This window comes from Leptosomus discolor, chromosome 7 (assembly GCF_034619465.1).
Source record: "Leptosomus discolor isolate bLepDis1 chromosome 7, bLepDis1.hap2, whole genome shotgun sequence".
Classification (NCBI taxonomy): Eukaryota; Metazoa; Chordata; class Aves; order Leptosomiformes; family Leptosomidae; genus Leptosomus; species Leptosomus discolor.
In genome coordinates, this window is record NC_141397.1 from 65,362,883 (window position 1) to 65,507,061 (window position 144,179).

Consider the following 144,179-nt stretch of genomic DNA (forward strand, 5'->3'; position numbering starts at 1 on the left):
GCTTTTCTTTCTGACATCATTCCCATCTATCACCACTTTAACGTATATGATGTGTAGAATGACAGCTCTTTCTTCAGGATGATTCTTCTAGGCAGTAAGAGACGGAACTTTGGACATTCTGAACCTTATTTTTGTATTGTTTCAAAACTCAGTCCCACCAGTAAGTAGACGCTTGAACCTCACCCCCTTGACTGAACCACGAGGCATGTCCTCCTTCCCTACCTTTACAATCGGTATCTTCAGTCATAGGTTTTCCTGCAGCATGACAAAAGTCAAACGTATGCCTCATAGAAAACCTCAGGAAGGTGAAGGAAAAACGGTGACTTTGAATACAGAGCGCTCGGAAACTCAATTAGATGGCTATGAGCACTGCTGTGTGAACGCTAGAATGTGACCATTTTCACTGTCCCTAATGAAAATTCTGGGTTTCTTGTAAGTGTTGAACTCTGAATGTTGAAAGCTGTATTGAACAATGCTCTCCAACGAAAAGTAAATTTATACACTCCAGGCACGAGCCAAAGCCTGTAATTTTTCCCTCGGAAAATTTCCTATTGATAGCACTCAAGAGCTTTCCCACCGTCAATATTTTTGACAATACTGCTTCTATTAGCAGAGTAACAAATGCATCCATCTTTGCTCTTGTGAGTGTTGCAACCACAGATTTATTCTCTCTATTAAACTGTCAGGAACTTTTCACTGGAAGTGCACTCATCTTCCGAAACCTGGCTGCCTTCCTCTGAGTTGAGAAATGAGGGAAAACTATCCACTCGAGCTCTCTGAAATCACTTACTCGGTAAATAGTTTTCATACTATATAACCATTGGTATGTCTTCAAAATTGCTTCACTTACTTCCCCCCTCCCAAGAAGGTATGCAGAGGACTAACTTTTCTACTTCATATTATAGCAGCAACCACACATTTAAAGACAACTTTTGACTGAAACCGACACAAACATCGAAGCAACAAGTTGCTAATACATACATCATGCTAACAAAACCACTAAAATGGGGTCATACTGGAATCTCTCTTCTGAAAAAGGCATAACTATACCCTAAGCAGGGCCTGAAGTTTACACCCCCCCTACCCTAGGGGTCAGCTTAGCTTGCCATGGCTTTTGCAGCCCTTACTAGCATTTCATGTTGTCTATATTTTCTTACTCATTATGCCTAAAAGACATTGCTGCAGCAGAGAAGTTCTGGAGTCACTTGGCAATCAGACTCTGGTACGTTAAGTAGGAATTTTAAGAGCCAAGTAAAGTAATCTGAAAATCACAAAAAGCTGTATAATACCTGAGAGTGACACCTGATGTTAGTTGCAAGGGATTCCGGTGTGCTGGGTTGAGCATCAGATAGTGTGGCCACTTCAGGATGGCTATGCCAAGCCAGATGTGCCATACAGAAATTCAGGTTACACTTCATTGATCGATCATAATTCAGGTCCTGTATGAAGTGAACAGTGAGTCGCATCTGTAATAGCTAACAGGCCATACAAATGGCAAAGGAATACATCGGTGGAACATGGTGCCAAAACAATAAAGAGGCTATCACAAAACAAGCAAGTCAGACCTGATCCATATTTAGCCACTGAATTACAGAGCAGCAGGAAAAAAATGCCAGGTTGTCATCTTTTTACACTTTACTCAGTGGAACACTGACAAGAAGAAAGCCTGCACGGCTGGAAACCAAAGTCAGGGTCCCAGGGCATGGCAGACATCTGAAAAGATACACAACACAAAACTTTGAACTCAGTATAATCCGAAAGTTTGGGAACTGCCTGAGCCTCCCAGGAGGCAGCGTGTACCTCCGACTGGAAGGCCGCAGCTGGGGTGTCCCCCGAGGCGGCCCTGAGCCAGGGGAGGCTCTCCAGCCAGGCTGCGAGCCCACTGCTGCCGGTTTGTCAGAGTTCCAGGAGCGAGGTGGATCAGAGCGCTTTCCACAGCCAGCTTGCCCGAGGATGTCATAAATAACCAGCAGCCGCAACAGCCCAAGGGAAATCACTTCAGACAAGCAGAACGAATGGAAGAACTTATCGCTGGCAGACGATAATGGTCAGTCCCAAGGTCTCGGAGGGGAACCACACATCTCAGACTCTCTGTCCGAAAGCAATTACATGACTGAGCTGACAGTTTATAAGACTTCGAAATTCTCGTCTTACTAGAGATCTGCAATCATCATTTAATGCTATATGGTCTGTTAGAGGAAGAGGAGGGAACTGTCTCTTCAGAAGGGTCTCACAAAAGCCTTCGGTTATGGTACTGCACACGTTGCACGCTGGTGGCCATGGAGAGCCATTTACCAAAGGTTAAATGAAACCTCTTCCAGACTCAGCCCATTCCTGAACAGACAGGATGCACGAGGCAAACTTACTACCAGCTCTGCAGCTGACTTTCTTCCCTCCTTTGTTCTCTACCTGTTGTCAAAGTACAGCACAAGAAAAAGCACTAACAGTCTGTTTTTACCAACACAATTATGCACAGCCCTGCATGTTGGCCTCAAGGAGTAATATAATAAAAATAAATGCAAAGAGCAACATAAATTAAGCAGAAGACAAGACAACAGATACTGAAAATTAATTTACAAAATGTATACACACTTTATAATATACATTGATGTTAATTCGGATATTAATAGAATTATCTGAAACCATCAGACTTACTGTAAGATCTCTGATAGTAACAATAGCACTTCTCATGCCTTTAATTCAAAGAGCTGTAAATACTTTGTAAGTCTTAGTTTTACAATGGCCCTGTGCAATACCTATTACTGTACCTACTTACAAATGGATGAAGATTATGTGAGCGGAAAACAGAAGTAGAATCAGAAACAGAAACTTCTGCATTGTGACTGCTAGTCCCTGCAGAAAGCTATCAAAAATACGGAATCAGTCAGTTTAGAAAGAAAGCTGCTATTCAAGTCCTTTCACATTAGATATTTCTAGAACCTTGAAACAATTCTAACTTCTTTTACATTGTATGCTTGACTAAATATTCGCAAATTCTTTTGCTTTGTCTTTGAAGAAAAATATGGAATAGTAGACATAATAATCTGTCGTGTAGATAATATATACAATCAAAATTCTTAAACATCTGAGAAAACCTTTTGGGTCTGGTTTCATCAGCCATTAGAACAACAGCAGAAGATGATAGAAGACAGTCTTAGTACGGCAGATAACACTTGTTTAAACATCAGTCTTATAAGCAAAATGGGTTTATGTAGCATGGTAATCCATAGCTTCGTATGTTATGAGTTTGTAATGAACAGGATTGGTATTCATTATTTTTTCTTTATTTTTCATATGTAAATATCCATGTTATCTTTAAAAAAATTTCCTTATTTAGATAAGATATGATTGTTGCAGTTGAGTTAAAAAAAATATCCAAATACCATTAATACCGTGTCTTTAATGTCATATTATTGAAAAACACAACTGTGCAATGGAAATTACTCCCTGTTTTAGGATCATCTAATGAATTATATTTTTACAAATCCTCATTTTTGACAGTAAAACGTTACTGGTGACTGTATCACCTCTATCCCTTTGTGTCAACACCTCCAAAGCTTAAAAACACTTCTGGTGAGCAGACATAATTAAAACCATTCAATCTAGTGGCACACTGCCAACGGCGAAACAAAGACACAAATAGCTTTTAAACTCAGGGAGCTCCGTGCTACCCTGCCAGCGCAGAGCACCAAGCCTACGGGCAGGTCTGACGTACCTGCTGAAAGGCAGACATAGCAAGGGTTGGTGACCAGTAGAGCTTGAAGAATGCCCAGTCGGAGCTTTAACTCCAGATCACTTCAAGCTCCTCTTCCAAACAGCATATTCCAAGCATGCTACGAGCATGAGTCATTAATCCTCCCATCTACTGTGACAGCACAGTTACACATAAAGGAGTTGCAGCAGTCACTCACTTTAACTCCAGTAAGAAGAAAATAAAGTCATTTAAAAACCAGCTTTTTCAGCTATTTAGCCACTTAGCTACCTAAAAACAAACAGACAGCTCGGTTTGAAATCATTATTCACACTGGTAAGGTTACGGGAAACACAGGCCCTCCACGTCAACATTTCATTCAAGACGAACACTTCTGCACCTGAAACGCAGACTGCTATGAAAAATTAACTTGGGGACAACATTCCAGAACCCACCACAAAACTGACACTCTTCAGGAATCTTGGAGGTCTGAAAGAGCAAAAGATCTGGAAGAGAAGGGAGCCAAGCAGGCGGATGGCGTTTCCCACCTGCCCCAGTGTCCCACTGGGTCAGAAAGGGTCGCTCAGCAGAACAGTGAACCGACCTCGGGGTAGGGGGTAACCCCGGCAGGGTGTAAGTTCCTGTGCTGTCTCCTGTTCAGTCTGCTGGTTTCCCAGCACGCGATCCTGCCCATCTGATTCTTCTGGACAGCACCTGCTCTGCTCTCTTCTACTGGAACTAAACAGCCAAGATCAAACAGTCCAAGTTAATCGGAAAACTGCTAGAAGCGGAGGAACAGCCACCAGGACTGCAACGGCTCCATTTTGGCCTGATTTTGTTCGTCACCTGAAATACCATTTAAATAGTAGGGTTTTATTAAGATGCCCTTCAGACAGCACACACACATGGCCTGACAGTCTTGCTTCTGCAGGGCACAGCATACCGGGACCTTGACCTCAACTGAAGCCTCTAGACATTACTGGGATACACCAGTAACAAACCAGTGCAAGGCAGATACAGGACTGAAGGTTTAGCCCTTCACAAGATCAAGACCATCAGATATCTTTGAAGAAATATTTTGCTTACTTTGTAACAGTTCATTTAACTTTAGGCTAAAATATCGGTATTACTTGCCAAGAGAAACAGAATCCTTTACTGGCTGTTTAGAACAGTAATAATAAAAAAATCAATACAGGCCCATGCCTGCATATATTTAACTCTGAAAATCTTTTTAAAAAAATCAGTCCCTAACATATCATCAAACAAGTGAATGGAAATAGTGGAACACTGTTTCTCCACCCACTTTCCACATTTCATTTTTCTTCTAAATTAAGGGTCATAAGCTGTAGTGAATACACTGTTGAAAATCCAGTTCATTGGCTCCGTGGACCAGCAGCAACCCTTACGATCATTTTCGGTACTGTAGGAAGAAGGTAAGTTGATTTGGGAAAGAAACTGTCTCAGATTTCAAAATCTATTTGCCATTTCTAAATGAAGCAACAGCTGTTGTCAAAGAGTTTTAATGCTAACTTGATTCACAGAGGAAAATGTTAAACTAGTGTTTTAAAAAATCCAGTAAAATTGGAGCACAGCTATGATATGGAATACAACATGTTTTCCTGTTTCTTCCCCAAATCATCTGCTGAGGCTTTTGGAAAAACATCCCTTTCAGGAGAGGATGAGGCAATGGAACCATTTCCCCACGACTCCACACAAAATGTGGAAACTGTTTATCTTTCAGATAAAAAGCCAAAAACAAACAAAAAGAACCTGCTAGTTTCAGGCAACGGGCCGTGCTGCTGTTTCTGCCCAGCAGTGCCAAGGCAACGAGCTTCAGAGACACAGGCTGACCCCTCCTCTGTTCAGCAACGGGACTGCGACACAGTCCGTGTGCCAGACAGCATTCACTTCCAGCTAGCACTAAAGCCAAGCCATCAACTGGAATTCAAGAAAATTCAGACAAACCCGCACTAACAGCAGTGTGTACGTAGGCAGGAGAGGAAACGCTTATTGCAAGTCATTCTGAACGTTCTGCAGCTCAGGAATCTTCCCTTCTTCCCGTCAACTGGTCCCACAACAGATGCCATGACTTAGGTAACGAATCATGATCTCCTGTGCCCTTCTGATTACTGCAGACGCTGCTACCGGATCTCAGGACAGAGGGTAGATTCTTTTCAGATCTAGAATTAATAGGCACTGACTGCTCTTCTATGGATCTTGTCAGACCCCACTTACACCTGCCTTTCAGTCCTCATCCACGTTACACTGGAAAATCTTTTGACCATATGGAAAAATACCATCTGACAAGAAAATGTTAAAAAACAGAAGCCTTTGGAGAAAGGCACATGGAAACATTTCTAATGTCTTTTTGAATACACAAAATTGTTGTAGTTTGGTACATTCAAGAAAGCATATTATAGAACTACTATACCTGTTACACCAACTTCTTGGTATTTTGATTTCCACTCTTAGTAAGTTATGGTTGGTCCTCCTTGCTAAATTCACTCTTCCATTTACCTCTTAGTTCACCTCATTTTTTCACTTCCATCTCCTTTCACTCTCTTGTTCCAGACTTCCAGGACAATTAAATGCTCTCCTAACATGTAATAATTGATCTCCACCACATTCTTTCTCCTGGTTCCTCTCCTACTCCTTCTGTATCTTTGCCTTTCTACCAAATTATTCAGTTTTCTTTTCTGGTACAATTGCCAATTTTTAACGCGTCTCTCTATCCTGTATGACAAGTTTTCTGTTCCTTCTTTGGCAGTTACACTTGCAGATAACGGTGAAACGCAGCCCTGGCAGCACTGTCCTGGAGATCTTCAGGTTTCCAATCTCTGGGCTAGGTAGGCACACCACAAACACTTGTGATGGGAAAGCAGAAAACAATAGCCTCATTCAAATGAACTTCTTCTCTCTTGATGAATATCCTGGAGACTACGAGGGAGTGACAGGCGTTCTCTTTGGTGGGTCATCTACCATCTACCCACTTCAGGAATACATAAAGAAAATTGCTTACTTTTTTGAAAATTGCTCTTGGGACTTACCTACTTTTGACCTATTATAAACAAGGACATTCACAACAGAACACTAACACGTGTTAGGATGTCTTATCCTTAGCTATCCAACGGAGGATGTCTTAGTCTCAGTTCCACAGGGGACAGTAGACACACAAATCCACCAATTTATTTTAGACCAAAGTCCCCATATAGCTGAGCATGAATGCTTCAGCAAGGCTACGTACGTCACTCAGCCACACCAAACCAGCAGCAAAAGAACTATTTGCATGTCAAATTCACAAATTAAAAATGTGAACAGATGACAACCGAACATCTCGTTTCGCACTGTGTTTCTCCTGCTTGTCAGGTTCTGGCAGTTATGAATAGTAACTTGAAAAAGTGCTAAAAATAACACAGATTGAAGCCCTGGCTCAAAATTCTTTTTTTTCTTTCCATTTTGCCTTGATACTCTGCTTGATACTGCTAATAATAAAGTTACTATGACTCATAAAACCATTGCTGTAATTTTAAAATAACGTAATACCTACTACCTATGAAAAAGGAGACAACAGTAACATCTAGGATTCATCCTTACACATCGTTGGCAAGCTGAAATGACATGTAGCTATACATCCAGCATGTATGTAATTGCACATGGAATTACTGCATTTTGGGTAATTTGATGCATACTTATAAAGCAGAAATTAGATTGTTTACACAGCTTGGAGGTGCAAACGGCCTTCAGTCCCGCTAACTTTTTTTTAGTGTCGCACTGAGCATAGTACACAGTGAGCAAATCAGATAAAAAGACAGTTTCAGATAGACTGAGGGAACTGACCCTCCTCACCTTGCAGAGCCTGTTAGCTTGGCTCGATTTCGCTCACAGGGAGGCTCCGTACTCAGCTGTGATTTCACAATCCATAATTATCAGGCTGTCTGGTTTTCTGTGCAGACTTATTCCTACTGCCACTCCAGTCTGCAGACAGGTGAACCCCACCGGCTACCCGTAAAGTCAACAGAAGGTCTTCAGTGGTTGCTTCATTCTGGACACAAGTAAAACTTTTATCTATATAACACCCATATAGACACTGGGTTTATGTGTTCAGGCACGCATACGTGAGCAAATCACTTTAGAGAGAAGAAGTTTTGTCTTATTTGCAACTCAAACATTTAGAAAAAAGAAAAAGTAAGACCTTCAGCATTGCCAGAAGTGTGTTATTGTAAGAATGACACAGCTTAAGTCTAGCACTGATTGTGAGACTTATTTTGAACAGAAAAATATTAGGTGAATAAAAACTTCAAAAAAATTTCAACTGTGTCCAACCCAGTAACACCTCGATACAAAGCCAAAGTATCTTAGAATCTTAAAAAAATAATTGCTCTGAGAGGAGAGAAAGCTGCCGTGTCCCTGGAACACAGAGCCGCTTCTTGGGGAAGCAAAGAAAATAACATCCCAGCCCTGGCGCAGGTGGGACAACAGAAGCAGATGTGGATATCTAGGTAAGACGTGCCATGAGCCTGGACTATTTTCTCAGGTGTCCTAAGACAGTATAAAGAAGTATGAAAAGACAAAGAGTCAAACCTTTATTTAGGATCTTGCCAGTAAGAAGGGAAGACGCACTTCCTCATTCAGAGGATTGAGAAGAGTTGGTCCAAAGTGTCCTGAAAATTCGTCACCTTTTTTCTCTTGTGACACAGGCCAGGCTGCACGGGGTGATACGTACTGTAATACTTCACACTTTCTCTACATCCTTTTAAAATTTCTCCAACTCTAATGGTCTCCCCATCGCTTCCTCTCTTCAGATGCCAGGCTCCTCCTTTTGCCACGCAGAAAAGACACTGCTGTGATCTCCGCTGCCGTTCCGCACTCTGCGCACCCAGCAGCTCCCTTAGCGCCTTCTTTCATCTGCCCGAGGCACAAGATCTCTACTCGGAGCAGGGAGCGATGTGAGTTGCACTGTCTCCTCTTCTCCCTTCCACTCCTCTGCTTTTCATGGATTTAATGCAAGTGGTTGTAGCTTCCCGCTGCTTGGCCCCTGGGTGCATCCCGTGGGTAATGCTCCACGTGTCTTCCGAGCCACACCGCACGGCACGGCACTGCCCATGAGGTTCTGCTGAACGGAGCACAGCAGCACCCGATGACAAGGAAAATCGTTCCTCTCTAAACAGCCAGTGCCACGCTCCAGGAGAGCTGTACCAAGGAGGCTCTAGAACCACCAGCTGTGAAATAAAATTTCCACTGAATTAAGCCCAATTGATTCTCAGAATTTTTGATACGGCCATAGAGTCTTGACATTTTGCCATACAATAAATGGAATACAAACGCGTTGGGAAAAATTAAATCACACAAAACACTGTGTGTTCAAAAAATACCACCACTGAAGCCAAAGTCACTGGTAAGAACAGCAAATTAATAAAGGAGAAGGTCCTTTTCCAAAAGCAACAAGGTTATTAAGGTCTGCCTGAGGGAATCCTGAACTAATCTTACTGTTAATGTGAATAAACACAAGGCAGATTAACAATGTCTCCTAAACAACATTAATTTTGAAGACTGATTATAATTTGGAATAGGAAAAGGGGTTATCTTAAAGAGATTTACTAGTTGTACACTGTCGGCTTCTGAGTGTAATTAGCATGCTATTAGTATTTCGATGTGTAAAATTCTTGTCAAAACACACTTTTAGCTCTTGAAAGAACATAAGACACAAACACAATGTCATTGTGGGTTTAAATGAAGTATCTCCTTGTAGTGAAATATTTTCTAAAATATCACATTTAATACAATGTGTTAAGACTATATCCTGCTCTGCACATGACACTCGTACAATTTCATTTAAAATTATGTGTATCTCATATTCTAATCAGCCAAGAGAAAACGGTCTGTAATTTTGAAGCTGTTGAGCATTTCAAGCCCTACCCAGTTAACCAAAAGCAGAAGAATATTCACAAATTGTCATAAGTGCTGTTAAGGTAAGGATTTCAGAAATAACAAAACAGAAATAATAATTAAATAGCATCAACTAAGTAGGCTGTAGGAGAATATAATGTTATTTCTATTTATAATGAACAGTCCATTAACAGAGTAATGAATACATTGATTTCTTTCTGTAGAGACACTAATATGACTTACAGAAATTATATTCTGTCTTAAATCTTCTTTAACCACAGCTGTCACAGAAACTATGATTTTCTTTCCTCTTTCATTTTTAGATGTTTGTTTGGAAAACATATTCCAAAAAGCTTGAGTGAGAAGCATTCATTCCCACGGCTTTAAGCGACAAGCTGCACTGCATCAACCTGCATGTGTCATCAAACGGCACCTGCATGGACCGACATCCAAGGCCAGATTCATAAAAGTATTTTGGTGCCGAACAGCGTGTGCAGAGGTCAGATGGAATTCCCAAAAACATCTGGGCACCACAGTCATGATGATTTTTGTATGAGATAAGCGCCTTGTTTCCCCCGGAATTCCCTCTATAAATGCTTAGGGGTGGTAACCCCTAACATCTGGTGTCTAGTCACTATTTTTGATTCTTCACCACAGAACCAGGGCTGTCCAACCCAGTAATTTAAATACAAGACCCCAGTAAACAGTGCCATACTGCAAACCCCACTGCAGTTCCAACCACTACAACGACATCTTCCAATTGTGTCTCTGCCTGTACTCTTATCACTGGTCACTCCTGGGGTGCCTGACAACAGAAAGCACATACAGGCAACGAAGAGAGATGCTGGAGAACAAAGATAGTCAGATTTTGAGAACGGCAAGCGTTACTGCGGGTGTTTTGCATGCTAGTTTCAATTTGCTAAAATACACTTCAAAAGGCATAAATTTATCACTTCTAATATGGTAAGAGATTCATATAAAATTAAACACCTTGTTCTGATCTTAGGATGACCTTTGCTCTGCCCAGCAACTACCACTGTGACAATTAAAGCATCTTTACAACAAACGTAGCACAAATTCATGCCTGTCTGGCTCCATGTCTGAAATTCCGCTGTTAGCTTAGTATTTCTTTTTACTCTGCAGGGGATGGCAGAACGGAGGCAGATGCCTCTACGAGCAGGCAACACGTACATGTCCTAGCAGCAATGGGGTTGGAACGGGTGGCAGGGTCACTCCACAGCAAAAGCCATTTAGAAATGAAAGAATAGTCTATATCCAGAGTCAGAAAATAGAAAATACACAGGCGTTTAGTAAGGAAAACAGCATGTTTATGTTAGACGCTTCAAGGTCTTTATGAGAGAAAGATATCTTGTTTAGAACCAAACAATAAAAAGAAATGTTAACAATCTTTTCAATGAATCCTGCCACGCTGATGCAACCAGCTTATATAAATTCATTCATGTCATGCATGCTTTATTATGGACCTACTAGCTTCATTTTTTCTCTTGCATGAAATAGGTCCTCTCTGGGTTGCCTCCAATAACTCCTAAACTCAAACAGTTTACTACATGAAGATTTTGTAACTGTTGATTTCCTCATGCACACAAGCATGGTTATTTCAGAGGGGTCCTACATACACATAACGGAAGAAAAGCCGTGGCGCAACGAACTCCTGCCGCTTCTCAACACCCCTGTGTGCCCCATCTCCCACACAGACCTCATGGATGGAATTCATCAGGGTGCAGGCAGCTTGGACAACATACAAGCGACCGGATTTTTTGCTCAGGCAATGGCAGCTCTAGAGCCCATGACAGTTACTGGTGAACTCTGCACACCGCCTAGTTTTCCTGTAAGCAATGACCAGCGTGGACAGCTGTACTGGCAGAACATGCACACTGCATTTGCTGTACTTTCAGCACATGCTGCTTTTGAAGATTCCTCATGGTGTCTGTTGATTGTTGACAAAAGACTGATCTAACACCACAAATGGACAGGAATTCACTTCCCCTCTCTACCAAAAGGCCAGTACAGATCCTGTCCACGCACCTCCCTCCGTTTCAGAAGTGCAGTTCAACTGGAGTGTCTTCACCGCTTCATCACTCACACCACTGAGCACCTTGCCTGTAACCACAGAAGTTGCTGAAAACGGAGGCAAAGCAAGCTCTGAGTTTCTCAGCCTCAAGTGTGCCCGCTGTCACTACATCACCCACTGCATTCAGCAGCGGGCCCACATTGCCCTTTTAGGGTAGAAGCTCGTCTTGTTGCCCTCGATGTCCTACTCAACTCCAGTGACCCAACACCTTTTGCTTTTCAAGCCTGTCCACTGCTTCCTCACTTAACTGTGGTTATTACCTCCTTCCCTCTTTATTCCTAATTTACAGCTCGTGCTTTCAGGCTGGCCCATCTGTTGGCAAAGATGCTCTAACCCCACCTTGTCAACTGGATCCAGTCTCTCACCAGCAGTCCTCAATCCTCAAAGAGCATCCTCTGGCCACAAAAGCCAAACCCCTGCTCAGGGCTGATACTTTACAGATCCAGAAAGAGTCCTTCTGAGAGAAATACCACACTGTGGTACCTTATCAACCTCCTGTAGTCATGATCATGCAGAAAATTGCATTTTTAGATTTTTTTTCCAAACAACTTCATACGATGGGATGCTTTGTTCATAAGCGACACAATTATCACCATTCTGGATCATTTCCCATGAGTTTTTTCTCAGCCATTTGTTTACAGGAAAAACTCACTTCCATCCAAAAATGCAAACAGGTCAGTTATTGCTCTTAACCTCTCTTAGCCTGAACAGTCATGTCAGGAATGTCACCGCATCATCTACTTTGCAAATGTGCAGAAGGGGAACCTAAAACATGTCATCCATTGTCTGTCTCAAATAAGTGAAAGACCTGACTTAATGCATTACTACTTACTCTCCCAGAGGGAGGCACGTTTCATTAAACGAATATGCCAGCAGCAATTATTTTGCACAAAGAAAAGGCTTCACAGGATTCTTGTCACCATTTACAAACAACAAACTGGTTTAAGCTATACACACAGTATTTTTCACAAAACTACGTCTAAACTATTCATTGCTTTGTATGATGACATTGTATTGTCTGAAAACAGTTTCAAAACTAAGAAATAATGCTATGAAACCCCCAAAGGTATAGCATTAAATACATTCACCTCTTTTGCATCTTCAAAACACCTTGAGCACATGCTAAGGCAAGGAAGGAGGCTCAATGAACTTGAGGATTATTCTAGACGTATGTAAATAGTGGCCACCTCGTGATTTTTCAGTATCACAGCCGCAGGCATACACGGGTCTGTTCCGTACCTGCTGCTTACAGTGGTGACCGCAGTCCTGCAAGAGGAGCAGTACAGCTTTTCTGATCTTTGTTACTCAGTTGTTGCAGGAGCAGAACTATAAATCTATAACTAAAAAAAAAAAATAAAAAAATTAACAGTATTCGAGACCTGGGCCTTCCATGAAATTCAGCAGGAATTTTACACTTCACCTGGAACACGCAAGATGAAGCCCACAACATTCAAGCACAAGCAAAATTATGAGGTGAAGAGGTGATAATTGGCTCAATTTAGGCACGACGACGGCTGGAGGTATTAGAAAAACATAGCTGTAAACATTCATTTTATAGCCTCAAAATACACACTGAACTAAAAAGCAAGAGATTAATTTACTACGAAGTGCACAACCATCAAAGACTTTTACTGCAAACTGTAAAAGCTACTATGGAAGTTGACTTTATAGCTATTATAAAATCTGATTTCACGCATATTGTTTCTCCAGTGTCATCGAGGGAATATAATGTAAAATCCACACAGTGCCTTTTTTGTTTAATTATTATAATGATAATTTATACTAATGGCACACAGACAAAAGAGAAAGGTATCAAGAGACTTTAAGCTGAATTTAGTTCTTTACTTATCCTGTTATTCCTGGTATTTTATGCTACAGGTTTAGGTTGTATTTGCTTAAAAAGCACATAAGATACCATAGATTTAGAAAGAGAACTAGTGGAATTTGTTTGGCTACTTTAAGGTGAATATCCCAAAGAAGAGAAGCCAAGATGCATCCTTATTAGAAGAACAAATTCTTGCTTAGTCTTCAGGATTTTTGATTTGCTAACGGGATTTGATATGCATCTGGTCCAGACCTGCAGTTACAGAGCAAGAGGAACAAACTAGCTTGCCGGGGCGTGGAAGGTACGTGTATGACCCCCAATGCCAACCAAGGTGGGGTATAAAGGAGCCGTTGCGTTCCCACCACAGCCACACAGAGGCCAGAGCACAGCCTGGCAGCACACACTGGTACATGCCACCGACGGGGAGGAGGGCGAGCGACCTCTCATCACCGCACGCAGTTCAGTACTTCTCCGGCATCTGTAAGCTTTTTGCTACTTAAAACTCTCGGTAAAAGCACGGGATCAGGTTTTGTAGGCTGCTTTGCCTGCTTGTCCATCCCCCTTTTTAACTGGCTTTGCTCTTAGAAAAGTCATCAGGCCTGCTGGCTTCAGCTGTGGAAGATCAGTTCACATAAAACCAAACTGGTAACTTCATTTTCCAGAGAATTATTAATACATTCCACTAAGTAAGTGACAGTTTATGTTTAAGTCATGATTAGCTAACTTACATTTGCCCTTAATTAATATTTGGGTAGAAAAGCACCTGGTGAGTTTCACAACAAGAAATTAAAATAGAACATATGTGTCTTTAAGCCCTAAATTAATAGTTGTATTATGCAGAAGAAAAAAACCTCAATAGTTGTAACAACAACAATAATAAGCAAATCTCATCACATGAAATCACTATGGATGAAACACAGGATGATTAATCTTTCCAATACTCTATTTGCAAATTTTGATTTTTAGATCATAATTTTTTCATGCTTTAAAACATGATTGCTGAATGAGGAGATTAAAGCAAAATAATTTGTTCTGCTATCTAGAGGATCTGGGGAGCCGAGGTGCTCAGGACTGATAGCTCTCCTGCTTGCACTTCACTGCATATACCTCCAAAACAAACAAGCTGAATGACACAGTGGTCCAAAAGGCTAATAGGGATGGTGACCTCTGCTAGGAAATATAAAAAGATTAATATATCTTTTTGTTATCTACACAGAATTAAAAACTGCAGAGCGTGAAGCCTTTGCACTGATCTCTGCTAAACGACAACAAAACACAAAAATAAAATAACCCAAACTTACTCATCTTCCATGTTTTTAAAGTGATAAACAGTTTAGAAACATCTTCTAGAAAAAGAGTACAGCAGGTATTTTTGGCACCTTGGACAATGCAACCAACAAAAAAGGGACAACACTCACTAGCCACCGAACAAATTAAATCTCATCTATATTGCTTCAATTCACCACATTTCTAAACAGGGATCATCATAAATGGTAACATAATGTAACAGAGTGGCAGAAAAATCAGTCTCAGGAGACTTGAATCCTACATTGCACTCTGCCATTTCTTTCCTAGAAATTTAACTCTTCCTTGCTTGATTCCATCCTCTGTGCACTGGGAATGATACCACTAACCCTTTTCCTTTTGTTGAACATTCTGAAATGTACTGAGAAAAGCATTACACGAATACCCACGGTACTCGCCCTATGGGCACGGTGAGACACGGGGCTTACACGGCACACAAGTCCGTGTACGGAATGACAGTGGGGCAGCAGACCTTATTACACGGCAGCATTTCCAGCCTTACTGTTTTGTCTCCCCGTGGCTTGCTTTGTGGCATGCTTTTTTAAGAGGAAAATATGTTTCCTTTTCAACAGAGATACATTTCTTATGAAGGAAACCACAATGTCAAACCTTTCCTGAAAAGACAGGAACATAGCTACACGTGTTCAACCACAACTTTCTAAAGATGTTTCTGAAACCAGTTGCAGCACTGCTCAGAGAGATGTTGAGTTGCCGCCGGAGCAGCGGAAAGGGGCACTGCATCTGTAAACTGGTCCTAAAAATAAAAATCCAACAATTCCTCTCAAGAATAATTGCAAATACTTGCGATTAGCTTTGGAAGCCAAGCTTGGCCAAAACTATCCTCTTGCTTCTGCTTTTTTGTTTTTAGGAAATACAATTCTTCTATCAACAACGGTTGTATCACAACCCAGACTTTATTCCACGCGTACAGACAAACCTGAGTTTAAAAGTGATCCCAGTTAGATTTCCTAATAAAAACCTCCAAACAGGTGGTTTGCCTTTTCCCCTCTCCTGTGTTTTACAAAACTCTTCCACCTCACAAACCTGAACAGCTACTCAAAATTGTCTCACAGTTCATGCTGTAAATTAATTACAAGTGTTTCAAATTCCAGGTCAGTCCCTTTGTCACGGTGCCACGACGAGGGTGAAGCATGGCTTCTCCTCTCTTCCCTGTTCCCTTCTGCTTCTCTGGGAGAGTGCATTGCCACCACTGACTCCACTGACACGAAGCCATTAGCTTTAACAGTGAAGTTACAAAGGCGCTTCGGAACGTCCTTGAAAAAAAAAAACAGTCAACCTTTTTGTTCCAGGATAATACACACTTGGCTCACTCTTCTTCCCTTTCTTTACGTGGAGAATCAATGGAGCTCTCTATTGAATAAACCTCTCTCTAGAAACCCTACGTTTGCTTTCTGTTTCCTGAAGATGGTCGATAGCTTAGTCTTACTTAATGGTCCTGAGCCATACCGGCTACTGCATTTTAATACAAAAATGCTGCAATAAACACCACCAACAAAAACATGTTAGATCTTTCTCCACAATTCTAAACAAAGGAAATTGATTAAATATACTTGAGCCAGGTAGAGGGAGATTTATTTATTTATTCCCAATTTAAACAGTGTGTGTTCCATAATGTCTCTGGAGGCTTCAGCAACACTATTTGACCGAACAATACATTAAACCAAAGCTGGCAAAGTGGGTTGCAAAGATACATCTTCCTCCACCCAAAGAAAATGGAGGTTTTTCTCCAAACTTCACTATATTTTGAGAGAATAAATAATTTTCTAGTTGTACCAGACCAAGGGAAGTACATTTCTGGTGAGAAGTCTGGCACTGCTTACATCGGGAGACCGAAGCGCCGAACGCTGGGACTGTCCTGTCAGCACCACTTCTCTGCCGCGCCCCTGTGCAGACCCCAGGCCTACAGTCGCACACCTGGACATGCTAAACTATTACAGCAGGTCAAAACTCTCACATCAGACCGTCTCCCAAAATGAAAGAGTAGCCAATATTGCCTATTAAGCAGAGACATGCTAATAGCAAAGATAACAATTAGTAACTATTATGCAAATTCTGAATTGGCTTTTCTATTCAGCCCCTTTTTTTCTGGCATCCATGAAAACCGCTTTTGTTCAGACTAATATTTGGGAAAGAGGCTTTATTTATGCAAATAGATGCATTTCTAAAAAAAAAACAAAATTGCATGTAAATGAGCGTATTTGTGCATCAATTAGTGAATTTGAGCTCCTCTTTGCTGCAAACACACATCCATTTCAGATGGTTGTAAATGACTGGTGAGAGGGAAAGAGGAAACATAAATGAGTCAATTTTCCTGAGCACTTGACAGATACGCAAAATGCCCATTGTAGAAGAGACAGGGAAACTATACAAACGTGCAACGACAGCAGCACAAAGCAGTGTAGTCCACAGAGCTGTAACTCTTGGTCAACCTGTTAAGTCTTCCAAGACATAAAAGAACAAATGTTATTCAAAAAAAAAAAAAAATCAAAGTTTAATTCGTCTGCGTTCTGCAAGCATGCTAAAAATACTTCATTGGAAAAGGCATCAAAGATGTAACAAGACAGAAATTTTAAAAGCAATGGTCAGTGGAGAGAAGATTGCTAGTAAGAGCTATCCCAACTGATAGGATTCCATTTCCATCAATCGGAAGATACAATAAGGCAATAAATCTTAAGAATAAGTTCCAATAATTTCACTTTCATCTTCCTCCTGAAGAGAGGCAGAATGCTCCTACTTTGGCCCAAAGGAGCGCACAAGATCGTAACCCAACTCCAAGGGCAGACAAGGGGAAGCTGCTCCTGCAGTTTGCTACTTCTGTTTTCTGAGGCCAAGAGCAAGTTCAGCTGGAGCCTCACAAGCCTCGCACTGCCGTCTGGCACGCAGACTGGCCCAGATACCAGTGACCTCCCGGCTGCCCCTCCTTCAAAACACACACCCCATAACTGAGGCAGGCAGCCAGGCTGAGGCTAAGAACTACTCAAACACAGCTAAAACGTTTCGAGCACCTGCACCTACCAAAGATGATATATCAGATGCAACACACAATTCCCTGCCTGGGCGCTATCACTCAAAAGCAACTTCTAAGAGAAACAGCAGGAAAAAGGGCACTAAAAATGGAGATGCAGCTTTTCAAAATTGGGAGCAATTAGCATTCCCTTAGTAACTCTGATGCTGTGATTATGTGCATGGATGGTCTGATTTCAGAATTGAAGGACTAGGGGGAACTGCCAAGTGGTCCTGTGAACGTTGAAACTCCAAGGAGGATCTTCCTACGCTAGACACTCCAGTCCTGCCTTTATCCAGAAGTACAGATTTCTGTCCAGAATTTCCCCACATATTACACTAGGATGAAGTGGTGCACTGTATTTCACCGTCTACTGCAAGGATGGCCCACTGTGCCCTGCATACACTGAAGTGCTAAAGAGGACTGTCTCAGGAAATTTGAGGAAATTTGTACCATTGAATGACGGGAATTCAGGCTGATTCCTGTTCCTCAGCCTAGGAGCAAATTTTGAATGCAAAGCCTGACTCTACTGCTCCTTTGTTTAAGTGGAACTTGCAGAAATAGTATTAAGGCACATTTCTGAATTTCACAGACCGTTTGTCACTCTGGTTTGAACGCAAGGGCACAACAGCCTTCAGTATGTTCTGCTTCTGCCAATAATCTACCACTTTGAAATGAAAGATCACATGAGAACTAATCTGTGTAGAAAACTGTACCGGACTCAATTCTGCTGTTTTCTTTAGCTGTTGCATGAAGATGACAAAGAAGAAAATGGTTGGACTTGATGATCTTAAAGGTCTTTTCCAACCTAAATGATTCTAGGATTTTATGACAACAGGAAAAAATAGATCCAGCCTCTAAATACCACCCAATTAACACATGCAGTAGTGAAAATTAAATGTGCCTATTACATAGATCTTCAAGATTTGAAATTTCAGGCATGCTCTTTTAAAATTCTGCTCTGGAGGTTATTTTGTTGCCATTTAGAGCTATGAAGTTAAGAGGCAGCATGACAGCTGGGTTTTGGACTACAATTAATTTTTGTTGTGGTTCATTTCAAGACCAGTAATTAGTGTGAACCGATGTGATGGAGGTGATAGATATGATTCAAAAGTGCATCCTGTTATAACTTACAGACACACGCTCTCATTTCATCATGAGATGAAATGGAAAAGTAGAATTCAAAGGAAGTGTCTGCCACCACAGAAGCAAAAGCAGGACTGACCCTGAGAGAAGCCGACAAAAGAAGGGCAGTCTGAGGAACTGCTGAGCTGGAGTGCACAATGGCCGTGCTAGAGAAGGGCTAGAAGGTAGGCTGCCCTGAGTATCACTATGTTACTGCTACCAAATCACATCAAAAGAGAACCATTCACTTCATGTATTCCTTTCCATGGGTTAATTGCATCAAAAAAGCCTTTGTACACTTACACTGGATGTGTAAAAGCACTAGTGCAATCAGTGCTAACGGTGAGTGGCCCCATGGTTAAACTGCACGGCTGGTAACAGGTAGAAATCACAGCTGTCGGTCTGCAATAGTTATTCCACAAACACTGAATAATGTATCAAATCCACAAATCTAACCATTTTTTTTTGCCTCATTTACATTACCCCTGCATATTGACAAGTCTCAAAAAAACCTACCAACATATCTTTTAGAAGTCAAGCATGGCAAGACCTCTATTCCATTATGTTAGTACATCACTTAATTCAGCGTTATTAAATTCAGATTCCTTCGTCCAGCTGAATGATTTCAGTGGAGACGTCTGTCTTCATCAGTGAACTGAAACTCATCACACCAACCCAGTCACCAAAAACCAGTTATAATTCTCTTCACAGAGGGTTTCCACCACTTTAGTAAGTATGTGAAATGCGTCTGATAAAGCACATAAATTTCTATTACTTAGCCAGGCTCAGTAATTGCTTCTTTAAAGAGATTCACGCACAGCACCGGTGATGAGTGTGCCCACAAGCCAACTGTCATTATTTCAGACGGGCTGATAGCTGTCTTCATGCTGACAATCAGCAGTTTCTCTGAGCGGGCACCGTGCCTGCTTACATTAGGGAGTCTCTCCTATGGAAATAAAACAAACAGACAGTGACTCTGCCTGACGCTGGCTCCGAATTATGTGCTGGTGCATATGAAGGATGGCACGGGGAGAGCGAGAAGAACAGCCATGGGAATTGATGGTGTCCTATTGACTGTACCATTTCTGGCACTACTGTTCGTATGATTTTGGGGTGACTAGCTTCAGAAGGAAGGATGGCAACTTCCTACCTATGGAGGGACGTTAGGGTAGGGATTGGAAACATTTATTTATTGAAATAAAATGTTCTTAATTTTACACTGGCTTGCTTTTGTACACTGCAGTTAGACCATTCTAGCTGACTTACGTTTCAGCAAATATTCAGGTACTCCTTCATTATTCCTTCCGCTGTCTAGGGAGGTTTTTCCCAGAAAAAAACCCACCATGTTTTCTTAGACAGTAATACAAAGCACACAGTGGGTAACTGAAAAAATTTTGAAACTGTTCAGGCAATAATATTCTCATCTGATCTTAATAGTGATGTTTATGCAGCATATATAATTAAAAGCATTTTCAGTATCAGCTTAATTAATCTCAGAAGTTCAGTATTCAAAGAGCAGAGGAAATAAGCTTTTGCTACTCATTATATATCATGCAATTATGGAATGAAGACATCCAATCATAATTATGTGCCATAATAATAATTCTGTGTCAGAAAAGTTCCATATGTCTAGAAGAAATAAAAAAAGCATGCCTTAAACAGTTTGCCTCTAGGCCTGAAGGGATGATTTTAGAGACACACTAAATGCTACTGAAACCCAAGGAGAAAGAAGGGGGGCCGGGGGATCTCGCCTCAGGGAGAAAATTAAAAAACCCCACATTCCCACTGACATGATTCCCAGGTGGTCACAGAGCAGCAGAGACAGAGGACGGTGACAGACTGAGCTGTGGGGTTGCTCGCAGCTGTTGAATTTCTGTCTTTCTCAGTAGGTAGCAGAACAAACAGCATCGCGTTGGAGTTCCCAAAAAGAAGGCTTTTGCGCCAAAACCAGGCGTAACTCTCCCTCCTTATTCTCTCAAGAGAGAAACATGCTAACAGTTTAAATAAAAATAGCACCTAAATGTCTCCTCTCCAAAGATTTAAGCAGCATATCTGCATTCTAACTTCACCCTAAAACTTGGTCTGTACATGAGAGTGGGAAAGGAGTCAAAGCAAACGTCACCCCACGTTACCTGTGTATCAGCAAGGAACTAGCTCTCCCACGGGTGGCAGTGTGAGGGCAAATCTCATCTGTGGGAAGGAGTGCAGCTTTCCAAATGATACTGTCTTGTTTCAGGTTCTACAGAGCCAAAGTAATCTTCAAACCCTTTCTCAAGATCCTAAATGACACAGTTTCCTGGGATGCCTGCTTCTCATTACATACACAAAGGAGTTATTCTTACAGAGGACTGACACGGCTGACAAAAAGTGACTCTTCTCCCAAAAGATACTGGCTTGTGACACCAAGGTCACTTGCCATTTTGGTCCGTCATCCAGAGTCAAAGAATAAATTGTTTAAAGAAGGCTCATTGCTGAGCACTCGAGAATTATAATTCTGTGCATTCTGTGCTGAAGTCACCCTTTGTGCTGGTTTGGGACTCGCACATGTAGTGCCAATTCCAAACGCCACTGCCACCAGTTAGTACTTCCCATATCTACACCTATGTATGGAGACACGTTATGGCCCTCCTTGCCACAACATTTGCGCGTATCTGGGCATGTATCACCTTCAAACTATGATTAAATTCTTTAATGATGCTGCTTAGGGCACTAGCTGGGAAAGAAATGTAGATTCTCATTTTATGAATGATGATTTTTAGTTTGATGGCTGAAGTGTGAGAAGGAGGCATCATTTAGGGTCTACATAAATAAGGTTTCATTTCCCTTCAGAGTTATTTAGCCCTTTTCCCTGTAAAAATACAGATCAAATTCTAAATATTTCATTTCCCATTTCCCAGTTGGATATACCTGTGGTTTGCAGAAAGCACCAACACAGCCTAATCCTTTAATTCAGTATGACATGTGAATTGCACTTTTTTAAAACCTTATTTATTGTCAGTATATGCCTAGCAAAACTGTGAGGACGTCTTAACATTATCATCAATAATAATGTAATCAAAATTAGGTGCATTTTCAGTAGCCAATTATGGGAAATAATTAGGTAAGTACAAACAAAATCATATGGGGACAGGTGTCTATCTCAAGCTATTTTCATGCTTGCTCAGTAATTAAGAGTTGTAACGGAGACCAAGAACAAAATGAACCTACATACCAAACTATGATCTTTCACCAAGTGTCGTCTCTCCATGTTAAACTCAAAGTGTCCCATCAGGGCAGCTAAAGGCAGCTCGCGTTTCAGCTGAACAATTCCTGTTGTCCACAACGTACAAGGCTGTGTCCAGCACCTGCTTGACTGGCAGACTTGGAACACGGATTACAAGAATGTATATCCTACCTCTCCTGCAAACATGGATTTCCTCAACAATTCTAGGTTTGTTGCAATGTCACGCTAGTATTTAAGAAATGTTTCCAGGGATGTGAAAAGCAAAAGCTGCCAATCCAGTGAGACGGATAACAACTAAGTAGATTACCGCAGCCTCCGGACTGAGTCTGTAAAAGCGGAAGCGGACCACACGGCTGAGTTCTACAAGCATGCCAAACAATTCACCAGACGCATACTTTGTCATCAACACAACCCCACAAGTACACGACTCAAGTAGGTTAATCCACAGCTCGGAAGAGAAACGACGCAACCCCACCTCTAGCATTCCAGCCACTACACCAAGCCTGTTTGGATGCAAGAAAGCTTACCTGGCAGCCTGTGCGCCTGCATCAGGCTGGGGCTGCCTGCATCAGAGCACAGGTTACACACAGAACCTCCTCCAACAGCATCCACATGATCTCATGAGAGAAACAGTTGGTATTCAGTGGGTTTTTGGGGAGTCTATATGGTAACAGCTCAAGAAGAGCAGCTGTGAAGCCAGAAAATCAACCATATCAAGGCAATCACAGGGACTAAGGACAAAACAGATCAGGGAGACTTGCACTGCCAAGACAAAAAGGTGGTGAGAAACATGTGGCCATCTGAGCCCTGAAAAGCAGGCAGTGGCCACGTGAACATCAGGAGAGCCAAGCATCAAAGCGAGAACCACAAGAGAAAGCCCACTGGCAGTACTACACGGGCAGGTAGAGTCACACCTGTTTTGGAAGTCCCTGCCCACAGGGCTCATTCTCACAAGGCCACAGCACAAAGTTCCCTCTGTGTGTGACAAAGTGTGTTCACATCTTCACATCCAATCATCCTCCAAGTTACTTCAGCACTGAATCCAAAATCCAGCCACCACACCACCATAATTTACTGCTCATTTGCTAAGCTGCCTACCCAGAGGGGAATGGGGCAACTGGATTTTTTTTTTTTATTCAAGGAACTTCCTTTGTTAGCACTTTGAAATCAGAGAGTATGATTCTGTAGTGTTTAATAGGAAATAATGTCCCTTCTAAAGAAGAGGCATGCAAGCACTACAGCCCTACAACAACAGAGGACTTTTCCAGAGCTGCGGGTGGCCTTTTACCCTCCTGGCCTGCTCTGGATTCGTAGACTCATGCGCTCCCTTGAATCTAGCCCTTAGTAAGGAGGAAGAGAGAGGACAGGTATCAAATATTCTCTCCTCTTGCTCATCTTCTGTATGCTGGGCACAGCCACTCCCACGCAAGAAAAACTGACTATTTGCTGTTTCTGTCTCTTCCAGCCACAACTCCAGCTTTCCCACCGGGGCTTTCTTCATCCAAGACACGTACTGAATGTCTGGATCTGCTCCTCCAGAGTAACTTGCTTCTTACAACAGCAAGCATCTACATGGAGCTGAACTCAGAGGAACCGATCTTGCCAGAGGAAGCACAAGGGAAGTGAACAAACACAAAGGAAATGTGGAACTTTGCTGGGGATTCAGCAGGCTTCCAGTCTGAAAAATACCTGGATGCAGGGGGAATGTGGGGCCCCACTATATTATCTGCCGAGAAGGTCACCCAGAATTTTAGATACTGCCAGAGCTGCCCTTCTATTTCCTTACCGCTGCTGCACTGGGACACTGCATGGCTACAAGGCAGAGTCCATCCAGAATTACACATCTCAAAGCATTTTCACAAAATATGAAGATGAGTATATCAGCTTTTAATCAGCTTTTAGTTCAAACGAGGATACAAAAAAATCAAGTCCATACACTTCCTATATGCATGATAAGTCATGATCAGTAAAACCACTGAAATCTCACTTGTAAAGCAAATGTATTGTCAGAAAACAGTTATTTCTCTTATTCTAATAAAAGCAAGCACTGAGGTAAACACAGAAGGTAGGCAGATTTTTACTTATCAATAAAATACCACAGTTCTAGATTACTTCTGTAAATAGGTTCAGTTGTGCTCAATTAACACAGCCAAATGTAATTCATTCAAAACAATGTATTTAATTTGTCAACTCAAATAATGATAAAATTGATCTGCTATAATTCAAAGGAATTCCATTTCAACTCAGAGACAATTATGTATGTGCAACTCTTAGAAAGGCCTTCTAATTTGCATAAACTAATAATGAAACCACAGAAGCCCTATCATAAGTGTCATTGTTAGGAATGATAAAAGCCCCTCCTAAATGTAAGTTAGTATTTCTTTAAATAAACAATATTATGACGCTGATAGCTCATTGTTGATGTCAATATTGATTCATCTGACGCTCACAATATTCACAAAACGGTTCCAGTCTCATTCCTCCTCTAATATTTGAGCTAATTCCCCCCGCCCCGCTCCAATATTTAAACCAACTAAAAGCCAAGGAGAGGCTGCCTGCGGGCTGCACGAGTCGGGAGGGTGCGGACTTCTCCTCCCTGCTGGCTGGGCCTCGCCAGCCCCTCGGCACCACGCGTGCCCAGCGGCAGCGGTCCCGCTGGGTTCAGCTGGCCGGGCGGCAGCCAGGTTGGCTGCACACATGGCCTGCTCGCAGGCGCAGTGCTGTCTTCAGAGCATCCACCACCACCTCCAAAGAGAAGGGGCCAACGCGTACAAACAACCGAGGGGCTCCTGCTCTTCCTCGCACCTCACACATCTGTCCGTACGCTTTACACGAAGCGCACGAGGACGTCTTAAATGCAGTAGAAAATAAATTCAGAAAGTATGAAAAAGAAATCAAGCAAACAAAAATTAAAATGCACCACAACTACAGCACCAGTGTTAACCCGGCAGAGCTCAGAGATAACACTGTATACACTGAAGGAGAAAACATTTGCTCCAAGAATAGGCAAAAAGTGTGAACACCATGAAAACATTCAGAACTGCTCATTGGCTAAGTGATCCTGCAGCTCGTAACGTATGACCACTCCAAACCAGAAAACACTACGTATTTAAGGATCCCATCCTCGAAACCTGACCATTTTCACCCAAATACCTGACACCCCAACTCACACACAGAAGCACACTGGTTATTTTAACATGCTGTACACCTTCTTCCCACAGGAGGATTCTCAGAGGAAGAATCTAGCTTATTTCAAGATGACAGCAGTTTCAGTACACCACCACAAATGGTGTTTAAAGTTCACATTATTTTGAGTTCTGACACCTTCTGAGCGTGCAATGCTGCCCGAAACCATCACTAGCTTTACGCACTATCTAGACAGTCCATCAACCAAGTGTTCCTCAACAACAAGGAGTCTCATCTACTGGAATGGAAGAAAAACCACATATTTAGCTATATAGGAATTTTCTTTTAAAACAAAAATTCACACACATGCCACAACTAGGAATGGCTGAAATTTATGACTCAATCATAAAATGAATAAGCATAATTTAATGCGGTAAGAATAACACATTGAAAATTAATGTATTAACTAATTTTGACAACCACACCTTAATTATTTATTCCAACAGCTACAGCGTACTAATGTGCTGAAGCATATTTAGTGAATAAAAAACTTGAAGGACTAAAACATGCTACAGCTTTTTAGATATTAACTGTATGCCGAAAGGTGAGAAGGGGCTGCTAACCAGCTCATTAGACCAGACATCGCACCGTGTGGCCCACGGAGAACTAAGATACTCTTGTGTTTTGCTACAATTATGGACAGAAGAATCTCTTGAATGCAGGTTACAAATACAACGTGAACTCCTGTAATTATCCACACACAATTATATAATTATTTATCTGTTTCTCTTCTGCTAACCCACATGTGACATCTAATAGAATGAAACTGCAGAGAAATTAATAATCAACCCTTCCTGCTGTGCTGATCTGGTTGATCCCCAAATTAGAACTGAAAAGCAGCCGCTTACTGGGCTAGATAATGGAAACTGTCTAATTTTAAGCTTACATATTTGAGCCAAATGCTCTTCAAGGCCCCTCAGAAATTCTGAAGCAAAATTGTGATGGTAAATTAAATCTTTCATGCCTACCAGTAGGCTTCAACAGCCAGGGAATCCATCCAGGACTCTGGGTGAGCTTACTCCTCCTCCACCAAGGAGCCTGGTGGTGCGATAGGAAGTAAAAACTGCAATTATAAACCCAAGAACAACACAAGAGTAATAGGATGGAAAATAAGACAGCAACATGACGATTCCAGGATGTAAATCTACAGCTTACCATCTGAAATACTAGGTGAAATAACTGCTTCAGCCTAAATCACAGTTCAGAATACAGCATACAGTTAAGGCCACAGAAAAAGCTGCAGCTAAAAAAGCACTGATAGCTCTTGGAAAAGGGAAGCAAGCAGGTCCCAGACAACACTGAGAGGTTACAAGCATTGGAGATGATGAATGGAAAGACTTCCCCATAAGAGGCACAATCAGCTTGTGGTATTTCTCACTATATAATGCCACTGAGCTGAAGAATTTTTCAAATGTAAAAAGTGAGATTGGTCATGTAGTTAAATAATAAACTAACCAGAATTATAATGTCTTATACAAGCAAAAAGTTCGGAACAGTCAGTAAACAACATGTTTCAGAGCAACCCAGGCTCTAACTTCCAGGTCTGCAATTTTTCTATCAACCAGGTTACCTACTATCAACCAACTTGATTTTTCTACTCTTTTCTGCTGAAGCATTTGTCATTACTCTAAGCCACTGCCTTTCAAACCAGTCCAAATACTGGTCAAAATGGACTACAGACACACCAGAATGGCAGCTCCCTTATTCCCTAGTATTATTATCCCAAATACCTGACCCCTTTTTCCTCATTGTTATGCAGTTATGGCCCACCCTTATAATTAAAGTATTATTCACTCAGAAAAGGAGCAGAACATGCCATTTCATAAGAAGCTGGCAGTAAAACAAGCAGAATTCATCCTTCCTTGAAAAGCCACAGTGTGATAGTGACTTTTGCTGAAAAGAAGCCATTAAGAAAGTAATAATCATCAGATTTTATGAATACATGCAGAGATAAAATCTCTTCGGTCTCTACCCATTGTAACACCCTTTGTGGCTTTTTATACAGTGCTTTGCCATTCAAAACCCATGTACTGTAAAGGACTGAAAGGGGGGGGGGGTGTCATTAATGCTTAGTTCCCTGTAGCTAAACAGCCTCTTAAAAGCACCCCTAAATTTCTTTCAATACTAACTGTCGCCATGAGCACAGCACGCATAAGGTACACTAGATAAATAAAACTAATTAACCTTGGCCTTGGGATCCTTAACTCTCTATGCATAGCATTTGGAAAAACGATTACCCATAAGCTCTCGCTAAATAATTTTTATATCCTTTCAGAGCCCGTAGCTATGCTAACCTAAAGGCTCCTTTAGCCTGAGATTGCTCTACCACCTCAACATTAAAAAAACCCAGTTCTGCTGAAAAAAAAAAATAAAATTATTTTTTACTGCAAAGAAAGCACAGAAACTGTCAGTGTCCACAGGCAGTCTCTAGGGTGGTAAATGCGCTATTTCGGTACCGTACTGCATGTACTGTACAAACGACAAGCTCAGTACTCCCACACAGATTTCTGTCTAATACATCGGTGTCTGAAAGATTTCTCCAGTCACTAGGAACTCTTTTCTTTCCTACTACGAAATTTCTGGAGTCATCTAGCTGTTACTGGTTAAATATAGGCTTTGCACTTGCTGTACATACATATGAACAATCCTATACTTACCCACAAAAATGCCTGCATACCTACACAGATTATCTGAAAGCTGTAAAATCCACCTGTTTTGCAGGGGATTTCTACTCCTGCAGTGCAAATCTGACAGAAAGACCTCAAGTGCCTATGAGGGGGACACCCAGCATCTTTCCTTTTGCAGAATTTATTGACTCCTGGGGAAGACCTATACCTCTCCGCTATTCTGTCCTGTCAGGGCACTGGAGAGGATTGAGGAAAAGGAGGGAACCAGCACCTTCCAGCTGGTGACATCCAGTCTGGAGAGCAGAGCGTGCTGGGCGGGGATCTCCCCGCAGCAAAGGGCCAGGTACCTGCTGCTGCACTAAAGGCAGTCATTGCTGGCTGACCTTGCTCCCTCCCACAGCCTCAGGTTTGCTCTCCCTACACCACTATTCCAGGCCAGGGCTGGTGGTGGACACTGCGGGATGTCTTTATTCCCATAGTCATGTTGGTAGTTTCATTTCGTAGCAGTTACCACGGAACTTCCCAAAGTGCTGCCTTTTCCTCAGTGAGGAGATGACAGTCCAGCTGTAGGCAGGGCTCCAGCTCTTCTGCAATCCCCCTTTTCCTCTCCTGCAAAATCTGCGTGGGTCTGCAGAGAGCTCGCAACATCTCAGGGATGGGAAAGGCCTCACCTTTAAGACTGCTCTTGCCATGTCTATGGCTTTGTTTGACAGTGCATTAAGCATGTAAGGCACAATCATATTCTTACGATCCAAACACGTCTTTGCTGGGTCACTTTTTTTTCCCTGTTGGGTGAGGTACTCAGTTTAGCAGTGCTGCCCTGTCCTTAACTGTTCTTTACCTTAAGTGTGGAAGGAGATGGAAGCGTTCAGAAGCATAGGAAACACAGTGTTTAAAAATGTGATCAGCTGATCCGCATGTTGCTATTTTACTTGAACATACATTACAATACATATTCTCCTCCATATCCACATTATTTCTTGAGTCAAAACAGAAAGAGGTTATTCTTCCAAGACTTCCTTGCTGTCACTAAATCTACTAGCATACCTTGGAAGAGGAGAAGAATGAGGGAGGAACATGCTGCAGTGCCACTTGAGGAGAGAGCTACACTGACGTGCAGCAGAGGGAGGAGAAGATGGGAAAGAAGCCAAGCAACAAAATACTCATGTGATTGCCAAAACCAGCCTGCATCAAACACTTCCCTTTTTCTTGCTGAAGAATTCACTATTCTTACCAAAATTTTAGGCTATCCAAGTTTGCATCCTTCCAGAAAGCCCTGAGAATGGATACAGAAATGCCAGTGACAGCAAGGCCAGAAACCCAGTCCTAATCTTCTTGACACAAGCGGATCTCTGGAAGCAGCCTGAAGTGATGCGGCCACTGCACCAGACTCAGGTCCTCCAGCAGCATCTGCCAGTGCCCTGGTGCTGCTTTGATCTCAGCAAATACTGTTGAAAAAAGAGTATTTGTTGAAAGAACAACTGTTCTTTTAAAAAAAAAAATTAATAATAAAAACGAATACTACTGTTGTTCTGCTTGGAAAAATTCTTGTGAAGTGAGTTTTCCTAGTCGAAGATGTCCTTTATATCAGAAGTCATCAGAAAGGGGGGGTGTCATCAGGGCCATCATTGTGGCTTGTTAAAGTGCCGGCCAACAGCAGACACACTTTTATTATCAACGCAGAGATGCATGTCCTCAAACAAGCACCAGTTTGTGTGTTTGTTCCAATCCTCTCTCCCACTCCACCTGACACCCGAACATGCCCAACCACGTGTTCTCCTCAAGAGGCCCAACGCTGCTGCCATCAGCGCACCCGCAGTCTTGTGGTATTTGGCCACAAACGAAACCCCGCAGCAGGGGGTAATTCTGCCTTCCACAGCTGCTGCTGCAACTACTGCTGCTGCTGCTGTCCTTGCTATTGCTGGGTCTCTGCAGCAGCACCCAGCAAAGCAATAATCATCAATTGGACCACCAGGTAGGGAGCAAGAGACGACAGAAGTTTTGGTGAGCTCTGGTTTAGCAAACTGTTCTTTTGGTTCAGAATTGAGCACTCAGTGCTAAAAGGGCATACTAATTAGTTTACTTCAGTAAATTTCCTTCAAAAAAGGCAAAAGACCTGCAAAGACCTTTCCTTCTACTTCCTTACACAGTATCTGAGAGACTGAGATTGCTGAAGAGGTAACAAAAACAAAAATTGAAAACAAAAGTCAGAAAACACACTACAGCTGTTATACAAAGATGGACTGAACACAAAGCCATGCTCTTGATTATTTCTGCAAGTATTCCTAAAAATTCCCAAAACTTTTCACATCCAATTGAAGAAAATCTGGTACTAACTTAGCAGTTGGCATGTGCATGATGGACGCTGGATGGATTAATCAATGTGAGAGAATGAGTGGTGGTTTCGCAACTAGATCATCCTGTCAAACAAACAAAAAAAAAATCTTTGCTAAATCACTAACAAGAAAATTCAATATCAAATCAAATGCCTTTCCACTGAAATACACAGTGTTTGTTTACATTTGGTAGGCACTACAGAATTCACACTATGCAACAGTTGCTTAACCTGAGATACATTAGATGAAGTGACCCCATCAGAGAGAAAGCTCAAAATGAAATGGCTTCCTCTTTTGTTAAACTATCGTCTCTCTCATTCGTGCCTCTTTTCCCTAACGGTACCAGAATCTGGGAGAAATTAAATGGGCATATCGGGCCACTGACAGAAAACCGTAACCCTTCTAAATCTGGACAGGCCTGTTTCTGGGAACAGGAAAGGACACGTGAATGCCATTTCCCATCTGCAATACAGGTACTGAGCACCTACAGTGATTGAACAAGACCAGAGAAGCTTCTCCTCCTGACTGACAGGCTGCCAGTGCAGTGTGCTGGTGAAGAGCATCACATCCCTCCTGTGTGCTTGACTCACAGGGGCTACACGCTCTTACAGGCCTTGCTTTTAACCTTGGGGGTCTAGGAAACTCTAATACAAGCTCTAGTAGAAAAAACACAATTAATACTTGCAGTTTAAGTAAACGCGGAATCATTTCATGTTCAGGAAAAACCCCTCAATTAGACAAACTACATGCGAGATGACATTGGAACCTCAAACTTACGCTGATCAGCCTGAAGAAAGAGATGGTGTACTCCTCTGCAGCTCTACATCAGAGCCTTGCACTCTAATCCCATCGGGCTGCGAGGCTGACCTGGGTGTAACGCTGAAATGGTCTCACTTTCCCGGTTCCTAGGAGTTGTGAGACCGAGTGTGCCAACAGGCCCTGGTTCTCACCAGCCTGTAACCGTCTCTCTGGAACACTCCCTTGAATCCCTCTTCCCGCCTAGCTAGGGGCTTAGCTGTGTTCCAGGTCTGCTCTGATCCGGCGCAGCTGAGTGACCTTGGATCAGACTTGGGTAAAAACAGCTAAATTGTAAAAACCCATTTGAAAGTCACCAGATTTTCTTTTGCTCTACATAAAACTGTACCAATGGTGCAAGATTTACAAGCCAAGGAATGACTGTCACACTCTTCTGGCAAACGTGAGCCAGATTCCGGTCTTGTAAGAAAATCTGAAGCTCTGTACAGAATTGTGTGAAATGTGATGAAAATCTTGTCCTTCTCTGCTATGATCCATCCTCATTTTCCTCCTGTTTTTTCTCCAAATATTTTCTCAGAAAGATAAAAAAATAAGAAGAGCTTTAATGGACAACTTGTTATAGCATCTTTATACCTCATCTTCTTCACACCTATGTTTTCTACTGTAACTGCTCTCCCCTTTAATAGACAAGCAATGCAAACCACCTCATAAAGATTGCCCCTCGGAAAGCTTTGCCAGCCGTGCATTCGCACACTCCCATCAGGAACCAGCTCCTCGCCAGAGAAAATGCCCTTCTGTCAGCAGCTTCATTTGCATTCTAGCTGACAAGGTTCTTCTCTTAGAGCCTTTGTTACGTACTACAGCGTCGTTCCACATCACTGGCACCTTCCTTTACAAGGGATGGGCTCTTCCCTGGCAGCTCACTCTGAGGCACTTTAACAAAAGCTGTGACTATTAAAATTATTTCAATTATTTCAAACCACTTACTGTGGTTTTAGATTTTTTCCCTACTAGTTTTAATTGAGAATCAAAGATGGATCAAGTCAAAATAGTGCTTTTGTCTCATTAAAAAAAAATTTGTCGTATTTAATTGCACGTAAAATGTCAGCACCAGTCCTATTTTCAGTTGTAAAGTCACAGCCTAGGCAGATGAAACAAAAGCCCCTCTAAGTCTTGTATTGTAAATAACAATCATTTCTTTCCCCAATTTACAACAGTCAGGACCTTTTTCTAAGCTGAAGTCCAACTAAAATTTAAGTTAGGCAATTATTCTTCACATTATAGAAAAACTCTCTAGTAATGCTCTGATTTAGCGATGTATGAGCATCTAAACATGTCACATTATGTTATTCATCGCCAACAGAGCTAAAGTTTGCTGCATTTTGTAGCTTCCTTTTCCGATTTTTCAGCACACCAATCCCGAGCATTTAAGTCATTTCTGATCCCTTGTAAAGGGAGGGTTTAAAATAATCAAACTGAAGTCATTCGGTATTATTTTACGGGCATGTCCCTAACTGCCCTATCCAGAAGGTACCAAGTTGCACCACTATGCGCTGAGCTCCAACATTAAAGTACCTGCTGATGCAGTTATACAGCTTCGGGAGCTCCTCATTCCCAGGCAGCCGTGAGAGCAGAGGGAAGAGCTTGGGTCCATTTGTGTATGAAGGCCTTTATTTACTTCCCGGGTTTGAGCCACTGGTTTTCCCTTGGATCATTCATTCTTCTCACTTTTTTTTTTTTTCAAAAAGAGATTCCTGTTTAATCACGTATCAGCAGCAGCAAAGGCTTTAAGAAATATCAGGAGAGACGGGTCATGCGAGCCTTCTTTTCCTTTTCCCTCTACTTCTTCCTCGTGTACTTTATACACTGTTGGTCCTTCATTCCCCAAAATACAGCAGCAGAATCAGAGATGTTTTTCTCTATCCAGGTAATCGGTAGCTGCTGCTGTCAGATTTTCCTTTTTTTTTTTTTTTTGGTCGTTCAATTCCTTCTTATTCATAAACTGGGATTATTTTCTTCTATGACTGGTGCCCTCCTTCTACATTAGCACGATGATCTTTGTAATTTTTGAGTGTTTGAGACTATAAAAACAGTATTTGCATTTCAGCAATGCTAGTTCCATGAATTTCCAGTGGGACTAGATCACTTCACAAGTTTAGTACCAAAATCCATACATTGATTGTTATTTCTATGAAGCAGTTTGCAAAATCCATTTGTCTTATCTCTTAGCCACTAACACAGTGCTGGGCTTGCATTTTGGAACCGTCCTTTGGGGATTCCTCATGTTGCTCCTATTCCACTCAGATAATCCAGAATGTCTCAGGATGAAATCCTGCTTCTGACTGACTGAAACGAATGCTTTTCAGGCCAATAGTACAGCACAGCTTATTACACTTCTAGTGAATACCTACCAGACTTCAACTACCTTGAGCCACAGGACAAACACCACGAATAATCACTTGCACCCTCAAGGTTACATTTAGTACAGAACCTTCTGGATGGCGTGATTTGGCTTTTTGAGACGTTGCTACCAGGCCAGTACTAACCCTTCAGCCCAAACGCTAATGAGCGGTAGAAGGACCCTGACGGTTACAACTGCCCTTTCACTTTGTAACATCAAGCCTTTACCTCCCATGGGTTAATAATTTCTATTTTTCCTGGCATAACAAAAGCTCACTTAGAGATTGAGCCAACGGCGTGCGCTTGCAGCCCAGAAAGCCAACCGCATCCCGGGCCACACCAAGAGGTGCGCAGCAGCAGGTCGAGGGAGGTGATTCTGCCCCTCTGCTCTGCCCTCATGAGACCCCACCTGGAACAGTGCGTCCAGCTCTGGAGCCCCCAACACCAGAGAGACATGGAGCTGCTGGAGCAAGTCCAGAGGAGGACTACCAAGGTGGTCAGAGGGCTGGAACACCGTTCCTAGAAGGACAGGCTGAACAAGTTGGGCTTGCTCAGCCTGAAAGAGGGAAGGCTCCGGGGAGACCTTATAGCGGCCTTGCAGTCCCTGCAGGGGCCTACAGGAAGGCTGGGGAGGGACTTTTTACAAGGGCCTGCAGGGACAGGACAAGGGGTGATGGCTGGGAGCTGGGAGGGGGCAGGTTTAGACTAGATACAAGGAAGAAGTTCTTCACCCTGAGGGTGGTGAGATACTGGAGCAGGATGGCTAAGGAAGCTGTGGCTGCCCCCTCCCTGGCAGTGCTCAAGGCCAGGCTGGATGGGGCTGGGAGCAGCCTGGTCTGGTGGGAGGTGTCCCTGCCATGGCAGGGGGGTGGAACTAGATGGTCTTTGAGGTCCCTTCCAATCCAAACCATTCTGTGATTCTATGATTATTTTTAATTCTGTTGTAGAAAGACACAGAATACAACATACACTTGCTGACAGTAAACTATTTCAGTTGAACTCTGATGTTGCTCCCTCCCAGCCACCTGAGTGTTATCATGACATGCCATAATTTCTATGGGAAGGAATAAAAGCTAGTGATTAAAATTTAAAAACAGCCTCAACCAGACAAAAATCAGAGAAGGCAGCCTGAAAAGCACAAATTGTAGTAACAAATCTTTCGATTGCAGAACCAAATCCTTCTCAGGCAGCACGTAATGCTACTCAATTCTACAAGATTTTTCATTAGGGAAAATGTAAACAAAAAAAAAAAAAAACAAAAAACACCAACAACTTTCCTCAGAGCCTGACAGCACGCCAGAGCCTTGCATTCTTGTGACCCTTCAAATTCTGCAAATTCAACCTTGTTTTTCTGAAAGCGTATGATTGCTGCCAAAGCAAGCCCTTTAGTCTCCCAATAATCCTCCTCGAACGGCAGCGGCACCTTTCCCAAGCAGACCCTTTCCATTCCTCTAGTACTTGCAGCCTCCCTGAGACTCCAAGAGCAACAGTCTGAAAGCAGACTCTTTCCACATCTCATATCCACACTAAGCACAACTATTAGATCAGAAAGATCAAAACCAAAATGGTTCAGGTATTGTTAGCATCTACATAACGGACTTGCCCCCTTCAACATCTGCTCCACCAAAGCTGGATTTCTGCTGGGGATTTGTTTGATCACCGGGGTCACTTCCTGAAGGAGGGTGAAGAGGCAGATGAAGAAAAAGTGCTTGTAGGGAGGACAAGTTGTTAGCTTCGGGGTTCGGGTTTCCCCCCCCCCCCCCAGTTTAAAACCAGTAGGATCTGCAGTTTGTTCAGACATTGAACAACTTTTCTCAAGAAACACCCATGAAATCTACAATCCCTAGAGAAAAAACATGCCTTGCAGAAGTTTCTGTGTCTACCTGAAATTTCCATATTGATTAGTCATTAATAATTTACTCTGTCAAAGACTGAGCCTACAGTAAGAGAAAACTATTGTATTTCGGAGAGGACATAACATGTAAATCTGCAGAATTGCTAATTTAAATCAGAACTAGCTACATCATCAGTCAAATGCAATCTGTGGAGCTTCTGTTCATCTCCTACAGATCTAAACAGCTACGAATTAAAACTGATCACTCAGCACCAAGAGTAAGATTCCTATATCGGACATCCAAACCTAAGGGTTTACATTGTTTTAAGATTGTGTAGGGATCACAAATCAAGGACTAGAGAGCATATGCCAGTCCTTACAACTGGATAGTTGAAGGCACTTGCTAGTTTCCTCATTTAACCCCCCCCCAGCACACCTTGTATTCCTGTTCTTGCAGTGAGGCTCTAACAATACCAGCTGCAGGCTGGCTCAGAGAATGACACGCAAGTCAGGGTTGGTTCTGTGTCCCAGCAGTGCAATCTAATGTTATCACTTTGCCTCATATCCATAAACAACAGTCAGTTGGACTAAGACTGTAAAAACTTGGTAAAACTGTAACACACATAACAGTCAAAATGCCAGACAGTAACGAAGCCTATGCTGAAGCAAAGCTGCTGTTGAGGCTGCAGAACTGCATCAGTCTATTACCTTTGAATGGAAGTACATGACAAAATTATTCCTTTGCCCTTCCACTTATGGCCTTTAGAGAGACCGGATGGGATGGCAGAAAGGTCAGTCTGTTACTCATTTCTAGATTGTTCAGTTTCTTGGCCTTATTTGTCAGGACTTCATCTTCTGTCTTACTGAACCAAAAAACGTGAATTCAGATGCTTTTATAGAAAACCCGGATAAACTTGGAATGAATTACCCTCACGGAAAGTGTGCCTTTTGAAGAGATGTAATACAGGAAGCATTTCCTGAGCAGGCCAAAACAGTTCAAGTGTGATGTCAGGGTCATTACTGCAAGTTTTTACCAAAACATCCTGGATCAACACAGACACAGAAAATTAAAAACCTCTCTCAGGAAGGCCCGATGGAGGTCACGGCCCCTCAGCTTTTGTGTTAACATCTATTACCAATACTTACCTACCACTGTTAGCTGGAAAATTCTATTCTGTTCCATGCAAATTTTAAGATGTTTTAATTTTATCAGTCAGGTTGTGATGTCCTTGCTCCAGAGACGACAGAGGGGCACTGCCGTCCTACAGCTGACAAAGTACAAGATCTCAGGCAGCATAAGGGAACCACTCCTCTCTTGTCCTTAATTACAGCCTTTTAAAAATTTTACCTTTATAAGGGCAAGAAAAATTAGAATTACAGCAGAGGGATTGCCTTCCAGTACACACTGCTCAAAGTGTTCCTCTGAAGTCAGACACCAGTCTTTACACAACCCTGTCGATCCCGAATTACAGCCATTTCAATACTCAAACTTTCCCCTCAGGATCTGTTGGTGGCACAGATATTCAGACATAATTGAGAAAATATTCTATAGAGACATTGCAGGTATTCAAGGACAAATTCTCAGGTTAGACTAATCACAATAACTCCATCAAAATTAGAAACGGCCAGCTCTTTCATTCTCCTTATATAAGCATCGGTCTGAGCAAAGCAGTTAGACTGCACCTCTTTCTGCCGCCTCCAGAATCCACTTTTGCATATTCACACCTTTATCAATTATTGCTGTAGCCTCTAGAACTGATTTTTAATTTCTTACAATGCAGAGTCTCATGTAGAACAAGAGCTGCATGATTGATCCTTGTGATATCAGGGTATTTTGAGAGAAAGGTACACCTGCCTCGTGTTTACCCTCTGGTTTAATAGTTTTAATTAAGTTTCAAGTGTGAATGTTCTGTACTTTAAAACAGAAAATAGGTGTAATTAAACGTGAGACCCAGAGTGAAACCCAGTATTCTCTGAAATCCTTTAAGTGATCTTAAAGCTGCAATTTCATCTTTAAGACAAGGCAACGTTTATATTCCAGCACTGCTTCTCCCTTTACAGCCCTATACCCTGGAGAGCTGTGGATCACTTTTACCAGGTTTTGATCACCAGTCAATTAAAAGCAAACCTGTTTTCTGTAGATCTAAATTTACTGTGGACCACAGAAATATCTATCACTAGAGAATGTTTGTCCCTCTATAAACCACAAAAGGTAGCCTTTGCTAACCGACCACCATGCTATGGTTGGATCCTTCCCTACCTGAAAGGAAGTGCAGAGCTGCTGTTCTCAATCCCACCTGATGCCTCTCCCCAGAACTCCAAGGATGGGGCCGGTGGGAAGATGGCTTTAGAACAGGGGGATGCCTTTCCTCACACACTCTGCTTTTGACCTCCAGAAGCCCAGCCACAAACCACAACTCAAAACCCTCGTCATTCTTCAACCATTCATGTGCAAATGGATCTGGTAACTCTGCAGGGTTCCTGCAAGAGAGCTGGCTCCAAGAAGCAAGAATCTTTCCATTAGGTGACCAGTACTGATGTTAGATTTATACTACATACAGGGTAGAAAGAGAGAAATTTCCGCACATTTTCTTGTGGTCTGAAGAGTCAAGGAGAGCCAGGACTGCCCAAATCTCCAAATGTCTCTTAGGACAGAACAGGTCCAGGCAACTACAGTGTTCACATTTTCTTTCCTCGGCTACCAACCTCCCACCAAATCTGCCCTTTACTAAAAATACAACATAGGAAATCTCAGGAAATAAAGATCAACACTGAGAAGCGATCCCATATTCAGCCCGATAATCAGTTGCTTATTTTTTAAATGTAAGAGAAGTGCTGCCAGCACAAGTATGTTGATATTCAGAAACTGAGCATTTAAAATAGCAATAGAAAAAGTGAATGCTTTTTCTCTCCTTTTCTTTATGCTTAATTTCTCTTTTCTAAATGTACTTTGCACATTGTTAGGTAGGTATAATACGGGTGGGATGTATTGTTGAGGTTGCCATGGTTTCTCATTTTTAATGAGCTTTGAGACTTTATAATCTAACCAAATACATTCATAATTACTACATCTCTTTTCTCCCTTCCCCCTTCCTCCAAAGCACTCCAAAAATTACTGGTGGTAAAAGTAAAACTAGTGATTTGAAAGACAATAAAACATCAAAGTGAAAGCCCACCCTCAAAGAGTTGGCAAACAAAAGCTTAGGAAAGTAACAGGAGAAAATTACCACCACCAGACTCGGGGATCTGTTCCATGTCCTTGTGCCTGTTCTTAACATCTAAAGTCAGCACAATATTTTCTTCTGCTGGGTGCAAAATTCCCCAGAACACACAGAAAACCAAGTGGCATTTGTCATCAGAAGCGATGGCAAACCTCTGAACACTGGCTACACCAACTCTGATGCTTTTTGCTAAGTCTGCTCTGCACTCAAGGAGAGACCGAAGTGCTCAGACGGTCCATGGGCAGCCGTCTCCCGTGAAATCCACGATTACAACGCTTAGGGCCTTGATTTGGCAAAGCAAGGAAGCAACTGCCTGGCTTTAAAACCAAGAATCTGAATGGGACAACTCAGGCACTTACAGGCAGGGCCTTTTTTGACTAATTCACCAAATCAAAGTAAACACAACTGAATAGGCAGAAAGAAGCACTATTCATCTAAGAAACATGAAAAAAAAAAAATCTATTTCCTCAAAGTGTTTTGCTTTTATACTGCTGGATCAAGTAAACAGAGATAAATGAGATTAAAAAAGCCCTGCTTGTCAAATGCACAACTAAGGAGAAACGCTCTTAATGCTTAAGCAGCCATAAAGCCACTTTTTGCTTGAGAGCTGCTTGTCAGCAGAAGCCATTTACTCTCACATAATTTTTGACTGCCCCCTGATGCTGATGAAATAGGTCAAGGTGTAGGAGTAAGTCGGGCCCTGGATCTGTAAATAACTCTGTCCCAGACACATACCCAAAGGTCTATCTGTTACTTACTGCCATTGTTAACCTTGCCTCGGGAGGTGGGGAGTAAAAGAAACCCTTTCCCTCAATTTGTAGGCAGATCAAACACAACCACCACATTTTTAAATAAGAGAAGGTAATTTTAGCCTTTAGGAAACTACCAGATTGAAACCACAGTGTCTTTACAACTTAGAGTAAGCCAAGCAGCTGTGGCTGAGAGTTCTCAAAAGCATCAGTCACTGCAAGGACAGAAGATGGAACATCCAAGGGCTCCCTGTGGAAATCCCAGCACATGGTGTCCTGAAACCTTGCAAGGCACTCATGTGCTTAGTGAACTCACTTTATGGATAGCTGGACACGCAAACGCCAGTAAAGCACAGACAAGGTCAGTGTCCCAATGTTTTGCAGACAGCCTGTGCCAGTGGGATGCGAGATCAACCTCCAAATTCTTGAGATTTAATTCTCACTTGTGGTACTTGATCCACAGACCACTCCTCTCTCTAAGGACAAAAAAGGACAACAGCACTACCTCTGGGGACAACAGATGATTGAAACTCCGCTGCGATGCTAGAGATTAGAGAAGCACTAGCACATCAGTGCAATTTGGCAGAAGTTTGGAGGGGAAAAAAAAAATTACTTCTGCAGTATGAATCAACATGAACTTAAACACGGTGAAACAAACTTTTGATGCCAGCTTCCTGCATGAAGTGTCTGAGGATCCAGACACACCAGCAGTGCTTTCTTTCTGATAAACTCTTACAGAATGAAAGAAAATTGCAATCTAAAAATTTCCATCCCATGTTCTACTGCAAATCACAAATTGCTGATTTCTCTCAGAAAGGTTATTAGCATTTTCCTTGGGAGCTTCCAGAGAAGTAGTTCATTTGAGTAGTGCTTTGCTAGAACATGGTGTCATACAACCCCGCCATCTGTCCACCAAAAGCACTCTGATTCCACGCAGGAGGCGGCTCTCCCTGGCTCCTGTGCAGGCCAGAACAGCAGGCTCACTGATCCACACCAGACTTGACCTAGCACGGCCAAAAAATTAGTGCCATTTACTAAAAAGGTTATTGAACAGTTCCCACTAACTCCCTTCCAGCATTTGCTTACGCCTTTAACAAGCCTTAATCGCCCCGTGTTATTCTCCCTGCTATGTGGCTTTCCAAACCAAAGTTTTATAAAAGACAATAAAATTCCACTAGTTGCCTGCTTCTTGCAAAGTAGGATATCAAAATGCTGAGTGCTATAAAAACACTGAATATTCTGGGCTTCAAGGATATGCAGTATAAGAACTAATATGAATGTATATTAAGTGCTTTGGTTCAACCCAATAACAATACTATCTTCAAGCCTCTCCAACAAAGTTTGAAGAAGTATCCAGTACTAAAGAGGAAGTTTTGAAGAACTCCAACAGTGCAGGAGGTAAGAAGATCCCTAAGGCGATTCACAGGGCTGGAAATATATTTTCAATGATTGTTCTGTGAGACCGATGAAGAAATTGTAGTATTTCCTAATTTCTGAGGGTTTGATTTGACAAACTCAATTCCATTTAAGCTGGTGGAGACTTTTTGCACTGGGAGGAAAGGAATGGTGAAGGGCCCTTTTTTTTAAAAAAAAAAAGATACAATGTCACCACTGTGCAAGGTTAGAAAAACAGGTCATAAGGTACACCCTGATTATCCAATGTGGCTAGACATATCAGACACTGTGGCAGCGGAAATGGGAATGATCAATAGGAAGGAGTATGGAAGTTTATCTTAATACTTCTTTTTTAACACTGACACACAAGATTCCTCAGAAATATTGTCACGAATTCAGGGACCTTGCCATGACATTAAAGTATTTCTCTTTGTCTCTGTAGCACCAGTAAATGTTCTCCAGATAGATCCATGATTAGAGAGCCAGCTTCTTACTTGTTGAGAGCAGCTATAATGTCAAAAACTAGATGCAGGTTTTTCAACAGTGCATCCTTATTTGCTGGTAATTGGATATTAGAATGTTTCCTTGAATTTCTGGTTTTAACCTCTCTTCGGTCTGCTGGTCTTGATGAAATGAATGATTTTCATTTGGAGTTGCAGTTAAAGCATTTCAAATGATTAAATAATGCAATGTAATTATCTGCCTGTATGTCTAGGAATTGCCTGTCAGCGACCAAAGTAACCCCAGACTTGGATGCAGCCATTTAGCGTAAGAAATTATCACATCTTTGGCACAGAGGTCTGGATTTGTATTATCCAATGTATGTTTGGAGACACATTCATTTCTTTTTTGTTCAGCATGAACACTAAAACAAAGGAGCAATTCCCTTCTATATGAACAAACCATAAAGGCAGGGTCATGCACTCCCTGCTTTGAAGAGACAACTATCCCTTTCCCCAGAATGCTTTTCTCCAGTACTTTCACTACATTATTTAGGAATCTGCCTCCACTAATTTGTTTTCATGGCCCTCCATAAAGACCATCTCAAATGACGAAGTGCGAAAAATTGAGATAATTAGGTGAAAAGTCGGTGCTAATTTGATGCATCTGATTTGAAATTACTAGGACCTCATTTCATTAGACTACTTAGCACCATAAATAGCGTTTGACAGTCTGAAGAATCACATTGGCCCCTCTCCCCTGCAATTCCCTCCCCTTCACACGTATATCAACTGGTTTCCCCCCAAAGTGGGCATCTAGAAAAATAAGGTAAGCATTAACAGATGATCAGAGCAGCTTGTTTCAGGGGAATCCCTCGAAGCCACAGAGGAACCCTCTGGCAGAAGCAGAGGAACTCTGCGTGTCAGCTGCCTGGAGCTGGTGTGCGAGACCACTGCTCTGCTGCTTCTCTCCCTGCCACAGGTAAGATTCAGCTGCTGACATATTCCCAGTAAGGTCGACCAGATCACCCGTGCCCAGGAAACTCGGCCTTGTTCTCCCGACTAGCGTGCACGGAGCAGCAGCCAGCCGTGCTGCCCGCAGGCACTCATTCCTGCGCGCTCCGTGTTACTGCAGCAACCGCTGCACAGCACCGGACAGTACCAATGAACTCCAGAGATTTTGTGGAATCCTGTATCTTCATCAAATTTGGATGTTTTCCTATACAGAAACAGCACAACACATCCTCGTCTACGGTAATTCCCTAGACTAATGCAAAGTTCCTGCTCCGAAGCACTAAAATGTCTCAATAGAACTACTGTAGTATTTCTTTTCATGTGGCCACCAGAATGCATTTCTTTCCTAGCCTCGTGCTTATTAATGTCTGAGTATAATACTAGTATTAGACATCAAACTGGCTATCACATGATAGAAGGTTCTTATGAAATGCCTTATTATTCGGCCATTCAGATCAAGGTTGTAAAACAAAGCATTTCATCTTACCTAACCTGAAGTAGGAAATGCAAGTCTATGCAAGAATGGGAAGGAAGCCACTGATTTCTCTCAAAAGCAGAAATATTTAATACTTTTCTAAGTATTAAATTTTATGCTTACAGTATTGTCAAAGCAAGCATGTAAAAATCACAAGACAGGAAAAAAAATAATCAAATTCATTGGTCTGATTCAGCATCACAAGATTTTAAAATAACTACTGCATTCTTTGGGTGGCGGTGTATCAAAGAGCTGATGAGTAAACAGATACTTGGACCAAAACATAAGACGACTTTCCACATCACGCTCACACAGACCTTTTTTTTCCCCTGAAAGCACTAACAACATCAAGGGTAGGGTTATGCTGTTTACACTGCTCTTTAGATAGGGAGTTTGGAATACTTTTCTACTATTTTGAAACCAGAAGACTCTCACATGTTCACATCAGGGCAGCAGGATGGCCTTTAAGAAAGCCAGACAATATTGGCAGCCTTGCAATAGAGTCAGCATAGTCAACAACGCTGTTTAGTTTGAATTTTGAACTAAAATTATTATTTTTTAAAACTGAACTTAGTGTATCTATTTCTCATTTCTATTAAAGCCAATTATTTGCTTTACATTTAAAATCAATACTCTAAAAATAAAGCTCATGAGATCTTGGGCTATGTTGAACCTAAACTGAATGGTTTGAAGGCAAATAAGCAACAACAGGAGAGCACTCTTTTAAACCACTCGACAACTGCTTCTTGAGAACCTATTTACAGCAACGCTACTTGGCAGTACCTGCTCCTTCTGTTTATAGTGCAATTTTCACAGGCATATTCTATTTCAAATTTGAATGCTTGAAATGCTACATATTTTAAATGGTTTTGACCCTGATTGATTGTATTTCTAAATTAAAAACTGTGGGATACCAGTATTGACCAAAAGAAAAACTTAAAGCCTTGGAAATACATTAAAACCCAGTATAAAATCATTTAAGGAAAATCAATAGGCATAGCCTTGTCTTTAAACCACTCTTCACAGAAGAAAAAAATTCTTAGCTTGCTCTGTTTGGTAAAATATGCGAGTCAGGAAACATTTTCACAGAATTAGGAACACTAAGGTACACATATATGTTCCCCAAACTGGATTTTTCCCCACCACTACACACCCACTTTTGAGAAAATATGCTGCAATACAATACTGTGAACTGAATGTGACTGAAACTGCTAACGGAAGCTCTAAAGGTTATCTTTCAGAGATATTTAACCCAGCATGCATAGATAAAATACACTTTTCTAAGCATTGCCGAAACTCAACTAAAGCCAGCAGAAACACACTTAAATTGGTTTGATTTTGGAACTTGAACCTCATTTTTCTGTTCATTTAAATGAGAGCAGAATCCTTGGTGTCTGACCCAGTAATCTGTTTACAATACATGGCTTTATGGTGTGCAGTTAGTGTCCACTAGCCATCATCAAACCCACCCCACGATTTTGCTCATTACTACTATTTCAGAAGAGCTGTTAACAGCTGCGGCGCCGAAGGTGAGGTTCACTGGGGCAAAGCTACTCCCTGATGGCAGAGGCGGATTAGGCTCCGAGCAGCTGGCGCACAATGAACGGCCTCAGTTATTCAACCTCTCTAGCAGAGCTGGTCAGCACAATCCACACATCACCCTGCGCAAGTGCAGGCACGTGCTCCGAATTCTCAATGGAATATTTAAAAAATAAGTTTATTAAGCAGCGCTGTCACCACTCATTGCTTCAGTCTGCAATTACAAGGGACAGTTTTAACGTGTTGCCAGTACCAGTCAGAATAACCTGTTTCTTATCCGACATTCAAAGCAGGGGATCGTCATCATTCCTTAGCACAACGTACCATCACGCTAGTCCTCGTACACATGAAAAGATGGTAGTTCTTGTGCAAACTGCCGAGAGCTCAGTTTCTACAGCAAAATCACCCAGGACACGCCGAGTTCTCCCACCTAAGATTAACTGATCAGTTAGTCTTTTACCAGTGATTTGAAATTCAAAGTTAAAACAGAAAAATATTCCTGAAGTAGGCAGGTGCTCTTTTTACTAGCTCAGAGAGTGGTTGTCACCCCTCAATCTGCATCACAGCCTAGGAACGGTTCAGTGCTGGTGCCTCAGTTCCCAGAGTAAGGGAATGCCATGAGATTAAAGAATCTTGTGATGCACGAGGCATCCAGCAAAAAGCATGACTGTCTTTAGTTTTGACACAGTAGCTAGGCTGCAATTTGACATGCTCACAGCAAGGAGAAAAGGAAATTCTGTCTAAGATTGCCGTTTTCTGTTTGCAATCAGGTGTGTCAGTTTTGGTACCTAGCTATGCAAGATGACCACTGACCACAGTGCCATACTGTGAAAGTATCAATTAAAAAGGAAAAAACAGCTGCAACAAAAATATTCTAGCATATGCAGAATGAGAAGAGATCTGTCTGTGTTAAAAATTAAGTGTCGGAAATTAATTATGAAAAACAAAGACACTAGGAGAAATTCACTTCATAGCCTCAGGGCAATGGTGACTGTATTGACCTTTCCTGACAGGTATCTGTTCAACCTGTTCTTAAAGACCAACCATAACAGATGCTCTACAGTCTTACAAACCTTTTCCTAATACCACAATCTGGAATTAAATACTAAAAAAAAAAATTAACACAAAAAATTATGGTTTGGGGTTTTTTATATACCTATATATAGAGACACTCAAACTTTAAGGTAAAATCAACCTGGTCTGTGGTGATTATTTATACATGTGCTAAATGTGAAAAAGGACAAACTGAGATGAGTAACAAAAACGTTAGAGAGACATGGCACATCTTTCCCAACAAGCTTTTTGATGCCACCTGTAATTAGTTCTGTTTTTTTTTTTTAAAAAAAAGTATCTTGTGCTTTGTTTTAACCGGTATTGCCCTCCTGATCTTATTCCTAAGCAGCGACCCCAGAGTACAGAAGACACATTAACAGGTATGTAGGTCACCACGTAGCTACACGAGGGGCTGTCACAGACAGCGCTGGGAGGTCCATGTGCCAGGGAGATGCTGCACTGCTACTCTGAGCCAGCACAGCAGCTAGGCGAGCTAGCGCATCTCTTAAAAAAATTAAGCAGCAGCACCAGGATAAAACGAAGAAGCTGGGAAGGGGCAATGAAACCACACCAACACTCAACACTGCCTGAGGCTCGGAGCTTGGGAAGGACTCCAGGAAACCTGCCTCAGGCGAGTGCCATTCCCGGCCCTTCCAACTCCCTTGACTTCCCCTCATTTCCCCTTTGCTCTCTCGGCTGCACATGAGAAGGAGCCCCACATAAGGGGATCTGAACAGTAGCAGGCCCAGGATCCACTTCAATAATTCAAATTTTAGCTGTTCTTCATGCTGCATAACTGTAACAGCTTTTTCATTTGATATTGCTTCATTAAAGGTCATTTTTGTGTGACATTTGCATAACTAGTTCTCTAATTATATTGCTAACCATATGAGAAGCTTTTTCAGGAACAGTTCATTCTCCCTTGTCAAGGAGACAAAATTTAATTACAGAGTGGAAGCTTTAAATAATGGTTACATAAAGAATACTTCTGCAAATTCCTTTTAGTTTAGGTTTTGAATTCTTAAAGGTCATGCTCTTATAAAGTCTGTAGCTTAAAAAGAGATCACGACTTAATTATATATCATCATTACCTACTTCAAATTTCTATTAGTGGACACGGTTCATTTTCATTTGTCACAAATTTTGAGTTTTGAAAACACCTAGAGATTACTGGCTGTTTTCTTTTTTAATTCAGCAAGTGAAGGCTTCCTTTTAAAGGGATAGCCTACATATACACCGGTCTTGAACACAGCAACAAATCAGTGCACCGGTGGTAGTCATTTTTACGCTAGACTTTTATACTGCATTCATCTGTTCTGCTCATCAGGAGCACAACAGTGCAAACCAACCAAAACTTTATATAAAACAACTTATTTACAACAGCGAGATTGCAAAATAAAGCTCTCAAAACGTGAGATCAGCCAATGAATGGAAAGATGTTTAAGCATACACATTCTAATTCTGTCGTACTCACCTTCTGCTTATTTTCTTACCCTCTACCAACACCTCCAAACACACATGTCCTAATCTCATGAGGGATAAAACAAACAGTAACAGGAACTTGATCGCGGAAGCACAAGGTTTTTGAACCTCAACTTGCACCAGGTGCATAATTCGGACTTTAGGACCCCTAGAACTGTTTAAAAAGCAATAGCAGGGATCCCTTTTTAGGATCAGGAAACACAGAACAGTATTCCACATCTACTTTCAGATGGCAAAGGAATGGTCAGATTCAAGGTCCAACAATGCAATACAGAGCAAAATGAACTCTCGTTGTTAGAGGGAGTTGTGGCTGCAGTGCTTAGCACGTCCAGTCTCTCCCCTTTTGCTCCTCTTCACTCCTGAAGAGCTCTGTTCCCTCCTGCCCTCAGCATTCTGCAGAGTTACTATGGTGCTGGGGTATGTTGAAAAGATCAGAGAAGTCATTTTTCTGCAGTTGATAACACTGATGACAAAAGGTTAAAACAGATGTGGAATTGCAGTTAAGACTAGCTTCCAGTCAAAGACTGAATTAACCTAAAACTACAGAAACTGCTTGGAATCGAGCAAAGAGCACAGGGATAACAAGCTGGCTTTGTTTTGTTTTCTCTGCACAGTTCCCATTAACTTTGCAGTATATGGTGATCAACACAAAGATTTACATGGGTGCTGTGCCATTCCCACTCATTTGAATTACAAATCCATATATGAAATGTATTTGATAAAAAACTACAACAGACATTAATGAATACCTCTAAGTCATATGTTCCATCTCCTAATTCATTAATTCTCCCAGTTTACACTTTTTCTTCTAGTGAAATTTGTGGCCCTCGCCCAATTTAAGCCATATTTTGGTTTAAAGTTTTCCGTAGCATACAAACCTGTTGAGCGCCTTGGCCCACAGCTGAGCCGGTCACTGCTTGTTATTTGAACAGTCTTTCACTTTTGAAGACTTGAGACAGTAATTCCAAACTGTAACCCAATGAAGAATCCAACAGCACACACATGTTCAGATAGAAACATGGAACTTTTTTTTCAATAAATGCTTTTGTCTCTCTTTGACAGTGGCATCTGTCACTCTGCCTAATTTTGGGTGACCTTAAAATTCAAGATCATACTAAATTTTGCTAAAAAAAAAAAAAAAAAAAAGGTTCAGTGTAGGAACTGCAGGGTGTTCTTTGCTTCTTTTCACATACTTCTCTTTCTGATGTTCATGTCCTCTTTCATATAAAGCAGAAATTAGCTAACTCTTGCTTTTCATAATGGAGAAAAATCTCAAGAGAACTTGGATAATATAAAATTAACAGATTAGAATCGGGACCATCACTGTCTCTATTTGTGTGAGGAAGAGAAGAAAAGGAACAGAAATACCCATTGCCCCAAATCAAAAAGCACATACAGATTCTGGCTAGCGTCCTGAATCATAACGGTTACGAGGTGAATTAATTAGTTTTCAGGTCTTCAGGAACAAAGGCACATCAGAAGCTAGGAATTACAAACTGAAGTTGGTAACTATCTTCTGGAAGCATACAATGGTGAGAAGCATGTACTAACGGGGATGGGAGGGATCTTACGATGCTCAGAGTAACATAACTGCCACCCCTCAGGATTGGTCTCTGAACACGTAAAATTTCAGCAAAGTCAAACTAAACCTGAACTAAGCAATGAAAGTTAACTCTCCCAAAAAGTTCTAACTCATAACATCTTCACAGCAGTTGCAATCACCTGCAAATCAATCAAATACATTTGGACTTGTCTATAGTAAGATACAAACCAATATTTTTTGATGTGCTTACCGAAAACTAGTAGAAGTCTATTCAATTTTGTTGAGTGCTGGTTGCCTTGAAAATCCCAGCCATGGGGGAGACAGGGTACATCTTAACTGGGCAAGACAACTGCTACTGGGATCTTAAACATTCACCTCACACGTCCAACACACAAGTTGTAAGTTTCATAACTGGGAAAGCCAACTTTTATGTTCCTCTCCTTCACATTTTAAGTTTTTTCATTCATAAATGGAGTGGAAAACCTCTTTCTAATCTCATCTATCACTTTCTTAGAGCCCAGACTAAATTGCAATTGACCCTTCCACCAGCCAACTCCACCTCAAGTCTGAGGATTTCCTCTTTGTTTCCGCAGGACGCTTCAGCCTTTCCAAAACATTATGTTAGAAAAGGAAGTGTCCCACGTTTTCGCTTACTGTTCATCCATATGCTGCTAAAAATAACATGGCCTCTTCTGTGGTTTCAGTTCTCTCCAAGACTTCTGTATATTCTTTAATCTTTTTCTACTATATGACTATCATTCCTTTAGTTTCTCCAATTTTAATATAGTACACAGTCAGTCTTGGAAGGTGTTTTGTTGGTTTTTTTTAAGCTTCCTTCACATAGCTATGATACTAAGTACACAAAGACCAGAAGTAAGAGGAAGATCCAACAAAGTCTCTCTCACCTGAATCACAGGGGTGTTTGGAAGCACAGTGCTCAGAAAAGAGGTTAAAACAACTGTCTATTGACATAGAGTTACTCAACAGGAAAGTTCTTGAGCATTCATTAAATGAAACTCCATGTAAGTTATATTTCTCCCACACAAGGTTAGAAATTGCACTCTTACCTCCAAACCCAGAGGACAGGTGGATACAAGGGATCTTCTGAGAGGCAGGTGAATCTGCAAAACAGAATGAATGCAGTTATAGGAAGATAAATAAGGCTCTTCTAAGGCGAGACTGAGTAGGCTCGGGAAGTCAGGCAGCTATGGCAGCGGTGTTCACTGCATTCACAGAACAGTAACGTTAAACGAGTTTGCATTATTTTCTGTTCCTGTTCAGTATCTGTGAGCTTTGCATGGCCTTCAGGAAATCTGCCAGAATGAGGTGCCTAGAATCCCTTATGACTATGAAGGCAATCCGGCCTACAATCTATCTACTTTTCATGCTTCACAGTGATTTCAGTTGCTCCTTGTTTTAATCCAAAAAACAGTTTCGTACTGAATCAAGACCTTCATATACTATTTGGAGCATCCAATGGCATTAGAAGCAAAAAAGCTCTTTCTGCAAAAGTGATAAAACATGGGCTGAGTGCTCAACAGGGTTTTTTTGGCTCAATGGCTCGTCTCCTAGTTTACTTTTATTCTTCATATTGCAATCATCACCTTCAGATAAGGTTTTTCCGTAATTGAGACAGACATCAGGTGGCACATTCAGCAGGACAAATTCCTCACTCCACAAAATTAATTCTTCAGAGGTCATAATATCCAAGATTGTTACGTAAGTGAAGAGAAAGCTACAACGACTTGGAGGCACGTAAGAAACCCAGAGCTGTACAAGGGTACGTCTACACCTCTGTCCCACTGAGCAGTCAGTCACCCAGACACACAAACTAACACAGAGGGTGTGAGCTTTCCCTGGGAAATGACTGAAATGCTAATACGTCAAGGACTGAGCCAAAACACAAAACATCCAGCGCGAGTTACCACAGCCTAACTGCAATGGATAGCTGGATACCAGCAATGGTTCACAACTGTGAAATACTGTGTAAAAAACCCGTAACATTTATAAAACATCCCTACAAGCTCCCCAAAGCCTCGCTGTACACAATATAACTAGGATCACAAAATTTTTAAATGTAAAGATGCCAATTTTTAGTTTAAGTAAATATAGTTAAAGGAAACTGTAAACAACAGTACTGATAGACCTTTTTCAAGCATAGACATTGGTAACACCCAGGACCAAGGAGCAAGAAAAGGGACAGGTTTCCAGAAAGGCAAAGTGTGAATTAATAAAATACCTTGCTTGTGCAGTGGAACCTCTGAGGAATCATTTAAGCTGTAGAGCAAGGCAAAAATAAGCAATTTCTGCTTTTTTCCTTCCTTTTCCTCTACAAACTCACCTAACGACTTTTTTCTTTTCTTATATCCTTAAATTAAAAGTGAACTGTTTCCTACCAACATTTGCTGCAGCAGCCTGGAAAAATCTTTACCTAATCAGGTACTCTTCTCCTGTTAGTCTGCAGTCTGATTTGGATACCACTATCTTGCTTCAGCAGACAAGGGAAGAAATACTGATTGTGAGTCTGACTGGAAGCATCCTCCTCTTCAAATGTGAGGAGCAGCAGCTGTATTGCTAACAAGCTATTCAGCACCAGAGCCTTACACAGAGCCTCTGAGATCTTTCTCACTAATCTTAAAGCCACAGCCATTTTAAGACAGTTTTAGGCAATCCGAATAGTCTTTGCATTTTTGACTGACTTCCCAATTTTCCCACCAGTTATGAGTCCTAAGTTTGTTGTACCTCTGAAGAAAAAGGTTTTCCTGCATTGGCTTCTTACCTCAGTATAATTTGATTATCTGCTGAGGTATTTGCTGCTTAATTCAAAAATCAAAACTTTCATCTAGAAAAATCAGAATAATGTCAGGATCTAAGCTAAAGTAAATTAAAGTCAATAGAGTTCTTCTAGCTTAGAGACTTTAGCTTGGGCCTTTAAATTTAGGCTCAGGCCTGAAAATTACATAAGAATGCAAACAAAATATTTTTCAAATTGTGAAACAAATGTAAACTGGCGGAATGCCATCTACCTGGGCTATCAAAATGCAAAGACCTATTCAGACTGCCTAAAACGATCTTAAAATGGTTGTATGTTTTCCCCTCCACCATTAATGAGTGTGAGCATCACAGATTTAGAAGAAAAATTAAAAAATAAATACTTGACAGATCCCAGCTTCTCTAAGGAAACAACAAGGTAAGGACAACAGCAGAAAATGAAAAGCACACACAAGTGACATATACTTGACAGATTTAAAGTGAGGCAACTGTTTTCTCTTCAAAGGCCAGATATCCCACTGACATGTTTTACTCACTGCTCACCCATCTCTAGAAATCACAAGTTTGTTCTCTTTCCATATGTTAGTCAGTTTTCTAGACTGCTTGATGAAAAGAGACTGTCTGTTTGCAGAGATCCATGAATCTCAAACATCATATCTCCATCAGATGCAGACTCCAGATCCATCCCTTGACACAGGACTACTTATGGTTCTTGTATCTTGGTAATACTGATGGCAAACAACCAGGGAAAACAGGAGGTGGCTGCACTTGCCCTCGCTGCTTAGAACATGTAGTGACAGTCACTGCTTGTGTGCTCAAGGTGGGCAAACTACAAGTGCTCTTCAGCTGCTGCCAGCTGTCCGATTGACAAAGTCACTCCAAACCGTTCATTCAGCCTCCATCCCCCCATGTACTTTGCCTGTGTTAACTCAGACGGACACACGGATTCTGCTGACACGCAGAACAACTTTGGCTGTGGCTCTTAATCCCAGTACTACAAGTTTCAGTAAGAACACAAAAAACAATCGTATCCCCGGCAAGTCTGAATCACACAGACAGAGTTAACAAGGCATGCACCTCCGGGAGCACAAAGGCCTGAATTCCAGTTGGCTACTTCCACACCTGACAGTGCCTCCCAGTCCATACTGTTGCTGCTGTCAGCTCAGAGACACTGGATCTGTATCAACGCAAGGTTTAGAGGGCCTCATTTTTCAAACCACAGGTCCATTTCTGCCAGCAAGGTTACAGCACATGCGTATTTGAAAAAACACAAGATGAACACTGGAATTTCAAACCATGAAGTGGAAAGCAGCACATAATTATTAAACAACTCACTTGCCTTACCTCACCTCTGCCTCCAAGCTTCCCACAACTGGTTTTCCTTTACTATTTACAGAAGACTTTAATATAAACAGAAAATGGATTTTTTGGAAACCGTAGCCCAGGAAAAGATGAATGAATTAATTCTCAGTTTCGTTATTCTTTTGCCGCCTCTTATGGTGCCTGTTTTGTACCATGTATTTGGCCCCAAAAGTGTGGGTCAAGTTGTGAGGAAGCTGGTGAAAGAACATGAAATATAAAGTGACAAACTGCACGTCCTCATTTCTCCTCACATACACATACTTCTACAGCTCCCTCTAATCCATTTCTGTCGTGAGGATACAATGATTCTTTTCCTCATGGAAAGAAAAAAAAGAAAAGAGACAAAACCCCTTTGTCCTACTTCTATGTTTGTACGATGTATCAGTACACTCATGATGATACACACCATGGGTGAAGTGGGCTCACCCGTACACTTGAGGCACAACAGTTAAACTGTGGCTCCTCAGGGATCGGGCCCATGTTAAGCAAGCGGAATACATCGTTCACAGTTTGGCAAGGCAGGACTGGAGCAGATGAGAAGTCACTGCCAGTCAATTTCATTTTGTACGTACTCCTCACACTGAGCATTTAGAAGGTACTACTTGTATTTGGGCGCAGTCCCCTTCAGGGCACTGGGATACTTGCTTTAAGAGACAAGGATTCTCTGTCCGTATCAGAAACACCTGCATGAAAGGAAGAGGCAGGTTTCTTCCGTTTTCATGTTAGTCTTGTTTCAGAAGCCCTTTGACACGGATGCAGAGTCCTTCAAATTTTACTAATTCTGAGTATTGGCTCCTGCAGAGAAGCGATGAGACTGAAGCACGGAGGGTTTGGCACACTGATCTGCTGCACTCTAACGTAACCCTTCATAAATCTACAGATATTAGCTCCTACCCTTCTGCGTTTTAAAAAGGTGGCATACACCTACCCCTGGTCAGAGTGAGAACAGACACTCGTCTTTTCTTAAGAAAACACTCCTTAGAGCATCAGCTGGAACCATTCGGAGCTCAGCACTCACAGCTCTCCACGCTCAGAGGGTTTGGGAAACACATTAAAAGGACATTTAACTCTTTTTTTATTGTCCCCCAACCAACCAACCAACAACCCCAGGATCACACTGGCTCATGGAGTTAGCCGAAATGATGAATGTAGTGTTAGGATGCATCTTCACATTGTTTCCCTAAAAAAAAAAGTCTCCCCAGTTTTATGTGTAAGATGAAAGCGCTTGTCTACAGAAACATAGGTCAAATTACCAATTTGCTGTACACCTTTAAGTATATTTATAAACCAAAATGTCACAATTAGACTTCATGGCAGAAAGGGAGCCAGTGGTTTTTGTTTCTTTGTCTAAAGAGACAAAAAAAATAGGACTCCAATAAAAATAAAATCCATTGACTTTCATAAAAGACAAAATAAAGGTCAAGGAAAAGGCTTTAAGTCTTCTGGGAAATAAGAAGTTAGTCCTGTTCTCAGAAAGAAAGATAATCAATGGTAGGCCCAGTCTGTTCTTCCCTATCTTTCTTTTTCAAGACGTTTTATTTTCCTCTGTTTTCTGCTTATAATAGGAGACACTGAAAATTTGAGAAGTATTTAAAATATTTTCTGCTGTATTACAATTCAAAATAGAGGAGTGGAAGATGCCTCCATAGTTACAATGGCTGATGCGACAAACAAGTAACACAAACCATTTAATCTCCTGTTAAATTTTAATCACCTCTACAATAACTACAGTACTTATCCACAGCTTCCTTTATACTAAAATATGTTGAAGCCACATAGAAGCGAAGGTGGAACACTGCTGAAGTTACTAGGTCAGTAGGAAACAGAATGCCAAATGCCCACCTCAGCTGGGTCACCAGACAGCGGGCTCAGTACGCACAAACAAGATCCATTTGGTCTTAAAGGCAACAACTGGTAAGGACCTTACTTGCTGAAGTGAGAAAAAGACTGATGATCTTCTCCATGTCTAAGGAGATATTTACGAGTGAAAAGCTCATACATCCCACAGAAGCAAGTCATTCTGTACTGTACTGAAACAAAGCCCTTAACGTTTTGCAGGAACTTTCTGATGAATAAGCCCAAATTCAAGAACTGAACTTCCATCGCCTGAGTACAATTTAGACCCAAAGGGGTTAGAACAGTGTATAATTATGCTGGAAGTCCATAATGCACACAGTTTGATTCCATCCAGTTCCCGTCCATGCAAACACCTTGAGCCTCACATCCCTTCTCGCAGGCCTCTCACAGCAAGTACTGCCTTACAGTCCAGACCCGGACACCAGTCAGGCAACGTACCAGCAACTGTTTTAAAGGCAGCTCTCCTGCCAAGGGTCACTCTTGCCTATGCCCTGGAATACTGCAATCTTGCCTGAGGGAGTGGCCCAGGTCACAGAAGAACGCACTGAAACAGCCTGGAAGGGTGCCCCCAGGAAGACTCAGAAATAAAAGAGAAACAGCTCCACACTAGCCTCTTCATTTGTGCAGCCCCTAAGGATTAAGGTTATCGTTATCACATGAGGAGGCATGGCAAACCACTTTCTGCTCATCAAAAATTTACATGAAATTTCAGCTTTGGATGTCTGAAAATGTGTATGACTTTACACACCCAGAGTTGAAGGGGCGGAAATAGGCAAAATACAAACAAAAATCGGGATGAGATAGATAGTTCTCTTCTTGTTACCCAGTTCGGTTTTAGAAGACTCAGCTAAAATTGGGAGGCTCTGAACGTATTTTCACTGTTGGGGCACCACTTAAAAGCTACAGAGTTCAGATTTTGACAAGAACGTGACTCTAAGCCTACCAAAGCTACTAGAAATATTCTATTTTATTTTTGCAGAATCTGACTCAGGCCCTTAAATAAGGCACCTTAAAGGTGGCAAAAGGATCTCCATCTTTTCTCTGGGCTTCAGGAAAGGATCTCAGAACCTAAACAGATTAAACTGCATTGTGCTTCTCTCCATATTCTCCTTTACTGACTATTTTCTTATCCCAACAAGAAATGCAATTAGCTAGACACTGAGCCATACAATGGAACAAATTTTAATTGACAGAGGAAAACAAGACGAGTAAAAAAACCCCGATTAGTATCTTCTTTATTGCTTCAGAATCCGTAATAATTTGCATTCAAGCAAACTAATATCTTTCATCTGGAAGACATTCAAGCTAATACATCTGTGGTACATTCTTTTGTTTGCAGATTCTCAGTGGCTTGTTAAGATCATGATTAGATCATGACACTTTCTAATTCTTTGGATGGTGACTCATCCATCAAACCCCAGAATTGCTACCACCTCCTCTCTGAGACATGTGGACTGGCCTACATAGCAAGTGACAAAGAAAGCGAGCCATTTTGGAACAGAGTAGCACCAGGTTTGCACCTAATGCAAATATTTAGCAACGTATTTCCTTTTTGATCTGTTAAACAACAACAATTGCTTCTTTCACTTCTTTTTAGAGAGGTACTCAGATCTCTACAATGCATTTACTGTCTCTCAAAACCAAGCTTCTCTGCGATTTGGCAGAGATGGTCAGTACCATGTCGTGTCACAGTTCTGCCTAGTGTTCAGCTCCTCACTGTAAAAGCGTACGGGCAGGAGAAGAGAACATCTGTAACATTTATTGATCGTGCTATGATTCTGAAAACTTCTGATGGGTTACATTGTGATGTGTCTCAGCCATCCACAGAAGAACATGACACCAGTTTTCTTCTAAACTAAATCTTGAGATCCAATAAAAATCCCTTCGTAGAAAAAAAATCTCTATTAACGTCCCGGCCCTCCCCACTCCCAGCCTAGGTCAGCCGTCCTCACCTTGTCTTTTGTCTTTATTGGCAAAGGTAGAGAAAAGCAGCTCTAGCTTGACTGTTGGACACAGGGCAGAAGGAAAGCAGCTCACTACAGCAGCAAAATTGAAAACAAGAATAAAATAGTTTTGAAGTTGTCACCACAGCTCTTCTGAGCATAAGTCAAAATATTTTTTATCAGGTCTGACGGCTCAGGAAGACTAACATCATTGCGTTAGATGGCCCAACTTTCATACATTCAAAGCTTCTCTTTTGCCTTATGTTCTCCAAGCCAAAACTGCAGAAGAGGAGAAGGCGCAAGACAGAATCACGCCAGATATATGTGCTGCTCCCTCCACCGGGATGCCTGAAAGCACAGAAACATTGAGGCACTCACTGAGTGTGATCAGCAAATCCCAGGAAATAGCAGAGGACATAACGTATGTTAAGGCTGAGCTTCTCTCCTGCTTTCTGCAACAGATTGAGACATCTTAGTGGGTTAATGTCTTGGCAACCTTGCATGGCCACGAAAACTGCCAATCCTGCAAATTTTCCTCACCATGGAAGGCTTGTCTACACAGGGAAACAACTGCAGAATAAGCTAAGGCATGGATTTAAACACCAGTGTCTATTCTGGTCTCTTATCTGGCTCATAAAAGCACACAAAAAGTCCCAGTTACTACCAAAACCAGTGAACACAGGCTTCCAAGTATCTTTTTGAGTGTGACTGAATTCACCTTTCAGATACTCACACTGCACGTTAAGACTTACTTAAACCATACAAAAGGTCCCTCAGTAAGGACAAAGTGTGCCTACGTGAGGGCTAGCACCGTTCGGTACAAGTTCAAAAGCAACAAATGCCACCTTTTTTCAAGGCATTGCAGATATGAACACACAAGTAGTAAAGTAACGCTAGTAACTCTGCTTTGTTGTCATAACAACACTCACACAGCAAGACACCATGAGCTGAAGCGAGCTGTCAGGATTTTGCAGCAAGAAAGAAATCAGTTAAACCAAGTGATCCGGGGCTACTGAGCTGCTTTAACAGACATGCCTGTTTGACCACAGGTCCTTGGGATGCAAAGATTTTGCTTCTCAGTGTCTACCCAGGTTAAATAAACACAGAGTTCAAACATCATGTGAAAACATGGCAAGTGCTACACACAGTGACAGAATAACAAAGATCTTTCTCCACTGGTCTGCACACCAAAGAATCACCTAGTGTTAATGCAGATAAGCCAGCTTTATGGCAATTATAGGGGATACAAAACCTTTACCATGTCTTCCTCAGCAATACAAACCTTTTCTGCACATCTAGCAATGTCCCAAGATGACTAATTGCTGGGTGAAAATAGGAAAAAAAAACATGTGCTGTATGTTTTCAATACCGGACATAGGAATGTCTTGTGACACTATCAGATACAGCACTGCCAGACCCTTCATCCGTGTGACAGTGCTATGTAAGGCTGGCAGACATCCTGAGAGCATTGTGTGCTATTAACTGATGAGAATGATCAGAAGGAAATTCTAAGTGGGAATAATTTAGCACAGCTAAAATAGCCTCAGTAAAAAGCAAGCCCCATTTTGCTTCACGTAACAAAGACGAAAACCATACAGCTTACAAAGTGCGTTTTTCAAAGAGGTCTGAGCTCATCTGCAAGCATATGTTTATTCCTGGGAACCAAGTTTCCATCTGTGTTTAGGTGCCAGAGAATAGACAGAACTTTGCATTGATTTCCACAGAACTTGGGGTATTTGACACCTACAAGTTTTGGAACCCTCACTAATTATCTTAGAGGTTCGCTAAGAAGTTTTCAATCTTTTGACTCGAATTTTTTTAACGCAGGACCTTTCCAGCACACGCTACTGCAAGACTGTTAGCAGCATCTGGACGTACAAGCACACCTGATTTTCTTGTGCAGTCACTGTTTATATACTCACAGCTGAGTTTTCTTCCATCCCAAAACATTTGTGTGGCACTCTGCTTGGGCAGCAGCATATATGCAAAATGCAAAACACTATCCTTTCTTACTAGAGATTCAGTACAATGTTGGTCCTGCACATTTCAGATTTCCCTTTTTTTCTCTGAAAGCTGAAACTAGAACTGTTTCTAATGTCTCTCACTTAAGGAGAGAAGTGAAAGACTAATTCGCTTTTTTTGCCCTCTGGGAATTAGAATTCTGCAATCAATTTAAAGCCGTTCAAAATCTGGTCCTTTGTCCCACTGCAAACACATTTTTTTGCAAAACCAGCACAAACGTAACTAATGCAGGTTGCACATTCCACAAGATCATAATAAAATTTGCTGATTTTCAAGAGAAGCTGGTAATACGGAACACTTTGAAGAAGCACATGAGTTACCTGTGGAACAAGTTGCTGTTAATTACCATTGCGGTCACAAACTCAATGGAATTCCAAGAAGGAAATTCTGTGTAACTGAAGCAACACAAAACGTTACAAAAAGGATAGAATCTTTGTGCTTTAGGGTTGTAGCAAACAGATGGGAGTCTGTCAGAGGTGTGCTCTGTAGGCAGGTTATTCTATAAATTTGTACTCCAGTCTTTATTACAATTTCATCTGGAACATTCAGCTATTTTCAGTGATTTTTCAGAAGAAACATTCATACTCATTTATGGCAGATACTAGACTTCTAGGGAGTCAAGTATTCAACTCCCTAAAACCTCGAAATCCTGAGGGTAGTCTTACAAATGTAGAGTTCTACAAGCCAGTTTAGGTAAGCTTGCATTACTCCTAATTATGTATTTAGCCCAACCTTAATCACATATTTTCAAATAAATAAAGTTTTACACAGTACTTCTAATCAGAAGACAGAAACAATCAGCTACACCTGAGTAATACAGGATGTAGACTGAGAAAAACATTTCATTAATAACATGTGAAAATAGATGACTATTACTGTTTTCTCTCACAGCTTACAAAGAAACATTTACTCTAAGTGAACATCAATGTTGTTATCAGTGTGTTATACAGCTATCAATTCAGATCTAGTCTGGATTTGAAAAGCAAAAAGAACCCACTAACTCTAAAGTTTCTGTAATTTCACAAAACAAGAACTGAATACTGAGGGTTAATTGGCAATCATTTACCAACTACAGTGCACTATTATTCCCAGCGACAATGCTTCTCAAAATTATGAGTCCTCATGGAAAAGTACTTTCCTTAATAACCAATCAGCTGTTCTAGAATATATTTCACAGCATCATCCTCCCAAAGTCACTTACCATGGGAAACATTAGAACTCTGTTTTTATTACAGTTGAAATAATATTAATACTGTCTCCTTGACGGAGATAAAAACAGACTTGGGGTTTTTGCTGTGTTCCCTGTCGAGGGCTGACACACATATACATCTTCCACCACCCGAACTGCTTCTATATATTATATATGTTATAACAAGTACAGACTCACAGGTCACCAACAGGGGCACGAAGCATAAGGATCTATTTAGTGTGCGCCAGACAAGTTAGTATCAACTGAACTAAGATTAACCCATAGAACAGTGAGGAATAGTAGGATTTCAGTACGTTTTTACTGGGTCAAGCAGAAACATTCCCATAAATAGCACCAATATCAACATCAGTCAGCGTATTTTACTAGTACTCCTTCATGTCCTATACAGTTTGTTCAGTCCTTCCATTCCGATGTCAGTACTTGTCAGTGAAATACCACTGAAATGAACAAACACTTGCCCCACCAAAAGCTCTACTGTCGTTTGACAGAGATACTTATTGGCCAACAGGCATTAGGAGATGATCAACATTTGCTGATTTCACTGCTACCAGCTGTGGCCAGTGCCACACTGCATCACGGGGTTACAGTGGCAATGGGCAAGATCTGCTTTGCCAGCGACATGGCCCAGATCTATATGTGCTGGTAAAAGCTTTGTGCCTCAGCTATGCTTTCTCCTGGGAGATCTTCAGCTTGACTCAGCTTCATTCAGCTGTAACTACAGATGATGCTACTAAGGAAACCAACAGTTGAACTGATAAAAGACAAGACACCGAAGAGATGTCAGCCCTTCTCAGGAGCTTCCTCAGCACTGAGCTTACAGAAGAGCAAGGCAGGCAGCAAGGAAAGGGGAAGTTTTCAGAATTACAGCAGGAGTTCAGAGACTACTTTAAATCCTCTTCCCACACATCTTCAGAAGCCCTTTTGCTCACGATGTGAATTCTCTGCACTTTCCAAGGAAGCATTTCCCCCTGTCAAATCCCTTTGAGACTCTAACCCGCAGGAAAAGCATACTAGCCATGAACTCTACAGGCTTTCTGGTATTTCCCCCCCAACTTATCTCTATCCCCTTTATCTGCTCCACAGGGATTTTTTTTTTCACCATGACACCTATCCTTCTACAGTGGGAAGACAGGCACATTCACACACACTAGCAGTCTAAAAAGAGGATGTTGTCACAACGTAAGAATTTGCAGCACCTAAAATTAATCAGCTGTATCATTCATTTGAAATAACGTTTCGGTCAGCTGTCACTGTTGTGTGAAAATGCTAACCCTGGACAGCAGATGGAGAGAAAGAGGATTATAACTTTCCCTCAACACAACAGCTAACATCCAAGAGGTGTACTGCTTCAATAACGAATGGGAGGGGGAAGAGAAACAGTGGCAGCACAAGTTTCTTATCAGAACAAATCCTCCTGCAACTAGCAGAAAAATTAGTGCTTGCATTTACACAAGCTCTCTGGTCGCTTGAGTGTATCCATGGTAACACCTATCTTTCAGAAATTCTAGTATGCATCTACACACGTTTTTACATTCTACCGAAAACACGAACAGCCTTGAGAGCACTGGAGTATTTGCTCCATTAATCTGGCTCTACTTCACCTATAAAAGTGCACTGGAAGAAAGAAAAGCTCCCCCCGTACCTACCCTTCAAACCCAGTTCCTCCAAAACACACAGCTGTAATTTCTGGATTACTCTGTTCTTTGACAACAGTATTTATTGTCCTGCACCATGAAGATGAACCCTGCAGGATTCTGAATATTTCAAATGCATTGTTGAGTACCGTTTACTAATGTCTGACTGGTAAATAAACATTTGATTATACAAAAAAAGGATGAAAAATATTTGATTTATCAATAGCTTTTTTTTTTTTATTCCTAGCAAGAATACGGTGTATAGCATTTTCTCGTGAAATTTGACAGAATTAGTAACTTCTCTAATCCAAATTTAATCAAAGGCTTCTTAAAAGAAAGATTTTTAATTTGTGGACCTGCAAAAGAAAGTTACGTTGGCATTTCAGATTTCTCCATAATAAATTCATCTCCTGATAACTTTTAATAGCATACCAGCAGCCAAAAATCTGCATACCTCAGAATGAAAACAAATATCCTAAACAACAGTCCATGAAAATTATGATAAAGATATTTAAATTACTGAACGAACAGAACTGGGGTGGTGTTTCACTGAAACAGCAGCGTGATTTCATTATAACATTATTAGAACTTTCAATAATTACAAAAGGGGAAAATGCAATGATTTCTGCTTCTGAAGCAACTGACCTCTATGCTGCCTTTTGTTCTCTTAAAACAGCAGGACCATTGTCCTAAAGCCAGCTCCTTCCTAACAACTGCTAGGCTGCGCTATATGGCATTCATGGGCAAAAGCCTTCTCACACAAGACTCTACTTCTGTCATTTGCTTCACCGTATCAAAATTCTCTTTATTTTAAAGAGGAAAGTAGATTGATTCGGTTTAAAGCCAACAAACAAACAAAAAAACAACACCAAAACTCAACCTGCAGTGGATAAGGAATGGTTGTTCTTTAAGGGACTTGTTTTCCTCAGCTTCATTTTTGTGCTGCGCTCTGTAATTCAATTCAGCCACACTGCCAGAAAATGGCAGACACGTCCTTGGAAACAATGCTCGCAATCTGGGACTAGTTTGATCAATAAAACACTTTTAGTGATATCTTTGAAAAGACTGGGGCAGAAATGTACTGGAACCAGGTAAAACCAATGGAAATCTCCTCTCAATCACATTTTGACACCTTTGAAATCTTATTCATGTTGCCTCTTCTGGAGAAAACAGATGGAGTTAATTGATGGTTTTTTAGTTACTATGCGAGTGAAAAAGCTAAATTACCTTCAGAATGACTCTTGCATGCATGCAGAAAGCTAGTAGAAGCTCTCTGCAGAATACAAATGTTACTGTCAAAGTAACATTTGAATTTTTGTATTTTATTTAATTCACATGCCTAAAATTTGGAAGAAACTTTTCTTGGGAGGACTTTTGTTCCACTGAAGAAATCAGTTTTGCTATTTACTGCAATTGCCATTCATTTTAGATTGCCATTCTTTCTAGCCCTCCAGTCTGACTGCCACTGCAGTTAAGTCTAAAGAAGCTTTCCTTTCACCCTCCTTGGTCCTACAACATATACAGAAACTCAAAGAATGCAAGATTTGATGCCTTTTACATTTACATTGGCAAAAGAAAAAAAATAGACAAAAGCTGCTTCTGCTTGGAAAAACAAAAATGAAATCTTAGTGATCATAACTGAACTGAAGAAGCTGTCAAATTCTCCCTTGCCCTCTTCGCATGACGTCTTGGTAGGACCTGCACAAAAAGACACTAACAGATGAATATTAGTGTTTCACCCTGGGCAAGTACACAGCAAAATGGCGGATTAGTATCTCACCTGCAAAGTCACAGCATCTGCATTTCTCATCAGAAAAGTGCTAAGTTATTATTTCCCTTTCTTCACCTCTTTATTAACACTCTAAATATTACCACTGCACCCAGAATACTGGGGGGGAAACCAATCTGCAAAATCAATGCTTAAACTTGAGAACGTCTTCGTCTTTCAAAGTTGCATAAAAAGTAAGAGTAATATACAGAAACAAACTAAGAGAATATGAAAGGAAATGGAAAAGAAGAATTCAGAAGACTTGGAAATGTATTTTAATTACAGAGACTGTAGGTAAGGGTAAATTGGACAACGAATTCAGGGTAGACTCAAAAGATTCAGGCAGTCTACGAATTCTGACAGCTTTTCAGATAGCTCAGACTTACGGTGCAGAAGGTAGTAAATATTTTATGTTGTTTATTTTGAATATTTTTACTTGGAGTGAATTCTTTTTGGTTAAAAAACCCAACACTAAGTTACAAAATAGTACGTATGTTCATAAATATTGATGAGAAGCCAGACTGAAAGTCCTGTTGAACTGAGCAGTCCCGTTACCCTTAATGAGCTGGGTAACCCCGCAGCCTGCAAACCCAGGTACCTTCAGTCACCTCCTGGCACACGCGAGCGGAAGGAAAGAAGGGTGGTTTCAGCAGAGCGCATCCACTGGAGTTTCTTCTCAGCACCACCCCTGTGGCCAAAGAACCACATCGGGTCTAAAGATCCCCGACAGCCAGCGGTGGGATACATCGACATCAGCCCCAGCTGCTGGACTAGCCAATGTAGCCAATGGCTTGGGATGTTAAACTACCCGACAGTCTTTTTCTTTTTTTATTTTCTTTTTGGGGCGGGGTGGGTGGTAATCAAAGATGATGTACGTTTGTCCTCAAATAAGTGAAAAAAATTAATCCACAATTCTCCAGGAATTTGTTGACAAGTACAGCTTAAGTCACCAGACTTACATAGGTAAGTCAGCTGTACCCTTCTGTCAGGCCAGAAAACCACGCTGGAGAACTGTGCTATAATCATCTGCTGCCGATTCATCCCTAAACAATATTTTTACAGAAGGAAATGAAGAATCAAGTTAAAAGCTAGATGTCACAGCAGCAAACAGACTGTCACTGCCAAAGCACCCCTCTGTAATTTACAGAGCTGAGATCTGTACTACATTAGCTCCTGGCTTTAAGACTATTTGTTCTACAAAACTCTTCCTCATGACACACAGCTTTATTCCCTTCTAAAATACAACAGACTGGCCAGAGGAAAAGGCAGGGTAGAGCATGTGCTAGCACCCTGTCTGGCATTAGCGTATCCTAGGGATAAGGCAGCCCTGATATTTGGAGTCAAGAAGGAATTTCTCCCCCACCAAAGACTGGGTAGTGCTTTGTTTTCCTAGGAGGAAAGCTGCATGGGAGCAGTAGGGTTTGTTCATAGCTTTAAAGCTGTTGCTGATGACTCAGTGTAAATATCTTTTGAACACTAAACATTCCCAATAAATACTTGCCAAGCCATTCACATATAGAAATTTAAAAAAAAAAAAAAAAAAACAAAGTAAAGAGCAAAAATTCTTTCACATTCTGATTAAAATGATGAACAGGTGAAACAAGACTAAAATGCTTACGCCCTGTACCCTACAGACATCTAGACTGTATTTTATCATCCTCAGAAGGGCTGCGAATAGTGCATTTGTACAGCTATTTTCTTCTCTATTGAAACCTTTCTGAAACAGTATCAGACACAGACGTTTGCCTTGCTGTGGGTGCTGAAATTTCATTCATATTCTCCTGTAAACAACTTAACAGCAAATTACCAGTGCATTTCCATCCCACAAAATCACCTTAGCAACCCCTGCAAAACATCGTCGTCTTTCAGAGGTAACAGTCACATGGAGAACTGTAAAGCCTCCAAAAGAAAAATACCACCTCTGGTGAAAAAAAAATACCAAAAGCTTTATGTTTTGCTACACAGAACCTTATAGGCCCTAAAAGACACAGCTTCATGTTTTGAGAAGCAACTGGTTTTAATGTAAAAGAGCAAATATTCCCTCTCAGAGCAAAAATTTCTGTCCAAGACACAGTGTTGTCATTGGACAGCTTGCCTAAGACGGCTTTAAAATTAGCCAATTTACTGATGGTAATACTGCTCAAACTATCACCAGAAATAATGTTCCTACCTTAACTCCTGATACAACTCTGGTCACAGATCTGGCAGAAGAGCAGCATTTTTTGCCTGAGAGGAACTGAGTCCCAACTGAATTCGAACCAAGGTGTTTCAGAACTTCTCATGGATTGGGAAGGCTAGGAAAGTTCAGCAGGAACAACATCCATGTGTATATTTGCTTCCTGGCTTCTCCATGAGAGGTATGCTTTTCCTCATTTCCTGCAATTCATAGATCCCAGTTTCTCTTTTCTCCTCTTACCAATTGCTCACTCTGGTACCAACCTGCCACAGGTCTCATCTGCTTTTTTGCCCCTCAGCACAGTGTTGCACAAAAGTGGCAGGGCACTTCTGTGAAACACTCACCTTGAAATGCTCTGCAGTTCTTTGGATACCCTAAATCAACTACTGCAACTTATTATCTCCACAAAGACCTCGGCTCTTAACAGGGACTAACCTACAGCCCACATCACAAAAATAACCTGGCTGGCAAAAAACCTCAAATACCTGGCATGCACCAAAAATAGGGCTAGTTTTGTTTTGTTTTTACTACCAGCTTCAGGTATTCTTTGGTATTTTGCTAGACCTCAAAACTGGCTGCAGCTGATTTCTGCCATTAGTCTCCAGCTACACCAGTGCACGGCTGGGGTTAACCAGTATCTGTATTAGGCAGCTGAAATTCGCCAAGTTATCTTACAAGGTATTTAAAGAACCTAAGTCCTATGGCATTTTTATCTACTTTCTTTCCTTAAGTCTTCAAGATCAATACTGACTATTTCTAACCATGATTTTCCTATATTACATATTCTCCAGGAATCTCACACATGAAAACCGACAGGGGCTTGCTCCGCGAGCCCCAGATGCCAGATCCTCAAAGAGCTCGCTCTCAACCTCACACAGCAAGGTCATCTTGCATCTTTACCAACTTGTACAGAAACACGGTATTTCCACCAGCATATTCCAGCCTGGAACACTCAGCTGCTCCTAGCTACACATTACTTCCCTATTAGCCCTTGTGTGTGTGTCAGTTGCTGTAAGCGTGAAGGTCTGCGGTGGGCAACGCTGCTTTAGTCACAAACCCAAAACCTAGCACCATACAGGCTGCTGCAGCCTCCAGCCCAGCCAGACCAGGTTAACACCCTGACACAACACCTCACAATCAGAGGTTACCAGCCTATCATAGGCAGAGTTTTACTGATGGGATTTTTAACTCAGACTAAAGCGGATCATGATTTTAACTCCGAAATTCCTTTGTCAACGAGCCAGCCGTACCAGCAGAACATCAGTGGTTACAATGGGACACAAAGAAATGAGGATTTCACCCACCTATGTGCGTGCGTATGAATTTTCAGGGGTCTCACAAGTGTATTTATCTTATCATTCTCTACCACATCATCTAGGCCAACTCTAGTTTCAGCTCTTTGATCACAATTTTCTTAGCTCCTTGGGATAAAGAGGATGGAATCTGCAGACCATGTCAGAAACGCTAAGGCCCAATTTGTAATGAAGCCATTCATCTCCAATTCTCTCAAAGTCTTGAATATTTTTAAGATATACGTAACAGGAGATAAGCTAGTGTTTAATTCATCTCTCAAATGGAATTCCAGGAAGGTGCATTTATACATGCTAAAAAGAGCTGCAATAATTACACGAGACCACGCTCTGCCTGAACGTAACATATTCATTTGCTGTGAGGTTACGCACAAGATACTTTGAAAAGATGAGGTAGGTCAGTCTAATAGATCTGCTTCAATTACAGATCTAACTAAAAGCCTGTTTCTGCAAAGTTCTGAGCCGTACTTTGAAGTCAGAAGGATGAAAGGGTGTTCAGTGTCTGCCAGCCTGAGGGCTCTGGTATTAATGAGCAAAATGTCCAATTCCCGACCGACCCAGGCTGGCGCCTGCTGTAGGGATTCCCCAGCTCTAAGCAAGAGGTCCACGGCCCGCTCTTTCTAGCTCATGCTCAGGTATGTAATGCTGCTTAAAAGAAGTTATGAATCTGGATAAAGACAGATCAGATCAAGGGTGGTTAAAACAGGCTTAAGAATAGACTATAATAAGTTTAGAAAAAGCTTTATCTACAAGAACATGGAAAATTTGCCTGATTAAAAACCCATCCATAATTGCATTCACAAGGCTCTAAGACATCAGCAGCATTCAGTAACAGTGCTCATTTCTACCAGCACAGGCCAGAAGAATCAGGTTAACAGTCCCCACAGCCGTTTATAAAGCTGCCAGCCTAAACAACGGGCGTACTCCAGTTGATGATCTCGCCATCCAACACAAATAACAGACCGGATCATCCCTCACGGTTTAGAAGCCTCAACAACATGAGAACTAAGCCACTCAAGATCACTAATGCTCTGTAAATCACCAGTGGGATTTGCAAGTCTTTGGGTAGCTATGAGCACCTTTAAGTTATTTCAGCATATATTTTGTTTATGCAACCACAACACCGAGAAAAGTAGCGAGCCTGGCTAGCTCAGTAAAACCCTAACACCAGTCTGACACATGCAAGGTGAACGGTGACAATGGGTTTGTTGGCAAAGCGTGTGGGCTTCCCTCCCTCAGCCCGCTGGGACCGCAGCAACACGACCTGCTTTTCAAACGCTCCCACGGCCAAAGTACACGCTGTCCATGCAACAGAGGGAGTCCTCGAGGTCATGCAAAGGATCAAGCAGGGTATATCCACTGAGACACACAGGACCTCAACATTCCTCTGCACAGACCCGGCACTGCAATCGCCAGGTCAGCCACAGCTCATTCAGCGCTGCTGAGCACGGCTGTTGTCTGGTTTCTAAACAGTAATGGGGACAGACCTCTCTTTGAATAAGAATGCATTTCTTGTGAGTCAAAACTACCAAAGGGCTTAACTTCCCTCCCCCATCTTCTTTCTCCCTAATTTCTGGAATGCAGAAACACGTCATAATTACCCTGGAAGCAGTAGAGGGAACACAAGCAAGGAGGGAGTTGGTCTCTCTTCTTCATAATTCTATTCCTTTGCTTTTTGATCACGATCCAATGAAAGATTGTTGCCACAAAAGACTCACTGTTATCAGCTTGCAACTAAAGCCTTCACAGAAAAATACTCAGATTGTATTCAGGCATTATACTTCAGGAATAAGATCTTTGCTATGTACATTAGAACCCATGCTTTAACATTTTGTAACTTTATTCCTTTCTAAGCAGGTAAGATTTTGGGAGGGGGATGATTTTATTCTAGTAAGTAAATGATGTTAAATAGAACAATGGTATAAATATAACAGATCATGACCCAGCACAGCTTTTACAATTTCTCATGGAAGGTCTACTGCAGATATGAAAAATGAAGCACCAAAGATGGCTGACAACAAGCACAGTGTTACGTTCCTTGAATGGTTTTACATTCGTTGTCTTTTTTCATGTTTCCAAGCAATCATTCAGAAGTTTCTCTTTTAAGTTTGAACAGTTTCCTGCAGCATTTACAGCACAAACACTACAGCACCGTACTAATACATAACAAATTAAACAAACAAACAAACAAAACAATCCAAAACCAAAGCCAAATTCTCCAGGACAAGAATTTGTCTTCCTCCCCCTTCAGCTTCATCTTAATTCATTCTCCTCTTTTCGGTGGTTAATACTAGAGAAGCATGGGAAGATTCTACAGCATAAACAATGACCAAACAACTCGGTCGTCCTCATGACTGCAAGTCCAGCTGCAGGAATACTGCTAGTGCCTTCCACTCTGCAACTGAGAGCGAGTAGCACAAGCCACCAGCAGAAGAGCAACGGCGTGCTGCACAGCTCTGCCTTCTCCCCAGCAGCCCGACTGTGCTCAAGTACAAAGCCTGATCTCACTCTCACTCAGTTTTATCCCCAACAACGATACCATGAAAAGAGCTCATTTACAACAACTCCCTAAGAGAACTTTCAAAGAGTTACAAGCTTATAGAGATGTTAGTATGTCTCTGCAACTTAACCTAACTTACCAAACTTGGAGTTTGCTTTTTTCCATAAACTCCTTAACCGTACTTATTTTTCTATAGTGGAAAAACCACTCAGTAGACTAGACTGGAGAAGGGGACACACAAATTGTGGCAGGGTTGAGAGTGCAGTTAGCTTTGGAACTCATTAGAAGTGTACAGTGTGTAAATTTTCTGTGTCCACAACTCTCATTCAATGAAATTTAAATAAATAAATATTAAAAAATCATCAAGTATTGCACTCTGAAGTAGAAGCAGTAAATAAGTGGTATGATATGGTAAATACAGTATGATTTCCCACAGAATTATCATTATTTACTCAGCTTTTGAGTCCTGCAAGGTCTTTCGTGTTATGACAACACTATTATTTTTTGGTACAGCAGACTGGAGAAACCAAAGCAAGGCCTCTGCAAAGTAACAGTAAAGCAATAATAGCTCTGAGGACTTTGGGTCGGTAAACAGAATGCCTAATTTTATATTGTCTTGTCTAGCTCTTTCTCTGCTTGTTAAAGCTGCGAGCAAAATGCAAACAACGTGGTGTTAATTGCTGGTGATTAGCCTCTCTTCCAATATGCTTCTATTCACACTGCGTGAGCAGCAAGCAGCACGCAGTTCTTCAGGCACACTCTGTTGTAGATGGAAGCAAACAATCCCTACCAAAGGATTTAAACGGACATAGCCTCTCCATCCCATTTATTTGGAATTCTCACAGCAAATACCTCAAGAGTATTTCTTTTGCTTAAAATTAACATTGCTCCCAGGAAATTTATTATCTCCCCTTCAAGATATTTAGAATTATTGTTTTGATGCAAGATCACATGTTACTGTTTTGGATCTGGCTGAGTAAGCGTAACTCTCGTTTCCAGTGAAAGTTCTGATACTAAAAAAAAAAAAGTCTCCCAGAAATGCTTCCAATATTTTCTTTAACATTTACTGTAATTCACTGTAATTGCCTCATTTCACACATCGTTTTGTGGGATATCTCATAAGATTAACGTAAAATCTGCAAAGAACAGCAAAGTAGCAAAACAGAAGGAAAAGTTGCACCAAACTGGCATGTCCAGGGACAGGAGCTGGCCTGAAGAACTGCTCAACATGACTGTGAGCTTCCAGACTACCTGCAGCCACAACCACCAGGAAAAAGGCAGAGCCACGCAGACTTCTGCACCTGGCCCTAAAAAGTCCAAATTTCTCACAGTTACCAGCTATTTCCTAGAGTTCCTACTTCCAAAATAATTAGAAACTGCGAGCAAGAGAGCTTGATCCTCTTACATCTGCTGTTGATGTGTTTCTGTTAAACACCTTTTCTGCAAAAGGAGCACAGCTAAAATTGCAATAGTTACAGAATTATTTTAAATGACTGATAAATATACAGCCTTGAGTTGGACAACATACAAAACAAGGAAATACGGACCAGGGAGGGAACAGGCACACCGAAGCCCTTCTTCAATGAGGAGCCTTTCCTAAAAGCAATCTATTTCTCCAGTGGAACCTGGTAACCAAAAGCCTGTTACTCAGCGAACAGCAGCAGCACTTCCACAGGCAACTGCTCAGTGAGGTTCACCACCATGCTCCTGCTCCCAAGGCAGTTTTGAAAACATAATTTAAAGCAAAATTATTTTAACAGGATAGATGTAGCAACATTTGGCTGATGTTCTCTGCTGCAGGTTCTGCAAACAGTAACCCCAGGTGAAGCCCTGTGCTGTTTTAGGCAGAACAGCCACCTGCACAAGGAAGCAGCTGAGGACGAAAACACCTTTACCTGCTCTGGATAAGGATGGTTGCATAGCCTCAAACATCTCGAGATGTGAAAGAAGGAGCTTGGGTTGTCTGGCACCACTCATTTCCTTGGTCCAAAGGTCACAACTCTTGTATTTCATGGAAAACGGGACCTAAATTTCATAGTAAGGTCCTATATTCTCTTACCATGAGGTACAATCAGCAGGGACTGCTGCTTTCAGTTGAGTAAGACTTATGAGAGGAACCCTACATCCTAATGCTATCTATGAATTGTAACATACAAAACAATTACAGCACCATTCTCCTATAATTGTCAGGAAACTACAACAATTGAGATTAACAAACAAAAATTAGGAATAGCAGTCACCTTGTCAGTTATTTTGATACAAAACCCCATGCATTTTAAGCTGTCACTGACACACCAGCTCACAGCGTGCTGCAGGACAGTGGATAACCCCGCAGGGTAAGGGAGCCGACAGAGGTATTCCCTAAGGGATGACCAGAATTCCCATTCCTTGAAGAGGAGTAACAGCCCTCCTAGCTCACCTACGTTCTGTGACATCCAGGGACAAAGAATCCAGCTGCTGGAGCCGGCGATGCTTTGTGGGGCTGTCACGCCACGGCTCCCTGCCTCCACCGCAGGCTGGACGCGAACCTCGTCCGCCCCAGAGCCCCCCCGGGCGTTCAGCCCCGGCTCCCGCCCCGGCCCCGCACTCTCCCCTCAGCGCCGGGCGCCGCCCTGCACCGAACCTTCCAGAAGGGCGGCGGCGATGACCAATCACCAGGCGCCGCGGGAATCCAGGCCAATCAGAACCCGGAATTCTTGCGTCCTCCCTCCCCCCGCCGTAAGTCCTGCCGCCCGCCGGCGCCTGAGGGGTTTGGGCGGGCAGGAGGAGGGTGAGGGCTTTGTGTTCGTCCAAAGTGAGCCCCCAGACTGAGTACAGGTGCGCGAGGGAATTAAAAGTGTTGTCAGGGAGCGTGAAGTATTGCTGAGGACTAAGCAGTGGTTTATGTGTGTCTCTGAATCGTGGGACACCCAGTCAGAGCAGGCCAGCCCTGGCCAGTGTTGGGCGAGGCCCTGTTACGGCGTGGTCACAAATACACAATATCTGAATAAAGGGCATTAAGTCACCTCAGCTGTGTATCTCTAGTAAAATAAAATACACAACACCAAGATGATTGTGCTCCATTACATTGCCATCTAAAAATCTAACTGGATTTTCCTCTGTTTTTTAAAACTTCCCTCCTACTAGTAGATTTACTAGACCAGTAAATCTGACAAACCGAACTGTGTTGTTTACACGTGTTTATTCTGATACACCTACACTGATAAACAGTTAGCTTTCATTAATTACACAAAAGCGGTAACTTTTCCTGGGGCGCAGGAGGTCTGCTCGGAGAGGGGGGAGGCTGTCAGGGCACCGACCTCTCCATTAAATTCTGCCCCAGCCAGTCCTCGGGTCAATCCTCGTCTGTAAACACAAACCAGAGGCTCACTAAGTACCACACACCCCCCTTGAATGGGAACCAGCACTGTGTAAAACCGTGGTATGCTGACCCATTGGCAATGAATGTATTTAAGATTAGAGGAGGTTAAATTTTTGTAGCTACCTTTTCTGTCTCCTAGGAATCTGCTTGTATATTGGTCTGTCTGTAGCAGAGAGGATGGATGCAAAATGAGGGGGGATCCTACGCTGGCCTGAGAACTGCAGCCTTCCTTCCACGAAGATAAAGGTTACAGGAGGAGCGATCGGCAGCATTTTATAGTGGCGGTCTGTTAATGCATTGTACTAAAAACTACACAGAAAACGAGAACGCACACAGTCTGGAAGTGGTAACTGCTCTTCACAAAACATGCAATTTCCATTTTTTATTAGTCAGGTCTTCTCACACTTTTCCTCATTAGATCACCACAGGATCATTAATTTTATTGCTGCTAGCTTATCTTAATTGCACTAAAACAAATGTTTTGGATATCAGGGACTGTTAGAGCAACAACTTCCTCCAGCCTCTGTTTGCTTAATCCACTTCCCCACCGTGGTGTTTCAGAATTTGCTTTCCTATGCTGGGACATCATTAGTGGCATCGTGCCTAAAGGCTATCGCCACAACCCGTAGTGACAACTGGAGCACGTTGCCTGTGATGTGAGGTCTCAAAACAAAACACGGACATGCCTCAGCCTTTGATCACTCTTGCCATGAAGGAATCTGAAGAAAACCTATTTACTGGGTTTACAGATTGCACGGAGCATCAAGGCATAGCTGTAAAATCAACCAGTGCACTATGTACTTGTAAATAACTTAGCTGTCATCTGCATCACTTGTAGTGGTAATTGCTTGGCCCAAAGATAAATACACATGACAGTGTTGCAAAAGCTGTGCTAACACGTGGGATCAGGGCTTAAGTTAGCAGAACCAGTAATGAAGCAGACGCATGCCTACAGAATCAGGCCCTTAAACACTGTGCTCCTTGAAGCTGGGACTTTAATTGTTTGTATTTTTGACAGTAAACAAAGAAACATAACAGCAATATAAACTTAAACCTTAAGCTGCAGAAAGTGTTTTCAGTTATTCATTTTATGCTGATTCCAAAAGAGTCGGTGTTGCTCTTTACTTCTACCCTAGTTTTCTGTAAGTGCTGTTCGCAGCCTAATAACCTAATGTGCCTTATGCATTAAAACCCACCATCAATTTAGAGTTATCCCTGATGAACTTTATAGATATTTGTACTTAAACCCACACACACTCTTTTTTGCTAACCACTGGAAGTTTCTGGTAGCTACTTCCCCCTCCTTTCTACTATTGATGTATTTCTCTGGAAAAAAAAAAATAAATCACACTTTTACAAACATAAAACAAAGGTACGATGAGTTAAATTTAATAATGGAGTTTGTTCTTTGGTTTTAATCTCCTGTTACTTTAATTGAAAGTCTATTGGAAAGTGCTCTGTACAAAATTTTAGTTTTGGTGGGTACTTTTTCACGTTCTTCCTTCCTGCCTGTCTGAGGAACTCGCAGCACAGCTACGTACACCACCTTGGGCTTACGGCTGAGTTCTATAAAGACCCTGGAACGTCTTTCTCTACACTTACCATTACCAGTGACATTAATAGCAGTGATCCAAATATTTTAAATATTAACATAGACTCGCCCAGGGTTGGTAAGCATGAGAATTTTGTGCAGAACAAGCCTTAGAACAAACCCCCTTCCTCCTAACTTGGTCTCATTCAACACACACTTAGACAAAGGAAAGGCTCGTAAGTGCATTTTCAGAATCCTGTTCTCTGTGCTTTTAGAATATTTATCTGGACCAAAAAAAAAATATTTGTGAAATGAAAGTGAAAAACATTGAGAATCCTTTCTCCACTTTACACAAAATAAAATGAAGGAAATATATTTTTAAATGCATTTCTGTCAGGCTTCTGTGGCTCGCTGTTGCTGGAGCAGTTTTACACTGCCCCACTATGTGTTTCTGTGCCTCCCACATTTCTTTACTTCCTTGCATTGACTTATCTTTGTTTTACTTCTTGCTCAGATCCCTGAAGGATCGAGATTTATATCTTAATCTTCTTTTCTACTTCCTTATTCAAATTACTTGTTCTCCATTCAGCTGTGACCCAAAATCCCACTGCTCCTCAGGCTGACCCCCAGCCCACCACTCTGCCTCTGCTCCTGCTCTCCCACCCTCGCTGACTCGCGGTTAACACCCGCTGTCCTTTTCCTGACCTGTGTTTGTAACCTCTCAATCAGCTATGACTCCGCTTTCCCCGTTGCTTTTCACAACCAGGCATTAGCTAATTCCCACCCATATTCCTAACATCATCTCTCAAAAATTTTTCCTCCTAAACTTTATTGCCAAAATGATCCACACTGCGCTAATTTTTTGCCTCATTCCCTGCAACTCTCCTCCTGTGTGATTCTTGGCCACACCGTCTCTCTTCTTTCAGGGCATCCAAATGCCACTGCAAAATTTTTGGGGTTTTGTGCCCTTCTCTGTTGTGGCTTCTCTACTTCCTCCGCAGAACCAGGAAGATTCTGTTTGCTGATTATGCCTTACCTTTTGCTTTCTGACTCGCAAAGTACCACAAAATAAAGTAATAAAAAAGGAGATTAAATAACGCACGCATGCACACGCAGTCTCAGAATCCCTGCTCTTAGTGAGTGCGGCTGCTCGTAGGCAGGAATGACAACCATCCTCATGTGATACCTGCGTCCCTTTTCTGCATGTTCCAAAATAGGTGTAGGGAGGAAATATTGAGAGGCAAAACCCCCTTCACAATAAACCCTCTTAATTTCATCAGGAAAACAGGAAAAAAGCTTCTGTTTCTATCAAATGTTTTAATCTTTTTTAATCTTTTTTATTAAATTCAGCTTGGTTTCTGAAAGAAAATACCAAAATGTAGGATTGAAAACCATTGAAATGAAATGTTAGTTTGAAAAAAACATTTCTTAGCCAAACTCTGTAGTTAAATCAACTTAATCCAAACCCAACTTTTTTGTTGAACAAACGGTTCACATTAAAAAAGTACATCTGTCCAGAGTCAGATTCTCTGAGGATGTTTCACATGATTTTGGCCTTGAATAGACTCGTGTTAAAAGGCATGGGAGTGAGGCCCAGATGAAAGCACAGTGTATTCTCATCTTGAGGTATTCACATATCATTTGCTACGGGGAACGGGAGGAAAAAGAGGTGCAACGTTTGGGTCTCTCTCCTGCTGCGCTGCTACCGTCAGCTGCGCTCACCACTTCATGTCTATTTGATCAAGGGAAGCAGCTATAGCAGGTCCTGTCACGGTACTTCCCAAGGAATTGCTGATTTTAAACTAACTCCCAGTTCCTCTTCCCCTTCTCATGCTGTTGAACATGTATTATTAGAGCAGCTGCCTTCCCAGCGCACGTGCCGCTGAGCGAAGGCAGGCGGGGGTGGCACAGCCCATGCTTGGGGCACGGCTCGGTGCCGGTGAGGCCCGAGCCAGCCGGCAGGCAGGCTGCCCGCCCGGCAGGGACGGGCTCAGCTGGACCCACCTCCTGCCCACGCAGCCGCCGCTGCCCTTCTTCAAGCCCTCAGAGTGCTGTGAAAGGAGACCCAGGATGGAAAAGGCAGAGTTAGCTGGAGCGATTGCTTCAGAATTAGTCAGAGGTCAGCCGTACAGGCCAGCAGGCCGAGCCGGGATGTCTGAGGCTAAAACCTCTGACTATCGCCCAGCTGCCTTCACCAGCAGTCTTAGTAGAACGAAGCTGTCTGGAATAGGCTTTTATAAGTTGAAATGATTTTTAGGAATTTTGGCCTTTATTTCAACCATGTTTAGCCTTCCAAATGCTCTGCATCAGTCCTCGGGTTTTATCTTCAGCCCCTTCTGAGATGCTTAGAGTAGCACAACAGCCTGCCTCAGTTCAGTGTAACACCTTACAAACCCTACGTGTGAAACAAACGCCTGCCTTTCCTCTGTTCTTGATTTAAACATGATTTCAGTCTACTAGGCATTTTGCCTAAAAAGCCATCTTTGGTTTTGCCATAACCACAGCATTTCACGCTCCTCGGGCCTCTCGTCAAGGACAGCAATGTCCTCTAACGATTCACTGCAGCTGAGGTGCTCCCTGTTGACTGGAATGCTGTTGCCTTCTTGCAGGGCTGAGATGTTTCCACAGGCCAAAGAAGGCTGATGTGAAGTTCTCCCTTTTTAAAGCTCTGTGCAGCTCTCACTATCATCTCTAGCAACACAAAAGGTTCCCAATAATATTTTATTACATCCCTGTATTACATCTGTTAAAACTAGGCCTGTGAACATTAACTTGCTTTTTAATTTATACTCGCAGCAACTGGTAAATCCTGCCTTATGAGCACTAGAATTATAAATGCTTTCACTTCTAAATTACACTAGTCTCAAATAGAACAAAAAAAATATTTTGACCACTGAAGATCTGTGTAAAATATGTTTTTGCATAATGTTTGCTTTACAAGTTCCTCCCTGAAACTTTCAAGAGGCAAAGAAAATAATCTTGCTGATATGCTTAATCAGTACTGATACGACTCTAAACACATCTGCATTTACTACTACACCTGAAAATGGTGTAGTAATCCTTGAATCTTGTTTCATACACGAGTAATTTTTCGGGCTGAGGATACACAGATGAGAATTTTAATTTTTTATCACTTAAAACAAGTAAGGGCCAGTAGAAGAATGAGCACAGTGCTCCATGCCCTGCTGCCAGTGCTCAGATCACGAGTCTGCGTTTTCACAGCCCGGACCCACCTGCCGTCGTTGTTCCACGTACTCATTTGAGAGTCATACCGCTGATGGCACGGGAAGGGCTGCAGAGCGGGAAAGATCACAAGCTCGTGTCCATTTTGGAAAGTAGTATTTGGTGATGGAATTAAACACAAATGCATCCCCCTTAACTTGAGTAGGTATCACTTAAGAGAAGGAAAAATAGGATAGAATAGGATAGGATAGGATAGGATAGGATAGGATAGGATAGGATAGGACAGGACAGGACAGGACAGGACAGGACAGGATATTTCAGTTGGCAGGGACCTCCAATGATCCTCTAGTCCAGCCACTCCAGGGCTGGCCAAAAGTTAAAGCACGTTTCTGAGGGCATTGTCCAAATGCCTCCTAAACACTGACAGGCGCAGGGCATCGACCACCTCTCCAGGAAGCCTGTTGCAGTGGTGACCTACCCTCTCGGTAAAGACATGCTTCCTCATGCCCAGTCTGACAGAGCAATCCTGTTTACCAGCCGCTCCACAGTCCCGCAGTGCTCCCACAGGCGGGAGGGTGGCTGGCAACCGAGATGCTCAGCCCCGTTTGTCCGGGGCCCTGATGCAGCACATGCGAAGCCAAGAGGTCTGGCTCCAAGGCATCTTTTAAAAAACAAAGACAAAAGCAAAGAAGTATTTCTCCTGCTCTTCTTTAAACAGCGAGATGGCTCGCCAGCCACCCCAGCCGAGGGCTGAGGCTACGCCAGTGTCCCACGCTGAAATCGCCACAAAGCGTTACGGGGACAAGTGACTGCTGTGTTGCAAGGTGTGGGGCTTGGCTGGTTTGTCTGTGTGTTTGTTTTACGAGAGGTCACCCTCAGCTTCTTAACCTTTATGCGGCATTTCCATTTTTGGTTCCAGGCAGTCATCATCACAAAAAAAGTCCTGGGAGCTGCAGTTCCTGGGTGTAGCCATCAGGATTTAGAACCACAGAAAAGTCGAGGTTGGAAGAGACCTCTGCACATCACCTGGCCCAACCTTCTGCCTTGCACACGTGCATCTGAACGCATTGTGGCAAAAGTCCAGCTTTGGAGAGAGCAGGGATTCGGTATTCTTGTACGCCAATAATTTTGAGGTGATAAGAATTACTTTTTCTTGAAAGACTTTGATTTGCAATTGATTCCCAATGCATTTTCTCTGCTTTGCCTGTGACTACCAGGTTCTTTAGTTTCAAGAAATTTCTCTATTTCTTAAACTGTTCTTAGCCCTAAATCATTTTAAACTTAATTTGAACCATGAGCCGGTATTTCACAGTGAATGACACATAAATCAACTATACACGACATCATAAAAGAAATTTAAGACTTTTTGTTCATACCGATTTTCTGTATGTCTGAAGAAGAAAGCACAGTATAAACCAAAGTTTCGTTCAACAAGGATTACTTCCAATAATATTGAAATTATTTACAATAATATTTAGAATAAGCTTGATAGCATTTTGCTTTACATGTAAATGAACAAGCACTCCAGAAGCGACCACAACTTCTGTAAAACCCCTCTCCTACACACGTACTTACGGATCATTTCTATTACAGAGTTAAAGAGCCATAACAGATTGGAATCGTTCTGAGCAGGATCTGAAGTGAACACCTTTTAAATTAAGTGATACTACCAAAAACTCCTTTCACCACACTTTTTCCCCAATTATAATTTGAAATTCTTACGACAGGAATAGATATTTTAGCTTTGTGAGAATTCGTGACAGAAATTTTCTTCTTTAGAATGTTTTTTTAATAACCTATGAATTTTTTTTTAAAAGTGTGACTGCAGTTCTGCGACTTCCCAGGAAGCATAAGGTATTTCAGATAAACCTCATCCTGCTTGAACAGCACTGTTTGAGTGGGGAAGAAAGCTTGGCTCGTTTCAACTCTTGGAAACGGGCTGCTAGAAATACCGGGGCTTCACTTTTCTTTATTCCAAACAGACAAAATCTCTGTTGAAATGCTCTGTAACAAAAAATACAGTTTAATTTGAAAACGAGAAGGGCTACAAATATTTTCTTTTTTAGTATCATAAAAGGGATAATGAGTTTTCTTGAACTGTTACTTCTAATAAAAATAACCCTTTGTATATGTATTATTCTCTTGTGTTGCTCTCCATCAGATCCATGTTACACTGAAGCAGGAGTCTGAATAAAGGAAAATGTGCTTTGTTATACTGTGAGCTAGAATATTAGCAAACTAGTACATCCTTCTGCCTTATACACCTGATTTTTGCTAAGATATGCTTGGTTTTTATTAAGTTTAAAGTGAAAGATTTTTTCCATAAAGCTTTAAGCATAGTAAACAAACCTCACTGGGCTTTTCTTGGCATTCATAATGCATTTTGAAATAGTATTATTGTCTAGAGACTTTAATAAACTTTAAACCACTTTAGAAACAATTAAACATGCCTTTCTTAAAATAAAATCTTTCTTGCTACGTTCAGCCGCAAGACCGCTGAGGTCTCCATCTTCAACACCACGACTTTTGCTTTGAGCAATAATTAAAACTAAAAAAAGCAACGAGGCAGCCTGTGCCTGCTGATTGCTGCTTTCTGTCTCATTTGTTCCCCTTTTGTTCTTCCAATTGTTTAAGGTTATTTTACAGGCGACTGGAAGCCGTTGATCTGTCGCAGCACAGCACGGGCCATTAGTGTCACTCATGTCGCGAAAAGAAACTCGCGTGGGAGCGGATGCACGAGCGTGCCGCCCTGCGCCCCTGCCAGCACTGCAGCCACGGCTACGTCTGGCGACGCTGCAGAAGCGGAACCTAAAAAGCATTCTTTTAAACTAGACACGTACCCAAAAGTAAGGTTCAGCCTGCTGCCAGCCTTTAAAACATTAGTCACGAAAATCATCACGGCTCATCAACCGAGAGAAGGTTTGCTGATGTTTCGGACTGTCACGCCACCCTGCCTCCTAAACGCACTGTGACGCCCTCACGTTTTACCTCTGGAGGTAAAGGCTGAGGTTCAGGTGATGAATGCTTAACGCGTATTTTGCAAAGTGTTTAGTCACAAAATACTTGACAATATTAAAGTTTAGTTACAAACAGTCACCCAGGCTGGATCAAGGGTCATTCCTTCCTTCAAGGAAAACAAAACTTGTTAAAATCCTGGTTCCCCAGAAATCAGGAGGAGCAATGTAGTGACTGATTTCGTAGGAGCTAGCGCTTTATGGTGCGCAGCGTGGCATATGGGCCCTGCCACCAAAGGCACAAAAGTAACCCACCAACCCCCCAGCCCCCAGCCCGTAACCCTGCCCTCCTTTTTCGCTCTCGTCAGCGCAGCACCGTCCTGGCTGGGACAGAAAGCTGCCAGCGCTGCTCCCCAGAAAATCCCGTTTGCTCCGTTTGGCTATGTCTGATTAAACCCACGTGGGTTTAGTCCTTCTCCCCCAGAAGTCCACGGCAGATGTCGCAGAAGGGCCACGACAGCAGAAGGAAGCTCCTCGCCGCACCAGTTCACTCTCTCGGCTCAGCAAGAACCTGCTGGGTGACAGTCATGCCCCAGGGACTGCTGCTGGCCTCGATTTAAAGGGACGAACGTCACATTGGTGCAAAGATGGCTTGTGTTAAGCAGGCATGGAAGACGAGCTGAAAACGCCAGTCTATATTCCATAGATTGAGAGGTTGCGTAGGATTTAAATGCATTTTCAATAAAACATTTTTAGAATTGAAACACGGTACTTTATGAGCACATATTTGTTATTTAAATTTATTTAACTTACACTTTGTGCAACTTTTTACCAATACCTCAGAATACCTGGTTCTATCTTGGCTTTTCAGACTGTAGGTATCAAACTGTCACTTGCACAACTGGTAGATAACACGGTGCTGAATTCAGGAGCAGCTTAACGAAAAGGCTGTTAATGGCCACTTCTACTTCCGTCTTTCAACTTTTTCCTTCACATTTCGCCTTCAAAACCCAGATGACCCAGGCAGCAGAATGCGTGAAAATTTCTGTGGGATCTGAGAGCGCTGTGCGAACACACGTACTGACACAAGCCACGGCCACGGTGTCTTGTCCTGCCGTGGGAAGAGCAGACTGTCAGCCAGCAGTGAAATCTCAGAGACCAACACTACTAATTCTGTTCTATAGGGTTTAGTGGTGAAGTGGAATTTCCATTTAGCCACAAAAACCGACTGGAAATCACCTCGATGTGCTGTCGCTCAGCTTGGTTCGCCTTCCAGGGAAACTCTGGCGCAGGGAGAGATTCAGCATGTGCTCGTCCACCCGCGAGGAGGGGCGAGGTGTCAGGACGGAGCTGGACCCCGCGTCTAGGAAATGCTCACCAGCACGGAGCCATCGCACCATCAGAAGCTCCGGACGCCTGCCCTCACCACCAGGCCCGGGCAAGCGACAGGAACCCTTTCAGTGAAGTGTTCAGTACCTAATTCCTGAAGGGAGTTCAGCCGAGATCCTCCTGTTGAAACTGGTAACAGGGGGGAATAGATCAGCTTGAAAGGACCTGATTGATTGAGGCGCGAGAATCAGCGATACAAGTACGACAGACACTATGGGCTTCAAGATTAGGTCACTAAGGTCTGTACAACCTCCAAAACATAGCAAATATTTCCATTTCATTAGGCATTTAGTATTTTTAACATCTTGACAGATTAGCTCCTGAGCTGACACACAGCTTCATAATAAGAAACTAAACTTTATGTATTTAAAAAAGTATTTTTCATTTACATGACCACAAGCAACCTTGCAATCTCCTTAGCAGAAGTCTATAAGGATTAAGAAAATGAAGTTATTAAAACTGCCAAAACCTAGACATTTTCAAAATTAATATAATGAGGTGGGTTCTGTAGATCCACACGGTGGAGGACATTAATCCTCTGCTGTCACTTCTTTAAAAGGATCAGCCTTCTCTGCAAGGCCTGATGCTTCATACTTACGGCCTCCAAGTTCCTCGCTGGCAGTGCAGTGATGGTGTGGACGCTCCGCCCCGGTCTCCAGGGCTCACAGACCTTGGACTGAGGTCCTTCACCTCTTGGCATTGTGTCCAACATCCCGTTATAATAAAACGCCGTTGTAAAGAACAGTGTCAGAAGATGAGCTATTTACCGCGTCCGGAAGGAAGGTTTTCCTGTTTGTGCCTGCAGCGTACTGGAAACATCACCATTTGTGTGCGGAAACGTGCCGTTGGCACGCGCTGCCAACACCGTGGGTCTGCAGCAAACCCGCCCGCACCACAGCCCACGCCGCGGGGTTCCCCAGCGCAGGCTGGCACCACCGGAGCAGCGTGTGCCGGCACCGGCGCGTCTTGCCTCTGCCGCTGTAACCGCAGGAGGGGTGGGCAAGGGCTGCTCTTACCGGGAAGCCCCTGACCACAGCAGAGGGAGGCCGGTGAGCGAACGGGGTGGCGCCTGTGCTGCTCGGCAGGTGGCTTCGTGGCACTTTATAGCATCTGTGGTCGGCTGGGGCTCGCAGGGCCGGCTCAGGGCTGGGCCAGGAGTGAGACAGAGGGTGGGGGGAGGCTTCCTGCCTTCGAACGGTGCCGACGGACCGCACAGCCAGAAGTGGGGGGACAGCGCGGGAGGGCTGAGCTAGGCAGTCGTCGGGAATTAGAGAGGCTGAAGAAGGAATCAGCAGTAATAGAAGAGTTTGTTGGACTTTTATCCTTTCTTCTTTTCAGTGTCAAAATAGGAAACAACGGGGAGAAATCACGGTATTTACTAAAGCAGGGATGCAATATAGCTCCATAAATGGAGGAGAAAACACAGCCAAGTGAATGTAGAAGCTGTGGGACACACGTTAGCCATGAAAGGACACCCAACAGAAGTTATTTAGGTGTGAAATGAGCTCTGACAGAGCTCACAGGGGAGAAAAATCAGAGGATTAAAAATGCATCTAGAAAATAAATGACAGAAGAATTAAGATGTGACAGAGGACTGGATGAAGATGCTGTACCAAAACCTCAGGAACTGCAGGTGCATCCTAAGTAGAGGAGTCATCTATAGAAACATAATCACGAGAAAAAGTAGCATTAATCCTGATCATGGGCAGGTTGCGCACTTAAATGAAAAGTGAAGTTAAAACAAATAAGCAAACACATGCCTATAATTAAATACGTCATAAGGTGAAATTTTTGAGAAGTTAAAGAGAGTAGTGAATGAACTCAGCAGGTTAAGGGAGTTACACGTGGAGGAAACTCCACATTTTTCATGTTCTAATCTAAGATGCAAAAAATGCTTGCTATCTTTCTTCCAGCTTGCCGTGGGAGAGCTGCTGACAAGGGCTCCAGAGCCCAACTGACTGACTGACCAGCCAGCACGAAGACGGATCCTTAAGGGAAGGGAAAGAGCTATGAAAAATGTAAGAAAGAGACCATCAGACAATGAATGATGACAATAGAAGTGCTGGAGGTGTTGTGAAGTGAAAGGATACTGTGAGGATGCCAAAACCCAAGCAGAGTTACATTTGTAAAGAACAAAACAGTAGAAGGTTCTTCAGTTTAACAAATATTAGAAGAAAGAAGGAAAGGCAGCCACAGTGCTGGGTGGAGGGAAGAGGAATCGCAGCGTATCACAGTTTGTCCCAAAACTGACAGCAATCACTCAAAGAGGTTATCATCCTGAACACGGCAGCAAAGGCAACAAACATTCAGGCTAGAAGTAAAAGCCCAGCAGGACACATCGCCGCTTCAGAATGCCAACAGCACTGGCATGTGAAATGACAGGTCTTGGACAAAGTGTTTCGTGTTTGTGTTGCTTCTGTTAATTATTTTTTTCTGGAGGCTTGGGGTGAAGGCGACAGTGTGCATTACGACCACTGAAGGAAAGGCCCCGAGGGCAGCGCTCAGGCAGAGCGTGAACCAGTGCTCGAGGACACAGCCTGCAGCTGCAGCTGCTGCCTCCATCAGGCAGGTGCTCGTGGTGGAGAGAGAAACAGGAGTGACGTGGGGCGAGACAGAGGGAAAGCACCGCTGGGCACAGTGTCCCACGCTCAGAGCTTCTCCTTGGAGAACACGATTCAAACCGGAGCAGACCCCCGGAGGAGCGACCAGGATGACCGTAAGAACCGAGAGCTCGGTGAGCCCCGTACGGTGAAAAAGCGCAGAGGACAGGACTGCCGTTTCAGGAAGGCCCGAGAGGAGTGACGGTGCGGGGCCGAGCTGCTCGGGCTGGAGGCAGCGCTGAGCCAGGGCAAACGGGCAGGACCTGCCCTTCAGCCTGGAGACCCTCCTGTCGCTAAGCGCGCTCTGAATTGTAGGAGGCAGCAGCGCTCGCAGCGAGGCCCGAACTGATTCCGAAGAGCAGCCTCGCTGGTTTTTAGAGCAGGGCTGTGTACAGCTGCGGAGGGGCTCGGCAACCAAAGCAAGGGTGTTCCCACCGAGGGGCGGCTGTGCGACAGCCCCTGCCCGGAACAGCTCCACTTCACTGGTATGACTGTCATAGGAACTTTCTGATAAAAACAAACGTCTATTGACTGTGCTTCCAGAGTCACAGGGGTTCTCGCAGCAATCCTTAGTCCCTGGGCTCTGTCCGCTCTCCAGCATCGGTGCCAACGAGTCTCGGCCGTAGGGCTGTTTGACGTGCGGTGCCCCGGAATTTTCAAATGGGGCATCCATGGAGTATCACACGGACAAGACATCTGTTTTCCCAGAGATATTGGGAGACACTGGAATAGACTAAGGCTTTTCAGGAAAGTTATGTTCTGTCTAGGAAGCTGATTATAATCAAGCTGAATAACAGGAATTGTCCTACCACACTCAAACATCAGGCTGCCATTCCTTTCAGCGGCTTGCAGCAGATTCCCGCCTTTGTGCACACACACAATGCGTAACTAACAGGCTGTCCTACCACGCTCAAAACACCATTTTGGCTGTACAAACAGTGAAGAACTGGTTGCTTATTTAACGTCCTGTATTTTATCTAACACTGGAAAGGTACCTTTCAATGAAATACTCTATGTAAACCAGGAAAATGCATCTTTCAGCTGTGTTTTCTTTGACAAAACTAATGAGTATGGAGCCGGGGCCCGATCCTGCTGCAGCCAGCAATAAACCTCCCCTTTGGTTCTTGCTGTCACATGAGCATACAGAGGGTGTGTTCATTTTATTTCCACCAGCAGAAAGATGTCTGTTTTATATAACATTAAAAATAAAGCTGCCAGAAAGCACGCCGATCAGAAAAGGCAAAGATAAACAGCAGCCATCAGATGCAAGCTCAGGCCACAGAAACAAGACCTCCTGTTTCCTCTCCCTCCCCTGCTGCTGCCTGGCTGCCAGCAACTTCCGAAGCAAACGTGGGCACCGCGGACGTCGCGGCTGCTCCGAGAGCAGCTACTGCCTCTACAGCAAAAACCTGGCAAAATAGGCTGCGGCAGACGAAATGCGTTGTTCACACCAAAGCAGGTTCCCGTGTGGCTTCACAGACTGCCCAGCCGCAAACAAGAAGATGGTGATTTGTCTGAGGAGCAGGTGACACAGCGAAAAACAGGGAGATCAACATTTCCCCGCCACCCCCGGTTCGCTGTTTGCCGGTATAGCTGTACACCTCAACTAGGATCAGGGCAGCGAAGCGCAATAGCAAATGTCTCTGGGGTTTTGTGTGTGCTTCCAGAATTGCACCGCAAAGACAGGGAGGTCCTTGTGCTGGTCTGGAAAGACCCATAAATACAACCATCACAGGCTGTCAGCTCTCCGGGACTTTGTCGGAGTGCTGTCTCGCTTATGAGAGTCCCAATTAATACGACTGGAAACAAAAGACAGAAAGGATGCTTCAAGGGACACGATTCTGCATCCATTAACTTTGATGAGAACTTTTAAAAGCACTGCACCCGGGTGTTCCGAGATTACCAGCCCAGCTGCTCGGGTCACCTTTGGTTCCTACAGAACATTTGCAGCGAGGCTGTCAAAAGAACAAACTGAGAATTTTTTTATTTTATTTTTTTTTTATTTTTTTTTTTTTTTTTGAAAAAAAGGCGGCAGGGGGAAGCAGGGAAACCCTGCAGACACTCCAACTGCAACATGCAGACAACCTCAGATTAAAACCAAAACCTGAACAACAACCAAGGCACATTTTTGGATGAAGTATGGTTGGAGATCTACAGCTTTATTCTAGCTTGATAGCTAGTTACATTCGCCAAGCAGTTGAATAAAACGAAACACGCAGGCAAAGGGGGTCTCTAATCAGCAAGCACTCATCGGCTTCCGATCCTGCCTTCAACAAAACCAAAAACCAAAATCCAGCAATGCTGCCCTGCAATGCTGGAACAAAGAGGAAAGTGGTACTGAATTGTAAAGCTATTTTACCTGGTTTCCTGCATTTAAAAAAAAAAAAAAGAATTAAAAATTAGAAATGCATATGCCCTTCCTATCTCCAGCGAGCAGCTGGCGTCCCAGCACTTCAGGTGCCACATTGCATGATGTGAAATGACATGAAACCAATTTATGTCATCTGAATGACTTCCCGTTGACAGCGTGTATCGGCAAGCACGCATTTATAGCCGGGACAAGCACATTCAGATTAATTAGCAGATTTCCCCAAATGAAAAAGCACCAGCATTTCAGACAGACCATGTTATTTGTGAACTTCTGGGTATTTTAGCAGCAGTGTAACAGGAACAAAAGATGTACTTAAACAGGTACTGAGAGGACCTACATAAGGAGTTCAGGGCTTCAGAGGAAGTTTTGAGGACACAAAATGCATCTCTCGTTATTTTCAAATGCACTGGGAAATGATCCAGCTCACCCAACTCCCAGCAAATATTTACCATGTTGTTGAAGTTTTTGTAGAAAACAAGCAACACAGAAATCAGTATTTCAGACAAAGGAACTGTGCTTCAGCAGAAATTCGTATTGTTCGTGGTGTTTCTTAGTCTTAGCCCTTTAAACTACAACAGCGGCACTACAGTTCCCGCCTTTCTCGGTTCAGCTAATGACATGTCATGAAGATCTTGTAGAATAATTTTGAGCTATTTATTAACTCTCTGAATCAACAAACTGCAGTCAAATTGATATCAAAGACCTGACAGACAGCCTTATACATAAGTACACCTTTCACAGGCACGTCTCCAGCTCATGAAAGCAGCTGACAAATAAAGCTCAGGGGGAGTTCTTCAACCAAAATGAACCACAAATCTAATTTTAAGGAATATAAGGTGACAGATGGTATTCTTCATATTCTAATGTTAAATTTGTTGAAAATTATGAATAATTAGGAGTGCTGCAAGCCAAACAGTCTGATTTTAAAATTAAAAAAAATTAAAACATTAAATTAGATGTGTCAAAATGTATTTTTCTTTACTAAAAACTGAAGACTGTTTCTTCTCCCCAAATCAGCTTGGAGAAATAAATGTAACTTGAAGGAACGTCTCCGTGTCGGCAGGTTGGCTTTTCTCCTTCTCCCCATCAATCTCCCTCCACTAAAAATATCTCTGTAAACACCCCCCGATCTCCGTGAGGAGTTGGCAGTGTGGCACCTCCGTGTTCCTGCCCAGCTCCTTCCTGCGCCAGCAGCCACAAAACGAGCTGGGAGCCCTGCTCACGGGCCTGGCGAGGGACCGGCCGAGCACCCGGCACGCTCTCCCGCCCGCCCGTTTAGGCTGAAAGTGAGACGCGTAGGCAAGAAACCAGGGAAGGTGTCCACTGCAAAACGAGCGGATTGTGACAGCTCCTCCACGCTGCCGCTAGTTTAAAGGCTGCGACGCTGCTCCTCGAAGAGACAGAGCCCAGTGCCGACGGTGCGGCGCTCAGGTTGGGGCTCAGCCCCGCGGCGGCAGGAACCCTTCGCTCGGCGGCGAGACCGGCCAGCCCGGCCGCAGGAACCTGCCCTGCGGACACGACTCCTCCTTCAGCGCCGCTGTCGGGCGAACGCTGCTCACCGCCGGCAAACCCACAGTGCTTACACACTGGAATCTATAGGTAGGGTAAACTCTTTGCAAGTACATCCAGGTGGCAGCTCGCTCGCACCACGTCACACGCGGGGACACACAGCTCATGCAGCGATTCTCAGCAGTTCAACGCCAACAAAACCATCACAATAACGTAATTTAAGCTTCTTTCTGGACAGAGAACTACCGTCATGTCTCATTCCCAGACCTCTACCCGTACAGAACAGGTCCAGCCTGGAGCTGTAAATGAAGAGGAGTCCGTTCAAGAACTGCCCCTTCCAGGGCACAGCCTGCAGGAGCCGGACAGCCGAGCAGCTGGAATGAAGGGACTTGCCTATTATCAGCGCTACAGCCTAAATTATTTCTCCAAACTCCCCTGTTCGTTATCGCCTTTCTGCGCTCGCTACTTGCATTGCTTGGTAATTATAGGCCGTGTATCATTACTAGAATTCATCAGCAGAGATTTGACTCTGCCTGTATCAGGTTGTAACACCAGAGCATTTATTAACCCTCCTGCCCTGTCCCCAGGCTGGCTTGGTGGATCTCCAGCCATTACTCATCTTTAGTCAATATACATAAAACTGAATTGTCTGCTTCATTTATTTCCCTCCTTGCCAGCTTTATTACAACAGTTTATAGAATAATAAAAAAAAAAAGAGACTAAAGATTGTGTATTCACCTATTTAACACACAATGCCTGCTTTTATTTTTGAATCAGGGAGATGATAAATCATGATCCTTATTCTCGGAAAACTCCTCCAAGACATAAATGTGAAGAGGTCTTTCTAAATGACCCTTTTCCTTGGGTTCTGTTTCATCAGTAGCGAAAGCTTTCCTTCTCAGAACAGAAATGAAAGACTCTTGGTTTCAAGAATTTTTAAAGTATAACTTTGTTGTGATACAGATGACTGCCAAACAATCACTTAGAAGAGCGTGAAGAACTACAGCTCACCCCTAGGGACTGCAGGGCTCCTCTGAACTCCTGCTCACCAGGTCTGAGGGGGGGTGAACACAACTGCAGCAGCACTGCCCCTCACCACGGTACGTCCAACACCTCACTTTCACACAGCTTTTCCAAAAAATTTCAGCGTTTCAGCTCTTTCACCTCTGCATCATATGAGTATTTCATAGTATTCAACCAAAAAGCCAAAAGATAAGAAGTGGAAACAAAGAGACAGAATCCTTTTCTTGTGTGGTTAGGCTGGAGTTGGCATTGCTGGAAACAGGGACTTCATATTTTTAACTGAAGATTATTGAGTTTGTATCGACTGTCCCATCTTGAGTCATTAGGCCACGACGGAAAGTTGCACACACATCTAATATTCAAACATTACTCGGCTGGTAAAAAACCCTCAAATAAATAGAAATGAAATTTAATTCAAATTAATAGGTTTAAGACTGAAACCAACCTGACTGCGTCAAGACAAACCAAACACCGTGACAGCCTGACTAACCTCTAAACAGGGCTTTGTGGCTCAGCTGCTCCACAGTTTGCATTGTGAAGGAGTTCATCAGTATCAATTAACCTCTGTTTACACCAGGCATCCCGCTCACATCCTTATAACCGGAATGCCTGAGGGGAGGAAAGGAGAGGGGCTATAAATGCCAGGTGGATTTAAATACAAAAACTCTGTCTTCCATTCATTCCCAGTGAAAACCAGAATTGATGAAAGACAGGAAAACTCCCACCTGTACCACCAGAGGCGAATTCTTTTTCCATTTCCACAGAAACCGTAGTGACCCAAAGAAGACGTCACGGACTTCCCAGGAGTGGGGGCTGTCTGTGTGATTAGAAGCAGTGCAGATGGTGCTCGGCCTTTAATAAAAAGATCTTTCATTCATTCGCTAGGAGGAGAGCTGTAGGTGGTGTAACAGTAAGAATGAAGCAATACCGAGACCTGGGCAATGCAAAATGTATCTTCTAGTGATTTCACCTCATGGATTTGGGAAATACCTTTGCACAATAGATAAAAATCAGTGTGCAAAACACTAGTCTTGAAGATTTTTTTCTACTAAAGCCGAGCGTAAGAAGGATCCTGACATAGGTACAACGCGCCTACCTGCTACTGCAGAGGAAGATTAAATCCCAGCCCAACAGCCCACTGAACACAGGACGAGCGCTTTAAGCATTGTGAGACCGTGTGTATAAGGTTTTGCCGCGGTTTGCAGGCTGAAGGGTACTTCTGAGAGTCAGGGGCATCACCGTAAATCCTTTGTCTCATTTTCCATAACAGCCTTTCAAAGCCTTCACTCGGGTTAAGAAAAATACGCATACGACATCTCCAGCCTACATAAGGAGTGAAGGCTGCTGGAGAGATCCGCACTCTGACCTTGCACCTGGAGAGTACTTTTGCATTAGGTGGCAGTGGGGTCTGGAAAATAATTGCCCAGTCCTGGTTGGGGGGCATTTGATCATTTTCTGCTTGGAAAGACGAGCAAAAAATGCTCCCTTCCGACATTCAATTAGGAGAGCTGTTTGGTGTCAAAGTGCCGAGGGAATTTAGTGGGACCAGTTATTGCTTCTTTATGCATAATTCTGAATTTGCTGCTCTAATGAACCCTTCTCTATGTCCTTCGTGACTGTCACCCATCTTGGTGAAAATGACTTGGTCTGACAAATCCTGTTAAGCCTTAAAAATTAAATGAGATCTGAAAATGCTCGAGTACACACCCGTAGCCCCACATACTGTTCCAATCAGTAGCGTAAGTAAAGCAAGCTTGGAGGAAAGCCAATAAACCAAGAGCTATCAAACAGGATCGCCAGAAGCAATTAACTGGGCCCGAGAATAACAGGTGCTCGCCACTCCTCAGGATCACGCCCGAAACAGAGAGGATAAAACAATTAGCAAAGATACAAGCTAATTACGTGGAGCCATCCAGGTCTACTCTGGGTGGAGCAGACGGTTCCCCGCCGAGGCAGAGCGCAGGGAGCCTCACGTGCGGAGCCGCAGGAGCGATGCAGCGTGGCAGGGGCACGCGGGGCTGCCCTGCGCCAGCCGCCGTCCCGCCAGCAGCAGCGTGCAGGGGCTGGGTCGCCGCTGGCTGCGGCTGGGTCACTCCCGGCCCCAGAGCGGAGGATGCTCGACTCATTCATTCTGCAGATGTAATTGCCAGGTAAGAAGGAAGGGTGTAGTACCTCTGTAGGGGCTGTTTAGGTTCCTTAGCTCTACCCTACCAAATCTTTTCCAGCCTAGACTGTCAGCAGGAGGGCTATCCCTTCTTCATCTTCCCCTAGCCAGCTGGAAAAAGGAAAATTTAAAAAATTAATATTTAGGAAAAAAAAAAAAAAGTCCTGGACTGAGTGGCCTGTGGGAGTGTCCTGTCTGCGACAAAGCAAGACAGGAAAAGTTGGAGTTGAGGGGGAACATTTGGACAAGCTTTTGGATTCAAGACCTTTCTTCAGATCCCCCAAACCAAATCATGCTTCCAGGAATTGATTCTGACAGTTACATCTTCAGTAATTTATTTAAACCAAAACATCTCTAGTAGTAGACAAAAAAATACTAGGGGCATCAAAAAAGTTATCTAAAGGAGAACGTGAGCGGAAGGTGAATTCTACAGTATCGATTTTAAAGCTGCAAAATAAAAACTGTCCATTGAATATTTTCTTGCATGTTGTAAGCAGATAAAGAGCACAAACACCATGAGAGCGCCCAGCAATCCACCTTCAGGTCCAGACCAAGAATAACAGAAACCGTAACAAGCTCAGAGCAACCCCAGGGACAACCCATCTGGAGGCTGGCAGAGAACTGAATGACCAGACCCAGCAAGACGCCCCAAACCCTCAAGACCTGCCTGTTTCCAGGTGTCCGTACCACAGTCCCTGCTGGCGACGGCCGAGGGGGCCGGATTACACCCGGCAGACAATGATGTTGAATGGAAAGCTCATCTGCCTCGGTGCTTTCCTCTGTTTGATACCCCCTATAGCCTTTGAAAAGATTTCCTTTGAGTCAGAAAGCCAATCTGCTCCTGGGGGCTCCCAGGGTGAGAATTCCCGGCCACAGCACCTCGCCCATCGTTCCCACCCGACACTTCCCTGTCCCTGGTGCCAGATTTAATCTGCTCCCATTTGGGAACTACCCTGCTGACTGCTCTTCCCAATTTCGGGTGAGGTAAGAAAATGGACTTTCCAAACTGTTGTGCAGTCTTACTGGGTTAAAGTGAGTCAAAACAGCACAGAAGAGAGCCGGGGTCCAGCGGCTGCGTTGGGGGGGTGCAGCTGCGAGACGCTGCCGTCCGCAGACAGAACTCAAAGGCAGCTTTAAAGGTCATGCAAATTAACAGTGACGTGGTCTTCCTCTGCAGCTCTGGCATGTGATTCTCATATGATTTCAGTGACTTGATGTGGGGAGTGAAGACAAGTCAGCATTTTACACCAAATGAGAGTCGTTATGTCAAAGGGGTATCAGTCAGAAACACCAACCACCAGAACGCCGACGGTCCCGGTTCGGCTGCTGTGGAAAGGCCTCGCTGTGCCACGGCAAGAAAAGCAACCATCACACCAGTTTTGTGGCATCGTTGTTCTTTTTAACCCTAACAGCTCCACAGACTCAAGTTTTCATTACGTGCAGCCGCAGGGGTATACAAGTACTTTATCCCTGCAGGGCGTAGCTCTCACTTTCCTTAACAATAATCCCTCCTTGCTAAGCTCTGCAGGTGGGTTTCTACGTCAGGCCGTACAGGCGCCCATGCAGCCTGCAAAGAGGTGTCCAGAGAAGAGGCCCCCGCTCCTCGCCAGCCCCCGTGGCCGCGCTCACCGCAGCTGCTCGCTGCTGACAAAGCGGAGCTGGGCTCTGACGGGGAGATCAGGAGCGCTCCTAGGAGCAGCTCAGCTGGGAGGGGACAGAAGCTGCTCACCGCCAGGAACGGGGTGACCCTGCGCGGCACCAGGGCAGAGAAGGCACCAGGTTCACCAGAGCAGCTACCCCTGAGCAGATCCGCCTCACCACGTGGACGCCCCGGCACGAGAGCGAGCGGCAGAGCACGCCGCTGCGCAGCCTACCGAGCACCGGGCCACGCTTTCAAATCCATCTGGAGCTGGACATCGGCACCTGCATCCCTCGGAGCAGAAACTGCTCTCCAGCCCCCACCAATTCACAGGCTGAGCCACAACCCGCTCCAGTCCCAAATCCCAGATTTATGCACCGAACTACACGGGTTTGTTCAGGTGACCGAGACACATTTGTGCAAATCCATTTGAAGGATCAGTTCAGAGGCATCCCTGAAAGGTAGCACAAAGAACACAAAATTGGGAAATAAGATCATAATTCAGTCTGACAAAATGAATTTATAGCTCAGCGTTAGCCTTACAGTGATTTGCCCCACTTTGCCCATATTTAACCCAACTTCCTCCTCAGCCCGTTGTGCCGGGGTGAATCACTGCTGACTCACATGTCCAAGTCAGATATTTTGCTGCAACTTCACCCGTATGAAATTCATCCAGCCACATATGGCTGTTGCATACCTAAGCCTGATACCCGTGCAAGAGTAAGCCAGGCTTGATGCAACATAGCGTGAACTTCAGACATTGATCACGTGAAATCTCTGCATTTCTCTGCTTTGAATGGATTTAGGGGATTTTGTATTCTATACTGCAGAGTAAATGCTGAACGCTACGGTTGTAGTAACATAATACCTGTTTGTTTGAATCACAACTGCATTTTACCACATCATCCCTACAAGAAAAGAAGGAACATAGGATGAGGCCATTTCTACAGCTGCTGACAGTAGTAACCAGATGCTCCTACATGGCTCATTCATTGCTCAAATACCAGTTGCACACCAGTAAGCACAGTGTCTAACAGTAAGCTTTGCTCACGGGCAGCTCACTTTCTCACTTGTATGAGCACACATCCTTCCCCAGAACTCGATTTCAGCCCGAGGTAAGTTTTCAGATGACAGGGAGCCAACTTCACGTAGTTCACAAGAGCAGCACCATGTAACTAAGTCTAACAACAGCCAGATTGTATCAGGCAAACCAAAAAATGCGCAGAAAGTTAACAGAATTCCCCTTTGTCTGTGTAAATAGAACCTAACTTAGCAAAACAAATATTCCAGAACCAGCCTCACTCCCTCCCTCCTGCAAAAGAAACTGCCCGTGAATAATACAATCTTTAAGATCAACAATCCTATTTGCTCCCAGAACAACCCATTTCACGCAAACAACCCTCTTTCTTTGAGAGCATATGCAGTACATTTTGTGCACTTCTATATATTTAAACAGAAAAAGAAGTACATGAATATATCTGTAGTGTATACAATAAACACAATCTATACATACTTAAACACAAGATCCCTGGACATTCAACCCAGCCACGTTGTCAAGGCACAGCGACATGCCCAGCACACACCGCGGTGGCCCAGCAGACACCCTGCACCTCAGACAAAACACCCTTCCTGCCGTGGCCGCGTGTTACAAACAGGATTAAAAGGTTTGCAGTTGTTCCGAACGCGGCTGCTGACAGGGGGGACCGAGCTCGCAGCAGCAAGGTAACGAACTCCACTCAGGCATTTGTCTTGAGAAGGAGGAAGTCGGCGTGTGACCACGTCCAGCCATCGGGGACGAGGCTGGTCAGCGCCGTGCGGCCACCTCTGCCCCTCCGACACCAGCAGCACGCGTCCGGGCAGGATCTACAGGAGACATAAGCCTGACCCCGGAGCCCTGCCGCCCTCTCCCTCAGTGCAGCTGGCGAAACGGAAAGAATGGGCAGAGCTGGAGGAAGGCAGGAGAGTAAAGAACCAGGAGGTGATGAGAAGATTGCAGCAACGCATCACTTGGTCTGTCTGTATTTGCAACAGCGAGCGGCCGATTATACCCAGAGTACATTAGAGCAATCAAAAGGCCGCTCCAGCTCAGCAGCTGACATCACAGATGTGACACAGACCTCACTACCCAGATGCTGTGCCAGCACCACTACGTCAGCCGCGGATGAACTCGGCCAGGTCGCTCAAAGCGGGACAGGAAGCTCAAGTGTCAGATGCAGCCACCGGTACCGGTCCGTAGCACAGCGTGACGGGCAGGAATGCTGGTGCAGAGGGCGCACACCCCCTCTCCCCACGGGCAACTGCTACCGCTTTAGGTGACTCTGCCTGTCCTTCCAGCCCGTCCGGGCTCAGGCGTACGCGGGGCACGCTCCGCAGCTGCAGGGACAGCCCGGGGAGCAGCACGGAGGGCGCTCGGGGCGGCTGGCCAGCCTGAACTTTAGCTGTGTTTAAGCAAGACCTTTCTGACTGTTTGCCGATGGTAACGTTGCAAGGATAACCTTTGACACTGGACATGCACAAAATGCTTCTCTCTTTCATGGCTGCCTCTGCACTTTGTCCCACAAATGACAACACACATGTAAAGCTGAAAAAACCACGCGTGAGCCCGGACCCTACAAACGCCAGCTATGCTGCACAGAGCACCAGCCAGGCAGAGCCATCGGCGGACGGCAATCCTACAGCAGGAGGGAGGGAAATCGGACAGTGCCCGGTCAGACCCGTTGTTCATTCATTGTACTTTTAGCAATAAATCAGAAGAGAAGCCAAAGCAAACTTCCAGTGATCTCCTCCCCGTCGCGCCTGTTTTGAGACAGCAGCGCTTCTCCTGGAAAAGCGCAGCCCTGCTCCATCCCGACGGCTGACGCGCTTAACGTGACACCAGACCATCGCTCCGGCCTCGCTCTCAGGGCCCCGTCTCTGACACGGCTGCCGCAGCGAGCCAAGCGCCAGAACAGCAGCGTGCATCAGCACTCGCGGCAAGACAGGAAACCTCCAGCAGATCCACCCTTCCTTCCTGCGCTCCCCAGCCAAGTCACACACCCCAGGCAAGGGCAGCTCACTCAGCACCAAGAAAGCCGAAACAAGCATTCTGCAACTAAATTTAGAGTTTCTCATGTAACACAACCATTTCGCAGCATCTCTGAAAAGCCACCTTGGTTACAACACACGGCAGGAAAAACACCCGGGTTTCTCCTTTTCATAACCTTTATCTGATTCTGGACTTTACCTTGACCTTAAGGAAATGAGAGAGGCCCAAACTGACACAGATCTTGTTTAGACCCACGAAGCCCATTATTTATTTCTTTACTTATTTGCAAAGAATAACCAACCTCTGAAACCACAAAACCACTGTCTGAATGTTACAACATACTGAAAGCTTGAAACAGCAAAGCTGACTTGGCAAACGATAGATCTTAAGACAACATCTGGTCCCCCTGAAGCAGCGGGAGTTTTCCCTGAAAAGAACCCAGATCCACACTTTTAACTTCATTCTCTTTTAACTACTTTTTCCATTACAAAGATAAACAAAAAGGCAGCGCAAGCCCCCAGCACAGCATTACCTCTAGCAAGCAAACTTCTTCAACATATTGAACATATTCTTTCCTTCATAATTAATGCTGCATTTTTTTAAACTACAAAAACCAAACCATCCCCAGGAGCCGTTTCTCATGCGCTGGGTAAGCGATTGTGTCTGGGTATTTGCTATCGACAGACCCAGTTCAAACAGGACCGGCTTGTCAGGGGCCTCTGTTCGCAGCCACCTTCCTTCGCACCCTGCTAAGCAGGGCAGCATTTACACGAAGTGGCTAGAAAGTGTTTTGTACTTTCTGCCAGTGATAAAAAAAAAAAACAACAACAAAACCAACCTCCACCTTAAAACAACCCCCACACAACAAAAAACCCCTCTGGCTGCTTTGTATGGCAGAGTACACAGTTCTAGGCCGTGAGACTGAATGGAATCGTTAAATACAGCTTGATGCTCTTTAACCCAGCGGAGCTGTTGGCAGCAAAGGAAACATGAGGTTCTGCATGCATGGCAAATTGGCAAGGCTTTCATTCCCACTCTTTAAAATTTCTCTTCACTTTACAATGGTATCATTTAGGGTCTATTTTTATTCAAATCCCTGATGAGACTGATTCAGGTCTATAAAGACCAATTCGAAATTCTTTAGCTCAGCAGGAGTATTATAGGCAAAAGTAAACAAGCTTCGAGGGTATATTTTTCTTGGCTATTTACTCCACTGCTATTAGTATTTACAAGCAGACTGAAAAGTCACAGCTTTTTCCAGGCTGATTTGCTACCTAATCCAAAAAGCAAACCTCTCGATGTTGCCACATTTAGGCATACTCCAAACTCCCAACATCTGACAGACACGGACAAAGACACAATCAGTCAGAACAACAGCAACGCCACTTGACTATCTGGAGCAGGCGGAGAGGAAGGTAACGCAAGCCAGCTTTTTTTCCCTCGTTTACCCTGGTCCAGCCTCCCCAGCAGCTGGAACAGCACGACCCACGCCAGCGGCGGATCAGCGAATTGCGAGGAGTCGCGCTTTGCTGCCAACTTGCCCTCGTCCTGGCCGTGCACCACGCAGCCGATGCCGTGACATCCTTCTGGAGGGGCAGAGCTGGGGGAGGATGGGGACACAAGACACGTCTGGCTCCCCCGGTGCCACCAGGCGCCTGCCCTGGGCCAGGAGCAGGGGCTAGCGCACGGTGCCGGGCAGCTCGCCAGGGCGACGTGCGGCAGCGGCAGGACGCCACAGCCCAGCGTCACTTCATTTTCTGATGGCGATGGCCGCTCAGGGACTGCCTCCCTGTCGGCAGCAGTTCAGATTTATTTGCACGAGAGGCAGCGCACGCTACAACCTCCTCTGGGCCCGACCTGGGCAGGAGCAAGCGGTCCCGCAGCGCGGCCGGTGATCCAGCTCAGCAGAAAGTCTTTCCTGCGCCGTTACGGTTCGCAGGCAGAGCTGGTGCCACCGTGCTGATCCCTGCGGAGGAGCAGCACGAGGAGCCTTCTGTGACACTTCCCAAACAACTTCAATGGGAAATTATTTCTACAGCCAGTAGGATAAAACTGTGGGAAACATCTACAGAAGCGACTGCGTTAGAAAGCCTAAGGCCTCCCAGCAACAGAAAACTAGAGGATAATTTCTCTATTCCTACCCAAGACAAGTCTTCCATTGGCAGATGAACTGCTCAGAGGACCACAGGAATTATTCTTAGTTCTATCAAAACCAGAGTCTACTCACATCATCTTTTTAATTAAACAATATTTTACTTCAGTTCCACATCCTTGAGTTTCCCGTGTCTTTTTAGCCTCACACCAGCTGTCAGTCACACCGGTGTCTGCACAGACAGAAGCGGCGTAGGTCCCCTCCTTATGTTCTGAAGCTCCCTGCCTGCTCTACACCTGTGCCAGCCCCAGTAGGAAGGCATCCCACCACCACGCACTTGATTGTCACGTGTGGAAGGATGTTAACAGGTATTTCAGCTGTAGGGACTGCTTTTAGGAGAAGAGCTGCCCTTGGCCCTTGCCCATCTGTCAGCCCAAACGGGGCTCTGGACAGCCGGCAGCACGCAGAAGCTGCTGAAACTCTCACACTGCAAAGCCCACCATATGGCAGTCCTCATGGTTAAGTTTTACAAAGGTTAAGTTCGACAGTCTCCAAGAAAGTAGAGCTGATGCTGTTCAAAAGCGCCAAATCCCCCCACAAGCTCATCTTCAGATGAGTAACAGACAGTTGCTATCTACCTGGATTTGTAAAAGGGAAAAAGATACCGCGGATAAAAGCTGGCGAAATAGAGAGGCGGAAAGGGGTAAAAATTTGTAACTGCCAGTGACATAGATTCCAGGAAAAAGAGAAAACGTTGCAGCAGATGCTTTGTCCAGAGATGCCACCGAGTGGGAGGGCCCAGTGCTAAAATTAGGCTCTACTTCCAAGTTGCTGCTAGTCTGCAGAGATGCAGAAGATGGTCTGACTCTCTTCTCCAGAAAACAAACGCGTCCGTGCTGCTGACAAGTTCCCTGCAGCAGGAGCTGGAGCGTAGGGAGCTGCAAATCAAGGGCAGACAACGGAGTAACATCGCCTCGTCCTTCGCCTCACGTGGGTGCCAACGGACAAGGAGGTACCGGGGCGTCAGAGGTGCCCGTCTTCATTTCCCACTGCCACATTTGGTGATGCACTTTCTAGTTCTCCTGAAGAGAACAAAAACGGTACAATCACTGTGTAAAAACTAATATAAGCACTACAGGACTCAAAGCCCATGATACGGGATCCCTGACACAAGTTGCTACTTTAAAAATCAAAAGCTGATCAGCCATTTCAGCACATGCTGCTTGCATTTCTACAGTCTCATGTATTCTTAAGTAAGAGAATATTGTCTTAAATAATTCAACCTTAGCAATCTGCCAGTCTGATTAAAAACATCGAAAACAATTTCATACTGCTCTCTGAAAGACATTAACAGCTCTCTCCTCATTGCAGAAAAACTGGGATTTACACATTGAATCCTAACCCCAAATCTAGAATTTTAGGCTTCAGGTCAAATAAAAATAAAAAAAATGGAGAGGGCTGATAACGACAAAAATATTTATCTTGCAATATTTTGATCATCCACGATCTGGAAGACATGTGCCACAAGTTAATGGGAGCGGTTTGGAACAGATCACCGTGGTGACGCACCCCTTCGCGGCATTCCCAGAAGCTGCATCGCTGCCTCACCTTTCCTAGAAGCAAACTTTGCAGAACTGCAGCTATATCACACTACCTGTAGAGTCAACTTAAGCAAAACCTTAAGCCAACTTCAACAGTCTTAGACCAGAAACCAGTTCGTCTCTTGAGAGTCAGACCGGGACCGCCGTCGCTCGCCCCGGGAGAGGTTCACGGCTTCGGCAGCCCCGCTCCGAGGTCGGTACGCTGAATACCAGGATGCTCAAAAGCAAAGTGAAACCTTGGTGGACCTAAAGCTGACTTCGGTCTGTGCCGGGAGGCAAGACCCTGAGCTGGTGTGAATGGGACGTCCTGGGCCATGCTGCGGTTCAGCCCAGGAACCCAGCGGAATCGCAATCTCTCCTCGTCCTTTTTGTTCGGTTGTTAGTTTTGCGTGTGATTAAAAACTGCTGGACAGACGCCTTAATGATGAGGACTGCCTCATCTTTTGGCATTTCTGTACTCTAGAGCAAGCCGCCTCCTCCTCCTCCTCCTCTTGTACCTTTCTGTGGGTTTGCTACAGAAGCAGCATTTTATTGCTGCCAGCCTCCTCCTGTCTCGAGCAGTCACACTCACATCTCAAATTTAACACAACTCCTGCTGCCGTGGGAAGCACAGAGCATCCAGGGTCAGCTGCAGTTAAAAAATTCTCAGTGTTTCTTTGCAGGCCAGCTGTAATCGCAAATACTTTGACTATTTATCCACTCTATGCAAGTGTAAATCAGCCTTTCCTTGCCTTTTTGTTTTTTAAAGAAACTCCCTTTTTCAATATTCCTGAGAAATCATGCATCGCTTTAACTATCAATAGCATGACATTAAAAAAAAATTACTGTTCAGTAACGACACGACCTGCAACCCTATGCAGCCAATTTATGAACGAGCTCAGCTATAAAAATTCACCAGCCCCACCACGCAGGAGAGGAGCTGGTGGATCCAGGACATTTTGAGGTGCCAGGAAAGACCCCGCTGCCGGCCAGGAGGTCTGAAGGGAGCTGAGAACAACCAGACTGCTTACGTGGCTTGAGGGAGGCCAACCACAAAAGCCTCACCCCGGGCAGACAGCAGGGACAGCAGCCACCTCTCAGAAAAGCTGGTGCAACTTGACAAAAAAGATTACTACGGAGAGAGCCCGAGTTTGAGGCAAAAAAAGGAATACAGGCGGCTTAGAATAAAGATTAGAATTGGCAAAAACAAAGAAAAAAGACAACATTTTCACCAATCCTCTCTCACACCCCTCATTTGCATTTTCCGACGCCAGCTCGCTGATACAACACGGGAACGGTCTGACCAAGCGATGTATCTGCAGGTTTCTATGGTGATCAGCACATAAATTGCCTGCCCAGCCGCGTGTGAAAGAAACCATCCGTTTCAGAAACTGCAAATTCTATGCAGAGAGAAAACCCTTCCCCGAACCGGGGTATCAGAGGACTGTGCTGCACGGCAGAGAGCCCAGCGCTTGTTTACCGGGCTGTGGGTTTCTGTACCGCTGCTGCAGAGGCGTGGGACAGCACGGGGAGGTGGTTACTCGGAAGAGGACAGAAAACCCTCTATAAAATACTACTAATTACCACCACATAACATCATTTTAAAATACTGGTACGCACAAAATATATATTTCTAAATATCTGAAATATTGATTTATACAGTAACACCTGAAAACCCTGTAAACCCAGAAAACTGGCTGATACACACGGTGTGCTCCCCCTCGCTGCGCCTGTGAGAGGGCGAGCTCGGAGGCAAACCCCTAGGAACCGGCCAGGCTCCAGCGAGGAGTCTGGGGCCGTTAGAAGGTGTGACAGGAGCTTAGACTTTTTTGTTTGTTTCAGAGGTGCCTTTCTCGAAAAAGGTGCCTTGAAAATGTTTGCCATCTACCCCGGCACAGGCAAAACGGCTCCACGTGACCAGGGGCGAGAGTGCTGACCCCTTCCACTTTGTGAGGGTGGAGACGTGGTGGATTTTTCACGTTCCTTGGGGAACCTTCACCTCGAGTAGAGAGAAAATGGCAAATGGGGATCTTATGCTACTAAAGCTGATGGGGAAGGTTTAAAGGCCTTAAAAATGACACTAAGACTAATTCTAGCAAAGTGAGATTACTGTCACCATCACTGCTGAGAGAAAGGAACGTGGGACAGAAACGGTTGTTAGGAGATCCGAGGGCAATCAAAGGTGCCCTGGAGACACAGCGCAACTCCTGTACTGAAGCTCTTTAACGAAGAGCTTTCTTTAACGGAGCACACGGGTCTGAGATTCTGCCAGTCTCTTTAATCAAAGAAATCACCAGAAGCTGGAGCAGAGCAGGAAGGGCTGGTTTACGCTCGTATCTTCATTTCCACGAATGTCTGTCCTGGCCTTAATCCCAGAACGAGTATGCTTGACAGAAGTAAACTATGGCCAAATACATATGCTCAAAGTAAACACCAAGAATAAACCATAAACAGGAATTTCTTTCAAGTTTGAGGGAGTCCCTCCACTGGTTTCCCATCAGTCAGTCAGCAGATCAACACCAGTTACATCAAAAATCAAATCACGATCTAGGCACGAGCATCTCACTTGCAGCACTCCAAGTCAGCACCAAACATTGCACAGAAAGCTTCCGCCGCCTACCCAGAAACCCACCACGCGGACTTTACAAGTGGATGGAGAAAGACCCCACGCACTGTTTTCCTATTGAAAAAGCTGGTTTCTTTCCAGTTCAGAAAACAGAGTTGCCCGTGGTGGAGCCCCCGGTCGCCAGCCAACGGAGGTGGGCAGCCCCGCGGCAGGGAAGGCTGCCGCAGCACAGGCCGTGCGCGCCACCGCGGGGGAGCCACGGCGCCGAATCTCTCCAGGGAAGGTTTTGATTTTGATCAGCATGGAAAGGAAACACCTTGGCATAAATAAGCATAGTCAGTATAGTAAGTAAGTTCAAATAAATATACACACACACTAATAATTTGGTACACCAGGGAAGCACCACACGTACTATTTTTTCTTACGTGGCATGAAATATAAAAAAGCTGTATCTGAAATTTCCAGGTGGAATTCCAGACACTTCCTGAGCACAAAATATTTTCCATTCCATTCTGTGGAAACGACGTGTACAAAAAAATTTTGAAAAAAATAATCTGAAGTTTCACACCACCCTGTTCTCGACATAACATCCCCTATCCCCCTTTGCTGAACTCCCCTCCTCTTCCCATTACCTGCTCCAGTTTTCCCCAAGCAGGCAGCTACGCGCCGTCCCTGGCACAGAAGGGTCAGCCTGCACCAGCAGAGCTCGAAGGCCACGTCTGTCAAGAGCAGACATGGACAGGATGAATCGGCATTTTTATTACACACACACCCCCAAATCAGAAAAGCAGCTTCATACACGTACGTGTAAACAAACACCCGTGGAGACAGCAGTTATTGAGAAGAGCTACTTTAAGAAATTAAGGCTAAGAGGAGGGCTGGAGGGTTTTTTCCTTAAAATAAGTATGACTTTGTTATGTTAATGAAACATTTAAGCATGTAATAGTTGATCTCCAACAGCAAGCATCAGCTACGCTCATAATAACAGGGCAAATGACAAATGGTAAAAGGAATTAAATTCATGTACTTGGTAACTAGCTGATTGCACAGCCTATGCTGAAGGCGTTTGACTTCATGTTCTCTGTCCTTGAGAACAATGGCATGAAACCTTGTCTTTAAAAAAGCATTAGTCCCTTTCAGATCCTTAGGATGCTGAAAAAAATCTCAAATCCTGACTGCCACATGCTTTAGGCAGAAGCACCGACTCCATTTATTTAGGGTATTCCCAAACGGAAAGCTGGGTAATAAAAATGAGCACTGGCAACAAGACAAACCCTGTTAATCAATACAAAGTCGCCGGCTGGCACTTTTCAGCTGAGAAAGCATCGAGTACATTCCTCTTGAGCATCTCGCCCTGCGCCCGGGACTATTACTTGCCGATAGCCGCGGCTGACTTGGAAGGCGATGGGCTAACGGCAGGAGCTAACGCACTTGGCGCCTTTTAGGAATCAAACCTGGAATATGTCAATTCAAACAGGAGATGGTAATTAAGTTTAAAAAAAAAAAAAAGTATGTTTACTGTCAGTTTTTCCACAAACAGGCGCTGAAATGCCAGCCAGCTCCGTTTTACCCTGCTGTGGAGAAACATAAATGCCAACTCCTAAAACATTAGGAAATTGGGATGGCTGAGGAGGATACAGCATGCACAACGAGTGTCTTTCCTGCAGTCAGTCGCTAGCTCCCAAGCCCGAGTTAAGCAGCTGCTCCCGTAAGCCCCTTCCGCACACTCCCCGCCTGCCTGCGGGCACCTCCGGGGTCCCAGCCCCGAGCCGGCGGCGGCTGTGCGCACCAGGGACCCCCAGCGTGGCCTGGCTTTCCGAGGTCACCCTGAGCATCGCCGAGTCACCCAGGGCCACGCGATGCCCGCGTCCTCCTCCACGTACGCTGGTACTTCCATATTTTGTAAAGCCCCCCCTGATGCCAGTGCGCAGGCAGGAGGAAGGCGACAGATTCGGGCTCCGTCGGGCACTGCCCACGTCGCCAGCTTGCTGGGCAGCTCGGATGTGCTTTCCATCGAGGCTCACGCAAAGAACCAGCAACTACCAACACCTCCCGGCGCCGTCGTTTTGCAACAGTCCTACAAACAGCACCACCGTGTGAAGGCGTGTACACCTCCCGCTAAGACGCGGGACCTGACGGACAGACAGATCCAGAAGATGCTACGAACGCGTGGCGACAACGTACCGCCCTCCGGGAAACCTGCTCACCCAGAGAAACGAAACCCAAGTACGGAGCTGCAGCACCGCTTCTGCTGCCTCAGACATGCCTAAAAACCCACAGAAGACACACATATTCCAGGTGCCTGATCAACAAATAGTAGAAATCAGTAAATCGATTAATTTCTTTACGTTCCAACGAACTCAACAACTAGAGACCTTTCAACAGATAAAGGGAAGTCAGTAGCGTGCTGACTGCTCTTAATCAGAACGCTTAAACTCTGAACATGAATCAGCATTTATTGCTTAAAATTAAGACTGAAAGTTCCAGCACTACTGCACCAAGCCCGAAGGCTGTATGCCCCACGCCACGCTCAGAGCGAGGCCATCGCAATCCATCAGCCAGATCGTTTTTCCAAACCAAGGCAGAGCTCCTGTCACGTGGCACCTGTTCTACACCCAGTGAAATCAGCAGTGACTGCACAACCCATGATTGGAAATTTAAATTATTTATAACCTTTGTGTAAACCTCTCGAGCCAGTCATTTGGCGCTGCAGCGTTCACTGCACTCTCCATTATGCCAAGGAAGAAGCGGACGCTCTGCCCTCAGGTGCTGGAGGCGTCGGGCGATGCAGAATAACCACTTCTGCAGCTGCCCATCCTCGTGGGGCGTGCAGTGGGGGAGCTGAGGGTGGCTGCAGCTGAACAGGGCATTCACCCGCTCCAAATTCAGACAGGGCAACACACGCTTCCTTCTTAGCACCCCCAAGTATGAGTTTAACCACCCCCAAGTATGAGTTTAACCACCCCCAAGTATGAGTTTAACCACCCCCAAGTATGAGTTTAACCACTTTATTTTTCTGTTGGGGTAGAATGGGAGGAAGCAGAAGTGTGTGTGTGTAAAAGGGAAGAGGTGAGGAAGCCGAGAACAGCGAAGTGTGCCCAGACCTTCAAACATTTTTCCTCTACAGCTACGAAGAGAGCAGACACTTGTCTACCAAAAAGACGCAGGAGCACAGCTCCTCCAGCGAGACCCCACTGGCACAGAGAGGTGGGCTGCAGGGTGAGGCTCCATCGCTCTCTTCAGCTGCACAAGCTTCTGCTGGAAACAAGCTGAACTGACACCCGTGTGAAGCTCCGCGTGCAGAACACCCAGAGAGACAAGAGTCCCAGGAGATGACGACCACCTTTCCAGTGAAGGGCTCCCAGCGCCAGGCGGCACGTTTTCTGGAGGGGGCACCCCAAGGCCCGCCGACAGCAGCTGTTCTGCGCCGTGGGGTGACGCCAGCCCCCCGAAGCTGCAGCAGCAGGCAGGAGCACATCCCATCCGTCAGAGCTTATTTCAGCCCCGCCAGGCAAGGCTTGCTAGAAACCCATCATCGGGGAAACATAAACCTCCTGACAATCGCTGCGCCCTTCTGGGCAGCAAAACAAGAGACTGGCATGCTGCCTTCCAGAGAGAGCTCGCATCTATCAAAATCTGATTATGCTACACTTGGAATGTTAGATCTTCCACAAGATGGTGAAGCACAGACATATATAACCTGTTTTGCATTGGTAATTGAAATAAATTATCATAATCCTCCCTGAGTCCTGCAATCGCTATTTTTTAGATCGAACTTTTCCTGAAGGTTTAAAAAAAAAAAAAAAAAAAAAATTTTTCTTTTTCTGTAAGGATAGTTATTAGACTTAAAAATAATACCTACCCTTGAAAGCAAGCTGGAGCCCCAACTGAGCACGCACCCTGTTACCTGCTACAATGCCGCAATGCCAGAGTGAAATATTCCCTTCTTCTACACTCTGCTGGATCAACCCTTTTTGTTAATTTTACGAGCGCTGTGATGGATCATCACAAAAGCCCTTTTTGAAGTAAGTGTGTTTAATCTTTCAGAGATTGATTTAAAATTGACCCAGTTTCAAGTGAATAAAAATTGTAACAGTTTCAAACTGACTCAATTTCAAGCCTACTCAAATGATATGTTTTACATCTAACCTTTGGATCAGAGGGAGAAATATTTCCATTTTTCTTCAAAGAGTGGAGGGTGGGGCCACCCGAAGGAACTAATACTTCTCTTTTCAAAGTTTCTACAGTACAGTGTAGTACTTGTGCCAAAGCAACACAGAAGTCTGGCTTCCTGAAGTACAGAACTGCAATTTTTTTTTCATTTTAGAATACATGTTTTCATATATATGGACCATATGCCCCTGCAGTGACCCACAGACTCCAACCCTCACACAGTTCATCTGTTTCGGACTGCAGAGAAGGCAGAAGGGCAGGAGGGACAGGCAAGCTCACGGCACCTCTGTTCTCCCTCTAGTTCCGACATGGCTCAGGGGCTTAGGCAGCTCCTGGCATCGGCCATAAAATAAAACAAAAACGTAATGAAGAAAAGTGACGGCTTCATCTAACTTCTGCTCGTTTGAGACAGCATCGAGCAGCTGCAGAGACGAGCGCTTCGGACGCTCGCCAGGAGTGCTCCAGCTGCGACGCTGCCCGTCCCAGGGGGCACCGCCAGAGCCGGGGCACGCAACCTCACCGAGCTAAGGCAGCAGACAGCCCCGCTCGCGGGAGCCTGGGGAGCGACCGCAGAGTAACCACCCAGTCGACAGGCACCGTTTGCACAGCCAGCACCCATCCCCAACCCGCCGGCGAGCCCAAACCTCCACCCGCCGCCAGCAGATAACCCTGCACCTGACCCAGGGGTGCTCCAACCCGCACTGGGGGAGCCAAGGCAGGAGCAGCCTGCAGGGAGCCCCCGCGGCTCCTGGAAAACCATCGAGCCGTACGGAATCGGCACAGCAGGGGCTGCTTGTCGCAGAGGAGCGCACACCCAGAGCGGGACCAAGCACCTGAAAAGAAACAAGGTGCTTCTCTTCCTGCCTGGCCACTAGCGCAAGTTTCCTACTTTCTCTCTGCCTTTTTTTTTTTTTTTCTTTTCTCTTCTTCAAATTGTCACTGAAAGGAACTTTCACCGCACAAACAAACCCCGGTGCCTGTAAGCCTGCCTCAGCGTCCCTCGGGCAGCACAGAAGTGCTCTGTCGTTTCGCCAGGACAACTGCCGCTCAATGCAGACGAGATCTAGGGGACACCTTACGGGGTCAGTGTCCCAGCCTCCGGGTCAGCGTCCGTGCTCCCCGCCCACCAGACTGATGAGCTAACAGTGCAAGGGTACAAGGCTGTCCAGTGGCTGTGAACTACGAGTAGGAACAAACCTTACTGATACTAAAATACAAGATATTATAAACTTCCAATAGAATGGGAAGGAACAACTGTATAAAATCAAAATGTCTCAACCTATTGCCATTTCAACAAGGCATTCACAATTAACATAAACCCAGTATCGCTTCAAGATAACACACACACAAAAAAAAAAAAAAAAAAAAAAGAGTCCACATTTTAGACAACTGAAAATCCAACTAAAGGCACAGGGGAAGGCTTTTTTTTTTTCTTTAAATGAAATTAAAACTTTTAAAAAGGACCAAGATTACACTACTAGGTGCATGTGAAATATTTAAAATGCAGATGGGTTAAATTCTGCTCTTGTTTGCCTAAATAAGGCTCCGATTTCAACAGGGTTGCAAAAGAACAGGGAATTCACCAGACATACATTTATAGAACCACAGTAAGTCAAGTTCAGATTCCTAACAGTGTAGGTGAGTACGCACACGTAACTTCAGTCGTGAATTTGTATGAAAAATTCTATTGCAGGCAATTAGGATACCCAACACATTTGTTTAGAGTTTGTTTACACCCTGGAATAATACAGTTCATGTCTTTGTATTAGTATGCACAAACACACTTGCCAAACGAACTCCAGCTACACACCAATTAACTTCTGTTCACTGCTCTAAGAGCTGAAAAACCCTGGGCGATGATAAAGAAGTCAGTGTCCACAAACACCTGAAACAAGCTGCGACCAGACGCACACTGAGCAATTCCAATCTATCACGAAGTCTGTAAAGGATCCAAAACCACCTATCCTTGAACTTGCAGTATTTCAGCCTGGACAGGTTTGGTTTCCATTCCCTTATCACAAGAAATACAGAGGTATGACACAAGCCAGAAGTTTGACTCGCAGGCGGCGCTGACCACAACCAGCGCAGACGGGTTCGGCAGGTTGCTATCCCTACACCTGGGAAAAGGCCACACACATGTAACAACCACAGCCACCTTCTGGTTTAGCAATGCTGAAAATTAACCTGTGCCGGGACAAAAATGCTTTAAAAGAATCAAGAAAACTCTTTTTAGGTGCTTATAATTAGCTCAATACATACACACCTAAGTTTCTACGCTACTGGTCTGATAGTCAGGGAGTGCAGGCACCCAATTGCTGATCGCCTATGCTAAGAGCAGAAAAAAAAAGGATGTTTCCCAAATTGTGGATACCAGATACAACATTGCATGTAAACAGAAATATTTATGCTCAGAAACTCGTAACTGTCACTCTCACTACAGAGGCTGCAGTATAGTAATACTGTAAGTGAATAAATATCTAAGTATCTGTGAACACTCCAATTCACTCCCAGGCTGACCTAGTTCTTTGGCAAATAAGCTTTTTCAAGCTGTTTCTCTGCTGAGAGTCCGGGCCTTGGAAATACCTTAAACATACAGTGTTTGCCTTAAACTTGTTTTTATTGCAAAAATACAGGGAGTGCATGGCATGTATTTCTGGAATCCAGGCAGCTTGTGCTATACAGCAATTCAAATGTGAATGTCCTCTCTATTTTTTCCTTCAATTAAATGAAAAAAAAAAAAAACAAAAGATCCAACAACCCAACAGAAAGCAAAACCCACAGTAAAACAAACATAATATTTGAAACAAGAAACCCATCAGAAAACAGACAGTCAATCTGGAACATGGCAGAGTATTCCGAAGAGGAGGGAAATTAAGTTCTCAAACATTAGAAACTTAATTACTCAAGTACTTCATTAGCATGCTTTCATCTTAACTTTGTTAATCATCAAGTAAACTTGGCAGCAAACTCCCAATACGAAGTTGAGGTACGTAATAGTACTGTAGCTCATTCCAGGAATGAACTTATCACTAATCTCATCCCTGAACGCACATGGCGCCCAACTACCTTGAGTCACATCGTAACCATCATCACTACGAAGTTCCACGCAGCGATACTGGTGATTAGTGGTGTAGGGAAGCTACGATACTCAGTATAAACTTAGGACATCAAAGTCATCCCCGGTGGATACCACACGCATTGCGCAACCTCTCTTTGCACTTTCCAATCGGCCTAGCACCAGGGGGCAGGGGCGGGGAGAAGAACTCCACAACACACACACACAGAACGAGGGTTCTTTATACCCGTCTTTATACCCGAAACAGAAAAACTCAACCCGTCTTATCCAGAACTCCCCCCGGCAGAATCCTGCTTCCTACCCTTCCACACAAATCACGGCTGGCCTTCAGGAAACCTGGCGACGCGTGTCCAGCTTCCAGCCTCACACCACCAACCCAAATCACAGCCCCCCGTCGCACACCCCTGCCCTACCAGCCAGTGCCTCACTAGCCCTGCACTGCTACTTCTTGACCACTTGGGTCTCTCTCATAAAAATGCAGGGGAGGGGCGCTGATGCACCGAACGCCGTGGGCACGGATGTACAGTAACGCCCCACACTTACTTCTGTACAGCTGTGGAAAGGGCTGAACGCGCACTCGATGCCTGCTCACTCACCAGAGCCCGAAGAAGCAGACCTCATCGCTGCAGTACGGGTGGCGTCAAGGGGAAGAAACGACGATCCAGCAGAGGAACTTAAACAGAAATCACATCACGTGTTTCTTAAGAAACACAGTAAGATTCACTGTTTTGACCACTAAAACGGACCTATTTTATGCACCTACAGAAAGTACTTTCAGTACGCCTGCCAAAGGCTTCACCTTTCAAACCACCTGCTTGGATGAGCAGGAGTGGCTACCACACACGTGCGTGCTTCTTCCCCAAAACACCCAGCCGTTCCTCTGAGCGTGCTGGACACCGCTGCTGGACGTTAGCCGTCAGGGCAGGCTGTAAGGTCTCTCTTCACCTGGCAGCGTTTCTGCTTTCCCAGAACAACCTCTAACGAACACGCGACACTGAGGAGCGAGGAGCCGCGTGTATTGCACACACACTTGGTTTCAAGCATAACTCCCACAATGGACACCCCCTCTCAAATGTTTAGGGGGGAGCCAGCTTTCCACCCCAGGGTTTTGGTAAGCAATGACTTGGTTATCACTGCGTCGTCTGGGCTCCCTCCTTCCCCACGCAGCCTACAAGAGGAAGAATGCCAGAGCTCCAAGCGAGCAAGGAAGCCATGAAGTCAGCCCATGTCTGAAACACCCGTGGGAGCAGAAGGATCACACAGCTTTTCCCACTATAGGCAACAAACCGCAATGGCACAGCCAGTCACGCAGCAGCGAAGAGAAGGGGCAATCACCTCCCGTCTAAAAGACTGTCTGTTATTCTGAGCAACGAGAAGTCATCTGTAAATTCAGAAAGTTACGTTAAGCGTTCTTATTTGTATCATCATCTTCACTTTTGAAAACACAAGCCTGGATCTTTTGATTCTTTACCTCTGGTAAGGCCCTCAGCAAGCAAACGGACCTTCACTTCATGCCTACTGTGTCTATCAATCCTTACAACATGAAGAGATTTATAGCACTACGTTAATGTAAGTATTAAAGCATATTTAAACACATCCTCTAATTATAACTATCACAATAATAAATACCTCTTAGAATATTTAAAGAAACTGAGGTTGGTGAAAATTACAAAGATAATTCTCCAAAATCATTCAAGTACCATAACTCCAACTCAAAGTGCTTTTAAGTATCTTGTCTGATTTAAGCATAAGACTTGGTTAAAGCAAGATTTATGCTAGACACTTAGCATTCAAAAACTTGCTTCCAGTATTTAGGTCTTAGAGGGAAAAAAAGTCACACACTCTTAAGTGACTGCACCTTTTCTGCATACTTTCTTGTGTCCTCAATCCCTCTCTCTCAATCTTCTTCCTTTTCTTCATCTGGTGCTGCAATTCCAGAGCCAAATGCTCATGTAAAGTCAGTTCATCTGCACTGAAATCAACAGTTCAACAAAATACAGAGTTGGAGAAACTGGGTTGTAGAAAGCTTCAAACGTTTGCTGGGAACACGCAGAATCAGTGCTGAAGCTGGAAACCAGAAGCAGGGCTTTGAGAGAGGGCAGACACCCCTGTCACAGCTCTGCAAGCCAGAAACGTCTCGCTCCCCCCTTTTCATTTCTAACTGTCACAGACGCAGTAAACTACGTGGGGGCAGCAAGGCGGTAAGGAACTTAAATGGCCTCTCCCACCAGGAAAGCATAATGCTTCCCCACCTCAGGCCTGCCCACACCATGGCTGGAGCACCAGTTTGTCAGTCTCTTGGCAAGACGGGGAGATGACACAGCGCCGGTTCATTCAACAGCAAATGCATCTTGTTCCTGCCGCCGTTCTCAGCGCTCAGAACAAACGTTATCACAAGGGTATCCCCCGTCACGCTGCTCAGGAGCGCGGGTAGGTGAGCCGCCTCTAGCAGCCAAAGAGAACCTCTCTCTGGATACCCACACCAGCCTCTGCAGCTGAGCACCCCGCCTGCTAGCACACAGCAAACGCAGATGCTCAAGTGCAGCTCAGTGCTCACTGCCTTACCTGCAATTCAGCCTCTAGATGAATATACCCACAACTAAGAAACTGCTCAGGGAACACAGATACCAATGCTGACCTGTACCTTTTTCAATACCTAACTCAAATTAAAAAAAAAAAAACCCTTCCATTTCAGATTAATTTTTCACCCAGAAGCCCATTTACAACCACCCTCAAACATCCTATTTCATCCTAGCATCATAGTGCAGCAGGGTAACAAGACTGTATGAAAAGGAAAAAAAATTAGCCATGTCATCCTGCTCAGTCTAGTTGCTGCAGCTTTTCTTGCACAATCCTAATCAGTCAATCAAGCAGAGGAGAAACATCTGGGACCTGTCTTGTTACCTGAACATCAGATCTGTTAACTATGCACTTTTTATAATATTCCCTTAAAGAACCTTGTAGAAATAAATCAGTTTTAAATCATTAAAGCTGAGGTTACATGTCAGACACCATTTTCCTAAAAATAGCTCTCTGTGGAGGATTACCAAACCAAAGCTATGGATTCGTGATCAAAGTCTCCTCTTAGCCCAAACCTCCACAAGATCCAGAGACAGCCAAAATAAAATAAAGTCATTACAGAACAGCTGCTTCCAATATTTTAAGACTTATTTGAACAACTTACAAGTTCTGGCTAACTGACTTCTAGTTTTACAGTGTTTTATACAGGATCTGAGACCTTGTTAGACGTTGCAGATTAAGTATTCACATACAGTATTTGCTTTATGCACGATATGGAACACCTATGGAGTATCTATGGACATGTATGGAATCACTATGCTCTAGCACCAACAGTTTGAAAGCAGCACCTGATGTGTATTGGAGCGATCATACCCTTCAAAAAATTTAAAATAGCTACATGGAAATTTTCATCGCTGTCCTTAAGCTTTCCGCACGTAAATCTCTCTGCTCCAGCCCATCACTGGTTGACCAGTTCAGCTTTCACTGGGTATTTTCTTCACCATGGTACTGACTACACACAGAACTGAGATCACAGAGGTTGAGATCATCTGTGGTAAGGGCGAGAATTTCGATTCCAGCCCTGTGAAATCAGAATACACACACACATACACGACTCTTACTTGGGAAATACAGTGAGAGTCTCGATTACAGACTAACAAACCCTTGGTCTACTCAAATTAAGAAACAAAACCAACAAAAAACCCCAAATGCAACACACCCATCCCCAGCAACGCCCTTCCGCTCCATTTCTCATCACTATACCTCACTTGCGTATCTTTAGCTGGTTTGAACCAGGAATCTGCTACTGAATCACTCATCCGCTGTGCACACGTTTACCAAAGATTGTCAGCCCCAAATAAAACGTTTTAGAACTTGGGCAGATGTTGGATTCCTACAAACGGAGATTCCAGAAGACCGTGCTAAGAACAACATGACAGAAAGGAGAATCTTTCTGACACATGCATTTCCATAAGGCTCCAAACGCTGCAGGAGCAGGCCATGAGCTACGAAGGTCATTGTTTACGACTGTTTCACCTTTGAGCAGAGCTCACACACACTTGCTTCTACAGCAAGCCTCGAATCTCACCAGAACAGGAACGGGCCCTGCAGACAGCAGCGCCCAAAGGGACGGTGAAGCTCCACACAGAAGCGTGTCTGGGTTGCCTGCTATACAAACCTGGAGAGCAAGAAGAGAGCTCCTATCAGCAGCAGAGCTCCAACCACTTTCCAGTCACAGTCGTGGGAGTTGTCCATTAATTGGAATGGGAGAACAACACGCACGCCACTCCTTTTCATACAAAATTCTTAAAGAACGTGGCAGTTTCTGTATTTTGTCCCTCCTCAAAGAAATCTGATACTTAATGACACCTGCATGCAATGAGTATCCAAATGAAGAAGTCATAAAGAGCCAGCTGCCCTTTATTTAAAATGCCCTTTGCAAAAAACTTGCCATACATTCTTTTGAGAGAAGCAGGAATCCCACAGCCACAGAATTCAACATCATCTCCAGAACCATAAGCATCAATAAAGCCTGAGCATCGTGTTGAGAAGAACCACGCTTGTATTGAAAATGAGGTCGAGAATACGGCACGGTTACAATCACAGAGACTAGGATTTCAAAGACACACTTTTGCAATAGAACAAGCTTGGATTTTTAAAAATACAATCATTATGTACAGCAAAATATGTGGCCGTAAGACCAGCCTTAAACTAAGGCCTTGTTTACACAATTTCTGCACTGCCAGGAAGTATTTTGGCTGGGAATGTCATTTTTCTTCCAAATCAATTAAATATTTGCAATTCTTGCTGTGAAAAGAGCTATATACCGCCTTTGTATTGACGTGGGTATAACATATTCCCACAGGGAAAAGGAATAAAAAAAGAGTACCTTTATATTGATACAACATTTTCCTCAAGTGTAGAAGCTAATATAGCTTTCATTATTCAGTCAAGTTAAAGCAGTATGACTTTTTTTGACTTTATAGACAAGGCCTATGTTTAACAAGCACCAAAACACTTCAGAGTATTTGGAAGATCAGACTACTGAGCTCTACTTTTTGTACTGTCCTCACCAAGTCATAGAGAACATAGAACACCTAAATACATTCAGAACTCTGATTAGACCCATGCGATGGTTTTGTAAATGCTTCACTGTTTAACAATACACCTTTTTGGCAAGAACTAGAATATATCTACAAAAAAGCCCAGCGTAATCCAGAACTTACTAGGCTAGGCTGCCTTCGGCTGCTCTGCTAGGCTGAGAAAAACCGGACTTCACGTGCCGCTGTGTGCTACAAACACCCATTTTTGCATCATTCCTTGATCACAACGCAGGCCGCAGGGAAACAGCAGGCACTAGAAAACACGAAGAATCTGCTATCTGTTGGGGAGAACAGAGCACATACCGGCTTTTAATAAGCAGAACAAGTTGTTTTCAACACACGGATCTGGAGCAAGGCCTGTTGGGTGCTAAAAAGTATATAATCCCATTGAATTTAAGGCAAAATTGAACCATAGCAAGAGCAGAGATGTAAATTTATGGCATTTTTTTTTCAAACTTCAGACGTTAAGTTTTTTAAACTGCAGACATGGCAGCAGTCAAGCTTTCTTAGTTTTCAGTGCAGTACTTCTGTTAAAAGAAGCCCCCACTATCAACAAGCGTTATTCCCCTGCCCTCCTAACATGGAAGTCCTGGAGGAGCTGGCTTCTAACTCACTTTTAGAAATTTCTGGAAGATAAGCTGTGAAGGGGTTTTCAGTTTTCACTTAAAAATGGGGGGGCTGGATCTATTTGTCTGGTACAGGAAGGCCCCAAGCAGACGTCGAGGGACCAGCACTGGGGTCGCCTCCTCCGACCTTCCTTTCGAACCCGACCGATCGCACTGGAACAGGTCCCTGCTGTTTGGAAGGACACACGTGAGCTCAGGAGAAGTACTGAAGTATATAATCCTTTCCAAATCTTCAGTGGATACCAGGTGATGCTAAAGTAAGTAACCAATGTGACTAAAACACAAGATTACGGTTTTCATTTCAATCGCGGGGATTTCAATACACAGAATTAAACTAACACTAAACACCGTTCTTCCAGCGCTGAAGCAGAAAGTTTTCCTACTTAGAATAAATTATCGGATTCATGGCAGTTAGTTTTCAGTTGGCCTGATTAAAAACCCCTTTACACATCATTGCTCAACTTTTGCTTTGATGCTGCAAGAGAATTTCAAGTCATCTTGGGATGGGGGGGTGTTGTTTTTTTTTTTAAAAAAAAAAAAAAAAAAAGTTGCAGGTTTTGAGTGCTCCTCTTTAAAGGAGGGGCTAAGAGGAAGATAATGGAGGTAAACAAACTCCCTAGATCTTCCAAGTGACGGAAGGTACAGGTCTCTTCCCACCCCAACCCTTCTGCAAACCAGGAAAGAAATAATGGTCTGATGCACAATTTTAAAGAGTTATAATGCTATGAGATTAAAAGCTTAAATTTCATAAATAATCAACCTTTAGAATTTTACCCCAATAAACCATGCTGTTCCCAGTAAGGAATAAGGGCCTAATCTTACAAGGCCTTTTGCATTAAAGCCACGCTACCTTCCTAAAGCTGCCTGCTGACCACCATGTCCCACTCGCATGCTGGTACCACGTAGGGTCAGGACCTATATGTAGATAAAAACTCATATTAAAAATTACTAAATAGTCAGTAAAATAACAATCTTGTGGCTTGTCTTTCCTTTTCTTTAAACACTGTGCTTAGCTAAATCGAGCCCCTTCCACCCCACCTTTCACTGCTATTGAGATGTAACTCAGGATTATCAGCCTTTGGGAAAGTTAGTGTTTCATGTAATACATAAAAGCGCACAAAGTTGTTTTCTAAAAAACAGCATTTGTATTAAAATTCTTAAAATGGCTAGACATCTCTTAAATGCATGTCTGGAATTAAAATGACAGTTGTTAGAATTTTCTTGGTACATCACGACGATAAGATTTCCTTCTTTGCTGGCTGGAGGTACATCCCACAACAAAACCAAAGGCAAAAAAAAAAAAAAAAAAAAAAGCGCCCACCCCCTCAAAATCCCAAAAGGCTAAATTCTTGTAAATTTGAAGTAAATGAAGCCCGAACTTGCAAGACATGGAAATTACAGTTAAAAGGCTCAGATGGAAATAAGAAATAAATTCCACTAACAATAGGCCCTTTTGTCCTGGCTTGCTCGGTATGATTACTGCAAGGAAACTGTTAAGTAGTTTTTGGAGTAGTAGATAATGGGATTCTGTGGAGCTTTCACAGGTTGGCACCGGCTGGAACAGCTGAGTTTTGAAGGCACTCTATAGACACAGGGTTGCTGTTGGCCCTGCATCACGTATAGGAAGTCTCTGCACTTCAGAGAGCTAGTCATCAAAATCAGTTATTGCCAACCCAAAAAGAAAAACCCCCGGAACAAAAACACCACCACTCCCACCCGCCAAAGAAAAACTGAAAACGAAATCACACACACACGCACGCCTAAAAAACTGTGCAGATTTGTAACATTTTCACAGCTGACTGAAGAACAAAACGAAACGGGAAAAACCCAACACGCTCCCACTCTCCTGCAAACTCCCATCCGATACAGCAGGTAAACAAAATAGAAGAATTATTTCACGAGTCATCATCAGCAGACACTTTCTGGCACCCCACACTGCACCGGCATCAGTGTCTGAGTTACAGTCCCAGTTCAGATGTGCAATTCTCCAGGCTGGACGCCCCGGCGCGGCCACCCAGCTTTGCATAGAGATCCTCGGGGCCGGCGGCGGGGCGCTCCGCGCCTGGCCGCGCTCCCCGCACCGCTCCTCGCCGCCGCTCTCCTCCCCGGTGCCCGCTGCCGGCGCCGGGCAGCACCCCGCGGCGGACACCGACGGGGAATATGCAACGACCAAGACTGGACGAAACGTACATGCCGAAAAAAGCCACATTTCCACCACGATATTTTTTTTTTCCTTGATTTTTTCTTTTTTTTCTTTTTTTTTTTTTTTTTTTTTTTTTTGTTGCTCTGTGTGTGTGTGTGCGCGTCTGTTTCTGGCGGCCGCCGAGGAGCAGCGCGCCCGCCCCGCGGCTTGCGCCGGCCGGGACCGGGGTCGCTCCCGCCTCCTCCTCCTCCTCCTCCTCTCCCCGCCGCTCGCCACCGCCGTGTCCCCGCCGAGAGCCCCGGCCCGCCGCCGCCCTCAGAGGATGGCGCAGGAGGAGCAGCACTGCTCGTCCCCGTTGGGCTGCGAGGCGTAGTTCATCTGCCTGACGATCTCCGCGAAGAGCTCGTCCACCGAGGCTTTGTTTTTGGCCGAGGTCTCCATGAAGGGGCAGCTCCACTCCTCGGCCAGGGCTTTGCCCTCCCCGAAGGAGACCTCCCGCTCGCCCTCCAGGTCCACCTTGTTGCCCACCAGGATCATGGGCACCCTCTCGTACCTCTTCACCCGGATGATCTGGTCCCGCATGGGCTTGATGTCCTGGAAGCTCTGCTGGTTCACCAGGCTGTAGACCAGGATGAAGCCCTGCCCGTTCTTGATGTAGAGGTCCCGCATGGAGGCGAACTGCTCGGTGCCCGCCGTGTCCAGGATCTCCAGCACCGACGGCGAGGAGTCCACCTCGATCTCCTTACGGTAGAAGTCCTCGATGGTGGGGTCGTACTTCTCGATGAAGGACCCCGTCACGAACTGGACGGTGAGGGCGGACTTGCCCACGCCGCCCGAGCCCAGCACCACCACCTTGTACTCCCGCATGGCTCCCGGCGCGCCGCCTCCCTCGCCTCCCGCTCGGGGCTGCCGCTTCCCTCCCGCCCTCGCGGCGGGCGGAGTGAGGGGAGGCGAAGGAGGGAAGGGAGGGGGCGCGCACGCCCCGCCGGCCGCTCACTGGCACCGCGCGGGGCCCGCCGGGGCGGGGAAGGGGCGGCCGCGCCTCACGGAACCGCGCCGGGCCAGCCCTGTCGCCGGGCAGCGCCGCGCCCCGGGGGCGGGCGCCGGGGCCCTACGCGGCGGCTGCGCGGGGAGGAGGAGGCGGAGGCAGCCGCCGCACCGCCGCCGCCGAGGAGGAGGAAGATGAGGGCGAGGGCTGCGCTGCCGCTACCGGCCCCGGCCCCGCGGCGGGACGGCGCTGCCGCGGCCCATGGCGCCCCGCGGCCCGCCCCGGCCCATTGGCTCCGGCCCGCCGCCGCCGCCCGCCCCCATTGGCTTGCCGGCGGCGGGCAGCCGCGCGCGCAGCGCCCCGCCCCGCCCCGCTCGTCAGGCCCCGCCGCCGCCGCCGCCGCCCGGCAGGAGCGGGGCGGGTTCGGGGCGCGGCGCGTGTCCCCGCCGCCGTCCCCCTCAGGGAGCGGGTGCAGCGCCCGCGGGGGGCGGCGGGGCTCTCTCAGCAGCGGGGTGCGCTCACCCGGCGCGGGCTCACTCGCGGTGAACCCCCTGGCCTGCCGCGGTCCGGTGCCCGGCACGGAAGAGAAAGGAGGGCGGCGGGACCGGCAGCCGCAGGTCCCCCTGCCCCCTTATCGGCGGAGGGCACGGCCCGGTTATCGCCTCACCGCGGGCCCTCACGCCCTATCTGCCCTCGCCAAGGGACGAGGCGCCCCTCGCAGCCGGCGCCAGGGCCGTGCCCGGGCAGCTGCGAGCCCTCCCGCTCACCGGGGGAGGCTGCCGGGCACTCGGCGCTTGGCGGCACCTCTGCCCCACGGAGGCAGCAAGGGGGGAGCCGGGGCCTGGTCCCCGGCGCGGAGGGGCTGCCGCCCTCTCGAGGCCCTGTGCGGGAGGGCCTGGCGGGCGCCGGGGTCCCGAGCACCCCCTCGCCCCCCCCCCCCCCCCCCCCCCCAGCACCTCTCTCTGCCCGGCTGGCTCCGCAGGATGAGGGTGTCCGCGGGGAAAACCGGCCCTGGTGGGAAAGGCTCCCTCGCCCGCCGGGTCTCCTCAGGAGAGGTGGCTGGAGCTGGCTGGGCACCGCCAGGGGCAGCCCCCCGAGGCGGCAGGCCGTGGCCATGGCGACTCTGGCCGTGGGTGGCTCCCAAGAAGCCCCTTGCAAGACACCCCAGCTTTTGTGTCCTCCCCGTCCATCGGAAGTCCGGACCAGCTGATCCTTCAGGCTGAAGGTGTGCCCAGATGTTGATGCTGTTTGCGCTTCGTAACCTGGCAGGGTTGAGTCACAGGGACTGGCTATTTGCCGCTCTTTGTAGAAGTCATTCCTTGGGCGCTCTATCAATCAGACATTCCTTTCAAGAAAATATCATTAGTTGTTTTGGCACCCTCCAGTCTTTGCTTTTATAGCTGACCCAGTTCTTCACTGTTCTCGGTATTTATTCAAGTAGTTGTGGCACGTAGGTCCTTTCTATCACACATTTTGTTTACAAACTGAATTTAAACACAGTACTTGAGGAAACAGGCCGTGGTAGACAAAGACAAAAGGATTTGAAATAGCTTTTGTAAGCAGCATTCTGTTGTTACTGAACGGTTTTCACAGGGACTAAATTCTACTTAAATTATTTTTCCAGAATTCACGGTGGGGATTCACTGCTGGATCTTGCTGTACTGCATCCCCACAGTCATCTGGCGAGTGCTGCACTTCCACTGACGCTCTGGTGAGTACCGCATCTCTGGTGATCCCCTCTTCAGGAGCTTAAACTAAACCCCTCTGCTACTGCTTGAGAGAGTCCTTGCAAATGAGGCCTCTCCCGGTGAATATGAAAGTTGTGTTCCACCAACCTTGCTTTGGCGTGGGCAACAGTTTAAACAACGTTCTTAAATACAGGGGTGTCAGAAATCTAGCCCGCTCCGTAGCCAGTCTGTGGGCGTAGTTGTGCCCTGTACCCGTTAGCTGGGAGCCCCCCGGTGGGATGCTGCCCTGCCGGGCCTCCACCCAGCCTCCTGCAGGTGCACGATCTTCTTGCACGCGGCCCAATTTGCCGCCTGCAGGCAGATCCTGAGCTAGTTCAAGGTGCCGTACAGATCAGCATGGAGGTGGTCAGATATTTTACCTTTCATCGAGCTCAGAGGGCTGGGCTTTGGCTGTGTCTCTGTCCTAGAGTCTGCCTGCCAACCACGTTACCCTTAGCTTGTAACGAGCCTGTAGACCATCTTTTTTTTCCAGAGCAGTTCTATAGTTGTTTGAAAACGGGAAAAAAAGCCTCTAGGAGTGCTTATAACCTCCGGGATGAGTTGCCTCTCAAGGACGGCTCAACTCATGCATAGATGTTGCGTTTGGAAACAACAACTGAGCTCGCCGTGAGGCTTTTGAGTCCTTTCCCCACCTCTTCCTGTTCCTCAGTTCTCTGTCGCTCGGGTTCCCCCTTCTAGGAACGCTCCAGAGGCAGAGCCAGCACGTTGCCCGCCGGCAGCGCGCTCCCACCTTGGTGTAGGTCAGCCAAAACCAGTCACCAGCCAGCAACTGCTCGCGGAGTTATCTTTAAAAACAGCTATAAAAATTGGTTGAAAGGCTACAGTATCACTGCAAAAATATTTTATTTCCTTGTTCTGCTGACGCACGTTGCTTACGCTGCTCTAAGGCTTTGGGTACAGTGTGGGTTTGCTGACCTTCGTCACCTCCATAGCAAACCCACATGCGAATCGCTTGCGTTGCGCCTTCCCCTGACGTGGCAGTAGCCATTTTATAAAGACCAGGCCATTGTGATGTTGGCTTAAATCTAGTCTATTTAATTACAATTAACTGTTGAATTGTAGTGTGGGGTTTTTTTTCAGTGACATAATAAAATTACTCTATTTTTTTCATTCTACGCTGTGCTATTAATTGCTGCTGTTTCTAAAGAAGGAAATGTATCGTGTTCAAAGTAGCAAATAATCTTTACGCTGTTGACTTTAAATATGGAATATTATTTCTCAAGTCCCAGTCCTCTACTACACGCATTAATTTAATTTCTCTTGTTACCAGCCAGCTCTAGGTAATTAGTTGGTCTGCAGCGCTGCTGCTAGAAATTCGGAGTCTGAAATAATAGCAGGGAGTCTGTGGGAAGTAACTAAAAGAAGCAAGTCTGGTTTTGTTAGAAATAAACTTTCTGTGCGTGGCCACAGACTGCTAAGGGGATCTGTGCGTTGAAAAGGTTGAAAACCCCTGGCTGAGGGTTTAGACGTTGAAGTTAAATAAATCACAAGAGTATTCAGCACATCGTTTTTGAACTGTGAAGCGCGTTACATCACCTTGTCGCACTTCATGAATGGTACCGTGGCTTAGACTCTCACAGGAATAAATGAAAATTGTCCTGAAACAAGCTCTGTTTGGGCAGCATGAAAGCATTGCGATGCAGCAGAATCTAGGTAAAATACAATTATCAGACAGTTGGCTGTATTAATTTGTTTTTCAAAATAAGCAAGTGTATTTAAAAAACAATTTCAAGATTATTTGATACTATCTTACAACTGTCAAAATAAGAATCAGCTGAAAAGCATAAATTTGGTTACTGAGCAGTTTACTATACAGTATGTACATGCCTAACTACCTTTTACTGTGTTGAGTAACCCTGCTCGTTCAGTAAAACTACTCATACAAGCTCAGAGCGTGTCTTTGCACAGCTTGGAAAGACCAAGTCGTTAGCTGCTTCTGTTGTAGTTACCTTTGTCCGCGCAGGTATTGGCGTTGTAGAACTATGAAACAGCGTGGGTGTTTCGGGGTTTTTTCCCCAAAATGTATTTCACTTGTTATAGGCAAAGACTAAACTTCAGTGTGGTTTAGATCAGGAACACATATGACGTCTAAAATTTCAGTGCTGTGGAAGTTTGTCCGTGTCTGATGATAACAAGACGTAATGCCACAAACCCAGGTAAAGACTTCCTGGGTCACCGGAGGGGCCTTCTAACCAGCTCCTCTGGTACCTCGTTCGAGAGGCACAGCCAGACCACTTACAGCCGTGGGGTTAACTCCCCGCCAAGGGCAGAGTTTCAAGGGGACACACTACAGCCTCCTGACTAAGTGCCACTGAGCTTGTTTAGAATGAGTATTTTACGGGAAAGCTGGGCTGTACCGGAGGAACAGAGAAATTACGTGAGGAGAGGGCTGAGTTGCAAGATGTGTCCTGCGTAGCGTTCGTGCGCCTCTGAATTTTGGAAGGCCGGAGCTCTGTAGATGAAACAGAGCTAGAGTCTGTAGGAAACGCGTGGCTTTGATTACAACAGACGCTGAAACACGCTCAGAATCAGGTGAGCGTGCGGGTGTGCTTGTATCTGCAACCCGAAACGGCAGTGCTCAAGTGGAAAGAGGTGATAGCCTTCGTTCGGATTTTGTCTGGCTCCTGTTAGTCGCTGCTCATTTAAATAATTGTTATTAACCACGTGGGAAGCTCTTGTGGCTGTGAAAGGGGCTCTTCTGAGATCATAGTGCTCTGCCACATACTAACCAGGCATGGTCATAGCTGAATTGTAAGGCCACAAATAATACTGAATGTTTTGTCATTCGAGTTCTATGAGATAAAAGTGTTTTTAATAGTAATCTCAGGACATGTATTTATGTAACACCTCTCATTTCAACATGAAGATGCACTTCCATACACTTTTTCCCCTCCTCTCTTCCGTGGCAGGGGTGACTGATGGACTGGATACCCTTCTTTGCTCTCTGTTGTACAGCCACAGTTGTTAGGGCCAGGGTGTAAACAGGCTCTGCAGCAACCAGCTGATCTGTGGTGGGTCCTGCTTAACTGCTGATGGGCCGCTGGGGCCAAAGGCAAAGCGCTGAACGGTGAATTGATCCTCGTTTTCAGCAGAACTGAAGGGTCTGAGAATGTCTTAATTTAGTACTACTGCTGAGAAAATCCTGGGGGAAGTCACGGTCTAAGAACACGGCACGCAGTCGTTTCACTTCCTGATGTCTGAGACGTTCCTCGGGTGTAATAGCGGTGTGTTACAATTCACTTAAGTTTTAATGACTTAGCTGGTTCATAATCCAATATAAAGCAGTTAAACGGAGAAGTTTCAGAATCGTTTGGGGAAGAGATGCTATTCTGTCACTCCCATACTGTTAGTATGTGACATTAATGTTAGCAGTAAACCTTAAGGTAAAGGCAGAATAATTACTGAGGGAAACTAAGATGATGAAATAATCTCAAAGAGTTTAAGGTACAGAAATTGAGCAAGACTTCTGGGCCTGAATTAGTTTTTAATTCAGTGGTATACAAAGAAGTCTTTATTTTGGGTTCATCAGCAGGATGATTTAGATTGGTTTGGGGTTCCTTTGGTGGGGGTTGAGGAAGGAGAAGATGACGTTCTGAGCACAAAACCTGAAGTATTTGCATGTTAAAGTATTTGCAAGTTTTGATAACTACTTGATAAACAATAGCATTTTTAAGATTTTGTGTGGATATTTGATCAATAAAACCTCCTCTCCCCTTTAACAGTAGCTAAGAGGGGTTTTGGTTAATTTGTCACTATAGTGTCTAATAATACTGGCACTGACATTCAGTATGTCTCTCGTTTTGAAACAATGACTTTAGCTTTCCTTATTTAGTTGGGGTTGCTACTATTGAATAGTGGTGGTGCATTCAGCGCTGTGCAAGAGAGTCAGTCCTCAGCCCTAAAAATTTGCTGGCCAGCTTTAACCAAGTATCACAAGGAAGATTTATATGGTGGGTATAAAGTTGTTTTAAGAATAACAGTGGACGCAGTCGGCTACTTTTGAAAATCTGTCCACATCCCAGCAATGGTGGGTCGAAGACCTCTGTCCCCCTGTCTTTACTTCTCCTACTTCATCCTTCTCTTTTCCCGTACCAGGAACCCTAAATACTGGTCAGAAGGTAATGAAATACGGTGCTGTATGAATGTATTTCATTACATTCTGCTCTCATGCTCTGCCCAAAAGCTGTGCAGAAAGCTGCATGTTTTTGTGTCCGGGTTATGTGGTTGGTTATAAAAGTCCACTTGTTTCCCAACGTTCTGCATTACGGAAGATTCATATTTAAGAGAGAAAAGACCCTTCAAAATTCTTCATCAAAAATAATCTGGCATTCCAACTGTGTTTAAATACAATAATTAACTTGTCTGCACCTTGAGTTATTCCCGAGAATTCTGTACGTGAACACGTACCTGAAACAAGACTGCCCAAGGTCTGATTATCTTAATCCAGCGGCATTAGGAGTTCTTACTCTAGAACCAAAATGCCTGCATACGGAGCTGCACGAGACAGTCGGTTGGGGTAATTCCATGGGTAGACCAGTTTCATTGTGAGTGAAACTGTTCCGTCTGCTCAACACCCAGATAACCAGCCAGAAACTGATAAGACAAGTTGCCGAGTGACTCAGGCCAAAGGCGCTGCCCGGTGCTGCAGTGGGGCAGGTCTGTGTAGCCGGAGCTGGCTGCTCCCCTGCCTCGGCCGGCCCCGCAGTCTCCCTCTTGCCAGCTGCTTCCCGAGCAGGAGTGACCGATGCAGCGTCACCCTGCGCCTGCCGGTCTGCCGTGGCGCGTCTGCTGCGCCCGCCTTCGGGAAGCGTAGCCCCACCGCCGCTTTCCTCGGCAAAGAGATTCTCAAAGGCAGAATAGCCAAGTTTCATTTTCCAAGAAATAACAGCAGCTGCTGGTGGGTGTAAATAAATAATAATAATAATAAAAAAGTGACACATACACAGAAGAAAAAGTTCATTATTTCCATCAAAAGTCCTGCCAGAGATCTTGTCACTATTGAAAAAAATAGCCTGTGCTGCCAGAACTTATTGCATATCATCTCGCTTGAATTGGTGTAATAACGCCACTTTATTTTTCTTCATAAAGGACATGTTCAATGGCATGTTTATATCCCCCTCATGGATGTGGCGTTTATAGTCAAAATATGCAGAATTGTCAAAGTTCAGGTCTATTTCTATGTTCTTTAGGAGTTATCAGCCCCCTTCTAATTACTGCAGTAGCAGTTTACATAGAAGGGGATGACGATGAGGATTTTAGGTAAGCATAGAAACAAAGAGAGACACTTATCTGTTACTGTGTGCAGCAGTCAAGTGCGTGTAGGTGTAGTGAAACGGCTTTTGGAACCATAAATGGAATCTTGATAGCACTTGCATGGAAACAGTGCTATTGTATGTTAATGACATGGGTATAATCAGCATGAAGTGAAACCGGTGACTAAGTCAAAAGATAAACTTCCTGCTGCAAAAGGCCCTTTTGTAGGAAAATGTGTTTTCTTCGTTGACCCATGGCACTGGATCACATCATAGTATTAACTCTGCTGGCAGTAGCATTCAGAGGCAGCAAAAAGTTATAATTTGGAGAATTTTCACTCTTTAATTTGTTTAATTCCTCCATCTCCTGACCAGGAGCAAAGAGCTTCGCCTGACAGGGTCTTCTGTCAAATGGCAGCGAGGAGTGAATACTTCCAGCTGTGACCTTACCATATTTTGTAAGTGAGATGGGAGGTTTCCAAAAGTTCTAAGGAAGCAGAAAGTGGTGTTTGCCAGTGCCGGGGTTGTGGTCTTTGCTTCCATGTGAGGAATATCTGTAACAGTCTGCCTTGGGTCTCAGATTGGTGACGTAAAACTGTGGTTGTAAGTATTGGTGGTTGCTAAGGTCTGGGGGTTTTCCCTAAGTAATAATGAGAGAAACACATTTGGGTTTTAAAAAATGAGAGCGTGTCTGCAGAAGGAAATCTGGAGAAAACCGGAGTTGTGTTCCATTCCTTTTGCATTGCCTGTAATTCCCATGAACGTTACGGACCGATAGGTGAATCCAGCAAACCAGTGAGTCTGTAGCCATTGTGCAGATAAGGTGGAACTGGTGTGAGGAAGCGGCTTGTAGATGGGACACTTCACAGCACACGAAGCTGTTTCCCCTGTGTACCAGAACAAGAGAAATAAAAAGACCTGTTCCTTTCATTAACAAGAAAAAGTGATTGAAACGTAGTGAAAACATATGGAGGTTTTTAATTTTTAGGGGGATTTGTAGTTTTCAATGGACAGCGTGGGATTTCCCCCTTGAATGTCATTTAATCAAAATATCTGTCTGTTGAACAGTGTTTTGGGGTACATTTTGACTAACCCTAATAGCCAGTAAGAAATGAATAGCTGCTGGTGCTTGCTTGCTTCTAGTTCGAAGTACCGTGATGGGTTTGTCAAGGTAACTTCTTTCCATTTCCCGACGTTATTTCTCTTACTACATTTTCAAAAGCAGCGTGGACAATCTATCTGCTGCTGGATTCCGATGGAGCTCTCGGTGGGTTTGTCACCCCCAGCTGAAACGTTCTACATCCGCAGTCCACTCCGCATCACAGGGTGGCGGCTCCCTAGGCCGCGTCGGTGCCGAGCGAGCCAGGTTAGCCCAAAAGGCCTCGGTCAGTTGAAGCTGAGAGAGGAACCTTGCGTGGAGCTACAAGGCGGTTGGCCACAGCTTCCTCCTTTTGCCAGCTTTCTTGTAGCTTTTAGGGTAGATTCATCTGTACGAGGAATGGAGGAAGCTGAGCCTTAAATCACAGTAGGTGTTTGCAAAGTGAGTGACTTTAAGCCCAAAGTCTCCTTTTTTGCCACTGGATTCTGTGTGCTGTGAACATGTACATGGGCTGCAAAGGGGAGATGCCAAGTTAAGAACATTGATGGCAACAAACCATGTTGAGTTATGGAAAAGCTTCACTTAGCCTCCAGGGATGTTTGTGTGAATGCACACGTTACCTGACAGATTGACGCTGGTTTGCTGGCTGACTCGTTGTTCTCTGTCCTGTGTTACCGTGTTTTATCCTTCAGGCTCCTGAGCCAAACGGGTGAATACTGAAGGAGATTTAGAACAGCATTTCTGTGATGGCAATGGCTGTAAAAGACAAGCCGCAGTTTGCGTCTGCAGGTGTAAAAGGGATCACACAGCAATCAAGGAACGGCCAAAGCTTAAAAGCCAAATAGATGCAGAGTACCCACCAAGGCTTTGTTTTGGTGCTGCGTTTGGTTTTGTACTCGTGGTAAGAGCTGTGCAAGAGAAAGTTGCCACACAAGCACGTTTTGCTCTCTGTCTGAATCTATCCCCACAGGATTTTTTTCAGGAACGGTGATATTACTAGACTTGCAGAAGCTCACAAAAAACCTGCACCCATGTTTAGGCACTCGGTCCAAACTCATGAAGTATTTGCAGTATGGCCCTCCAGGCAGCCGAGCACCTCTAGGTCTCACGCCAGCAGGCAAGCCACGGATCCCTCAGCCTCACCCTGATTGAGTCCTTAAGACTGCCAGAGAAAAGGAGTTAAACCAGACAAGGGGAACTGCCTGCTCCATTGGCTTTATTTTGTAATACGCAGGCAGACTGCAAGGTCAGCAAGTCTCTGCAAGCGATGGGGCCATATGGGCCACGACAGTTTATGAAAAAAACGTGCCAGATTTGGCAGTCTTGATGGTGACCACATGGCAGGTCAGTGAAAACCATTTCAGTGCCAGTTGTGTAATTTCACTCTTCAGTCATCTGCGAAGGATGCGTAAGATGGGATTTTAGAAAGGATGGCACCATTTCAGCTCGGAAACCCCCACTGTTCTCTGTGTACCTTAGAGCTTCAGATGTAACCGGCAGGGTTCTTTGGCTACATCTTGGGTAACTGAAAACATTCAAGTTTAAATATTGATTGTTACTCTTTATATGTGTGTGGACTTGTATTTGAGTATTTTGAAGTAATTTGGGGATAAACATATCAACAAAGGGGTTTTTGAGAGAAAACTGAGACCCGTGTTAGGCTCAGACTGACCTAAGTTACTTGCAGCCTCAATAGCCTTCAAATCTCTTGAAGTCCTCCACTTTAACAAAGTGCTGTCTTTTCTGATTGTTTTGGAAGGGCTGCTGCTTACAGCGAAGTTTTTTTCTGCCTGGTCAAGGTTGGAGGGATCATCGTGGCCAACCAGTGATTGTGTCACCAGCCTAAATACTGTTTCATCTTCCAGGCCTTCAGCTGCTGGGCCAGATTACCGTGGATGTGGGAGCAAACTGACTCTTGCACCACCTGGCCTCTGCAGATAACCCCACCCAGCTTGACTTCAGGCCAAGTCACGGCACAAACAACCTCTGTTGTATTGACAGATGACCTCATGAGAATGAGCAGATAAGACAAAGTGATGTTGATACTACTTGATCTGTAAGCCATGTTCGATATTGTCAGCCAGGGCAGTCAGGAATGCTGATGTGACCACAAGCCCCTGGAGAATTTGTTTGAAGGCTGGCTATCGTCACGCCCCGTCAGGACACTGACTGCTCCCCCAGGGCTTCATCCCCCAGCCGGCTCTTGGCAGGCAGACTCCTCGCCCCACCGGGCAAACCCACTGCTCTGCGTTTTCTGTAGGCCTTTCTGCACACCACAGGCCACAGCGGCAGCAGTACGTGTGTTCTCACTCGCTGCAGGTTTTTCTGTTCCTGTATATTTTGTCACACACAGTTCAGGTGAGAAGATGCCACAGGAGCACCAGTGGCAGTGTACCGGTGAGACTGCCTCCAGTGCTGGCACTGGGCTGCTCAAAGCGCACCAGTGAAACACATCCCAAACTGGTCCTGTCAAGTGAGAAAAAATATGCTGGAAAGACCAGGCTAAAAATTGCTTCAAACGTGAATGGATTGTGTTTGTAATCCATCACTGAACAAGGGTGAGGGACCTGCAGTTGGCTCGTGGAGACAGATCCCACGGTTCTTTGTCAAGTGGATTGTGACTGACCTGGGGATCACGTCTGAGTGGAAGTAGACCGACGTGGTGTCAGGAGGCAATCCATAGTGAACGGGGGAAAACCGCAAGTTCCTTTATTTACAAGAAGTATATTCCCCAGGACAAACCCCTGCTTGTTTGTCCCACTCGCAAACAGCGAACGAGATACCTGGTCCTAGGATCTGTTCCAATTCATCCTGCTGGTGCTGCCGTTTGTTTTGGCCCGTTCTTGGTTGCTCAGGAGGAGGTGGACGTTGAGGATCTCTTAGTATCAATGAAACAGGTGAGGCATTTTAGTGGAGTGAGCAAAATGAGAGGTGAAGATGGTCAGGGAGTTTCAGTTTTTGTCTGTACTCAGGGTTTTTTCAGTGTTTCGACCCTGCTAATGAAGCCTGCAGGCTACTTCCCCCTGTGAGCAGATTCTTTTTGTGTAATGGTAAACTAAAAATTAGAACTGGATACACCCTTAAAGGTGGCATACAAGGCACGAGTGTTTGTCAGTTACCCAGTTTATCAAAATCACTTAAAATTCCAGTTCTGTCCTCCAGAGTGCGGACAACTGACTTGATAGCATCGGCAAATCTTACCTTTGGGCTTCGTGCGCTCGAGGCATTCACACAAACTGCATTACAAATCTTTCGATGTATCTTCCAGTTTTATGGCAGGCTATTGATACCTACCCTGAGCACAATACAACAGTACATCAACGCTGTTTTCTTACTGGAAACAGGGGCTGTGGGACAAGCCAAAACCACATCAGATCCGCTGGCTCCCACTTTTAATGTACGGCCTCTTCTTCAGCCGAAAATGGAAACTCTGTACACTGTGGTGTGGTTTGGCCATGTTTCTGTCTGGGTTCACAGAAGTTTCTCAACAGGTCTTTATCTTCTAGATGCTTTCGCAGACCGTAACGAAGCGCTGTGGTGTTCAGCCAGGTGTGCCAGCGCTGAGGTGACTGACACATGCCAATATCCATGTAACCGGGGGGTTTGGCTCCATCGTTAACCAGCGCCTCCGGATCTGCCCTTGTACAGCAAACCACGGATTTCATAGTTTACACCAGATTGAATCCTTCTGCAAAGACAAACGTACATTCATGAGAGCAGGGAAGTAAACTCTGCGGGACACTCGTGGCTGCAGTGACAAATCAATTAAAAATAGTCTTTTATTGTTGATTTTTTTAAACCATCCGGCACTGTAGCACGTAGCATCTAAAGCAAGAACAGTTTGGGGTCTGCACAGCCTGGAGAAGCGTTTGGAGGAGGGCCCGGGATCTCGTGGTTGCTGGGATCTGGAAGGACTGTGCCAGTTCTCTGCGTCGGGAACTCCTGCACTGCCATTGCTTAAAATAATGATTTTAAAGCTCCTTTTAGTCTTTCTGATTGAAGGCTCTCACAGGAGAAGGCTTCCCTCACCAGGAAGGACCGCTGTGGCAGGCTGTCAAAGAAGGGGTAAAAAAATAATTTCGCCTTTAGTTTCACTCTGGGTTTTCTGGAAGCAGAGGCGTCTCGCGATCCGTATTCCATGGGTGGCTGGTCCGGGCATTTCCCTCTGGCTGGGATGAGGCGCCGGCATTTGGGGAAGGGGCTGATCCGGCAGTTCCCGGCCCGGCTCACCCAGCTGGCTGACTCGGTGAGGCTTGACAGCAGAGGGACAAAGGCTTTTAGGGAGCGCAGTTGCCCGTGTTTAGCAAGCGTGAGTCGTATTTGCTCTCTGTCTGCCAGCGTCACACCTGGGGTGCGTGCAGAAATGTCAGTCCCTGGGTGCTGCCGTTAGTAGCCTTTAAATACCACCCCGAAAACGTGAGTCATGCCTCCTGTGTGGGACCGAAAGCTGTTTCTGAGACTCCAGGGAGCGGAGGGAAGGGGAGAGCACGTAATACCTGGGACATTTTATAAGGTGTGGCGCTGACTCAGGCTAGCTACAGCCAAGTCTTACGATTTTCCTGACCAATAAACAGAATTAACCAGCAACAACAACAACAACAACAAAACCCCAGAGTGAAACAGCACAAAATGACTGTCTGCCACACCGTGTAAGATCCCCGCGAACCGAACCTAGCATCCCGTCTCAGGAGGAGGATACAGCCTGAGCCGTAGGGGTTGGGAACCACCACAGCAGTGCAGGTAGCTGCTTCTGCGGGAACCACCATGGTGCGAATACCTCAGCACGCTGATAAACATGTGCCCTGAGGCTCTGGGTGGCCTTGCATTTGTATGGAGATCTGCCTTGGTTCTCAGCATGGAGTTACCAAGCTCAGTCATGAAGAGATTGACATCTATTAATAAATTGATTGCGTTTAAACTAAGTCTGCTTGCCACTAGCACTGATAGAAGAGATTACTAGGCGCTATTGCAACATCAGCTCATCCTCCAAGAGGCACTGTGCAGGGAGAACGAGCCAGGGTGAGGAGAGGATGGGGTCCTTCCCCCGACGCGTGGCCGTGCTCGGTGGTTACACCGCAGCCACTGTTGCCCCACACGGGGCTGGTGCTCGCTCGATGCACAGACCGGGCTTTGCCTTCCAGCTGGGTTTGTGGAGAAGGGCAGAAGTCGGGGCGAATTCCTTGCATCTTCTTTGCCGCTCGCATGTCTGTAGAGAACAGGCACCACCAGGGAAGACAAAAGTGGGTTTGCTGTTTTAGTGACAAACATCGCTGGTCTGAATGGTTTAAAAAATGCTCTTCAAATGACAAATTCGTTAAAAGCTAATTCTCTTCTGTTATAGGTAACACAGTGGTTTGTTCCCATCATCATTAGAAACCTTATAGAAGCTATAATTATATATAATTAAATTTTCTCTCTCTCTCTTTTTTTTTTTTTTTTAAACCAAACACCTGAAAACCTCTGATCTCATAAAAAAAAAAAAAAAAAGCTGTGTTAGAAGGGGAGAGCTGAACGTGGAACTGAAGTCATAGTCTACTCTTACTAATAAATGTGCTCCACAGAAAATACACCCTGGATTTTACTTCACTTGAAAAGGAGCAGAGGCCATGACAAGAAATATCCAGGATATTATTAACTTTACTGTTACATAGCGGGTATATGGTATGGGCTATTTCACAGTGGTCGTTACAATACATGAGGTGCTTGAGAAGTCACACGGTTGGGTTTACTGGTGCTGTAAATGGCGTTACTGGTGAGTCTGTGCTCCTCTGTTCCATGTAAGAGACAGGCTGAGGCTCCAGCGCAAGGGGACTTGTCTGAAGGTGACACTGGCTCATGTAAGACATTTTAAAGAAGTAGGATTATGGCTGTAAAAATTAGGTAACGCACTCAAATTGCTCATCTTCTGATTGCTATAGGGACAAAGATCATTTAAATTTTTAATGGGACAGACTCTACTTAGGCTGTACAAGAACGGGAGTATTTTAAGAGAATTGACAATAGTTCCTGGAGAGAGAAAATCTGCACGCTCTGCCTGGCCCGGCCAGGGGACGGGAGCTGGGGCTGTGAAGTTGCCTCTGGATCCAAATGCTTTTTCCAGTGACGTGACATTAAAAGCTGTACAGAGAAACAGATAAAAATAAATGCTGCATTTTCAATGCAGATGGTTTTTTTGTGAGCGAAATTAAAGGCGACACAAAGGCAGAGAGCGGGAGTTTGCAATAGCGGTGATGCTTAGCTTCATGGGTGAAGAGCAATTTATGTCTGTCTGATCCTTTGAGCTGTGAGATCTGCTAAGGTTTCGGTTACAGAGGTAACTGAGCGCTTACTGTCACGGTATCCCCAAGCCACGGGGTAGCTGAAGCAGCTAAAGCCTTACTGCCGTGTGGGCAGTACGTTTACATCGTGATCTGAACCTTGTCCTGTCTTAGGAGAGCCGTTGTCTTCACGCTTCCCTGTCTCACCCTGTGTCCGTCCTCGCTCCGTTAGATCCAGCTCAGGCTGTAGTTCTCAGGACGGAGGTGCCCGTTGGCAGGCGCGGCTGTCGGTGTGCGGCTGTGGGCACACGGGGGTCCTGTCCCCCCTCCAGCGCTGCGCACAGCCGACTCCAGAACCCGGGGGCTTCTGTGGCGGTGCATTGCACGCGAGGTGCTCAAACCGGCGCCGGGGGATTCGTGCCGGGGCAGCCTGCTGCCTCCAGCCAGCCACCCTGTTCTGCCCCGGGAAGCGGCTGGGTGACGCGCCGGGCTGCGGGCAGCTCCGGTCAGACACTTCTGCCGCTGCTGCCGTAGGTAGGCAGTCACGGGCAGCAGCCTTTTGAATCGCCCTGGTATGAGCTGTCAGCGTTCCCCTCGAGCCAAGCAGCTCTTAAAGATTCAGGTAGAAAAGATTCTACCGCTCTCCAGCAGAATGCCCAAAGCGCGTCTTTTTCTCTGCAAAGGAGCTCATGTCGTACTTCCCAGTCCTGTCTACGCTAGAGTCAGCCAAAGCGGCTGTCAGTCAGCAGCGTGACGAACCTCCACCCGAAGAGGAGCTGCACTCGATGTGACTGACTCTTGCGAGCCTCAGAGCCCACGGGAGCCCACACTGGCGGGTTCGCCGGTTCGGCAGGAGGTAGCAGTGGCACCACCAGTGTGGTCATTACCTGGGGATTGCAGGTAGTGGTTTGGGGATGAAGAGGGTTTCTCGAAGCTTCTCCTTTGCTCGTCCTCAAATATGAAAGAATAGATTGTGAAAAAGGAGTAAACGTCATCTGGAACATTTTAAAAAAACCAAAACCCAATAAACTGTCGTGTTATCTCTTTATTGTAGCTGTACCATGAGTCTACAAATAGACAGGCCGTGTTCCTACTACAGCTACTTCATTTTTAAAATAACATATTGGTAGCAAAATTTCAAAGTAAAGTTTAGTGTAGATAAAGACCAAACCGCTGTTCCTACTCCTACTTACCGTATGTGGAAAGCCATTGAATGTTACAGCTATGCCAATAACTGAACTCATAGTACAATGAATTTCTGTAAATAGTATTTAAGCATTGACAGTATTTAAACATTTAACACACTGAGCCCGGTGTAAGTGTACTTTTTCAGCGTTAGGAAATCTATTGCTTAATGAATGTTTTATGGCAGTTTGCATATGTAAAGCACTATATAAATGCTGAGTATGATTCAGTTGTCAGTATCTGAACATAAATTACGTTTCACGCAGGGTTTGGGATAAGAAATTCCATAACATTTGGCAAAATGGCTTATGCATTCCCAGTGATTTTACATAAAATCTATTCATAGTGTCCATTGACTGGAAACAATCTATGTGATTCTTTTAGTTGAACTACTTAATTCAGCAGATAACCACTGCTGCTTCATAGTTCATGGATGAGAATTTAAGAGAGCAGCTGAGGCATACATTTGAATTCGATTAATGACAAAGGAACCGTTTCAGAGGACAGAGGACACACTGTCCTCTTGGCTCGCTGTCCGAAACAAAAAGGCAAAGTGACCACTTCCAGCTGAACAGTGAAGAGAGCTGGTCCTGCCCTGCCCTGAGCGCCGCCGGTCTGGTACGGCACGAAGGCACGGCGAGGTGCGACGGGTACTGTCCGGTCAGACTCACGCTGCTGACAGTCGTTTTTTCTGACATTCGGTCAAAGCGAGACGCTGCTCGTGGCTTCTGGTGTGGTTTTTCTTTCCTACTTTCGACGATACCAGGGTTGTTGGGGCCTAACCCTGCGCTCTTCGTGCGTGCAACGTGAGAGCAGCCAGAAGCAAGTTTGCACGGAGCTCGCATGAGCTCTCAGCCGGCGTGAGGTTGGAGGGCATCTTGGCCCGGCAGCGTGAGGCCTCTGCGCCCGCCACTCGGCCTCGCGCTGCCCCGGCACCCCTGCAGAACCGAAGGCGAGGCGCCCACCTGCTGTCAGCACCAAGAGCGCAGAACGGCCAGCGGCCTGAACGGAGCGGGGACCTCAGCCACAGACAGAAACACTTCCAAACGCCTGTGCGGGGAGGAGGCACGGCAGCTGCCATGGAAGGCCGTTGTGGAGTGTAGCCTTAGCACAGCAATCACCCATGAAAATCAGGTGACTGTGATAAAATAATTATCTAACGGCGTCTAAAACTGATTCGTCTACAAAATTTCTAAATTTCTAAAATTTCTTTCTGCTGCTGTTTTATGAAATAGTGTTGGATACACTCAAATAACAAAATGCTTCTTTAAATGGCCTTTTTTTCTCTGTACTGAGTATCTCAAGAGACTCGGTTGCAGTGCTCTGGGATGTTTGCTCATCAGAAGACAACAGTTTGAGCTCGAGGAGGAAATTATTGCAGTACCCAGAGTAACAGAATGGGCTCTCCTCGTCCACTGTTCTGGACAATATCCGTGAGATTTCACTCAGAGAGCTGTAAAACTAGTCCCAAGGACACCTGGTACTAGCTGTTTCCTGAACAATGTATTTTCTCTTTTGCTTTCGTGTGTTTTGCTTCTTCAGGGCAGATCCCCTGTAGACCTCTCAAAGCTACGAGGAGCTCTGGGCAGATACCACTGCTTGGGTGAAACCCAAACTCGCAGCACCAGTTTGCCCGGAGAGAATTCAAAGTTAGAACCCAGTCTAGTGGAAGACCAACAGCTTAAGCTGTTCGTGTTTTTCTTACTTCTTCAGTTTGAGCAAGTGAGGTCTGAGACTTGCGAGGCTTCTTTCCGCTATCAGTACATCTGCAGAGATCATGAGAGCGTATTACAAACACACTGTGCCTTTCCTGTGTGTTTTCATTAAATACAAAATACTTTAAATGCTCCTGGTGGAGCGGAATGACTCACAGGGTTGGTAATGGGATTAGGTCATTGGTTCAAGACTAGTTCAGGACCAATATCCTGTAATCTGATATACATGGCTAAGTCCTGTTTGTGTCAGTGGGGTTCCGTGGAGAGATCCTGGCTTTCTCCTGCAGGTCTCCATGCAGGGGGTGGAAGAGCAGGGGCTAATAAGCATTGGCATTTGGTCACTGGGTTTGCTCATGTTCTCGTTTCTGTTCCCAGTTCATGTTCTCATTGCTGGGTCACATCATTAAATAAACAGAACGTTTTAAGTAACTGCACAGAGGAGAAAGGGAGCTTTTATGCTCCTACAGTGCCTCTAGCCCAGTCGGAGCCCCGGAGGGATCCCTGCTCTGGCCAGCAGTGGCTGGAGCTACCAAAACCTGCTCTTCAGGCGTGGAAGAGGGGACACGTCTCTGCTGAACAGTGAGTTGACGATGATGCAGGGGGGTCCTGCGTCTGCCCTGCCTCACAAATCAGCCTGATTTGTGATTAAAGACTTTCAAATTTTGTCCGTCCACAGTCTAGATAGGAGACCTGTGTCATGCTTGAACGTGTTCTGTAGAGCTTGTCCATGCTATTCTTTAGTTCTACCCTAGGAATCTCTTCAGCATGCTAAGAGATTTTCATGTCTCCTGTCTCTGACGGCAGGTATAGCCATTCTTTCTCACTTTCTAATAGGCTTGTACACCTTTTGGTACGGAAGGATGGCATCTTTTTCTTCTCACTTAGTGCGAGAAAGCCTTGCTATGGCCAAGAGGGAAAGCTTTCAAATTGCCCAAAGCTCATAAATTTCAAAAGATAAAAGTTCATATCCACATTTGCCAGGAGAAAGATATTGTAATTGTATTTTGTAAGAGCGTTGGTGGTGTCACCGTTTCTTTCTTTTGAAGAGCTCATGGAAGGAGAATGTAAAACATGGGCCTTCCCCGTTTGTCACCACTTTCATGTCATCTTTGGAAACAACAGGAGTCCTCACTTTATTTTCCTGTCCAGCATGTAGCTGCCAATATGTCCGTATTCTTTCTGCTCCAGCATTGTTTTTTCCCCCATCATGCATATTTTAAGCCACCCTAAGGACTTTAAAAATATTCTAGCTTATTTTAATATGAGCATCTAGGGCCCACAGTAGTTACCGAATGCCATCGGTAGTTACCGAATGCCATCATCTGCCCAGGGCGGGAGAGGGACAGCACTCGCTGAGGTTCTTCTAGACACAGCCTTGGACAGGGGCAAAATTCCTGACCCACAAACTGCCTTCCCTTCCCGGGCCTCCTGCGAGAGCTTTTTGGATTTTAAGAGGCTATGGAAGGAGCCGAATACCGGAGAATCAAATTATGTTTATATTCCATTAGTTATTTCATGAGATTTCTGAGATCTCCTAAACCTGCCTGCCAGTGGTCTTTGGGGTGGAAAGGAAGGAGGCAAAGAGGAGTGAAGCGTCGTTATTTCTGCCAATGCAGGAGCCATCCTAGGAACAATTGAGTTTAAGGAAGTTATATATATGTGCATATGTATGTATATAAAAAAGTATACCAGAGTATTATATATTTACATATACAAATATTAATTATATATTTAAATATATAAATATATTCCAGATTATCTATTTCGGTATGCAATACATATTACATGTAATTCTGTATTTAGTAGAGTATCCATATTCCACATTAAAAATGTGTATAAAATTCTGTATTCTCCATGTCTTTTGCTATCCTGTTTCTGGGAATTACAGGCCCCACTCTCATCCCCTCCATTTGTCAGGACTGCTGAGACCTGAACACGCCACCCCCCGTCCTGCCCCCAGCCAGGTCCCTCTGTCTCCTCCCACAGCTCCCCTTTTTCTTCCTTAGGTTTTCCTGTTCCTGATAAAATTGTTATTCTAGTTTCCAGCTCTTCCTAAATGGCTTGCAGAAGGCAGTGACAGGTTGCAATTTTAAATCCACTTAGCTATTTTTTCGTGAATAATCCTGTTTGACAGGCTTTCCTCCCCTCCCTCCCCGTCGCTAAGCACGGCTGCAGTTCAGGCTGAGCGAAGAGCAGGCTAATTGTTTTGGTTAGGGACACGGATGAGAGAGAGAGATATTTTAAGCTACTGTAGCTGAAACAGAAACAACCAAACTGGTGTCCAAAATTGAGCTGAAAAGTACTTTGATTTGTTACATACCATGAACATCTATTAATTAATGTTGGCCTGGCATTTGAGTATTGTTTCACTACCGGTAAAGCAGAACACGGGCACCTTTAAACTGACTATGTTCGAGTCCCAGCAATTAGAAGAAGCGCAGATAAAATCATTTGCTTTGTGCAAAGTTGTAATTTTATTCATGTAGTTCTTAACAATGATCTGTTACGGATTATGAATATATTTTTTGTTAATGCTTATGGTAATGCTTTCCGATAGCATAAATTATGCAACCTGATCATCTTAAATTTGTATTCCTTCCTAAAGCGAATAAAAGGCTGACCTGAGAGGAGCGGGCAGAACGTGAGCACGGATCTCCCTCTGACCTCCCGCAGCTGTGCTGTGCAGAGGTGCGGGGCGAAGCGCTGGCTCCAAGGCTCCGGCCACCCCTCTGCGGCTGGGCTGGCTCAGCCCTTTGCCCGGGAGCACAGCGGGCCTGTCCGTGGCCCTGTTCACCCCACAAAAAATGCTTTCTGCGCCTCAGCTCACAGGGCACGTCGGCGACACGCCGGCAGGGAGGGAGGAACGCGCGGCGGAGGAGAGGCAGGGGGCGGGCGGCGTGCTCAGCCCCCTTGCCGCCTGCTGCTGCCCGCTGACCTGGTGCCACTGGGTGCCAGGATCGAGGGCGCGGGATCCGGGCCAGGGAAACCTTCCCTGTCACCTGGGGCATAGCAGGGTGTTACTGGGCTGACGCCAGCGCGAGCTCACTCGGTGTTTGTGTGGGCTGTGGAGCCGATACGGGTCTCTGCATTCCCGCTGGCGTTGTAGGTGGCTGCAGCACATAGTATAGAAGTCGTTTATATAAGCACGTACACGGAATGGAAAGAAAAGGTGCCCGGATAAACCCAGTCTGTATGTGTGGGGCCTTATTCCGTACGTGCTTAGAGAGACACGTGCACGGTGTCCGTCAGCCACCACCACCGCATCGTGAACAGGCAGCAGCGGAGGGTGCCCAAAGGAACCGCGAGCACCGCGCCGTCGGGCTGGTTTCGCTGGAGCCCGGACGCAGTCTGGCCTTGTGTGGCCGTATGTGGAGATGTCTCCAGGCTGGCCACACTCCGGTTTGGGTTTGCTACCCACAGCAGAAATCTCAACCTCCACCGTGTTTGCCCTGGGCGTTTCTTGCCTCCTGGCTCAGGCTGTGGCCGTGGGGAGGGGATGCCCATGGGCCGCCCCCGCCCTGGGATGCTCCGTGGCACCCCGAGGGCCAGGACCACTCAGCGCAGGCACCTGCCCTTGTCTGACCTTCACCGAAAGAGGGAAGGGGCGCTCGGTGCGAGAGAGCTCTACGAACCCAAACCCGTGTGTAAGGCAAGATAACACTGATGCAGTGGAGAATTATTTGGGCTGTGACTTCTTTCTTGAAGTTTATTCCCTAGATTAAGCACGCACTGCCAAGTACTTGTTATTTTTATTGCAGACAACCTCCATTGTGCCAATGTCCTTTGCAAGCCAAATGATATTAGTCTTTCCCACTTAGCGTTTTTGACAGGAATTTTGAATAGATTGGAATGAATATGATGAACGCTGTGTGTTAACAACTGTTAGCCTTAGCCCAGCTAAATGATCAATTGTATGTGTTTGTGCTGTTGCATCCCTTCATGTTGAAGCAGCCTGGGAAAATTAATTTATTTTACTTCTTATTGATTAGTTTAAAAGGTTTTTGCTTACGCTGTGCTCTGGAAGAGATATAAACCTAGTTATTTTGAAAAACTAATGGAATTTTTCAAATTGTGATGGACACATCTGTTGCCATCGTGTTTAAGGCATATTTGCCTCACATCGAATTATCCGAGTAATCAGCACATGCACTCTGATTTGTTTGTTATTCTAGAGGAGAGAGGGAAAAAAGAATAACCTCCTTTTTCATTTCCTGCTTAAGACAGCAAATGCCTTTTTGCTGCTAGAGGATAGATAAATGGGTGGGACTTTTTTCATTCCATTAAAAGGCAGTGCTTTGATTAATTATTACAGAAACTGAAAAAAAATTGTTAGGAAAACGAGCTAGAGGTAGTATTGTTTTCTTAAGTAAGTAGTAAGTGCAGACGATTTCCTCCAAATGCATAGAGGTTCCAAAGCCACATAACGTGGCACTAATTGAGTCGATTCTTACGTGCTGCCTGCTGAGCAGATGGGTTTATGCTTGCGCTTCAAACCAGAGGCTTGGTAACTAAGTGGATAAAAGCTCTGGCCTTTCACCTCAGGTGCAGCTTTGGTTTAACAGTGATGTGAGGCTTGTCTTTCTCCACCGTTCTGCCTCTTTATGTATGGCAGTTCATTCCTGGCTTGTTATTTACATTTCAGCTATACTTAGTTCCCTTTAAAAATTGTGTTTCTCTACAATTTTCACGGGCTTGTTAAATGCCTGGGGTTTGATTAAGGGCAAAACATCAAATCTAGACTCTTTGTGTTATTTCAGCTCCAGGATGGTGCAAATATCACACAGCAAAACTAGTGACGTGGCGCAGTGGGGAAAGCAAAGTGCTCTCCCTGGGGCAGAGGAAAGCTGGGAGCGGTGGAAGCAGAAAGACCACAAATCCCAGTGGTACCCGCGCGCTGCCAGTGAAGATGCTGTCGTGGGGCTCAGGGAACCGGCACCCAGGAGTACCCAGCACTGTAAATTCATCTGCTGGGCACGGATCCGAGCGTTGAACAGCCGGGTGAAGTGGGGAGGGGATGCCTGCGGTGTGTGGCCCTTGAGTGACGGAGCCCCAGGTGCGGAGGGAAGCAGGGGAGCCCCACCGCTGGCCGGGGGTGGGCCAGGGGTACGGCCTCGCTCTCCCGCCTGGGAGAAGAGCAGACATCGGTGTCTTCATCAGCGAGAAGGAGCCTACCTGAAAATTTCCCTGACAAAGGTGAAACTCGCCTTTGAACAGCCAAGCCACCCCGTCCAGGGGAGGGCAAAGCACAGAAACCCAGTTTTCACTGCCCTGCTACCTGGGGGTCTCTGTGCAGAGCTGCGGCTGTAGAACTGCCCTGGTGCGAACAGTCCTTACAGAATGAAGGGCTTTGGCTCAGCTCAGCTCCTTTGCACGGAGGAGGGCGGCTCTCAGGAGGAGGCACTGGCGAGTGCTAGCACAGCAGCGCCGACCAGCTCTTCTTACACCTCTGGCCATGTTTCACCTGGAGACAAATGGACATTTTTAGCTCTCCATGTGCTGTTTGTGGATTAAGTCACACACAAAAAAAAATAAGCAAAGCTCTTAAAACCAATTAACAGCTACCATTTATAAAAGTTCTTTGGGTATTAATAAAACCTGCTGCTCCACTGATCTCAGTGTGCAGCATTTTCACGTTATCAAGGCAGAGAATGAAGCGAGTGGGAGTCAGGCGCAGGGAGCTTAATCAGTCACTGCAGGCTGAGCGCGGTCCTCGGCACAGCGCTGGATCTCACGCTTAATAAATAATTGTGACAGATGTTGAGAAACCTGAAAGCTCGTATTTTAATGTGGTGCTAAATTCACGTAGACATGTCTACAGAATAAAAAATGGGAGTGCACTGCCTGAGCCAGTCTAAACGTACTGAAATTTCATCATTAAGTGTCTATTTAAGCACCTTTGAGTTAATGCTTTTGGGATGAGAAGTCAGAGGGGTGTGTGTTTGGTGCTCTCACAGGCGCTGGGACATGGTGCTGTTCCGAGGGGAGCTGCTGGGAGGATATGGCAGGAGGCCACTGGTACCGAGCTGCTCTGAGTCCCAGGGGAAAGATGGTGTTCAAGGCACCTTCAGCCCGGCTGAACTGCCTTTTGTCTTTTTTCTCTGCCATTTCAGCGTCTGTGTGCCAAGCTTCATGCTTAAGCAAAGCTTGCAGCTGCCGGTGTATAGGCAAAGCCAGACCCATCAGCTGTTTCCATGCCAGCTTTTCGGTGATGGCTTGTCCCAGCAGAAAACCCAGACTGAAATGTCCCTGGGCCCTGCTGGTAACAGGGCTCTTCTGGTGGGAGAGAAGGGCAGGTTATTTCTGCCACCTTCCCCAAGCAGCTATCGTGGTTAAAGTGGGGCGCTGTCCCTAGCCAGCATCCCTCATCTCCCATGGAGAAGATAATTAGAAAAGCAATTATTTAAACTGTTTGGAGACCTTCCAGATCAAACACCTACCTCCGGAGAAGAGCGAAGGTGAAGGAATGTTTCCAGAAAACAAACTTACACACTTCACATATCCAAGGGACGAAGAAGGGGTTTGCCTGGTGACTGATGCCTGCGGAGCCCGGTCCAGGTAAGCCACGTGAACTGGAGCCAGCGGGGTGACCTTAACCTCAGCCTGCGACGGGCCGGGTGACAATAAGTTTCAGCCTTTGATTTGGCTGTGGGAATAAGCCAGAAATACAGAGACGGCCACAGACTGTACTTCACTTCCTACTTCTAGCGTTAGCGCTGCAGTCAGCGCATTAGCCATCTACCCTTGAGAAGTGTTTGGGTTTGCACTGCCTTGTCTTTGCATTTCTGGGATTGCTCAGTCATGTGGAGCGACATTTCATTTTACTGGAAAAAGACTCTCATTAATTTCGGTGAATGGCTTGCAAATCCAGCCCAGATTTACTTTGGTTTTCTTGCACTGGGGCAAATTCTGTGCTGATCAGCCCCTGTTCAGTCACCAGTACTTAAGGGGTTGCACAGCCAGTCTGTACACAACTCGATCCAGTGATTTTAGCCAAAACCAAGTCAGTCTCTAGAGAGGGCAGCTGAGAGCCGGTGCAGAAGACAATTTAAAATTCCCTGCACCATCTTAATAGAAAAGTGCCAAAGTTCCTTGAAATCTTAAATAATCCTTTACCCCAACAGAGAGTCATGGGAATTTATGGTGGTTTCCCCTGTGGTTTCAGCCTTTTTTCCTCTGGACCTGGGCTGGCACAGAGCTGGAAAGGAGAAGGCTGCCCGAGGTGGGCTGAGGAGCTGCTGCTGCTGGCCATGCGGTGGGTGAGCCAGCCCCTTCATCCCTTTGGTTGTTTCTTCACAATGCCCTGGAAATGGGGATTGCTCAGGCGGGGTACGGATGGTACGAGAATACTTAAAATCTTATAAACATTTTATTCAAATGTAGGGCTCATTTTAGTGGTTTGTTAGTGTCAGGCTGAGCTCCCCACTCTATGGTGTTTGCAGGTCTATTGCAAAGCCTCTGTTAGGACTAATCCCCTCAGGACCCCACCTTAGCGGAGGGGACTGCTCACGGCTCAGAACAAAGTTAAGCAAATTGCCCTAAACAGGGTTATCTCGTGAGGGGAGGAGGAAGGCCAAATGCAGGGTGAGGTTTTACATCTGTAAACAAAAGGCTCCCCCAGCCCGGGGGGGTTTGAAGCTGAGGAGGTCCCGTCTGACACATGCAGCGGTAATTCAGCCGCAGGCTGGAACAATGGGAACATTGAGGCTCAACAACCCATCGGGAGGTTTCAAGCACCATTTGGCTGCTCTTGTTTACAGTCTCGTCTATTTTAAAATCAGTTCTCTTAGCCAAACACACGGTGACAAGGAGAGTCAGATTAGCAAACAGGATGAGTCTTCTGGTGGGGTGAGTAAGCAGTTGTCAAACAAAAAGAAGATGTGGGGCACTCAGACTGGAGAACATCCCAAGAGGTGAGCCCACGCCTGTTTGCCTTCATAAGCACTGCGTTTACAGGTATGCACTTGGGACTCTCCAAGCTCTGTGGCAAGATCACAGCTGAGAGTAAAGCCACGGGATGGACGCAGTTGCAGATCACGGGGCGGACGAGGGTATTTAGGAGAGGTTCCCCTTTCCCGTCATGCAAGTGAACACTCACGTAAGGGTGCGACGCGCACACAGAGCTTTGTCTCATTCCCACGAGCAGTTTTCACGCATGCCTTGGTCTGCGCTATAAAAACCAGCGAGTTTGACAGGAATTGGTCATTTTGGCCCAGGTCCAACAATATCCCAACAATGAGGACAAAGCAAGATGGATTCAGGGACTCTGTCAGCAGCTGGGGGAAACCATTGCCATTCCACTGGCTCCCCCTGAGTTACTCCAAATTATAAATACAGAGTCCTGGGAGAGTTTTAAACACTGGGGATGATGGCCTAACGCCACCTTGTTGATACGTCTGCTGCCGTTCTGGTTTTAACCCAAGAACAGATAAGCATCTGGTCTCAGCTGTGGTGTGGGACCAAAATTTCTTCTGAAGTAAGTGAGCAACCACCCTGTTTAAAAACGACTCTTCTTCTTTATCACCCCCACACCGGGCAAGCCTGTAACCCTGTCTCCGAACCCCTCGTGAACTGGAACCTCTCTCCTGACAGGGCCAGCTGTTGGCCACAGCCACCAGGCGCACGAATCAATGGGGTATTTTTCACTTGAGCTGTTAGTCGGAGGGTTTATGTGGGTACAGGAGAGAGGATTTTCAGCTGGTGTGAGAGCAGCGTCGGCGGCAGACTTTGCTGGGGGCAGCGTGCAGCACCGCCCGGCTTCCTCAGCCAGCGGCACAGACACGGTGTAACCACAAAACACAAATCCTCCAGGAATTGTATATCCAGTGTTGAAGTGCGACGCTCCTGCAGCTGAGTTCTGCTGCGGTCGCTGGCCCGGGCAGCACTGCAGCCTGCACCCAGCTGAGCCCCGCGCACGCTGTCAGCCGGCGGAGACCAGCTTGAAGCCAGGGCTGGAGAGGAAGGAAGAGCAATCGCTCTTCATCCTCCTCTTCCACACACTTCAGTGTGAGTCACCAGCCGGGGGGTTTGCAGG

General features: G+C 44.8%; 1 protein-coding gene across 1 annotated transcript; it reads right to left on the minus strand.

Moving 5' to 3' along the window:
* Positions 1-117,208: 117,208 nt before the first annotated feature.
* On the minus strand, positions 117,209-117,783 carry RAP2B (RAP2B, member of RAS oncogene family). The gene has a single exon (XM_009960230.2). The coding sequence runs from the start codon at positions 117,769-117,771 to the stop codon at positions 117,220-117,222; it is 552 nt and encodes a 183-aa protein (XP_009958532.2). The 5' UTR covers positions 117,772-117,783; the 3' UTR covers positions 117,209-117,219.
* Between the last annotated feature and the right edge of the window lie 26,396 nt (positions 117,784-144,179).

Bases quoted from the DNA above. Each gene is read 5' to 3' on its own strand.
- RAP2B (XM_009960230.2), bottom strand. From the start codon at position 117,771: ATGCGGGAGTACAAGGTGGTGGTGCTGGGCTCGGGCGGCGTGGGCAAG.